General features: G+C 33.1%; 4 protein-coding genes and 1 long non-coding RNA gene across 6 annotated transcripts in view; 1 reads left to right on the plus strand and 4 right to left on the minus strand.

Annotated features, from left to right (window-relative positions):
- Positions 1-72: 72 nt before the first annotated feature.
- Positions 73-5,112, minus strand: LOC145307230 (uncharacterized). The gene is made up of 3 exons (XM_080149605.1): positions 5,045-5,112; positions 3,720-3,820; positions 73-1,016 (listed from the first exon to the last, which is right to left on the minus strand). The coding sequence occupies exons 1-3, from the start codon at positions 5,086-5,088 to the stop codon at positions 760-762; spliced, it is 402 nt and encodes a 133-aa protein (XP_080005731.1). The 5' UTR covers positions 5,089-5,112; the 3' UTR covers positions 73-759.
- Positions 5,113-22,088: 16,976 nt separating this feature from the next.
- On the plus strand, positions 22,089-23,548 carry LOC145307309 (uncharacterized). 2 transcript variants are annotated; one of them, XM_080149672.1, is made up of 3 exons: positions 22,089-22,341; positions 22,558-23,183; positions 23,356-23,548. In XM_080149672.1, exons 2-3 carry the CDS (start codon positions 22,559-22,561, stop codon positions 23,463-23,465), a joined length of 735 nt encoding a protein of 244 aa, XP_080005798.1. In that variant the 5' UTR covers positions 22,089-22,341; position 22,558; the 3' UTR covers positions 23,466-23,548. The 2 variants fall into 2 exon arrangements, with proteins under 2 accessions (XP_080005798.1, XP_080005800.1); XM_080149674.1 differs by lacking the exon at positions 22,089-22,341 and having other exon boundaries at positions 22,389-23,183.
- Positions 23,549-35,444: 11,896 nt separating this feature from the next.
- On the minus strand, positions 35,445-97,021 carry LOC145306843 (innexin shaking-B-like). The gene is made up of 14 exons (XM_080149158.1): positions 96,975-97,021; positions 96,451-96,497; positions 90,235-90,341; positions 70,433-70,494; positions 66,214-66,340; positions 64,944-65,042; positions 60,751-60,871; positions 59,903-59,984; positions 54,721-54,805; positions 42,693-42,819; positions 41,723-41,820; positions 41,158-41,220; positions 39,181-39,266; positions 35,445-37,854 (listed from the first exon to the last, which is right to left on the minus strand). Exons 1-13 carry the CDS (start codon positions 96,992-96,994, stop codon positions 39,207-39,209), a joined length of 1,098 nt encoding a protein of 365 aa, XP_080005284.1. The 5' UTR covers positions 96,995-97,021; the 3' UTR covers positions 35,445-37,854; positions 39,181-39,206.
- Positions 97,022-104,511: 7,490 nt separating this feature from the next.
- LOC145306844 (uncharacterized) lies at positions 104,512-113,839 on the minus strand. Its single transcript, XR_013875243.1, has 4 exons — positions 113,180-113,839; positions 106,564-106,614; positions 105,429-105,490; positions 104,512-104,556 (listed from the first exon to the last, which is right to left on the minus strand). It is a non-coding gene; the product is annotated as an uncharacterized LOC145306844 (long non-coding RNA).
- Positions 113,840-130,269: 16,430 nt separating this feature from the next.
- The window catches only part of LOC145307001 (paramyosin-like), a 17,054-nt gene continuing 3,144 nt past the window's right edge, over positions 130,270-144,179 (minus strand). The window contains exons 5-16 of the mRNA XM_080149341.1: positions 143,850-144,001; positions 143,073-143,197; positions 139,925-140,075; positions 138,711-138,826; positions 136,998-137,108; positions 136,474-136,537; positions 135,918-135,985; positions 135,110-135,181; positions 133,734-133,794; positions 132,711-132,770; positions 131,965-132,062; positions 130,270-131,360 (exon numbers count right to left, since the gene is read on the minus strand). Of these exons, the coding sequence (XP_080005467.1) occupies positions 131,300-131,360; positions 131,965-132,062; positions 132,711-132,770; positions 133,734-133,794; positions 135,110-135,181; positions 135,918-135,985; positions 136,474-136,537; positions 136,998-137,108; positions 138,711-138,826; positions 139,925-140,075; positions 143,073-143,197; positions 143,850-144,001 (1,139 nt within the window). The 3' untranslated portion in view covers positions 130,270-131,299. The remainder of the gene's footprint in view (positions 131,361-131,964; positions 132,063-132,710; positions 132,771-133,733; positions 133,795-135,109; positions 135,182-135,917; positions 135,986-136,473; positions 136,538-136,997; positions 137,109-138,710; positions 138,827-139,924; positions 140,076-143,072; positions 143,198-143,849; positions 144,002-144,179) is intronic.

Below are 144,179 nucleotides of genomic sequence, written 5' to 3' on the forward strand. Positions count from 1 at the left end.
CTCCAATGATTGAAACATGTTCAACTTCTTTAGTTATGATGCGGTGTTAAGCCTAGAATCAAACCTATCACCTCCCTGATGACAAGCTGATGTGCCACGGTCGCGAGTTGCAATACAAATTGACATGCAATTCTCATGGAAATGATATCGCTAAGGAAGTTCCCTGAGTCAGTTGTGTTGGATATGGTCTCAAGGTAATAGGAGTCTTTTAACATCTTTAGTTATGGCGCAGTGTTAAGCCGAGATTTGAACCTATCACCTCCCCAATGACAAGCTGATGCGCCACAGTCACAAGTTGCATTACAAACTGACCCACAATTCTCCTAGTCTCCTATGTAAGTAACATGTTCAACTTCTTTAGTTATGGCCCACTGTTAAGCTGAGATTTGAACCTATCACCTCCCCGATGACCAGCGGATATGCCATGGATGATGAGCCACAGTCACAGGTTACATTACAAACTGACCTGCAATTCTCAAGGTAATGATTACGATAAGGAAATTTCCTGAGTCAGTTGTGTTGGAGATGGTATCCAGAAAATAGGAGTAACCTCCAATGTTGGTAACATGTTTAACTCCTTTAGTTATGATGCAGTGTCAAGCTGAGATTCAAACCTATTGCCTCCCCAATGACAAGCTAAACGCCATGGTCGCATTACAAACTGACCCGCAATTCTCATAGAAATGATTACAATAAGGAAATTTCCTGAGTATGTTCTGTTGGATATGGTATACAGGAAATAAGAGTCTTTTAACATCTTTAGTTATGATGCAGTGTTAAGCCAAGATTTGAACCTATCACCTCCACGATGACAAGATTATGTGACACGGTCGCGAGTTGCATTACAAACTGACCCGCAATTCTCATGGAAATGATTATGATAAGGAAATTTCCTGAGTCCGTCGTGTTGGAGAGGGTATCCAGAAAATATGAGTCTCCTCCAATGTTGGTGGTAGCATGTTCAACAAGAAAATGATCATAGAATGAGGAGGATGATGTTTCATCAGAATCACACCCTAAGATAACACAGTGTGTAATAAAAAATGACGTCATACAATACAAATAATAGGCCAGTATACATTGAATGAATTGTTTACTGGCCTTTGGTCTGTATGGCATCATTTTTTATTGGTCACTGTTTCCACCCTTAAATTAATAAGGTATCATTTCTCAAAAGTCCTAGCAAGTGTAGAAGACCAGGAATCTAAAGGGATAAGACAATGGCCGATAAATTTATGTACATACCCAATGATGGTACTCAAAATTACCTCTTCTGTAGATTACAATTAGTGGTTGACATGTTTAGACAATTGAATGAATCACTCAACCAATCAAAATCAATAAAAGTCCCCAAAGTTGTTAAGCCAACGAATAAGACAACTTGGTTATAAAACTTTGGAGTCTAGTGTAATAAACAGCCCAATGTCCCCTCCGTCCCTGTATAAAAATACAATTAAATGATACTTTAACTTTAATAAAACATTTAATCCTAAAATTGAATTTAGTATCATTTCATAGTGAGCGTAGTCGGAGAGAGAGAGAGAGAGAGAGAGAGAAAGAGAGAGAGAGAGAGTGAGAGAGAGAGAGAGAGAGAGAAAGAGAGAGAGAAAGAGAGAGAGAGAGAGAGAGAGAGAGAGAGAAAGAGAAAGAGAGAGACACAGTGAGAGAGAGAGAGAGAGAGAGAGAGAGAGAGAGAGAGAGAGAGAGAGAGAGAGAGAGACACAGTGAGAGAGAGAGAGAGAGAGACAGTGAGAGAGAGAGAGAGAGAGAGAGAGAGAGAGAGAGAGAGAGAGAGAGAGAGATAGAGAGGACAATGGGCTAATTTTATTATACTAGTCGCCAAAGTTTTAAATTAACGTTTTCTTATTGGTGGGCTTGACAACTTTGGGGACTTACTGAATTTTGATTGGTTAAATAATTAAATTGAAGCTTAAAACAATTCAACCACTAATCATACACTACAGAAGGAGTAATGTTGTGCATTATCATTGGGGATGTATATTGTATGTGTTATTTATCGGCCATTGTCTTATCCCTTTAGATCCCTTGAGTGTAGTGGAAAGACAGAATGGCTATGCTCCCATTAACAATAATATTCTTGTATTACATCAATTTTATGCCAATCAAATTAATAATTATTAATATTATTATTGTTGATTCCTTCCCCAAAAATACATAATAGTTATTTTTGCAATGTATCATTTTTAAAATGAATTTTAATTGTAATTAGTAGAATATTGCATTCTACATGTTATAATGTTGTTTTCAAGTAAAAAGACTGCATTTTTTATTTTAGTAAAAGAAAAAAAAATTGTTATATGGGGGGGGGTAATTTTTTTTATAGGGGCGATTTATCTAGGGAGGGTGACGGTATCCTCACCCAAGGTAGTATTAGCTACCCTGTTAAGGAGAACCTGATCGGTTCAGCGGTTAGCGAGATCCTTTGGTACAAACATACAGGTACAAACAGACATCCTGTCACTTTATTATAAGGATTACCTTTATTAATTTCATTGTTTTCCAAAAACTGGAACACCCTGTATTATATTGGAGGGAGGGGACATTGGACTGTTTATTACTCTAGTCCCCAAAGTTTATAATAAATTTTCTCATATTCATTTGAATCCGGTGGATAGGAACCGGTTCTCATCCATACGAAAAAAACTATGTCTAGCATCGTATTATATCCAGCTTTCTACGAATATAAAAATGTACAATCATAAGATTAAAACCAGTTTTTTTAGCCCCGAGGTGCCGAAGGTACATTCTATATCCGCGAAAAGCCGTTTATAATACGATGCGAGAAATAACTATTTCTTATTCGTTGATATAATAACTTTGGTGACTTTTGTTTTCAAACAACAATTTTAATCTACAGAAGGTGTCATTTTATGCATCATCATTGTATAGGCCATTGTCTTATCCCTTTAGATCCCTAAGAATTATTACCTTTATTAATTTCATTGATAATAATATCTTCAATGCTATTATCAATAGTAAGATGACAAGATGAATCAGTGTCCTAACGTTTCAACCACTAATTGTAATCTACAGAAGGAGTAATTGTATGCCTTCATCATTGGGGATGTACATCAATTTATCGGCCATTGTCTTATCCCTCTAGATCCCGGAGATTCATTACCTTTATTAATTTCATTGATAATGATATCTTCAATACTATTATCAATAGTAAGCTGACAAGTTGAATCAGTGTCCTAACGTTTCAACCACTAATTGTAATCTACAGAAGGAGTAATTGTATGCCTTCATCATTGGGGATGTACATCAATTTATAGGCCATTGTCTTATCCCTTTAGATCCCGGAGATTCATTACCTTTATTAATTTCATTGATAATAATGTCTTCGATACTATTATCAATAGTAAGATGACAAGATGAATCAGTGTCCTAACGTTTCAACCACTAATTGTAATCTACAGAAGGAGTAACTTCATGCATCATCATTGGGGATGTAAATCAATTTATCTGCCATTGTCCTATCCCTTTAGATCTCTGAGAATCATTACCTTTATTAATTTCATTGATAATGATATCTTCAATACTATTCACAATAGTAAGATGACTAGTTGAATCAGTGTCCTAACGTTTCAACCACTAATTGTAATCTACAGAAGGAGTATTTGTATGCATCATCATTGGGGATGTACATCAATTTATCGGCCATTGTCTTATCCCTTTAGATCCCGGAGATTCATTACCTTTATTAATTTCATTGATAATAATATCTTCAATGCTATTATCAATGGTTAGATGACTAGTTGAATCAGTGCTTCGCCGTTTCAAAGAATTTCCACAGTATCTAAAAAATTTGAATTATTGGTTGAAACGTTAAGACACTTCAAATTGGAACCAAACATTCATAGTGTTTAAGACAATGATATAATGTCCCATAAAACTTTAGGTACCAGTATAAAATGTCACCTTTCTTTCCTGAATAGACATATAGGCAGGGAGGGAGGGGACATTGGATTGTTTATTACACTAGTCCCCAAAGTTTTATAATAAAGTTTTCTTATTCATTGGCTTAACAACATTGGGGATTTACATGGAATTTTGATTAGCTGGTTCATTTAGTTGAGTGTACAAAAGTTGCAATCACTAATTATAATCTACAGAAGGGGTAATTTTGTATATTATCAGGGGGATATTCATCAATTTATCAGCCATTGTCTTATCCCATTAGATCTTTGCCATTAACCCCCTAACATATATTTTGTATTTAGTCTTTATAAATTATGTACCCCTCTATTTCTTTAAGGAACCTTATGCAAATTTTAAAATAGATTTTTTAAAAATCTAATAAAGTTACTGATCTTTTATAATTAAAATTCTCAATGAAGGTCCTAGGAAGTTAGGAGGAAGGAACCACTACCCCCCCCCCCCCCTCACCCTACTTTATTATTAAGCTATCCGTTATGGACAGACTGACGGACGGACTGACCGACCCTAATTATAGAAAATCTTCGCTTTTAAAAAGAAATGGAGAAAGAGTAAGAAAATAAGAGTAGAAAATATTAGGAATAATTTTTAAAAATCACTAATCCTTTATAAAAAACCTGCAATTTATCTGCATTAAAAGCAGACAAAATATAAAATAACAGACAAAGTGAATTACAGAGTAGCTTCGCTACTTCAATTAAGTCTTTATATTTTAATCCAACCGTAAACCAAACATAATTATAGAAATGCTTTGATTTTAAAAGCATAAAAAATCTGAAGCTTTTAATAGTGCTCAAAAATGTTGTCATACTGCCCTATTGGTCAATTAAAATGTATACTGGCCTACCTGCATTGGTAATTTAATCTGTGTATTGACCTATCATTGGTCATTTGTATTGTTTGACGTCATTTTTATAGGCACTATGAAGAGCTTTAAAAATAATGTTAAATAATTATGGAGTTACTACATGTTACAGAAAGCATTAAGCATACAATCTTTGCACAAAACTTAAAAATGGGAGGAGTGGGAGGGGGGGGGGGATGTTGACACCCTCTAAGGGCATAACCGCTATGTATTAATTACCTTAAAGGAGTTAGAAATCTTCTCTTTTCATCCTTTTCCCCCATCCTCGCATATCCTCTCAATTCTTTCTGTTGAAGGGAAAAAAATGTAAAAATCTACCAACTACTTTTTTTATAAAATCCACGAAATTCTGTGTAGTAACAGTTGAAGCTATTTTGTTAGAGTAAAACACTAGAGGGGGAAGGGGTTAAATAACTGTATCTCCCCATCTGAAGGACATAGTACCGACTCTCAATTGGATCTTTGAAAATCAACCAATAGTGTCAGGAATATTGACACGACCAAGTAGCATAAAACAATTTGCTAGCAGACGAATAGGGTTTATGGTAAAGGGGGGAGGAAGGTAGTTATCTGTATATACATCTATACTATATCTATGTTGTTGAATAAAATTATTCCCCCCCCCCCCTCCTTCAATTAAAGTGCAATAATATCCTCCCCCCCCCCCAATAAATTAAGAATAAACGGGGGGGGGGGGGAGTAATTATCCCATTCATTTGATTTTTGGAATACTGATTCCTATTATCACAAAGGACAATGTTTTAGGCGAAACATCTCTATAATCAAGTCCTAAAAATGTTAGTATGTCCTTAAACATTATCCTGTATTTAAGAAGTTTTGCAACAAATTTACGTATAACTTTGTCTAACCTTATATTTTTATGTTTTGTTGGAATATTGATTCCTATTATCACACGGTATAATGCTATCAGCGAAGCATCTCTATAATCAAGTCCTAAAAATGTCAGTATTTCCTTAAACGGTAAGAAGTTTTGCAATAATTTTGTTTATGCATTAATATTCTACTTATTCAGTTCTGACACTCTACAAGTGTCAATGCTACCCTTTAAGGGCCTTGCTTTCATGGATGTTGTCATCCTTGTTTCAATACAAGTTTTCAGTCTCTTCTATCTAGGCACCAACAAAAAGTTTGGGGCATAAAAATTTTATATTCCTTTTTTTCCTGTTTTTAAGATAATTCATTTTTTGAAGGTTTCATTCTTTCCCACAAGTTATCGGTTGAGCACTGAGGGAGGAGACAATGGGCAGTTTATTACACTAGTCCCCAAAGTTTTTGATAATGTTTTCTCATTTGTATGCTCAACAATTTTAGTGACTTTTTTTCATTAATTTGAGTGTCCAAATGTTTCAACCACAAATTGTAATCTTCAGATGATGTAGTTTTCTGTATCATCATTGGGGATATACATATTTTTTTAGCCATTGTCTTATCCCTTTAGATCCCTGTCTGATAACCAACCGTAGATGTCCAAAGGCGGGTGGAAAGGGTCTCAAACTTTAAAACCCCTCATTTAACCCCCTCCATGTTTTTAAAAATACATTAGATTACCCAACTCAAACCTTTGAAACCCTCCATTTTATCCTCCTCAAAATAAAAAGCTTGGACATTACTGTAACCCCTCATTTTTTTAATACATTAGAAATAAAGAATAGGGGGGGGGGGGTATTGCTTATGCCTAATCCCTGCTCTAAACCTGCAGGGCTAACCCAAATTAAACTAACAGGGCCTAAACTAATAATCAAACAAATGTAGAACAACCCCCCCCCACACCTCCCTCTACTTTCAATTTATTTTTAAATATTAAAATATTTTAAAAATAGTATGTTTTTCAACCTATTTTAAAAAAATACACTATTCTAAGACATGAAGATATACTTCGATTTTAGCAATCATTTTCAATTCATTTTGTCTCTTGTAGAAGTGAATCAAGCAATATTAGCTTGGTCGTTTCAGATCGTAATATTAGGTCGTAATATTTAAAGTTGGGGGTTGTCCAGGGATCTAAAGGGATATGACAAATTGTACATCTCCTAATGATGATTCACAAAATTAACCCCTATGTAGATTACAATCAATAGCTGAAACATTTAGACACTCAACATAATAAACCAAAAATCAAAATTTTATTAAAGTCCCAAAAGTTGTTAAGCCAACGGACAAGAAAATATTAATATAAAACTTTGGGGACTAGTGTAATAAACAGCCCAATGTCCCCTCCCTCCCTGCCAGGGGGTTATCTGTGTTCAAGAGGGAACTTTGAGTGATAGCGCCAACTCTTTTTTTTTCAAACAATTTCTCACATTTCTCTTTTTCTAAAATAAAATATAATAACACATTCATTAAACCGTTTAATATCCGCTAAATTAGAACCGGTTTTCAGTCATGCTATCCGCATTCTGTACGCGGAAAGCTGTCTATAATACTATGCTAAAAAGAAATATATAAAACTCTGGTATCTAAAGGGATAAGACAATGGCCGATAAATTAATGTACATCCCAGTGATTATACACAAAATTACCCCTTCTGTAGATTACAGTAAGTCTTTGAATCGTGTAATAAACAGCCCATTGTCCCCTCTCTCTCTGTAATAAAATAGGCAGATTTTAGTAAGAACAAGAATGAAAACATCCATAAAAGCGAAGCTCGGATACGGTAGGACAAACGAACATGAACACTTGTAGAGTGTTAGAACTCATTAATCAGGATATAAAGTCGAAAATATTTTTTAAAAACTGATGAAATACAGGATTATGTTGAAGGACATACTTACATTTTTAGGAATCTATTATAGAGATGCTTCTCTTATAACATTGTACTTTGTTGTCCTAGGAATCAATATTTCAAAAATCAGATCAATCGGCTAATAATATCACATACAAAATTGTTGTTAAAAAGTTCAAAATCGAATGGTTTAATATGGACGTACGGACATTCTGGTATTATTTATAGAGTTGCTAAGCTAAGTTCTAAATTGTACCCAACTACTACAGGAATCATCATGCAAAGTTTGAAATCGATAAGACAACTCTATCATGCCTAATTAACAAAAAGAGCTATCTGTTCCAAATAGACGGACGTACAGACGGACCTACCCTAATTATAGAAAAGCTTTGCTTTTAAAAAGCAGTTATTTTGTTAATTTCACTCGCATATAAATAGTCGCATTTCATGCATAGGGATAAAGCAAGGGGCGTAGCCGCTAGTAAAAAACATACAGACAGAAAGACAAAGTGACCGATTGACATACATTTACTATATGTCAAATAGACAGATATACAAAGAGACAGATAGACAAATAGACAGATTGACAAAGAGAAAGAAAGACTGATTGACATACATTTACTAATATGTCAAATAGACAGACACACAAATAGACAGATAGACAAATAGACAGAGAGACAAAAAGACAGATAGACAAATAGACAGATTTACAAAGAAACAGATCGACAAATAGACAGATAGACAAATAGACAGATTGACAAATAGACAGATAGACAAATAGACAGATAGACAAATAGACAGATAGACAAAGTGAAAGAAAGACTGATTGACATACATGTACTAATATGTCAAATAGACAGATATACAAAGAGACAGATCGACAAATAGACATATAGACAGATAGACACATAGACAAATAGACAGATAGACAAATAGACAGATAGACAAAGAGACAGATCAACAAATAGACAGATAGACAAAGAGAAAAACAGACAGATTGACCTATATTTACTATTATATCAGAGACAAATCGACAAAAAGACAGAGAAAAAAAAACAGATAGACAATAATAAGTAGCCGCTAGTAAAAAGCATACAGAAAGACAAAGTCACTGATAGTCAAGAAAAGGATGTATTTGATATATCAAATAGACAGAGAGAAAAACAGACAGATAGACTTACATTTACAATGTCAAAAAGAAAGACAATCAAAAAGACAGATCGACAAAAAAGACAGAGAAAAAATTACAGATAGACAGAAAAACAAGTATAGAGATAGACAAATATACAAATTTACAAAGTGAATGACAAACAGATAGACAGATGGAAAAATTTATTGGGACAGATAGACAATTATTATTATTGTTGTTTTTTTCAGAAAACATATAACTTAGACATACAGACAGACACATAGACAGAAAGTCATATAGATAGATAGATAAACAAATATACAATTGGACAGAAAGACAGATAGACAGAAAGAAAAACAGACAGATTGACATTTACTTTTATGTCAGAGACAGACACACAAAGAGACAGATCGACAAAAATACTGAGAAAAATGACAGATAGATAGAAATAAGAATAGAGATAGACAAATATACAAATTTACAAAGTGAATGACAAACAGATAGACAGATGGAAAAATTTATTGGGACAGATAGACAATTATTATTGTTTTTTTTTTCAGAAAACATATAACTTAGACATACAGATAGACATAAAGTCATATAGATAGATAGATAAACAAATATACAGATAGACAGACAGACAGATTGAAATACATTTACTATTACGTCAGAGACAGACACACAAAGAGACAGATAGACAAACAGACAGAGTGACTGACATATAAATATACAAAAAATATAAAAAAAAGAACACAAAGACAAAGAAATTTTAGAAAACATATAACTTAGACAGACATAAAGTCATATATATTTACAGTCAGATAGATATATAGACAGATAGACAAATTGATAGACAGACAAATAGAAGAAAGACAGAGAGACAGAAAGACAGATAGATAGACAGACTGATAGACATAAAGTCATATAGATATACAGACAGATAAACAAATATACCGAATGACATTTATTATTTCAAATAGACAGACAATGGAATAGACAGATTGATAAACAGACAGAAAAATAAATAGACAGATAGACAGAAATATAGATAGACAGATAGACAAAAAGATAGATAGGCATGAATGACAGAAAGATAGAAAGACAAATAGATAGACAGATAGAAATACAGACAATAATATACAGAAAGACAAGCAGACCAACGATCTAAAGGGATAAGACAATGGCCAATAAATTGATGTATATCCCCAATGATGATAAAAAAAAACTTCTTTAAATTACTATGAGTGTCTACAATATGTAGACACTCAACTTAATGAACCAACCAATCCAAATTCAATAAAAGCCCCAAAGTTGTTAAGCCAACAAATGAGAAAACGCTATTATAAAACTTTGGGGACTAGAGTAATAAACTGTCCCCTTCCTCCCTGCAGAAAGACAGAGAGAGAGGGGACAATGGGCTGTTTATTAAACTAGTCCCCAAAGTTTTATAACAACACAACTTTGGGGACTTTAGTTAATCTTAAGTTGAGTGTCCAAACATTTTAATCTACAGAAAGGGTATTTTGTGTATCATCATTAGGGATGTACATCAAATTATTGTCTTATCCCTTCAGATCTCTGTATTGTTGTTGTTGTCTGTCTGTCATTATGTAAATTTGTATGTTTGTCTTTCTTTCTTTATATTTGTCTGTCTATCTGCCTTTCTGTCTATCTATCTTTCTTTCTATCTGTATTTCTGTCTATTTCTATCTATCTATCTATCTATCTGTCTATCTGACTCTCTGTCTATCTGTCTTTCTGTCTATCTGTCTATCTATATGTCTTTTTGTTTATCTGTCTATCTGTCTTTTTGTTTATCTGTCTTTCTTTCTATCTGTCTTTCTGTCTATCTATCTATCTGTCTATCTATCTATCTGTCTATCTGTCTTTCTGTCTATTTCTCTCTGTCATTATGTCTTTCTGTCCATCTGTCTATCTGTATATCTATCTATCTGTCTTTCTGTCTCTCTGTCTATCTGTCTTTTTGTCTATCTGCAATTGTCTTATCCCTTTAGATCCCTGTAATGTTGTTGTTAATGTTGACCTTGTCCTTGGCAATGCCGGGGGCCCGGCACACACACTTTAGAGACAGCTTCAATTAGAACGCAATATTCTGCTTTCACATTAAAAAAAGCACAAAAACCTTTATTTTTCACTAATTATAAGCATTTATTATACATTATTTAATCATTTATGATAAATAAATATTTTATATTTATAATCACTTTCACTAAAATTCACTAAAAACTTTCGATTTCAGTTGTTGTTAACACTTGCACAAAGCAGCTTTTGTCCACAATAAAACACACACACACACATACACACACACACACACACACACACACAAACACACATACCCACACATACATACACACACACACACACACACATACACAAACGCACACACAGTTTTGAAAAGCTTCCTAAAACGGGTGTCACAATTTCTTGGTGAGTAATCCGTAAACTGTTAACAATATATGATACAACTGGCTACATATAGAAGCCTCTAGGTGCAATTAAGATGGATGGGTGGAGGTTATATGAACAACCCCAAAAGAAAATGTAAGAAACAATGGGGGAAGGTTTTTTTTAGGGGTCAGTTCTCTTGGGCGGGATAAATAGTTATAAACCATCCGTGGACCTATTATAAGCTTAACTGCAAAGGAGAATCATATCATTTCAGCAGTTAGCTACGCCCCTTGAAGCCTCTAAGGGTAACAAAAATGGTTCAGCCGTTAGCAAGATCTTTTCTACAGACATAAAAAGCTTACAACTTTATTAATAAAATATTAAATCTATGTTTAAAAAAATTTAAGAGGTTAGTGGTACCCTCCCCCAAAATAGCTAGACCTACAAGAAGCTGCAATGAAAATGAGCACCATATGGGTTCAGGGGTTAGCAAGAACCTTTGGTAAAAACAGACAAACAGTTAGACATCCTGTTACTTTATTATAAGGACTAGTGGCTTTGCCCCAAGCCTCTAGGGGCTTTGCCCCAAGAGGTATAATCACATCATTTATTACCTGGAGATCCCCTATGCCACTACTATTTTAAATATTTTTTTTTTTAAATGGGGGTGGGATTTTTGTTCTTTGGTAGTTGGGGGTGTCCCACTCCCCCAAAAAATAGCCTAAAACCACCACAGGACCAGTAGGTATATTTCCTGAAGAGTAGAATCCGATCGGTTCAGTGGTTACTGAGATCTTAAGGGACAGAAGGACAGACATCATTCTACTTTTTATTATAGATATACTTACTTTAGGATACTAAGTAGCCACTCTATACCTGAAAATTTCCTCCTTCTGACACTCTAAACCTACATTCTCTCTCTTCTTTATGCGGTTTCTAAAAACAATTCATATAATTATATCACACAATAATTTGAAGCAAAATATCAATGTTACACCAAATATTGTAAAATATTTGGAACCACACCTCTGCAGCATTTAGTAAGCTGTTGTTTCGTTGTGGATGGAAATATTGCAACACAAATTTTGAATATTTTTTGTATATTTTAAAATAGTTATTAATCGTATAGTTTTATAGACAGCTTTTAGCAGATATTTAAAAAAATATTATGCTAAAACCAGTTTTGTTAGCTCCTTCCCACACTAAAGCTTCTAAAGTTGTTAGGCCAACGAATAAGAAACCATTAATTTAAAACTTTGGGGATTAGTGTAATAAACAGCCCATAGTCCCCTCTTTCTCTCTCTCTCTCTCTCTCTTTCTCTATCTATCTATCTATATATATATACAGGGTGTTTCAAATAAAACTGCGTTTTCCGGTTTTGGGAAACAACCAGTAGGAGTATGAAAAAAATATTTATATATTCTTATTCTCTATAAAATTATGTATCAACTTTATAAAAGGTGTTTTTTTAATATTTCCTTAAACAATAGCGCTTTTTAGAGCTTAAAGAATTCAAAATGTATGTATGTTGCTTTATTTATGTAGAATTTAGGGCTATAACGTTCTTATTAAATTCTTCTTTTTACTTGAAAACGACATTTTAGCATGCTCAACGAAATTTTCTAATAATTACATTTAAAATCATATCTAATAATGTTTTTTTTTAAAAATAATAGATAACCAATTTTATTTTTGCTTTAATTACGATTCAATTATGATCATTCAATTATGCTCTCATAACCGTTCCTCCTACCCCTCCCCTTTTAATCTCTTAATCCCTTTTGATTTGACAGTTTGACATATTAACCTATTATGATAAAAATAGAAGCACTTTTAACGACATTTTCAAACTAAGATAGCTTGCTTATTTTTTAAGATATTGAAATGAATTAAAAAGTGACTTGTTTTATTTATCAATGGGCTTCAAATTAAAAGAGAATTTATAACAAAAATGTTTTTGCCATAGAGAAATTGAAAAAACTATATTTTTAAGAACCTAAAAAGCTCTTTGCATGAAGCCAAAAAAAGAAAATATGCAAAAAATCTCAAATGGGGACATTTTATTACTTTTATATTGTACTTTTCAACCTATATGTTGCAAAAATAATAAGTTAATTGAATTGTTATTACAGATTTAGGATCAGGCATTTTTACCCTACATGTACCTATCAGTACAGCCACATTTTTAGAGATATCGAAAAACACCTTAAGTAAATGTTATGTACATTTTTACATATAATATAGACCTATTCTTATTTTTTCATGTTCCTTCTGGTTGATTCCCAAAACTGGAAAACGCAGTTTTTTTTAAAAACACATTGTATATCTTTCTCTCTATCTATCTCTTTCTCTCTCTCTCTCTCTCTCTCTCTTTCTCTCTCTCTCTATCCAGTCATATGTGAAGTTTCAAATATTATTTTGACTCTGTAAATGTTCAAGTTAGGGCAATAAACGGCTAATTTTCGTTTTATTTGGGGTCCGTGGGAAAAAGTCTGATAATATCGGGTGTAAGGGGTTTATTATTATATTTCCATATACGAGTATATACTGACCCTTGTCCGAGAGGTGTGAAATAGTCCAAAATATAGGGGATATAAAATATTAAAATTCTGTAATATCTCACTACCCTTCTGGACAGAATATAAAATATTTTTTAGCTAAATATCATGTGATTTGCATGATTAGGAATCACGGAACCTTGGCATATTTTCTAGAACTTTCTTGGCTTTTTTTGTAGCTTAACGTTAATTAAAAAATACCGAAATTATAAGAAGCAAAAAGCGGTGCATATTTTCTAACCCTGTCGGGTAATCATTAAAATTTACTTTACCTAACCTAACCTAATCTTCATAAGCTACTGTGAACGTACGATGAAGCCCGCAACTTCGTTTTTCTTTCCATGATCCTAATTTTCTACTAATACTCCATTTGCAAAATATGCGAATTTCCCAAAACTGCTTCTGATAAAAATTGTTTTAATACTTCTTTTTTATATAAAATAAATATGATTGATATTATTTTGTTTTATTATCTATAATATAATTGGCCAAAAAGCCTTCATAAAGTGTTATAAAGAGAATATAGTATCACTGAAGATTCATATATTCCAACTTTCAATATGTAACTTTGAAGCAATTTTGTTTGTTTTCTACATTACCGAATACTTTGTGAAATCAATTCGTCTCAAATGTAACTTTTCTTAAAAATAGGTTTCTAAAACTTGAAATATAATTTTTAACTTTTCTTACCAATGAATGATGAAAGTATAAATTTAAGAACAATTTGAAATATTTACCCTCTAACGGCTAATTTATTTACTATAATTTCATCGTATTAAATCCAAATTTAATCTTGTTTCTCCCCCCCCCCCCATCCCAATTATTACCATACCATTACCAGGTTGGTTACGATATTATATATTTGTTTTTTATCCGTGGTTGAGGTTGAGGTTTTGATTTGAGCAAGGGGTCGAACTTGAAACCTTACTTTTAATAAAGCAGAGCTTTTCTATGATTAGAGTCGGTATGTCCGTCAATTACGGTTAGGTATGTCCTTTAAACAGTATTCTGTATTTAACAATTTTACAAAAAAAATGACGTATGATTTTGTCAAAAATAATACATTTATAAGTCCAAGCAAACGAATGAGAAAACGTGATTATAAAACGTTGGGTACCAGTATAATTTACACTTTACAGTCCATTCAATCCCTACTTGCCTTCCGGGTTTTTAAAAATGGACAAACAATGAAATAATATGAAATATATACATGGATATACTGAGAAAGAAAATTTGTAGTTAATTTAGCTTGCTAACACAGAACTCGTTTATTGTTCATTAGTTCATCTAGTAGAAGGGGAGTGGGTAGATTGGGGGGTGGGGGGTATGGTTATTTTAGCCAGCTATGAGTTTCACTTTATCAGAATACATGAAAATATGATGCAGCATCCAAGTAATAATATTTCCGTTGTAGTAGCGCCTCTAAAATGGAATGGACACACACACAAATAATCTATGATTCATACCCATATCAACAAGGATCACAACATCCATAAAAGCGAAATGAAATGTAATTTAGAAGCCATATTGGAATAGATATTTATCCTATTTATTAACGAGTACTTTTAAGTCAAGTTTTTATTTTTATATAATTACTGACCCAACGGTTTGAAATAGATATTTATCGCATTGTGCCGTATATGTAATTTAGAAGCCATATTGGAATAAATATTTATCCCATTCCTATCATATTATAGACAACTGACATTATTCTTTTATTTTAGTAATTATGGGAAAATTGAAACAAATTTAAAATGCACGGAAAAATGTCTATAAAAAAAACTTAATTATGAAATAGCTTCGCTCCAAAAAAAATAAAATACTGAAGGGAAACAAATCTAAAATCTTAAATATATATGAACATAGCTTTGTAAGTATGTCTGTCCAGTAAGATCTCGTAAATTTACGTAATATTCATTAAGATTTAAGAAGTTTTAAATGAAAAATAGTGAAGTGAACACAATGGAAATTCCTTTAGCTTGGACAATATACTCCCCCCCTCCCCTATTTAAGAAGGGTTGACCGATATGAAATTCTATATTTAAGAAAGGTTGACCGGTCACCGATATATGAACTTGATTTATGACCCCCCCCCCCCCAAGAATAACAACACAAGGTGACAAGACATATGGAAATTAGGAAATAATTGTCATCCTTGTTGATATAAGCAGAATATTAATGAAGAAGAATTGTCCTATCGATTTTAAACTTTCCATTATGATTTCTGTAGTAGTTAGGTACAATTCAGAAAGCTTAGCAACTCTATAACCATTACCAGAATGTCCGTGAGTCCATTTTAAACATTTTGATTTTTTTGAATTTTTAGTTACAAAGCTACTCTGTAATATTTTATTTGACAAGGATGACAACAGCAACATTTAATCTTGTATTGTAATTCAAATTGTAATCTGAGACTGAATCTATCCATATTCTATCCACCAATAAGAAAATTCAGAAAGTTACTATTTTTAAATTTATTATTTACAATAGTTATTAGTTAGAATTTAAATAACGAGTTACAAAAATGAGTCATGACTGTTACAATTTACAAATAATAATAAGGTTTAAAAATACTGGTTTCTTTACTTATTTACAATTATAATTATATAATGTTGGTTGCAGGTTACTGGTTATGGAATGATGACTTGTGGTTTCTTATTTACAATTATAATGATGGTTACTGGTATATACAATGAGTGGATGATGGCATGAAGGCATGAAGGCATGAAGGCAGTTAGAGTTATTTACTGGTCATGATGGCGATGGGGGCAGTTGGTGACATTGAACGTGACATTAGTAAATGTCAAGTTCACACCCTCAACATGGCCAGAAAAATTTAAAATTGAAATTCCAGGCGGGAGTACGGCGGCTGGCGGTGGTTGTAGGGGGGCTGCTTCCGGTTCCGGCTGCTGCGCTGCTGGCTGCTGTGCTGGAACTCGGCGGCCGCGTCCCCTAGGCCTGCCGCGGGCCGGAGCTGGCGGTGGTTGTACGGGGGCTGCTTCCGGTTCCGGCTGCTGCGCTGCTGGCTGCTGTGCTGGAACTCGGCGGCCGCGTCCCCTAGGCCTGCCGCGGGCCAGAGCTGGCAGTTCCTCCTCAGGCCTGGAATTGGCGACATTCACGACAACTCGTGAATTATCGCCTGCATTGATTGTTGTTCTGGCACGGGTCTTGTTGCGGGTAACTGCCACCATTATAATTTATATAAATAAAATATAAATATGTTGACTACGACTTGACAAGTTGACTTGATTACGAATTTTTTATTACTGAGATAACATGGTGTCATACCTGCCTTTATAAGTTTATATAACCAAGTGGGTGGAGACTTCTGTCTTCTTTTATTTGCGCCGGTCATACCGGTCAAAGGCAAAAATAAAAGAATAGTCAATAGTTATTTGATCTTTCTTTTAAATTATATATTATGTCTATAAAATGTATAAAATGTTTATGTCGGAAAAATGTCTATAAAAAAAAACTTAATTATGAAATAGCTTCGCTCCAAAAAAAATAAAATACTGAAGGGAAACAAAATAATCTAAAATCTTAAATATATATGAACATAGCTTTGTAAGTATGTCTGTCCAGGCGATAAATTTAATTCAAAAAATAGACATTTATCAAATTATCACATCGTATTATAAGCGTATGACCGGAAAGTAAAAACGATTTCTTTCAACTGAAGTCCAAAAAAACCGTATATAGTTATTCCGAATTTTACGATTTGTATTTAATAAAAGATAGACAGACAAAAAGAAAGAACTAAAATTATTAAAGTGATTATCTAAATTTGGTTACTATCATCATATCTTTGTATAATTGGTCAAAAAGCCTTCATAAAACTCCTAGGAAAGTACATAAATAAAAACGAAAATGTCTATAATATGTTAAAAGTAAAACTATAGAAACTAACTTTTGAAGCGAAGCTATTTCTGATTTATTTACATAAATAAAAACGAAAATGTCTATAATATGTTAAAAGTAAAACTATAGAAACTAACTTTTGAAGCGAAGCTATTTCTGATTTATTTACATAAATAAAAACGAAAATGTCTATAATATGTCTATAATACGATGCGATAAATATCTATTTTCTGAAGCAACATAAAAGATAGACAGACAAAAATCAAAATGTATTTCCGTGAGAAATTAAATCTTGTTGTTTATCTCCCTCCCCCACCCCTTTACCACCAGGCTAAACCAATCTAATGAAATTCTCCCCTCTTTTTATAAGGTTTTATTTAACACCTGCATTTATATTTCTTACAGATTTTTCTTTCTCATAAATTTAAATGATTTCTGTTTCAAATATTATTTTTTCAAGATTATATTAAAATAGTATTAAACACAATTTTACGGATATAGGATGTATGTAGTATGTACAATTATAATTTCTACTAAGAGTAAGAGTTATCAAATATAGTAAAGACTTATTAATCCCAGCTTTAAGTGTATGACCGGAAAGTAAAAACGATTTCTTACATATTTTTCTTTCTCATAAATTTCGGATAATTATATCGCATTATTGGATTTACGGCCTAAACTAACCGGCTGCTTATTATATACACTTTTTATATTGGTGGATAGCTTTTAGATTTAATTTTATCAGACACTTTAAAAGTTTAAAAATGATTCTGGTAAAAAAGAGAAAAGATTTTTAAAAAAACTTAATTATGAAATAGCTTCGCTTCAAAAATAGAGATTTATCGCATCGTATTATAGACAGCTTTCCGCTTTATGTAAATAAATCAGAAATAGCTTCGCTTCAAAAAATAGTTTCTTCTATAGTTTTACTTTTAACTTAATTATTAAAACCAGATTTTTTACATAGAAAAAGAGTAGTTTTTATTGCAAATCAAATATAATTTTTTTCATTTGTTTTTTATCCGTGGAGATTAACAGACATCCTATTATTTTATTCTTTGGTTTTCAATGATAACTATGATATATAGACAGAACAGAAATGTACAATCGTTTGATTATTAAAACCAGTTTTTTTAGCCCCGAGGAGCCGTTTAACTATGAAAGAAATAGCTATCTGTCTTAAAGAACGAACGAATTAAAAAGTAAAAACTTTGTATATTTGTTTTACATAGAAAAAGAGTAGTTTTTATTGCAAATCAAATATAATTTTTTTGCATTTGTTTTTTATCCGTGGACCGTGGGACATGAAATTACGTTGTTTCTCTTAAATAAATTAATAAATTCTGCAGATTAAGCATCAAATCCTCCCCCCCTCCTCAAAGGGGAAATTAGGAGAATTCTTACATGTCTACCTAATAAAACATACATAAGTAGCGAAGCTCTAAAATTATGAATAATAAATAGACCATTTGGAACAATGTATGGTTGTCTTTTGAAGCATTAAGCTAATAGAAAAACGTTAAAACTTAAACAATTGAATTTACAATTACATAATCCTAAATTTGCTATTATTATTTTGTTTTATTATCTTGATTAATAGCTTTACTAGGGTGATAACAGATATAGTTCAAGGAGCTAAAGGTATAAGACAATGAGCGATAAATTGATGTCTATCCCCAATGATGATACACAAAATTACCCCTTCTGTAGATTAGATTTAGCGGTTGAAACGTTTGGACACTCAATTTAATGAAACAACTAATCAAAATTCAATAAAACTCTAAAGTTGTTAAGCCAACGAATAAGAAAACGCTATTATAAAACTTTGGGAACTTGTGTTATTTTTTTGCTAAAATTATTAATCTTCCTTAATAACTATAACTTTCTATTATCACCTTCCGGCTTGTTATTTGGGATGTGTGGAGTGGAAAATTTTTAACAAGGATGACAATATCCATTAATGCAAAACATTAACATAAACGTATAAGTATATTTAGTATAATCAAAATTATAAGTAAGTATTCTGTCCGTCTGTAAAACACGGGCCAAAAGCCTTCATAGCCGACGCCAACATATATCTTTTATTTTAATTAATCCATTTACGGTTTACCCTTTTATACAAATTATAGAAAAGCTTCGCTTAGTTAGAAGGGGAACTTTTATTATCTATTACCATAAGTTTTTGTTATTTCTTGGGGGGGGGGGGGGGAGGGGGAGAGGTCAAAACTCAAAATCATATATATCAATCGTCATATAGGGGATTTATTTTTTTTTTTGGGGGGGGGGTTAACTTATAAAGCCTAGGTGTCATGTTATCTTCCCCTTCCCCCACCCTCATTTTGGTCAACCCTTCCTAAGTCGTACCTAATTGTTATAGGAATCCATAAGTAGCGTATACATTTGTCAGAAAGTAAATAATATATTGCAAAAAACTAAAAATTTTTACGGCAAAGCGGTTTTAAAAATATACGTTATACAATTCTAACATGCTTAAATTAATGAAAAAAGCTATCCGTCTGTGAAGGACATACGGACGGACCTTTTAATAATGATTTAAGAAAAAGTTAAAAAGTATAAAGTTATATATAATAATAATACTATATTTTACTTTTCATGGCTTGGAATTTATGGATGTAGTCATCCTTGTTTTTGCGTGTTTAACCCGTTAATTTTTACGGCAAAGCGTTTTTAAAAATCCTTATATACTAAAGTAACAGGATGTGTGTTTGTGTGTCTGATATAGGTTATTATAGGTTAATTATATGCTTAACCCTTGCAGATTAATCTTAAAACGGATAGCTTTTTTATGATTTATGATTTAAAAAATTTAAATTTAAAAAAGAAAGAACTAAAATTCTTGGGGGAGGGAAGAATATCATTATCTATTATATATATCGTCGTCAAGTCAACCCTTTTTTTTTGGGGGGGGGGCCTTTATGACCTGTCACCAGAATCATATTAAAAGGAAGCCGGCGAAGGGAATGTGGAGGAAAGGGTCAACTTAGTAAGAAATATGAGATGAGATCTTATTATTGTTTTCCCCGCGGGCCGCCCGCCTATATTTATAAATTATGGCTTTCTTACAATATTATTACTTACTAATTTACTTATTATCCTATAGACCCGTAGCGAAGCTTTTCTATAACTAGGATCGGTTTACAATATTATTACCTACTAATTTACTATTATCCTATAGACCCGTAGCGAAGCTTTTCTATAACTAGGATCGGTTTTATGGATCTACGGAAAATTCTGGTAATGATTATAGAGTTGCTTTCTAAATGTACTAAAAATAAAATAGATAGACTCTACGAACAGTGATGAAATGTGGGTGGGTGGAGACTGGAGTTAAAATTACGTTTTCTGTTTCACCGCCCGCCGCTACAACTCCACCCATTTAAACACCATAAAAATTTGTTTGGTTTGTAGACAGACACTGAAACTCCTCCCATTGAAAATAAAACCATTTTCACCGTCCTTATAACGTAATTAACTTTTTTTAAAACTCCACCCATTGAACGTAATGTAATTAATATATCTTTTTTTAGTTTAGTTTCATTTCGAATCAAAAGGTAACTGATCAAAACCATGGACGGGAGCAGACATGAGGCTGTCAGATCCCTTGGTTTACTCAAAGGAAAAGACAACATCAGATCTGCTGTTGATATGTTGGACACACCAGATAAATTCAGGTAATATTTTATTTTTATTTATTATTAAATTTTAAATTTTCACTGTCATTCATATTTTCTATTCATTCTTGCTATACTACATATTATCTATATTAGTGTGAAATTGTTAGAACTTAGAAATAATATACCGGGTCATTCAAGAGAAATGATTTATTTGTAAACTTAATTATGCATATGCATTGAAAAATGTGAGAAAAACATTTTAGGACATAATTTGTTGAAATAATCAATTTTTAATACTTTCAAAAAATAGAAATAATATACCGGGTCATTCAAGAGAAATGATTTATTTGAAAACTTAATTATGCATATGCGTTGAAAAATGTGAGAAAAACATTTTAGGACATAATTTGTTGAAATAATCAATTTTTAATACTTTCAAAAAATACTTTAAAAGTCAATTAAAAGCAAAGCTTTTCTTCTAAATTTATATTTCATCGTATTTTCACAGTTGCTTTAGAAAGGTTATTTTGGGTTAGGTTTGCCTTCACATGACCCGTTTGTTTTAAATAAAAGGGGACAAGTGAGTAAGGGATAATAACATTTATAGGAATACTACGAATTTATATATTGTTGAAACATTCTGAACTTTTATTAACCTTACAAAATATATTTCCATAAATAAAGTTAAGTTTAACTTGTTTAACTTAAGAAATCAGATGGACAGACATACGAACGTTACACATAGAGTAAAAATAAGTAATATACTTACATACATTTTATTTTTAAGACTTGATTATAGAGTTACTTTTCTTAGCTAATTATAAATATATTAAAAAACTAGAGCTTATGACGATTCAAAGGATATGCATAGAGTTACTTTTCTTAGCTAATTATATTATATTAAAAAACTAGAGCTTATGACGTTTCTAAGGATATGCATACCATTTTTCTACTATTAACACAAGCCGCGCAATTTGAATTTTAAAAAGGTACTTTTTAACAACCTGGAATTTGGAAAGTTGGAATATACTTACATTTTAAGACTTGATTATAGACTTAGCTAATAATATTATAAATGTAGTATAATTAAATTATTTTATTTTAGTTCCACAGCCACTCATACACCTTCGGCTTCAACTTCAGGAAGTACAACTAATAAGCGGAAGAAAGGCCAGCCAAGGTAAATACTAGGAGCCAAGGGATCTCGCTAACCTCTGAACCGATATTGTTCTCCTTCACAATTAAGCTTCTTATAGGTCCTGGGAAGGTTTTTTTAAACTATTTTTGGGGAGGTTGTCCCAAGAAAAATATTTCTTTACTCTTTAGAAAATCAGATTTAAAATATTCCCCCTCCTATAAAATAACTATTATTAAAATTGAAGCTATTTTATTTCAGTATGGATGTGTCTGTCCTGTCAGGTGTCGAAGAACTTGATTACCAGGTCCATTACCAAGGTACTGCTAGTGATAATAATGAATATGATTATCACTTAACTAAGCGGTATAGGCATGATAGTTCCCTGGGCCTCAGACTTGAAGAAACAGATGTATATCAACCACCTGATCTACCTGAAATACCCCTCGCCGCCCAACAGACGACTATGCCCATTCCAATTACCCCTACGGCCACAGGTATTGATACTTTTCTGTATCCAGATCATAGTACACCGCTACATTGTTCATCATCATCGTCGTCGGGGTGTTCTCCTCCTCCCAAGGGCAAGGGCAAGGGCAAGGGCAAGGGCAAGGGCAAGAATAAACAAACCTTACCCCCAATTGACGAAGGCCAGCCAACAGACAGTACTGAAAAAAATAAAAGGAAACCCTCTGCTAAGAAGGCAAAACCAACAGCTGAACAGTTACAGATCATCAAGCAGTATTTACAGGAAAGTTCATTAAGTGCAGAGGAAAATAAAGGTGCAGGAAGGCCACCTGGCCGGCCTAACAACACCACTATATTGCGCATAGTCCAGAAGAAAAAAGGCAAGAAATTAAATGGCGAAGAAAAAATTAAAATGAAAGGTAGGAGTTTAATTGTTCTGGCCAATGAGAGTTTATTATGAATTATTGGAGCAATTACAATAATGAATAAAGCAAGACTTTTTGTAAATATTACAAATTGGAAGAATCTATTAAATTAAAGTTATCGCAAATATACTTTTATATATATATTTTTATTTTCTTTTATATTCAGACATTCCCGAACAGGAAAAGAAATGCTTCAGGTGGAGATACAACAATGAACAGTTGGTATGGGATGAAAAAGTATCACACATTATAAACACACAGTTCATTAGAAAGTAAGTCAATTTTTTATAATTTTTGTCAAAATCAAAAATTAAAAATATACATCCTGACTGACTCTGATACATTTTTTTTATTTCAGTTACTTCCAAAAAGTGAAAGAGGACAAACAGAATTATCTGAAATGTCTACGTAAGTATTATTGACACAATATTTGAGTTCAGATAAATAAAGTGTTGTGTAGAATTTTTTAAGTTTTTTTAAGTTTGATAAGGAATAAGAATAAAAAACATATCAAATAGCTACAAATAATCGTCATCCTACAACAGATATTATATCAAAATTTAAAAGAATATATGACGTCAGAAAAAAAATAAAAAGTAACCAATGAGAAGCAGGCATTTACTTCTGGCGGCTGCCACTAAAAGTGAACACTAATACTAGGTAACAGGTTCGAAATTGAGACTAAGTTTTATAAGCTTTCTTAAAATCATGAGATAGATATTAAAATTTAAAGAATAAATTTTTACAGGAAAAGAAAATGCCCAGCCAGCTAGTTGATGAGAAATTTGCCAAAGAGATCCTGGATGATGGCTACGAATTGTCCAAGTTAATCGGCGAGCGCGTTATTCGTATCCAGTTGGCTAAATGTAGCGAGACCGAGGACGAGGACGAGACTGACCAGGAGAATGGAGGAGATACTACCAGCATCGAGGACGAGGAGGAGGAGGAGGCTCCAAGCAGTGCTGCAACAACAAACAATGACGAAGATTCAGAACCCGATGTTTTCGCTGTTTTTTTTGAGGAAAAAAAGCAAAAATATCAAGAAGAACAACAAAATAAGAAGATAAAACCAAAGAAGAAGAAAAGCAAAGAAGAACAAGTCAAACTTCTGAGGACAGCCATGTACACAGGTCTGGAGAAATGGCGCAATCAAAACGCCACAAACCTTGTCGATTTCTACAGAAAATCCACCAAAGGAGATAAGAAGAAAGGTTCAAGATCCGCAACCATGGATCTAATCCATGGTACTGTGAAAAACTTATTGGAAGAGGACCAGTATCCAGCCGAAATCAGGGAGCTATTGGGGAACCTTATCCTTCTGCCGGTCAGCAATTCGAGAGTGGAAAGAATATTTTCCCATCTCAAATTGCTTTTCAGCAAAAGGAGGTATAACCTCAAGGCCCAAATGGTTAAGGAACTGATGTTCCTCGGCTACAATAACCTTATTCCCAAATCAAACGTCAAAGATTTTTTGTAAGCTGCTAAGCCATGAGCCGTTTGCTTTGAGATCAATCATTCTTCTTGTACATATTTTATTTTTAATACATCTATATTGTTTAACTTTAATAATATTATCAATAAATTATGAAGAAATAAAATTGAAAATAAACGTATAATTAAAGAATCATAATGGCAATGCATTTCTATTTTCAATTGTGTATGAATATTATGAAATAAACTTATTTAGTACAGCTAATTTCTTATTTATTTATCCATAATAAAAATTCTTTCTTATAACATTGACGTCACAAGAAAAGAAAAGTAGGATGTCTTTATTCATTTATATTACTAAAGAAAGAGTAAAGACTCCCTTGTGTGCGTGCAAGTATTTAAATATAATATGATTTATTGTTATCTTTGGGTCAGCCACGGTGTTCGTACAAAAATGTTTAAATAAAAAGAAACATATTGAATAGCAATGTTTAAATATAACAAAAAACACAATGATTTACTTTTATTTATGTAGAAAAATAAGACAAAATTTTAAAAACTTGAGTATTTGGTATATTATATAAAGAGCTAATTTTCATTATTGGTGCATCATTGTAAACCCTCCCCCCCCCCCCAAGCCGCGGGAATTCATTAAGAATAGATAGAATAGGAGGAGAATTATGAATATATATAATATTAAATAAATTTCCTATTTTAATTTTGATAAGACAATGGCTGATAAATTGGTGTAGGCATTTAGGATATTTTCAATTCTAATCAAATAATAATAAGAAAGAATTTTAATGTCTGTGGAAAGCTGTTTATGATAATGAATAGTTATATTATTATATTTAGAGATGAGAGGGGAATTAAATTTATCCTCAAATGTCCTATCCTCCTATCCTATCCCAACGCAACGCCAACCCCTTTCCCTCTATGGTAAAGCGAAATATGATACGGATAAATACTACCCCCCCCCCCCCTACTTTCTTTCATGTGTGTTTACTGTTTTACATTAAAATTAACAGGATGTCTGTTTGTCCGTAGTTGTACTTAAAATATATTAAATCAAAATGTATAATTAATAGATAAATAGCTAATTTTCATCATTTATGCATCATTGTAAAACAACCCCCCCCCCCCCCTCGCCGGAATTCATTAAGAATATGATATCCTGGACCGGCTTTGTAAAGTCACAGGACACGTATGATATCTATGTTTATAGCCCCCCCCCCCCCCCAAGGAGTGGAATAAATAAAGTATAGCCGTTTGAGTTTCCTAGTTTAATTTTGATAAGACAATGGCTGATAAATTGGTGTATTAAAGGATGCAAACTTTTTTATTTTAATATCCGTGGAAAATTATGGAAAATGCAGCGGATATTAATTGATTTCAAAGCCATACTAGAAAAGCTTTTCTTTCATTCAGGGTTCGGCAGCCATAGTCTCTGTGGCTTTTCATATTGAATAAAAGGCAAACAACAAGTCAAGTCATGACTAACTTTTAAAATCATTGGAAGAAACATTCAAAAAAAATACACTTAATTAAAGAAAAAAGTTACACTTACATGACAACATACAATGGCCGATAAATGATGAGACACAGTCTTGCCCCATCTGTAGATAAAATTAGAGGTTGAAAAGTTTAGACACTGAACAAAATGAACAAACCAATCAAAATTCAATAAAAGTCCCTAAGATCTAAAGCCAACGAAAACATAATTAACAAGGATGACAACATCCATAAAAGCACTGAAACGGTAGGACAAAAAGACATTAACACTTGTATAGTGTCAGAACTGAATAATCAGAATATAAATGTATAAGAGTCGAAGCAAAATTGAACGGAATAAGGAAAAATAGATTATATTTATTTCAGTACTTACGAGATTTAGTGAATATACATCAAAAATATATTCACCAAACCTTATTCTAATTTAGCGGGTTTTGAAATATTAAAACATATTTTTTAATATTTGTTGACCAGCTGAGAAGGTAACAAGATATTACCCTCTGTTAATATATATTAGTATATTCAGATTTTCAATTTAGATATTCCCCTTCTATGTGTTAGGAAATATGCAGAAAGGTGTGAAGTTTGGACTTCCGGGGTACATGGGATATTAAGAAATTTTAATATATTTACGGGAAAATAATATTTACAAAATATTGATAAACAGTAATATTTCACTACGAAATCACCCTAGTTTTGATTTATTTAATATTTTTCAAGAAATATTCAAACTTCAAATATGATTGTCTCTATCTATCTATCTATCTATCTGTGACACAAAAGCAAAAATTATGTTTTACTGGTTGCAATTTTGTATTTCCCTTGCGAGGCATACGACCAGGGATTTTAATGGCTTATTCCGATTAATATCCGCTGGATTAGAACCGGTTCTTATAAAGACTGTCCGCGGATAATGTCCGCGGAAAGCTGTCTATAATACGAATAAAAATAAATACTTAAAAACCAGGGATCTAAAGGGATAAGACAATGGACGATAAATTGATATTTATCCCCAATGATAATAAACATAATTAGAATAAATTATTGTAAGATTTTGAGACCAACAATTAATAATTCTGAAAAAGTACCCAAATTGCGAATCTGATAACGTGGTAATATTTTGGGTACTAGTGTAATTTCCAGTCCAATGTCCCCTTCCTCCCTGAATAAAAGCAACAGTGGTCATGTTAGAGTCCGCGCAGCTTAATAAAAATAAACTATCAGGGGAGGAAAGGGATATTACGCTGGTACCCAAAGTTTTATATGAAAAAATCTCCCTCTCTGGTGTAATAAACAGCCCATTGTCCCTCTCTCTCTCTCTCTCTCTCTCTCTCTCTCTCTCTTTCTCTCTCTCTCTCTTTCTCCCTCCATCTCTCTCTCTCTATTTCTCTTTTATATGAAAACTTTTGGTACTTTTATAGAATGAGGATTACATTCCAAACTAGAAGTAACTATATTGCTATATAATTATAAAACTTTGGGGACTAGTGTAACAAACTAGTCCCCAATGTTCCCTCCATCCCTATAGTGAAAGTGAAAGTCTCGCGGACTCTAACTTGAACAACAACTACTACGCAGAGAGAAAGTGAGAGAGAGAGAGAGAGAGAGAGAGAGAGAGAGAGAGAGAGAGAGAGAGAAAGAGAGAGTGAGAGGAATAGATATAATACATCTAGATGTCTAATCTGAGGTCAGTTTTAAAATAGTTTTTTTTACGTCTAGAAGAGAATGAATGCCTCGACAATAAACAGTTTCACGGCATTTTCGCCTTTAAAGTAGCCAAGTTAGAATAAAAAAAATGCAAAGAATTAATTTTTCTTTAAAAAGCATTTATTTTCATTCTAACTTGGCTACTTTAAAGGCGAAAATGCCTGAAACTGTTTATTGCCGAGGCATAACTTCTCTTATAGACGTAAAGAAACTATTTTAAAACTCACCTATGGTCCCCATAATCCTTCAAACTCAAATAGTATTACATTCTGTTATAGACAGCCTTTCGCAGATATTAAATTGAAATATTATCAAATAATAAAACCAGTTTTGTTAGCCCAAACTGGCCAAAGGCCCGAGCTAAAAAACTTGGCATATATTCTATGATTTTGTTTTAATATTCGTGGAAAACATTTTATAATACAAAATTTTTCAGTATAAGAAGCTTCACTATAAAGGAGAACCAAATCGGTTCAGCGGTTAGCAAGATCTTTTGCTACAGACAAAAAAGCCTACTATTTTATATAATACTAGCAGCTTTGCCCCTAGCCTCTAGGGACTTTGCCCCAAGAGGTATAATTACATCTTCTATTACTTACCCAGCAGAACAGATCGCAAATTTTCGCACCTACCCAGCAGGAAAACATTTTCTCGTTTAAATAACGAATTCGCAAAATTCGTAAAAAAAATAGTCTAATGTATTCTCAAGAAAATTACTACTGGTGCTGCTCATAGTCTAATGTGTTCTCAAGAAAATTATTTTTTTTGGGGGGGGGGATACATCTTTATTTTTGGGGGGGTTGGGGGGTGTCCCCCCCAAGAAAATAGCTTAAAACCACCACAGGACCGATAGGTATATACCCTGAAGAGTAGAATCCAATCGGTTCAGTGGTTACCGAGATCTTAAGCTTCAGACGGACGGACAGACAGACGGACGGACGGAGGGACAGACATCAAGCTACTTTGTATTATAGATAATGTTTTGTCATATGCTTCATATTATACAAGGGAAGAAATTTACATTATATAATTTACCCAAAAAAATCTTTATTCTAAGAAATCAACAAACTTTGTACACCTTTTAACCAATACTATGGCCAAATAGTAGCTCCTTAGTTTTCCTACTGGCTAATTTAAAGAGTATGTATCTAGTATATTATATCTATTAATGTACACCTTTTAACCAATAATATGGCCGAATTGTACCTCCTTAGTTTTCCTATTGGCTAATTAATAGAGTATGTATCTATATATATTATATCTATTAAGCTAGGCCTCTAAAGTAAATTCCAAAGGTTTCGTGTTTTTTTTTGCGTTTTATATGCGATAGATGGATAGGCAGTAATGAAATGCCGTTTTTTTGTGGTCTCACGTGACCATATGCAACGATAGATCTTTAAGATGTATCTTTATATTATAGGGAATTAAATAATCTTGCAAGCATCGCTTTTATCTTATCTATAATACAAAGTAGCTTGATGTCTGTCCGTCCGTCCGTTCCTTAAGATCTTGGTAACCACTGAACCGATTGTATTCTACTCTTCAGGGAATATACTTACTGGTCCTGTGGTGGTTTTAGGCTATTTTCTTGGGGGGTGGGACACCCCCAACCCCCCTGAAACAAAAGAATCCTCCCCAATTTTTTTAGGCAGTTAATTATTTAAAAGTAGATACTTAATTTTTTTTGAAATAATAATTTTATCAATAGGCTAAATTTCAAAAAAACTGTTTTTCCAAAGTCTGTTCATGGTACCCAACCAAGGACGTCCAATGAGGGGGGGGGAGGGGTAATTCCTCTACCCCCCCCCCAAAAAAAAAAAAAAAAATTTTGAACTTTTATCCCCTCGAAAAATTAAAAAGCCTGGACGTCCTTGCCTATATGATATAAAGACCCCCCCCCCCCAAAAAAAAAAATGAAAAAGCTTGGACGCCCTTGTACCCAACAAAATAGCTTCGAACCCGATACAACAAAAGCATTTTCTGGTTTTTGCGTTTTAAATGAATAGGATCTTGTTAGGTATCACCCCATCCCCCTCACTCCTAAAGGCCCCTAAAACCTTCTAATCCTTTTATAAAAACTAGCGATTACGCCCCTAGAGGCCTCTAGGGGCACTTGAGGGGAGAGTCGAATTTAATATTCTTATTTCAGATTTTAAAAGAAAAAGTGGGTGAGGTAATTTTTTTCTAGGGGCGATTTATCTTGGGAAGGTGGTGGTACCCTCCCCCAAAATAGCTATAAACCTTCCCAGGACCTAGGAGAAGCTACCCTGTTAAGGAGAGCCCGATCGGTTCAGCGGTTAGCGAGATTGTTCAGTACACACAAATAGACATCCTGTTACTTTATTATAAGAATAATAAAATGTCTGTATGTAATTAATAAATGCTGATGAAACAAATATGATTCTCCTTTACAATGTAGATTTTCATAGGTCCAGGGAAGGTTTATAACTATTTTAAGGGATAGTACTACCATCCCCCCAAGAGAAACAAGGATGACAACATCCATAAAACTGAAATGGTAGGACAAACGGACATTAATACTTATATAGTGTCAGAACTGAAATAATAAATGTATAAGAGTCGAAGCAAAATTGTATTGTTGAAAAACTGCTTTATACAGGATAATGTTTATGGACTTACTTACATTTTTAGGACTTGATTATAGAGTTGCTTCACTTATAACATTATACTTTGTTGTCCCAGGAATCAATATACCAAAAATAAGATCAATCGGATGATTAGATCACATAAAAATTTGTTGTTAAAAAAGTAAAAAATCAACATGTTTAAAATGGACGTATGGACTTTTTTGTAATGATTATAGAGTTGCTACGCTTTCTAATTCGTACCTATCTATTAAAGGAATCTACATGCAGAATTTGTGCCCCTAGAGCCTTCTAGAAGTAGCTGCTAGTTTAAGTTTTAAGGAAATCAAAAAAAAATCTACCAAAAAGTAAAAGTCGTCTTCTTTATAAAAATAATACAAAATTTTAAGAAAGCAAAGTAATCACAAAACCTACTATTGAATATAGAATATAAAAATCAAGGATCTAAAGGGATAAGACAATGGCAGATAAATTGATGTACATCCCCAATGATGAAACACATGATTGCCCCTTCTGTTGATTACAATTAGTGATTGAAACGTTTGAACCCTCAACTTAATGAATCGACTAATCAAAATTCTATAAAAGTCCTAAAAGTTGCTAAGCCAACGAATAAAAAAATTTGACTACTTTTGACACAATTTTGGGAATTTTGTCCGAAACAGCGTAAGCGTGTCCAAAAAAATGACGTCATATAATACAAAGTACCAATGATAGACAGTATAAATTGCAATTGACCAATGGTAAAATTTACCTGGCCTCTCATTGGTCACTTGTATTGTATGACGTCATTTTTTGGCGGCACTTTCCGCTGTTGCATTTTGTTCAGACTTCTAAATAATCCTTATTCTAAAGTAACAGGATGTTTGTCTGTCTGTGTGTCTGTCTGTGTGTCTGTACAAAAATTCTTAAGAAAACAACAAGCTTCATACTAGTTAAAATTAATATAAGTTTAACAAAAAACAAGTTAAAAATATTAAGTACTTTAAAAAAAGGAATTTTTTAAAAACAAAATAAAATCCAAATCTTTTTACTTTGAAATATGGTGTACCTAATTGTTTGAGAGTTTATGTACAACTGAGTTATTTATTGTAAAGGAAGGGGGGGGGGAGGGTTAGCAGATGAAAATTAGCGGTCAAACTTTTCAACAGTGGTAAGAATTTATACAACGACAAGGAAGAAAATATTCAAAATTTTGGTTGGGTTAGCATTTTTAAAAAAAATATTGCAATTTGCAAGTCAAATAGGTATAAATTATGTTACAAGAAAAAACAAAATGTATTAGCAAAATTTACTTTCATTAACAAAAATATATAACAATAACTATACCAAAATTTTTTTATTTTTCTGTTCAGCCCCAAGTGCTTTGTTTCAAATTATTGATGAAGAAGGATTCTCGACATTTTCAGTACATGGCTGACTCCTGCCTGCAATTTTCTATAACAGATACTTTCATGTTGGCAACACTGTGTTCAAGAAGATTAAAATGTTCCCGAACTGCAGTTTTATTCAAGTTTTTATTTTGAGATCTGACACAATCTAAATGTTGTTTGAATCTTTCTTTAAGCTGTTTCCCCGTTTCTCCTACATACTGTGTGTATTTGCATTCTCTCCTATCACATGTTATAACATAAACGAGATTTTTTGTAGAGCAGCTGACTGATGTAGAAATAGGTACCTTAAAATTATTTGCTGAGCTGTAGACAACTTTGGCTTTACGGACATGAGGGCAGGAGGGACAGTTAGGTAGGTTACATCTCTTCATACCTTTGACACTTCTTTTTTCACGTTCAGGTAGCTTTGATTTCACCAATATTTCCCGGAGAGAGCTGTGTTTAGGCTGACGATATGCAACTAAAGGTGGTTCTGGAAATATCTTTTTCAGTCTCTCATCCTTTACCATTATTTTCCAACCTTGTTTTAGGATTGTGCTGATTGAAGGTAGAGCTGGATGGAAAGTAATAACAAATGGTATTCTCTTGGTTGATACTTTAACTTTCTGGCAATAGCACCATTGATTATCTGTAGGTTGTAGTTTCTAGAAAGAAGCAGTTGTTTAAGTTCATCTAGTCGTTGGATTAGTGTGTTTTTTTTCAGAACATATTCTTACTAGTCTGTAACATAAGCTGAAGGGAATATTTTTGGTAATGTGTGCAGGATGTGCTGATGTTGGCAACAGGTACTGGCAACGGTCTGTAGGTTTTTTATAGATATCTGTGACCAAGAAGAATATCTGTGATAGCTTTTCTGTCCTTTACATAGCAAATTCTTGCAAAACTTAGCTTTTCTGTCCTTTACATAGCATCTTCTTGCAAAATTTAGCTTTTCTGTCCTTCACATAGCAAAACCTTATAAACATAGCTTTTTGGTCCTTCACATAGCAAATTCTTGCAAAACATAACTTTTCTGTCCTTAAACATAGCAAATTCTTGTAAAACATAACTTTTACAATGTCTGTGTGTCTGTCTGAAGCTTAAGATCTCAGTAACAACTGAACTACTAATAGAGACAAAATTGACAAAGCTTAATTGTTTTATTTATAACTTATGCAAGACAAAATTTAATTATAATAATTGTTGATAATAAGAAATAAATAACAATATTTTTAATAATAATATTACTACAGGAACAATGGAGCCCTGCCCTCACATTTTTCTTTAGGATTTTATGTAAAAAAGAAAATCCACTTTTTGTTTAGATTGACTCATATGAAATTTTAAAAATTTTACATAAAATCATAAAAAAATGTATCTCCTTATTGTAACATAGAAATAATATGAATTGTTATTCTTACAAAAACTGACACTTTTTTTCTGAAAAAATAACAATACTTTTTATGTCCATGTTAGTTTATAAGTTAAAAAAGCATAATTATTAAAAATCTGGGACCATAGTTTTGGGGATTATTTGGGCTAACTGTATTTTTATCATAACAACATTAGTTTTATATATAATTACATTTTATAATAATAATAATAATGATTCTTCAGAAAACTCAAGAAATAATTTTATATCTTTTAATTAAAAACTATTGACTAGAAATTTTATTCTTTACATATTCTGCATTGTTTTTACTTGGAGTAATCACATTATATTTGGGAATAATCCAGTAATTTCCTAAATTCAAAACCTGAGTTATCTCATTGGAGTCAACAAATATATAGTAAGGCATACTTTTATACAAAATATTACAATATTTAAAAACATTTTGATTTTAGGAAATTATTGACAAGTGTGGTAAGCAAAGTAAATATATTATTAGACTTTTATAGAGTTCATGTATTTTAATATCAACAATAAAGTTGGTTTTCAACTACTATTAATTGTATCTAAGTAAATGATACATTGGTTTTTAAGGAAAATCCCTGTACTTTTTAATAAATAAATGTTATTGCATTATGAACATGAAAAGTCTAATAACATATTTAGACACATTAATAATATCAATGAATAATATCAAAATCTTTATTTTTAGTCCTAAAAGATTTTTATTTGAAAAAGATTTATTTTTAGATTATTGAATCAAAAAGTATTTAGTAAAAATTTTATTCTATTTTTTTTACAAATTATATTTGGCATTTTTATAAATTTAATGAGCAAAATTTATTATTATTATTTCCTTTCTAAAACTCACTGGTGTGTTTTTGTGCAATGAAAAAATTTTTTCTTGTCCTCATTTCCAAATTATTTTTTCAGCCCAGCTTGTAATCTTATGGACATAAGAGAAGGAAAATGTTAACAGACCTCTAGAGCCCAGGGATCTCAAGGGATAAGACAATGGAGCAGTAAATTGATGTTTATCCACAATGATATTACCAAAAAAATCATCCATTCTTTAGATTACAATCAGTGGTTGAAGCTTTTGGAAACTCAACTCAATGAATCAACCAAGTCCCCAAAGTTGTTAAGCAAACCAATAAGAAATCATTATTATAAAACTTTGGGGACTATTGTGTAATAAACACCTCATTGTCCCCACTCTCTCTCTCTCTGTCTCTAGCCAGACCTCCATTGATATTTTCCTCAATAAGATTTAGCTGGGTGTACAGTACACAGCAATAAAATAATCTAAAACTTTAATTGATAAAATTTCTCTTGATTTACAAAACTTGTTTAATTTCATGTAACCATGGAACTAAAAATCTGCACAGTTAATAGAATAGAAATGAGATATCAACTAGATTTTCATTGAGAATAAAGATAAAAACATAACTGGGGGAGGAATACTTTACATATATATAATACCTTTTTTTCTCAGATAATAAATTTAGCTTTTTTGCAGTAGAAATATTCTTTGAGCATGTTCCTAGTTTACATTTCAGTCATAGAAAACATAAATTAGATGAAAATAAAATATTGACCAAAACTAAAATTATCATGTTATTAATAAGATTCCAAACTCAAATAACCAAAACTATACAAGAAAATAAGGCATATCTTTGTAAAAATAAAACATTAAATGCAATTTTTAAGAGAAAAAAATAATAATGATATATAATTAATGAAAATATAAAAATAATTGTAACCAGCATGATTGAAATGTAAACTTTTTTAACTGCAAAATTGTTAACAAAAAATGTGGACAATTTTTTTTTTGGCTATAAATCAACATTAGAATATAAATAAATAGTTCTGTATTAAATAGAGGCAACAATATATATATAATATAATATAATACTAATAAAAAGCTCTACTTCAATTTAAACTATAAAATAATTTAATGATAAAGATTCTTTCAATAAACTCATATTTTTTTTATTTACAAATGATCAGAAGCTGATTTCATCAAATGAATGCATTATGTAATTAGAAATTTTATTAATATACATTTTATGTACAAATTTTTTCTTAATACCCTAAATTCATTTACTTAAAAAGTAAAAAAAATTCTAACAAGCAGTTTAATTATAATTGAAAAATATCAATGGATTCATCCATCCATTTTAAAGTTAGCTTTTTTTTATTTTGAAAAATTGGCAGTTTTCTTGTGTTATAAATCTGAAGAGCAGTAAGGCATTTACAAATTATGTTTTAGACTTTTTTGTATGGTTTAAATATTTTTGCAGATTTACTTGAATTGCTAAAAAATGAATTTATTTTGATTGTTGTATGAAGATGTAATTTGTAAATACCCACTGCCCCCATCAGTATGTGGAAGTGTTATGTTATTTCAAACTAAATTATACTATGAGAGTAGGCTGGATAGGCACTGCTTTAGAAAATTAATAAACTTCAACTAGTAGGACACAAGATTTTTAAATTGATTTACACTTTCAATTTATCATGATTTTATCAATGTAACACAATAACTGCTTGCATTGATATTTTCAATAGCTTTTAAGAATCCTACTTTCAATGATCTTTAAAGTTGGATAATCATCTAATAACTGTCTAAAGCCTCCTTTTTAAGTGGTAATAAAAAGACCTAGACTAAACAAATTTGAAGTAAAATATTTATTATAAAGAAATATCATATTGCCTTTTTGATTATTTGAATCCTTATTCAGTTTTACTCTCTCTGTAACATATTTATACTTCAATATTTGTTGTTGAAATAAAAACTAAAATATTTGAAGCCATTAAAAGTATAATTATTTTTAAAAAAACTATGGATAAAGGATAACAATGGATGTAAAGTAAATGGATACATGCCATAACTAAGACAACAACCTTATTATGTATCCTTGTTGTCATAAATGCTTGCTTGAGAAACAACCATCTCTTAAATCTGCATATTTGTACATCAGCTATGTACTAAAATGTACACAAAATTTACTTCAGAATATGTACAAAATATTTGGTGTATTTTTTGTTCAACTTGGGCCTTGCTTTGGTCAATTTCAAAATCCTGGCAAACTAATTTGTCTTTGTGTTTTATAGGTTACCTTGATGGTATATATAAGATCTTTGGAATTGGACAAATTAACTTCTTTTTTTCTTCAAGAAAATAATCAAAGATCAAAGATTTAAGACTTGTTTTTAGACATCTAGACAATATTTTCAGAATTCAGAAATGGACCAAAACCTGGCCCAATTTAAAGATATCCACCATAATTCAAGTTTACACTCTGCTTTTTGTCTTTATTAGCTAAAAATTAAAACATTAGAGAAAATAATAAAATTGTTCTAAATGCATAAATATTTTAACCTATAAATTAAATGCTTTTAAATTATTTTAAAGAAATGTTAATTTAAAATACTTTTAAAGAATTATAAAGCATGAAGGATGAAATGAGTAAGAAATGCAAAAACTAAAAATAATTCAGATAAAAAGCAAACACACACTTTAAAAAAAATCATAAATGGAATTAAAATTTGTTAAGGCCATTATTTTTATATGCATTGATTATTTTTGATTTTAGAAAAAAAGATTTAGAATAGATAGATAAAAAGATTCTTGGATTGAGCAGTTTTTTTTTAATTTTATGATTAATATATTTGTTATGGTGTGTGTGTTTGTGTAAACTTTAATAAAAAGACACTTTTTTATATAAATTTTGTGTCTTTTATTGCTCATTTTTCACCAGTTAATAAAAAAAATTATTTTCATATCAGATTAGAAAAAAAAACAATTTGCAGCTTCCCAAAATTGACTACAAATAATTTCTAGACATAATTCTTATATTATTTTCTATATAATTATGTACAGACATGTACAATTATAACAGTAATGTACAATCAGTACATTTTTTAGTAAAATCTGCATTCAACAGCTGACTTTAATCTTATTTTGGCGCGCAAATTAAAGAAAATGACGACATTGCTATAAACAGCTGTTTTTTCTTCATCTGGTTTGTACAAATCAGCTGTTTTTATTTTCATAATAACTTTCTATACAACCATCCTTTGTCTTCTGTATGCAATAATAACATTTTATATATTGTTGGCAGCTTTTAGTATTATATAAAATACTCCCCCTGTAATAATAATTATACCTAATCATTTTAAAAATCCCCCAAAAAATTAAGGGAATTTTTATCACTGAATTATAACAAAAAAAAAAGAGAGATGGTTTAAAATCAATCTTGTATTATCTTTATAAGTGGGGAGGGGGAGCATTTTTTTTACAGCTACAACCTTTGTTAATAAAAAATAGCCTTCCCAGCACTTTTAGTACAACTGTCTTTTTTCTAATAATAATGACTGGCCCAGCTTATAACATTATCACTTTTTAGTGGCGCCATTATCAAACTATGCCTAAGAAAAAATTGTTGTGAAATAATTTTTTTTATAAAAATGTGTCATTTTTTTGTTAATTTTTTTGCAACAACTTCCAAATATTCACCATAAATAAAAAATTTGGATGAACAAACATCCCTTTTTTTGGATTCAGGTTTTTTTTCATTTTTGGAAGATTTTTTTCTTATAACTATTGCTAATTTAATGTTCACTTAGTTTAGGCGTAGTTCCTGAAAGATTTCAAATTATTCAATCATTTTTAATTGATTATAATAATTGCAGAACGTAAAAGAGATATTTAGGGATTCCAATTAATATTTTGCCCCAAGGTTAAAATTTCATTCCCATATAAACGACCCCTTAAATAGTGGATGTAAATATTCTTTTTTTCTCCCTGAGGTAGTCATCAATTTCCCTGGTATCATTTTTTTTCCCTGGTATCATTTTTATCCCCGAGGTAGTCATTTTTTCCCCGAGCATGGCAACCGGTGAACAGAATCTCAGTTCTGCACCACAAGCCTCGCACGACTGAAGTTCCCATGTCTATACAGTCATATTTATATAAAAATCTGAGAAAATATTTTTAGACGGTTTTGAATTTTTTTTGAAGATTTTGAATTTTGTTGAAGATTTTACATTTTTTGGGAAGATTTTATAATTTTCATTAATTACTAAAACAAAGCATAATTACCTCGGGGAAAGAAATGACTACATCAGAGAAATAAATGAAAATTAAAAACAAAAATTAAACCACATTTTAGCATAAAAATGAGTTTTTGTTTAAATGAGAATAATATTCCTATCCATTTTTTTGTTTAGAAATAAATAAACAAAAAACTGGATGGGAATACCCCATTTTACTTCATCCGCTATTTTACAGGGATTTAAAGGGATAAGACAATGGCCGAAGAATTGATATAAATCACCAATGATGATATACAAAATTACCCCAGTCACAGGTTAAATATATAATCTCTCATTCTACCAAAGACATTTTCTTTCAGGGGGGTATATAAACATTAAAGAACATGTCCTTACTTTTGTGATTTAAAAAAAATAGCTAGTCGGTGCTTTTAGTTACTGTAGATGTAAATTGATCCATACAATTTAGATGTGCAATCGTTTTTTGTTGTTGTAGACCTCTTAATTTTGAAATAATTTTAAGTTTTTTTTTTTAAATTAAGTTGGTTTTAAGGTATTAAAACGCAACAAAAAAAGAAGAAAATTGCCATTATGAACAAAAATAGTAAGATCTTTAATTTGACACCTTACCTTTTTTAATTATGTTGAGTAAGTATTGAAAAATAATCTATTTTGATGAAAACAGTTGAATCAAAACTTTGAACTTTGGGAGCTCGTCACGAATGGCTTAAAACAAAATAACAAAAGTTAGGACAGTTTTTTTTGCAAAAAATTATTATTTTAAAGTCATCCTGATAGGAAGACTCCTTCCCCCTAAAATGGCCATTAAATCTTCGGGAACGGCGAAATTGCCGAAAATCGTGACTTTGACGGCGGATAACGGCGAGACGAATTTTAAATGATTGAATATTTGCCTTGGCAATGCGTCATTGTTTCTTTGTTATGCGTCCGTAAAATCTTTACTTTGATGTCCCAATCTTCGGGCCAGCTCATGCATCACTTCCTGTGGCACCAGACAAACAACATCAATATTTATTGAAAATTCTGGTTTTTTCCATAATTTAACCAGTTAAAACTGGACTTTGCAATTGTCCGCGGACTTTTGTAGGAAAACCTGGATTTTTGCCAACCCTGGTTTAAAGCAAAGCTCTAAGCATTATAATTAGGGTCGGTCCATCTGGGAGAGTTAGCTTTTTTCGTTAATTTAAACAGGTTAGAATTGTCCTTCTATTATAAACTTTGTTTGATGATTCCTATAATATTTAGGTACTACTGAGAAAGCGCAGCAACTATGTTTATACAACAAGGTACAATGTTGTAAGTGAAGCATCTCTATAGTCAAGTCCTAAAATTGTAAGTATGTCCTTAAACATTATCATGTATTCAAGCAGTTTTGAATTAATATGCAGAAAAAGCAGAATATAAAAATCTAAAGTAAATTGTTGCAAAACTGCTAAATTACAGGATACTGTTTAAGGATACTTAGATTTTTAAGACGTGATATAGTCCCTTTCGTGGCAACGCCTCTTAAGAGGCAATTCGTCATATTTTCACAGTAGTTCTTCTCCTATTTCTAGCTCTGGGGGGGGGGCTCTAACTCTGCGAGGCCAATGCCTAACTCTTCGGAGCAATCACCTAACCTAACTTAACCTAACATAAAATAACCTAAAAGCTAATGTGAAAATAAAACAATAACCCCCTAATGCTTCGCTTATAATATTAAAGGGAATCACAAACGAAGATAGCAATTTGTAATAACATTTTTCTAATGTAAAGCTTAGGAAAGCTTTTAGTTAGGTATACCTATAAAGTTTCTTTGTTAGACAAAGCCAATATTGTCCTGTTGTGACGTCATAAATTTCGGGATAGGAGAAAATAAAGGGGGAAGAATATCTCTTTTAAGGAGATGGGAGAAATGGGGTTACCTTTCCCTTTTCCGTTCCCGAAATTTATGACGTCACAACAGGATAATATAGGCTTTGCTCTACGTTATCTTAAGTATTCTTATCTATAGTTTATCTAAGTAAAATTTCTGTAAGGGTTAGGATAGCCTTTAGTTATGTATACTTAAATTTTCCTTTCTAGTTTATTTAAGTTTTATTTATATTTATTGTCAACCAACCCTTGTTGATTTTAGTTTTTCACATATTTGTTTGATATGTTATTTTAGGTTAGGCTAAGTTATATTGGGTAAGGTGATTGCCCCGCAGGGTTATGCAATTGGCCCCGCTGAGATAAAGCCCCCCGCAGTGGCTAGCAAAAGGAGAAAAGCTACAGTGAAAATACAAAAAATGCTCCTTAAGGGGCGTTGCAACGAAAAGGCCTATACACAAAAATTTTAAAATGAAAAATTAAATGAAAAAAAATTTGTTCGTGTAAAAATGTGCAATTTTGCGAATCTTTTGTCTTTTTGTGATTTAAATAAACCATTTGACTCTGTATATATTGATGTTTTGTGATTTAAATAAAGCATTTGACTCTGTGTCTATTGATGTTTCGTGATTTAAATAAAGCATTTGACATTGTTTTTTTTTGATGTTTTGTGATTTAAATAAAGCATTTGACTCTGTATATATTGATGTTTTGTGATTTAAATAAAGCATTTGACTCTGTATCTAATGATGTTTTTGCGATTTAAATAAAGCATTTGACTCTGTGTCTATTGATGTTTTCCTATCAACATTTCGCTTTTATGTATGTTGTCATCCTTGTTCTTACTAAAATATGTACACTTTCTAATCAATAACATGACCAGGTGTTTTTTGTGATCTAAAAAGAGCATTTCACTCTGTTTCTATTCATGTTTTGTGATTTAAATAGCGCATTTGACTCTGTATATATTGATGTTTTGTGATTTAAATAAAGCATTTGACTGTTTGTATTGATGTTTTTTCCTTGAAGATGATGCTATCAACATTTTGACCAAGCATATAGAACAAAAACCAGTCACCCATCTGAAACAATATTATTATAAAACTTTGGGTACTTCTGACATTTTTTTTAAAGTTTGGGTACCTTTGACATTTTTATAAAACTTTGGGTACTTCGGATAATTTTATAAAACTTTGGGTACTTCTGACATTTTTATAAAACTTTGGGTACCTCTGATATTATTAAGATTTAGCCAGGGATCTAAAGGGATAAGACAATGGCAGATAAATTGATGTACATCCCAAAAGATGAAATGCAAAATTACCCCTTAGTTATATACCTTCCCTGTAAAGGAGAACCATAACAGTTAAGCAATTTAAGAGATCCTTTGGTTCACAAAGACACACAGACAACCTGTTACTTGTTAATAAGGATATACTGAGTAAGCCTAAAATGTCACATATGACGTCATTAAAATTTTTTTGGGGGGGTTTCCTTTCCCACTTCTCCTCTCATCCTTCCTTTATAGACGTATTTTTATGACGTCACATTTGACTTTTCAGGCTGCTTCTCGGATGTACTGACCTTGCTTTTCTTGACGAGGGTGTTGACAACCTCCCTCTTGATGAGACGGAAGCGGATATACAGCAGATAGGCACGCATACGGGGGGACACAATTATCACTGAAAATATTTAAATATATTAATCACGCAACCTTTCCAGTGCATTCATCCCTTACCCTAGCATAGAAAGGCACGCATACGTGGGGGACACAATTATCACTGAAAATATATAATATTAATCACGCAACCTTTCAAGTGCATTCATCCCTTACCCTATCATAGTTTAATTAAAAACTTTTATATAGTAAACTCAGCTTTTAATATAATAAACTCAACAACAATATTTTGGACACTAAATAAATTAACCAATAAATCAAAATTCAAAAAAAGTCCTCAAGGTTGTTAAGTTAACAAATATGAAAACATTATCAAAAGAACTTGGAGACTCTAGTGTAAACAAGGATGACAACATCCATAAAAGCGAAGCACTGAAAAGGTAGGACAAACGGACATTAACACTTGTATAGTGTCAGAACTGAATAATCATAATATAAATGTATAAGAGTCAAAGCAAAATTGTAAGTAAATTTGTTGAAAAACTGCTTGATACAGGATAATGTTTATGGACATACTTACATTTTTAGGACTTGATTATAGAGTTGCTTCGCTTATTACATTATACTTTGTTGTCCCAGGAATTAATATACCAAAAATCAGATCAATCGGATGGTTGGATCACATGAAAATTTGTAGTTAAAAAAGTAAAAAAATTGACATGTTTAAAATGGACGTACGGACTTTCTGGTAATGATTATAGAGTTGCTACGCTTTCTAAATCGTATCTAGCTTCTAAAGGAAACACCATGCACAGTTTTAAATCGATAGGACAATTCTAACATGCCTAAATTAACAAATAAAGGCTATCCATCTCGGACGGACGGATGGACCAACCCTAATATAGAAAAGCTTCACTTTTAAAAACTGTGACTTACCTAGCCTGTAAATGACTACCAGAGTGGAAAGGCAGCCTAGGAGCAGGAGCCAGAACCATAGGAATATATAAATTTTCTCATTAACTATATTCAGTGGCAGTATGCAAAGGGCATCATGTTTCTCAACCTAGAAAAATAAGAAATGTTACAAAGAGCTTAGACAATATTAAATAATGCAAAGAGCACCAAAAACATTGAAATTTGGATGTTTATTATATTCAGTGGCATTTAGAAAGGGTATCATGTTTATTAACCTAGAAAAATAGGAATTGATACAAAGAGCTTAGACATTATGAAATATTCCAAAGAGTGTCAAAAACATTAAAATATGAATATGAACTGTATTTAGAGGCAGTATATAATACAAATCATCTTTTTCTACCTAGAAAAAAAGAAATTGTTACAAAGAGTTTAATCTATAATACAAAGTAGCTTGATGTCTGTCCGTCTGAAGCTTAAGATCTCGGTAACCGCTGAACCGGATAGGCTCTACTCTTCAGGGATTATACCTATTGGTCCTGTGGTGGTTTTAAGCTATTTTCTTGGGGGGTGGGACACCCAAAGCCCCCCCCCCAAAAAAAAATGAAAATTCCCACCAAAAAAAATTGAGGCAGTTACTTCAAAATAAATGGCAGCACCAGAAACACTTATTTTTTTAATTTTAATTTGGATATTGGACAAGAACTTGCTCATTTTAGTTATCGATGGTGGTTAAAATTGACTTTATATCCTCAAATTATTCTCATAACTATATTCGAAACACAGAATATTTTAAGCCACCCAGAAAACACACAGTATACACAAATTCTACATTTTTTTTTTTAAATTCATTTTTTTTTCTTTTTTTAACATTTGTCTGAAGTATTTAAACAAGAAAGTATTTTTCTCTTTCTTATAAGTGACATTATAAAAGATATTTTTCTGTCTTATGGCTAGGGATAGTTAAGATTTACATTTTTTTCTAAATATAAAAACAACTAGCGGCTTCACTGCTAGCCTCTAAGGGCTTAGCACCAATGTTTCAAATAACCTGCCAAAAAAAATGGTTGGGATTATTTTGTTTTTTGGGTTGGGGGTGTCCCAACCCCCAAGAAAATAGCATAAAACCACCACAGGACCAGAAGATATATCCCGTGAAGATTAGAATACAATAGGTTCAGTGCCACCAAGATCTTAAATTTCAGATGGACAGACAGGCAGACATCCTGTTACTTTAGTATAAGGATTATCCTAAAATGAATAATTATATCTAGCTGTTTTTACCCCAGATATAGATATTATTATTCCTTTTATCATCATCACATGGTTGAGGATGCTGTCAATGACACTTTAACGCCAGGTCCAACAACCAAGGATAACTAAGGGGTGCCAAATCGCTCATTTTTTGTCCAAACAACCTGTGTATTAGGTTAAGTAACATCCAGTAGACAACCTACTCTTTGAGGTTCAGCTGGTGTCAATTTTTTCCAGAGAGAGATGGGACAATGGGCTGTTTATTACACTAATCCTTAAAGTTTCATAATAGAGTTTCTTAGCATTAGCATATCAACTTTGGGGACTTTTGTGAATTTTGATTGGTTTTAGTATTAAGTGTTTAAACATTTCAACCACTAATTGTAATCTACATAAGGGGAAATTTTGTGTATCGTCACAGGGGATTTACAACAATTTATTGGCCATTGTCTTATCCCTTTAGATCCCTGGAAGTGAATAATCTTCACAACTCTAATTTGAAACCAGAGGAGAGTGGAGGTTTAAAGATAAAACAAGATGAGAAAAGTTTTGTGTTTTAGTCTGTGTATGTGTGTGTGTGCATGAGTGTGTGTGTGTGTGTGTGAGTGTATATGTGTGTGTGTGTCTATGAGTGTATGGGTGTGTGTGTGTGTATGTATATGTGTGTGTGTGTATGTATGTGTGTGTCTGTATGTGTGTGTGTGTGTGTGCATGTGAGTGTTTGTTTGTGTGTGTGTGTGAATATGTGTGTCTGTATGAATGTAGTGTGAGTGTGTGTGTTTATGTATGTATCTATGTGTGCATGTGTGTGTATATGTGTGTGTATGTATGTGTGTGTGTGTGTGTGTATATGTGTGTGTGTATGTATGTGTGTGTATGTGTGTGTGTGTGGGTCTGAGGGTATAAGGTGGTGTGGTTAAAACCAGAGATATAAGGAGATAAGACAATGGCAGATAAATTGATGTACATCCACAATGATGATACACCTATCTACCCCTTCTGTAGATTAGAATTAGTGGTTGAAACATTTGGACCCTTAACTAATTAAACCAACCAATCAGAATTTACTAAAGTCCTCAAAGTTGTTGAGCCAACTAATTTGAAAATACTACTATAAAACTTTGGGGACTAGTGTAACAAACAACCCAATGTCCCTTCCCTCCCTGGGGTAAAACTGTGTAGAAGTTGTTGGCTTCTTCTGGTAATCAAGAATAAAATGGAGAAGAAAATCCTTATACTAAAGTAACAGGATGTCTTTGTGTTTGTGTGTTTGTACCGAAGGATCTAGCTAACCGCTAGCTAATCGAGTTCTCCTTAACCGTGTAGATTCTCATGGGTCCCGGGAAGGTTTATAACTATTTTGGGGGAGGGTACCACCACCCTTCCAAGAGAAATCACATAAAAATTCGAATTTTTTTTAAATATATGTGGGAGACTTCAACGTAACATAAAGAGGTATCTTAACATAAAGAATTATCATAGAGACTTTAAAAAAACAAAAACATTTAAAGTGCCACTAGAGGCCTCTAGGGGCGTAGCCGCTAGTAGAAGATATTAGAGTAGAACAACAGAGGGGGAAGGGGTTAAATAACTATATATATCCCCACCCCGTGGACCCTGTACCGTCTTTCAGTTGGGCTTTGATAATCAACCAATAGCGACTGGAATATTAACACAGCCAAGACGATACAAAAGAGCAGAAAGGAATTTGCTAGCAGAGGAAAAAGGTCCCTAACAGGGGGATCCAGGTAGTTGTCTGGGTTATACATCTATATTTATACATTTATTGGAAGGATTCGACCAGGAAGACAATTCTTATTGGTCAACCTAATCAAAGAGAGGGGACAATGGGCTGTTTATTACACTAGTCCCAAATGTTTTATAATAATGTTTTCTCATTCATTGGCTTAACAACTTTGGGGACTTTCTTGAATTTTGTTTGGTTTATTAAGTTCAAATGTTTCAACTACTATTTCTAATCTACAGAAGATGTAATTTTGTGTATCATCACTTCAGATAATGTTAGATTAGGGATGTACATCAATGCTTCGGCCATTGTCTTATCCCTTTAGATCCCTGGTCTAAATTATAGAGCTGCTATGCTTCTAAAAGTTGGTTTTAAACACAAGGATCTAAATGGATAAGACAATGGCCAATAAATTGATGTACATCCCTAATGATGTTACACTAAATTTTAAATTATCCTTTCTGTAGATTTTAATTAGTTGATGAAACGTTTGATCACTACTAAATAAAACAACTAATTAAGATTCACTAGAGGCCACAAAGTTATTTAGTCAAGGATTAAGAAACCGTTATCATAAAACATTTGGGACTAGTGTCCCCTTTCTCTCTGATTTAAATAGCATGTTGATTTAAAGCCATTTGACCAAGGAGTCTCCATATGCATATGGTGCATTATTTTCAAATTGGACCACTTTTCTGCACTACCTCTCCGATTTCGATAATACTGTATATTTCAGTCAATTCGGTGTTTCAAGGACAAAAGACAGAGGTCGACCTCTGGAAATTTTAGGTCGACCTAAAGATGCTTTTGAGGTTTGACCGATTTTATAAAGGCATTTGTTAATTGCACTTGTTTAGGTTGACCTACAGAATAAATCGGTCGACCTCTAAAAGTTGTTTGTGAACTGGGCATCAAAGTCCCTGGATGTCTAGATATCTAGCTATCCATGAAGGTAGGTAAAAAAACCAGAAAAAAAACAAGAAATTAAATTGCCTAAATAAACGTATTTCAATGTGATCCTTTTGTGAATCACCCAACGGACCAAAATATAGTGTATTAAAAAAATTGGAGAGGTAGTTCAGAAAAGTGGTACACCATACATAATGCACCATATATAATATTTCATATTAAACAGGAAATTGGCCAATATTTTGGGTTTCAATAATTTGATTTATATAGTTTGCATTCCATAGCCTAGAGAGAGGAGACAATGGGCTGTTTATTACAATAGTCCCAAAATTTGTATTATAATGTTTTCTCATTCGGTGGCTTAACAACTTTAGGGACTTTTACTGCATGTTGATTGGTTGGGTTATTAAGTTGATTGTTTAAAATTTTCAACCACTAATTTTAATCTACATAAGGGGTAATTTAGTGTTGTACACTAATTCATTGCCCATTGTCTTATCCCCTTACATCCCTGGCCACAAATGTTTTTTCTGTTTTTTTCTACGCCCCCCCCCCCACCCAAGAGGCCTCTAGGGGCACTTGAGCTCAATTGAGAAGAGAAAGTTGAATCTGATAACAAGAATTTTGATTTTTAAAAAGAAAAAGGTATTCAAATTTGGAGGGATGGATTTCTCTTGGGAGGGTGGTTGAACCCTCCCCCAAAATAGATCTAGAATCTACCCTGTAGAGGAGAACCATAGCGGATCAGCAGTTAGCGAGATCCTTTGGTACAGAAGACAAACAGACATCCTGTTTCTTTATTATAAGGATAATCCCTAGAGTTATGGCATATTTTAATCTCAGCCTGCATGACATGAGTTTGACTTTTAACACTATGTGCCAAAACATTAGAGTAAAACAATAAAGGGGGTATGTATGGCCATGTGTCGTCTTACAATTAAGTCTTTGAAAATCAACCAATAGCGTCGGGTATATTAACACAGCAAAGTTGCTGCAAAAGAGCACAGAAAGCATATATTAGATAGAAAGAAAATCCTTATGAAAAAGTATGTATGTAATTTTGTTTGTACCGAAGGATCTTGCAAACCGCTGAACCGGTATGGTTCTCCTTTACAGGAGAGCTTCTCATAGGTCCTGAGATGGTTTTATATGCAATTAAATATATAAAATAAAATTAAAACTTATGTTTTTTTGGTACATTCTAATTCTGAATTAACATCAATGTATATTTACTTACAGGGATCTAAAGGGATAAGACAATGGCTGAAAAATATATGTACAATCCCAATAATGATACGCAAAATTACCCCTTCTGTAGATTACAATTAGTGGTTGAATGTTTTGGACACTGAACTTAAAAAATCTATCAAAATTCAATAAAAATCCCCAAAGTTGTTGAGCCAACGAATAAGTAAACTTTGAGGACTAGTGTAATAAACAGTCCAATGTCCCCTCCCTCCATGAGATTTGCTTCACACAATAAATATTGTTTATTATTTTATCTATGAAATATGTTTTGGATTTTTTTATAAATGTGTGTAATTTGTTCTATATATAAGATTGGATCAACTGAAAAATGATTGCCTATTTCTTTCTTTATTTCCTAAGTAGTACAGCAGATAACTCAACTATTGCAAAAGCTATTTTCAGCTACTCCAGTCAAAGGGAAAAGTGATATAATGTATAAACGATTTATACATCAAATATTCAAAATTTAAATTTTTCAAATATTGATTTTTTTTGGTAGTTTGAAGCTTTTTTAGCTAGTAGTAAATATTAAGATAGGATGAGGGTGCTATGTACACATTCGGAAATTCAAATTCAGCTGACCTAAGATTGTGTTCTCATTCAGGGAGGAAGGGGACATTGGGCTGTTTATTACACTAGTCCCCAAAGTTTTATAATAAAATTTTGTTATTTGTTGGCATAACAACCTTTGGGAATTTTGATCAGTTGGTTCATTTAGTAGATAGTCCAAATGTTTCAACCACTAATTGTAATCTACGTAAGGGGTAATTTTGTGTATTATTATTGAGGATGTACATCAATTTATCGGCCACATTGTCTTATCCCTTTAGATCCCTAGTTCACATTAAAGGTGGGCTGGAAGGGGAAGGGGGGGGGTGAAGTATTTTTTGCTAGATTAGAATTAAGGGAATGCACATAATTTTTTATGAGGGGGGGGTTGTGTACATCATTCTAATTAGGGGGAAGGGGGGGGGGTGATTGGAGGATAAATATCCCCCTTCAAGATTTTTCAAACTATTTTTTTTGCTGAGATGGAAAGTATAAACAAAACACATCTTTTTAGTTTTTTAGTAGGGTGAGAGGGGGGGGGGGATAACTCCCCCCTAAAACCCGCCAATGGCTATAATGTGTAAGAAACAAATAAATCTCTCTTTTATTATTGGCTCAGTCCAATCCTTAAAATATTTCTAGTGTTAATTTGAACATTTAAGATATGATTTTTTAAAGACTATATTTTAGAAAAACTACTGTGAAATAGTCCTATTTATTTTAAAAATTTGGGTATAGTCCCTTTCGTGACAAAGCCACTTAATGGGCGTTTTGTCGTATTTTTACAGTAGCTCTTAATAGGTTATGTATGGTTATGTTGGATTAGGTGATTGCCCCGCAGGGTTAGGCAATTGGTCCCGCAGGGGCTAGAAATAGGAGAAAATCTACTATGAAATTACCACGAAACGCCCCTTAAGAGGCGTTGCCCATGAAAGGGACTATACCTTTTCATAATTTCAAATAAATTGAATATCATTTTTTTTCAGTTCCCATAAGTTTATGACAACATACTTTTATTTTTTTAAGGTTTAGACTTATTAAAAAAACCTAGTAGTCAGGGATCTAAAGGGATAAGACACTGTCCGATAAATTGATGTACATCCCCTATATTTATACAAAAAATTACCCCTTCTTAAGATTAAAATTAGTAGTTGAATCATCATCTTATTGACTCAACCAATCAAAATTCAAAAATGTCCCCAAAGCCTTTTTTAGTCCCTGTAGAAAAAACCTGCAGGGGGGGGGGAGACGTGTTTTTCTTAGCTTATATGGCTGAAACTTATTGTCAACATTCCCATCATTATGGAGCTTAATAAACTATAAAACATCCATGGCGGTCGGACTGTTTTTTTAGCAGATTTTTGGCTATTTTTATATATATTTCCACAAATTGGTAAATATTTAATTTGTTTTTGTAAGAACATCCTATTTTACTGTTTTTCTTCCAATTTTTGTAAAATTTTATTTCACATTATTTATCCAGGGATCTAAAGGGATAAGACAATGGCCAACAAATAGATATTCATCCCCAATGATTAAACACAAAATTACTCCCTCTGTAGTTTACAATTAGTGGTTGAAACGTTTGGTCACCAAAACAATAAGAATTAAATAAAAGTCCCCAAAATTGTTGAGTTATCATATAAGAAAATGTAATTATAAAACTTTAGGGACTAGTGTAATAAACAGCACAATGTGCAATACTATAACGTCTTTCTTATTTATGTATTAGGTGTAAGTGTGTGTGTATGTGTATGTGTGTGTGTGTGTGTGTGTGTGTGTGTGTGTGTGTATGTGTGTATATGCTAGGTGTGTGTGTGTATGTTTGTGTGAGTGTGTATGTGATGACATGTCCGCTAATATCTCAAAAATGACCACAATTTTCATGGAAGTTTAGTAATATTTGATTTTGTTTAAAATCTTTAGGAATTTCATACAAAGGTTGTTAAACAATAAATCTATCAATCAGATAACAAAGGATCTTGCTAACTGATGAACCGATAAGGTTCTCCTTTACAGTGAAGCTTCTAATAGCTCCAGGAAAGGTTTTGTGGGAGGATATCTCCACCCTTTCTTAAGAAGTCGCTCTGTAAAAAATACTCCCCCACCCCCCTAAATTTGTTTTTCTTTTTAAAAATAAAATTAAAACATAAAACAGAAAGTAAAGAATTTACTTCCCCCTAAAACATTCCTTCAATTCGCCCTTGATGCCTCTAGGGGCGAAGCCGCTAGTAATTCAAAAAAGTAGTTATTGATGAAATTCAATATATTAGGGTCATCAAACCTAGAATATGTACACCATTGTGAAAAATTGGTGGGAAAATCCGCCATTAAAAATGGCGCGAAATGTTTATATGTAATTACCTCTCCGCTGACACCAAACTTGTGGAAGGTAAACTTTGTCATTCTGGGAATGTGTACGTCATTAGGAAAAATTGGCAGGAAAATATGACATGTTAGAAATTCGGCGCGAAATCCGCCATGTTGTTTTAAACAAAACTGGCGCGAAATATTTATATATGTAATTACCTCTCCGCTGACACCAAACTTGTGGAAGGTACACTTTGTCATTCTGGGGAACACATATACCATGGGGTCCAGTCTGTCCTCCTACACCCACACACACACGCGTTTTTGGTGCGAAATTTTGATTACATGTTTCTTAGTTTTGGCGCGAAATTTTGACTACGTGTTATATTTTTGGCGCGCAATTTTCACCACACGAGGGTGCATTTTTGGCGCAATATATTGTCCACATGCTTTTTAGTTTTGGCCCAAAATTTTAATCAAGGATTTCCGGGCAAAGGTCGTGCAATAAAAGGGTTGATTGTCTTTAATTGGGTGATTGGGAATATGAAAACTAAAGGAAGAAGAAAAAAACATCTTTTAAGGGTTAAACCTTAAACTTGAATTTTTGTGTATTCTATCAAACTATCTATCTGTTTATCTATCTATCTATTTTCAGCCTTTTTGCTAATGAGATTATAAATGTATAAATATAGATGTATAATCTAGACAATTAACTGCCCCAAATGGCAGAGACTCTTTTTGTCTGCTAGCAAAATGTTTTTTTGTTTTTTTTTTGTAAAGACCCGGCTGTGTTTATGTTTCAAAGCTGATTTTAAAGACCCAATACAAAAGGGGAGAGAGAGAGAGTTACATACCCCTCTATTCTTTTACTCTAATAATGAGATTTTAATTTATTTTTTTTAATTTAGAGATAGTAGTTATGTTAATATGTATAACTACAAAAAAAATAATAATATTGGAACAAAAGTAAAACCAATCTTTTGTGTATTATACTATACTAGCGGCTTCGCCCCCAGCCTCTAGGGGCTTTGTCCCAAGAGGAAATTTTAAAAAAATTAAGTACTACTGGTGCTGCCGCCAGTAGTTTTCTGTGAACTAACTTCCCCATAAGAAAGAAAAAATTGTGGAAAAATAGTTACCCTACGCAAGAAAAAAAAATTGGGGGGGATTTTTTTATTTTTTGGGGTTTGGGGTGTCTCAACCCCCAATAAAATAAACTAAAACCACCACAGAACCAGTAGGTATATTCCCTGAAGAGTAGAATCCAATCAGTTCAGTGGTTACCGAGATCTTAAGCTTCAGACGGACAGACATCAAGCTACTTTGTATTATAGAGATAGTGACTTTAATGTTAGGGGAAAAACTGTCTTATAATTTCTCTAAATGTATTATTTACTAAGTATATTTGCGATAACTTTTATTTAATGAAATCTTCCAATTTTTAACATGTACAAAACAGCCTGCTTAATTGCTTCAAGATCCATGTCAGATCTATATAGGAAATAAATGTCTATAAACGAGCTCAAGTTTTCCAAGGAATATTTGTTTAAAACTCATAGTGCTCCAATAATCCATAATAAACTCTCATTGCCCAGAACGATAAGACCCATTATTTTACTTTATTAAAAATAAATTCCTTTTTTTAATTTCATGTTGCTATTTACCTTATATCAATGTATTTAATTTCTAATCATAAAAAAGAAAATTTAGATTTATAATATAGTAAATTTAAGAAAACTCTATTTTAAAAGAATTCGATTGTGGCGACACTTTGTGTGTTCAAATATTAAACTAAAATTGTAATCATCATCATTAACCCTTTGGTGATGGTAATGTAAAGAAAAAAATATAATTTAAAAAATCTTTTTAAAATCATTTAGATTTCTTTTAGATATTAATGCCGGGTGAGGAAAATAGATTTATTGAGAAATAGATATGCATATAGAAAACTAGCCAATAGGGAGATAATTATATCGAGCCAACTCTAGTTGTATTATAAACCAAAAAATTAATAAGAATGACAACATCCATACGTAGCGAAGCACAAATTCTACTATGAAAAGGACAAACGGACAAAGGGAGTTACAGAGCAGATTATCTGTAATCATAACAAAGTAAAAGAGAGAGAATATTTCAAAACTTAAAATCACGAAACCTATAAAAAATAAGGTTTATGTCTGTGAAAGTTGTAAAACGAAAATAAATTACATTTTCTCGTATTCATTCGAATACGGTGTATAGGCACCGGTTCTCATCCATACGTAAAAACTATGTCTAGCAACGTATTATATCCAGCTTTCTACAAATATAAGAATGTACAATCATAAGATTGTACATTCTATATCCGCAAAAAGCTGTTTATAATATGATGCGAGAAATACTATTTATATATTGGGGAGCTCTAGCCCCACTGTGCCTTCTATCTGTTCGGGATACCACTAAACCCTTCTGGATCTCCCTATTGTTACCTAACCCAAACTAAGTTAAACATAAAAGTATGCTTGTGGTCCTATTAAAGTATGAGAAAGATTGAAAGAAATAGGAAATTCTTATAATAAAGTAACAGGATGTCTATTTGTCAGTCTGTCTGTCAGTTTGTGTGTACCAAAGGATCTCGCTAACCGCTGAACCGATCGGGTTCTCCTTAACAGGGTAGCTTCTCATAGGTCCTGGGAAGGTTTATAACTATTTGGGGGGAGGGTACCACCACACTTCCAAGGTATCGTAGAGACTTGAACAAACAAAAAAACATTTAAAGTGCCACTGGAGGCCTTTAGGGGCGTAGCCGCTAGTATTTTATAAAACACTTTTACCAGTTATAAATCTATCTCAACCATAACATTTATAAATTAGTAACTACTGCTGCTTCATAACAAAATAAGTTTGAAAGAAAAAATCTTCATTATCAATCGTATATCTTGAAGAAGTGAATCAAGCAACATTAGTATGGTCGTATAATATGAAAATGCCTTAATTTTTTTCTATAGAAATTAATATAAGAAACTGCGTCTTTTTGGTTTAATGATTATCATTTTTTAATGCATGTATGTTTTCATTATTTCTTTGTTGGTTTTTAGATATGTGTACATTCCAAAAGTATTTTTTTTCAGCAAAAACGTTTACTGTCTCAAAAATCAGCCATGTGACGTCATAAAAATGAGGGAGATAAGAGGAGAAGTGGGAAAGAAAATCCCTAAAAAAAAGATGGATACTCACTCATTTTTATGTCGTCACATGGCTAATTTTTGAGACTTTGTCCAGCTACTTTAGTTGTTTAATGACTTTTTTTGCCCTATAGTTCATTTTTGAAAATTGAAAATGTTTAGTATAATTATTTGGGTAAAAAGTAGATAAGGTGTAATATTCTAAGGAAATGTGCAAGTATTTTTAGAAAAATCTTTAATTTATGGAAAATTAGTGAAATGTGCATTTTAAAAACGTTTGGACACCCAACTTAATGAACCAGTCAAACAAAATTAAAGTCCCAAAGTTGTTAGGCCAACAAATAAGAAAACGTTATTATAAAATTTTGGGGACTAGTGTAATAAAATGTCCATTGTCCTCACACTTAACCTTCAGGGAGGGAGGGGACAATGGTTTGTTAATTTCATTAGGCTCCAAAGTGTTATAATAACGTTGCCTCAATAACTTTGGGGATTTTTAATGAATTTTGGTTGGTTCATTAAGTTGAGTGTCCAAACATTTCAACCACAAATTGTAATCTAGAGAAGGGGTAATTTGGGATGTAATTGGGGATTTGTTGAAAATTGTGTTGCTTACCTTCCCACTTGTACCAAACTTGTACACTTTGCACAATTGAAAAAAAACGTGGGAAAATAGTAACAATCGTGGGAAAAAAGTATCAATCATGGAAAAAATTGTGTTGCTTACCTCCCCACTTGTGCCAAACTTGTGGAATGTACACAATCCTGGGAAGAAATTAACTCTTGTGGGAAAATAGTAACATTCGTGGGAAAAAAGTAGCAGTCATGGGAAAAAAGTATCAATCATGGGAAAAATTGTGTTGCTTACCTCCCCACTTGTACCAAACTTGTGGAATGTACACTTTGTCATCCGGGGAAACACATAGATCATTGGATCCAGCCTGTCCTCCTGGGCAAAGAACACACACACACGTGGGAAAATAGTTACAATCGTGGAAAAATAATAACAAACGTGGGAAAATATTAAAAAATAACGTGGGAAAATAGTAACAGTCATGGAAAAAAAGTAGCAATCGTGGGAAAATGGTAACACATGTGAGAAAATAGTAAAACAATTGTGGGAAAATAATAACAGTCGTGGGAAAATAGTAACAGTTGTGGGAAAATAGTAACAATCATGGGAAAATAGTTTCACATGTAGGAAAATAGTAACAAACGTGGGAAAATAGTAACAGACGTGGGAAAATAACAAAAAAAAACGTGAAAAAAAATAGTTAAGATTGTGAAAAATAGTAAAAAATTTAAGAACAATCAATAGAAAATAGTAACATTCGTTAGTAACACAAGTGGGAAAATAGTATCAATCGTGGTAAAAAAGTAACAATCGTGGGAAAATAATAGCAATAGTGAAAAAATTGTTATAGTCGAGGGAAAATAGTTACAATTATGGGAAAATTTAAAAAAGAAAACATTGGGAAAAAATATATAAAAATAAATATTTATGCTTTTCCTCAAATTGCCAGTCAAGCACTGAAATCCCCTTCTCCAATTAAAGTGATAAATGATAAATAAACAAGCAAAACTTTTCCCTCCAATCTTATTTTTCAATTTACTTAAAATACTTCGGATTAAGTTGGGGGCAGGAACGTACAAGTGGGGGGGGGGGGTATAGGGGTGATTAACCCCCAATTTTTTTTATTTTTATTTTCAACCCCCACCCCCAAAAAAAGAAAAAAAGCTTGGAGGTCCTTGCCTCTATGATATAAAGATTACCCCACCTAAAAAAAAATAAAAAAATAAAAAGCTTGGACGTCCTTGGTTGGGGGGTGTCTTTGCTTTACAGGGAAATTTGAGGGAAAATGCCTAATTATTTTTACAAACATTAAATAAAATTTAGTTTTTTTGTTGACATTTTTGGAAAGTATAAGAAAAAAAATATCAAAAAATTGTGAAAATACAGAAAATTTGAAAGTATAACTGCTAGAAATAATAAAATAAAAAACCAAAGAGTTGTATATAAAGTTCAAAAATGCTTTTTTTCAAAAATGATTTAATATGCTGTCATGCAAAAAAAAAGAGAAAAAAAATCTAGGATGAAAAATCTCTATTAAAATATAATAGATAATAAGGATAAAAAATAATTTTTAAATTTAAAAAAAAAATTCTTTTTAGTTAGGGGGTGATTTTTTTCTAGGGGCGATTTTTCTTGGGAGGGTGGTAGTACCCTCCCCCAAAATAGTTATAAACTATTCCAGGACCTATGAGAAACTACCCTGTTAAGGAGAACCCGATCGGTTGCGGTTAGGGAGATCCTTAAGTACATACAAACAGACAAACAAACAAACAGACAGACAGACATACAGACATCCTGTTACTTTTTCATAAGACTAATAAGGATTAAAAACAAACAAAAAAATCATGTAAAAAATATACTAAAAAATAATTTAAGTATTTTAACAATAACCAACTCACAACATTATTGAAAAGAAAGTTATATATAGATTAATAACTGCTAAAAGCTAAAATTTTGGTTGCTAATGTCTATAAATCACAGGAGCCAACTCCCCACTCCCCCTACCCCACAATTAATTTTTTCTAGGGGAGATTTATCTTGGAAAAGTGTTGGTACCCTCCCCCAAAATAGTTGAAAACCTTACCAGGACCTATGAAATGCTGCATTGTAAAGGAGAACCATATCAGTTTAGCGTAAAAGATATACTTTTGTAGTACAGACAGACATACAGACGTTCTGTTAATTCTTTATAAGGATTTATGATGAAAGCCTAAGAATTCTAAATAAATTTTATATGATTTTGCCTATTATTTATTCTAAAGGGATAAGACAATGGCCAATAAATTTATGAACCTCCCCAATGATGATAATACACAAAATTATCCCTACTGTAAATTTCAATTGGTGGTTAAAAAGTTTGAACACCCAACTTAATGAACTAACCAATCAAAATTAACTTAAAGTCCTTAAAGTTGATAAGTCAACTAATAAGAAAACGTTATTATAAAACTTTGAGGACCAGTGTAATAAACAGCCCATTGTCTCCTCTCTCACTTTACTTGATAAGTAAATTAAAAACCTAGACTAGAAAATTTTATATGATTTTGCCTATTATACTTTACATATCCAGGGATCTAAAGGGATAAGACAATGGCCGATAAATTTATGCACATCCCGAATAATGATACACAAAATTACCCTTTCTGTAGATTACAATTCTTTGATGAAACGTTTGGAACCTTACTTAATGAACCAATAAATCAAAATTCAATAAGTCCCCCCCACTCCCAAAGTTGTTGAGCCAACAAATAAGAAAAACATTACTCTTTTTCTATTGGGACTAGTGTAATAAACAACCCAATGTCCCCTCCCTCCCTGTTTACATAACCCTCGGAAGTTAATATTCATTGATAGCTTTTTTCGTTATTTTAGGCATGTTAGAATTGTCCTATCGATTTCAAACTTTGCATGATGACTCCTGTAGTAGTAAAAGACGTAGCAACTCTATAATCGTTGCCAGAATGTCCCTACGTCCATTTTAATCATGTTGATTTTTAACTTTTTCAACAACAATTTTTTATGTGATATAATCATATGATTGATCTGATTTTTGGTGTACTGATTCCTATTAAAATAAGGTACAATATTATAAGCAAAGCATCTCTATAATAAAGCCCAAAAAATGTCAGTATGTCCTTAAATAGAATTCTGTATTTAAGAAGTTTTGCAAAATATTTACATATAATTTTGTCCAAACTATACGTATAAACTTATATGTTTACATATTTTATATTCAGTTCTGACAATGTTCGTCTGTCATACCGTTTCAGAGCTTCGCTTTTATAGATGTTGTCATTCTTGTACTTTACATATCCCTTAATATTCATTGAATTTATTTTCATCTAAATTCAAATCTCAAATCTTATGTCTGTTAAACCACCCCCCATCCCCCTCCTCCTAACTCCCCTCCCATCCTCATACCCCCCCCCCCAAAGACCTTGTTGTACCCCCCCTCCTCATCCCCCTCCTCTTCCCTCCTCATTCCCCCTTCCTCTTCAAATCTTACGTCTGTTGTTAAACCACCACCCTCCCCTCTCCTCATCCCTCCTCATCCCCTCCCCCCAATTTCCCCTCCCTCCTCTTCCCTTCCCCCCTCCTCCTCCCCCCTCCCATCCATAGGCACTATAGACCTTGAGGAAGGGAGGAGATATTGAACAGAAAATTTCTTTGGTACCCAAAGTTTTTAATCCTCGTTTTCTTATTTGTTGGCCTTAACTTTGGGTACTTTTATTAATCTATTAATCTATTTCAAAAAATAATTTTATTCTACAAAAGACCATTGTCTTGTCCCTTAAGATCCCACCAATGTACTTATATTCGCCTTGGTAAAGTAGAAAATGTTTTTTTCAGGGGAAAATTAGCCTTTTTAACAAAACTTTTTTTATGACAAAAAATTGTAATTTGAAGTAGCTGGACAAAGTGTCTCAAAAATTAGCCCTGTGACGTCCTTTTTTAGGGTTTTTCTATCCCGCTTCCCCTCTCATCTTTCTCATTTTTATGACATCACATGGCTAATTTTGAAACACTTTTCCAAACCATTTTCCAAACCATCCCACACTTTTTAGTATAGCTCCTAAACTACAAATAGCACAAAAATGGTTTTTATATTTCCAAAAAATAAAGATTATTGCGGTTCTAAGCCACGCAATTTAAATTTTAAAAAGTTTAAGGAAATATTTATTTTGGGGCAAGGAAAAGAGGCACTGAAAAAAAAACTTCCCCCCCCCCCCGCCTCATCACACCTCTCCTTACAAAAAGTGCACCAAGAGGCCTATAGTATAATAAAAAGTAGCTGAAACTATTAGGTTTTCCATTTCAAGGAAGCTTAATATAGGTCCTGGTCAGGTTTTCAGCTATTTCATTTCTGGAGGAAAGGTGCAAAGCCAATAATCCTTAAATAAAAGTGACAGGTTCTGTGTGTGTGTATGTGTGTGTGTACCAAAGGATCTCGTTAACTGCTGAACCGATATGGTTGTCCTCTACAATGAAACATCTTATAGGACCTGGAAAGGTTTTTAACTATATTGGAGGAGGGTACCTTATTAAAACTAAAATTAAAAGTTGGGTATCGCCTATTCCCCCCTCACTCTTTACACCTCAGGAGCCCCTAGAGGCCTCTAGGGGAGTAGCTGCTAGTATCAAATAAATTATTTAACTAAAATTACCAATAAAGTGATTTTTTGACAATACCTATAACTCACAGTATTTATTTATATTCTTTATATTTTTTTTAAATCTAAAAAAATTAAGAAACAACTAACTAGTATAGCCCTATTATAACCAAACATCTTACATTAAACTTATCTATCAAATTTAAGAATTAGCTTGGATTTATAAATTGTACCTAAGGCTTATGTTGTCTTAAAAGATGTTTTTTTTCAACCTTTGTTCAATATTCTAATAATAGAAATAATTTACTAAAAGCCATGAGAACTTGAAAATTTGAACAATTTTCCCTGTAGAAATTTTCCCTGTTTGTCGCGATTTCTGTAGAGTTCTTTTTTTGTGAGGTCCTTTTATGAAAATAGAAAAAAATAATTAAACACTTAAATTATTTTACGAATTAGGGGTTTTAATTTTAGGCCTTTCGTGATTTTTTTTAATCATCATTTTGTTTTATTCATACTTTTTGCCTTTTAGAGGTTATGAAAGCAAGAGATGGGGGGGGGGGATTGCCATGATTCCCATATAAGTTTAAACTTTAGGGAAGTTTTTTGTATGGGAAAATTTGTCACAATGAAAAGTTGTCCAATGGGGAAATTAATTTTTGATTCTGCTTGGTAAATTTGTCATAAAGAGAATTCATATATCAAGGAAAAATTGTATGGGAAAATTTGCCAAAATGAGAATTTGTCCAAGTAGGAAAAATTTGTCATTTTAAGATTTCGTCCCATTAGGAAAATTTGTCCCAATAAGATTATGTCCAAGAAGGGAAAATTTGTCATGAGAAAAATGTTGTGTGTGGGTGCATTCCTGATCTCTTTCTGCAAAAGCTATAACTTCCAGGCCGAAGGTGAGGAAGGCACCGTTGAAAAATCTGTCCATCAAAAACATTTGGCCTAAAAAAAGGATACAGAGATAAATATAGTTTTCATAAAAATGACGGGTATAGTCCTTTTGTTGCAACGCCTCTTTAGTTTAGGGGCGTTTAGTGGTATTTTTACAATGGCTTTTCATAGGTTTATTTTGGTTAGATTAAGCTATATTAGGTTAGTATTGCCCTGAAGGATTTGGCGAACACAGTAATAGTGTCTGACTGATTATGAGGTAACAAAAAAAATTAGCCAATGAGAGGCCGTTATTGACCAATGGTAAAATTTATTGTGGCCTCTCATTGGCTAATTTTTTTTGTTACGTCATAATGAGTCAGACACTATTACTGTGTTCGGATTTGGCAATTTGCCCTGCAGGGTTAAAGCTATCTAAAATCTACTTTATGATCTAAAATTCGCTGTTATTTTCAGAGATATAGAAAAACAACTTTCTAAGTTTGATATTTTTTACAGAGAACAAGGATGTATAATCATTTTTTTGTATTCCTTTTGGTTGTAACAGAAAATCGGAAAATGCAGTTTTTTCTGAATCACCCTGTAATCATAGTACTACATTTAGGTCTTTGAAAATCAACAAATATTGTTGGGTATGGTACCACAGCTAAGTCGCTACAAAAGAGCAAAAAGAAAGTTGCTAGCAGACAGAAAAAGGTCCCAAACAGGGAGATCAAGGTAGTTGAGATTTTTTGTTCAACTTAAAATGATATATTTTCTAAAGCAGACAAAGTGAATTATAGAGTAGCCTAACAACTGAAAGCAAATAAAAACTTACCACAGACATTTAAAAGAGCTAGAAGTTCACAGAAGAAGTATCTGTAGGCCCACCAGTTGTGGTTCTTCAGGTTGTCATACAGATAGTCCAATAACAACTTCTTCTTCTGCTTCTTTTCAACCTAGAACAACAACAAAAAATCACGAAACCTTTCTTGTGCAACTATCCCTTTCCCTGACATAGTTTGATTAACAACAATCTAATCACGAAACCTTTCTTGGGCATCTATCCCTTACCCTTCATTTAACCTTAAACAACAACAAAAATCACAAAACCTTTCTTGTACATTTATCCCCTATCCTGGCATTATTTTATTAATATCAATAAAATCACAAAACCTTTCTTGTGCATCTATCCCTTACCCTTCTTTTTGACCTATAACAACAACAAACAATCACGAAACCTTTCTTTTGCATTTATCTCATAACCATCTTCTCAACCATAACAACAACAAAAATCACGAAACCTTTCTGGTGCATCTATCCCTTACCCTTCTTTTTGACCTATAACAACAACAAACAATCATGAAACCTTTCTTGTACATTTATCCCTTACCCTTCATTTTGTCCTATAACAACAACAATAATCACGAAACCTTTCAAGTGCATCTATCCCCTACCCTAACAAAGAATCTTGTTAGAGACTTTTCTTAATTTTTTAATATTTATATTTTGTATCATGATTGACAAACTGACAGACAAAGTTAATTACATATACGATGCCCAATGGTAAAAGTGATCTTGATAAAAAAAATCAGCTGTCTAAATCTAATAGCAGCGGAGTAAATCATGTTTACGCCATAGAATTACAGAAGAATGTAAATAAAAGTAAAATTATAAAGTAGCTTTGCTACTAAAAAAATTGTGTCTAGGGTTCTAATCCATCTATAATTTTATAAATTTTGATATTTCAAAAAAATTCTCAACAGTCTAATTTTACTATGAAAAGGACAACTTTTTTTGACAAAACATATATAGATACACACACACACGCACACACACACATATATATACACACATCTACGCACACACACATATACACACACATCTAAACACACATACACACACACATATATACACAATACACATACACACACATACACATATACACATACACACATACATAATACACACATACACTCACTCATACACACACATACATACACACACAAGCACACACACACACATACACACACACACACAAATGTACATACACACACTCACACACACACATACTCACAAACACACACTCACAAATAATCACACATACATACACACACACATACACACACACACACACACACACACAGACACACACATACATGTATACATACACAACACATACCCACACACGCACACACACACTCACACATACACACACATATATTCATATACACACACACAAATACATAATACACACACACACAGACACACACACATACACACATATACACACACTTACACACACACATACACACACACACACACAGACACACACATATACACACACATACACACACACACATATATGCCCTAATGTTATTAAGTCTAACGTTATTATATGTTCTTTAGAGAATTCTCCATATATATATAAAAATATCAGAGTTGCTGCATAAGTAGTCAAACTATTTTCTCGTATTCATTTGAATCCGGTGGATAGGAACCGGTTCTCATCCATACGAAAAAACTATGTCTAACATTGTATTATATCCAGCTTTCTATGAATATAAAAATGTAGAATCATATAATTATTAATATAAATACAATTTTACATTCTATATCCGCAGAAAGCGGTTTACAATATGATGAAAGAAATAATTATTCCAGTATCGCATGGAAACCGATTAATATCTGGTGGACTAGAACCGGTTCTTAGCCATACTAAAAAATTATGTATAGCATCGTATTATATCCAGTTTTGTACAGTATAAAATGTTCAATCATAAGATTTAAACCAGTTTTTTAGCCCATGCCTTGACATCTCGGGGCTACAAAAATGGTTTTCATCTTATAATTGTACATTTTTATATTCATTGAAGATTGGATATAATAAGATGCTATACATAACTTTTTCGTATAGAACAGGTTCTAATCCACCAGATATTAATCAGTTTTGAAGCGATACAGTAATAGTTATTTCTATTATAAACCGCTTTCTGCGGATATAGAAACTGGTTTAAATCTTTTGATTGTACATTTTTATATTCGTATAAAGCCATTTATAGTACGATGCTAGACATAGTTTTTTTCGTATGGATGAGAACCGGTTCCTATCCACCGGATTCGAATGAATACGAGAAAATATATCATTATGTTTCTGGTTGTTGACAAAGGAGTGCCAAACTAACCCACGCGGTAGGGGCGTGATTTAAATATATATATAGTACACATTTATCAAAACTTAATTTAGGGGGTTACATATTATTACAACGTAGTTATAAGACTTGGGTAGCAATAAAATGAGACATTGGGTATCCCTCTAACTGAACCGATTTTTGATTAGTCAACGGATCTAAATTTATCTCAGCCAGGATATAATTAAAAGCCTAAATCAGCCAAGGATTAGCTGAGTACAATAGTTTTAAACTAAAAAAATTAAAAATAAAGAGCTAAATGAGGAATTGCGTCTTTCTCTTTTTATCGACAGACGCACTTTGATATATCATTTTCATAATGAATGATATGTATTTCGCATTTTAATGTCAGTTTATGTGTAAATTTGGTGAGCTACATTATTGAGTAGCGTTGTTAAGTTTGGATGGAAGAATTTTGTAATGAAAGCAAAAGTGGGGTAGAGGATAAGGGATGGGGTAGAAACCAGTTACAATAAATCCAAAAACTCTTGTCAGTGGATCAAATTCGACCATGTTTCTAAGATGCCATTATTTGAGGGAGGAGGGGGGGGGGAGAAAGAATTGTAGATTTATTCTCTTGGATATCTTGTAAATTTACTTTGACATTAAAAAACACAATATGTATACTCTTCATTATGTTATAGTTGGATGGATAGAAAATTTTTCTCGTATTCATTCGATTCCGGTGGATAGGAACCGGTTCTCATCCATACTGAAAAATTATGTCTAGCATTGTATTATATCCAGCTGTCTAAGAATATAAAAATGAGCAATCATAATATTAAAACTAGTTTTTTAATGAGATAGAACTTGCCCCACCACCTTGACAAAATTTCTACAAATACTTTAAGATAATGCATTATTGTTTATCTGCCCGTCTGTTTTATTAAGAAACAAAATAATATTTTTTTATTCTTTATATCCTTATATATAACTATGAATAACTCTAATTTTCTTTGATAAAAGAGGTAGGATAATCTATCTATCTATCTATCTGTCTATCTATCTGTCTATCTATCTGTCTGTCTGTCTGTCTCTATGTCTGTCTGTCTGTATATACAAATATATAAATATGTATAACTCTAATTTTCTTTGATAAAAGAGGTAAGATAATCTATCTATCTATGTATCTATCTATCTATCTATCTATCTATCTATCTATCTATCTATCTATCTATCTATCTATCTATCTATCTATCTATCTATCTATCTATCTATCTATCTATCTATCTATCTATCTATCTATCTATCTATCTATCTATCTATCTATCTATCTATCTATCTATCTATCTATCTATCTATCTATCTATCTATCTATCTATCTATCTATCTATCTATCTATCTATCTATCTATCTATCTATCTATCTATCTATCTATCTATCTATCTATCTATCTATCTATCTATCTATCTATCTATCTATCTATCTATCTATCTATCTATCTATCTATCTATCTATCTATCTATCTATCTATCTATCTATCTATCTATCTATCTATCTATCTATCTATCTATCTATCTATCTATCTATCTATCTATCTATCTATCTATCTATCTATCTATCTATCTATCTATCTATCTATCTATCTATCTATCTATCTATCTATCTATCTATCTATCTATCTATCTATCTATCTATCTATCTATCTATCTATCTATCTATCTATCTATCTATCTATCTATCTATCTATCTATCTATCTATCTATCTATCTATCTATCTATCTATCTATCTATCTATCTATCTATCTATCTATATCTCTATCTATCTATCTATCTATCTATCTATCTATCTATCTATCTATCTATCTATATCTCTATCTATCTATCTATCTATCTATACCTCTGACACAACTCCGACATCTAGATCCATCATGAGAGCTGTGATCTTGCCGGCCTCCCAATTTTTCCACAACCATCGAGGTATGTAGAATAGAACACTCTGAAATATAATTATTATCAACCAATAGTAAAGCTTCATTTTGTCACGTGACTAAAAAATCAGCCAATAGTAGGGCACCACAACCAACGAACACCCGGAAGTTTAGTTCAGTATTTGAACGCTAGATATCTCTTATGGATCAGTTTTTTTTATTAAAACTTTATTGGGAATATTAAAATCATATTATGTATTATCATAGAGGCGATTTAAAAGAAACATTTATTAAGTCTTTTGGTTTAAGGCATATGGTTTTAGCAATTCCCATTAAGATTATGTTCTACAGAGGTTTTAAATGTGTTAAAAAAAATGTTCCAACGAAAAAGAAAAAAATCTTCGAATTTTCATCATAATTTTTTTGGATCCACCAATGAAAACATCTTTACTGTGCTCCATGATCAACCAATAGAAAAGCTTCATTTTGTCACATGACAAAATATCAGCCAATAGCAAGGATTTATTTTGTCACGTGACAAAAAATCACCCAATAATAAGGCTTTATTTTGTCACGTGACAAAAAATCAGCCAATAATATGGCTTTATTTTGTCACGTGACTAATAATCAGCCAATAGCATAGCTTTATTTTGTCACGTGACTAAAAATCAACCTACCTGGAAGAACAATGTGAATCCGACCCACTGGTAGTAGGTTAATATCAACCAATAGTAAAGCTTTATTTTGACACGTGACAAAAAATCAGCCAATAGCAGGGCTGAATTTGGTCATGTGACCGTATATCTTACCTGGAAGAACAATGTGAATCCGACCCACTGGTAGTAGGTGACATATCAACTTAAAGTAAAGCTTCATTTTGTAACATGACTAAAAATCAGCTAATAGCAGGGCTGCATTTTGTCATGTGACTAAAAATTAGCCAATAGCAGGGCTTTATTTTGTCACATGACTAAAAATCAACCAATAGCAGGGCTTTATTTAGTCACGTGACTAAAAATCAACCTACCAAGGAAGAACAATGTGAATGCAACCCACTGTTAGTAGGTGACATATCAACCAATCATAAAGCTTCATTTTGGTGACTATAAATTAGCCAATAGCATAGCTTTATTTGATCATATGACTAAAAATCAGCCAATTATATGGCTTTATTTTGTCACGTGACTAAAAATCAGCCAATAATATGGCTTTATTTTGTCATGTGACCGTATATCCTACCTGGAAGAACAATGTGAAGCCCACCCACTGGTAGTAGGTGACATATCTTCTCTCCTCCTCATTGTCATGAGCGGATGTGATGACCCCCGGGTGCGCCACCTCTCTTCCAACATGCAATGAAAGTGCCCTGAAAATAAAAATCTACAATTAACATTGACCAATAGCAGAGCTTCATTTTGTCATGTGACAAAAATCAGCCAATAGTAGGGCTTTATTTTGTCACATGACAAAAAATGAGCCAATAGAAGGGCTTTATTATGTCATACTATTAACAATGAGCCAATAGTATGACTTTATTTTGTCACGTGGCAAAAATCTCTCCCAACATGCAATGAAAATGCCCTGGAATAAAATCTACAATTAATATTGACCAATAGCAGAGCTTCATTTTGTCATGTGACATAAATCAGCCAATAGTATAACATGCAATGAAAGAGCCCTGGAATAAAAATTAAGAGCTTGAGCCATCTAGCGGAGAGATTTGAACTATTTTTGTTATCTCACTCTTTCTCCCACAATGCCTATCAAATAGAGAAACATCTTATTTTTGATCAAATTGGAAAATAAAGAAGAGGGGGGGGGTCATGAAAGTGGTCTGGAAGAACAGCGATCTAAGGGGACAAAACAATAGCCAATAGATTGATGTACATCCCAAATCATGATACATAAAATTATACCTTCTGCAGATTAAACTAAGTGATTGAACACTCAACTGAATGAACTAATCAATCAAAATTCACTAGTATCCTCAAAGTTGTTAAGCCAATGAATAAGAAAATGTTATTGTAAAACTTTGGGGACTAGTGTAATAAATAGCCAATTGTCTCCTCTCTATCTGGCTTGAGGAAGCGCTGAAAAGAGTCATATGTGACGTCATAAATTTAGGTCTAAATTCATCTCTTTTTTGGAATATTCCTTTCCGACTTCTATTCTCATCCCTCATTTATAGATGTAGTTTTATGACGTCACACATGACACTTTCTAGCGCTTCAGCTTGAGCCTTCTAGCAGGGAGATTTGAACTATCTAATTCTTTCTGCGCTTTCTCTCAAAGTACCTGTCGAGTTAAAAAAAAAACCTAGCACTTTTTCTTTTGTAAAATTTGAAATAATGGAGTGGGGAAAGGTTAATTCCAGCTGTAGCTAACAAATAAATTAATTTAAAATATATTTGTTAATTAGAGCTGTTTTTTCATGATTTTGTGGGGCAATAGTAAAGACGACTTTTTCATCTGCAACCCAAATATAATTTTAGATTTATTTCGCCTGGGTTAGTTTTTTCTATGCCCATCTTTTTCCTATGACTAACTAATAGGGAGGGGGGGATATTAACCCTGCGGGCATGTACCCAGTATAACTTATATTCAGAGATCTTAGGGGATAAGACAATGGATGATAAATTAATGTACATTCCCAATGATGATACACAACATTACTCCTTGTTGAAACCAACAAATAAATTACCTAATATATTTTAGTAGATAAATGAGAGATCATATAAAACTTTGGGTACCATTATATAATTTACAGTCCAATGTCCCCTCCCTCCCTAAATATCTATGTGTCTCTAATGTCAGGTAAAAGGGAGGGGCATTGGGCTGTTTATTACACTAGTCCCCCAAAGATTTATAATAAAGTTTTCTTATTCATTGGTTCAACAACTTTGGGGACTATTATTGAATTTTGATGTTTCATTAAGTTGAGTGTCTTAACTTTTCACTAATTGTAATCTACAGAAGAAATAATTTTGTGTATCATCATTGGGGATGTACATCAATTTATCGGCCATTGTCTTATCCCTTTAGATCCCTGCTCTGATGTTCTCAGGTCTGTTTATTTGTTTGTCTGTCTATCTGTCTATTTGTCTGTCTGTCTGTCTGACTGTATCTTTGTCTGTCTGTCTGTCCATTTGTATGTCTATTTGTCTGTCTGTATGTATGTCTGTTTGTCTGTATATTTGTCTGTCTATCTGTCTATTTGTCTGTCTGTTTGTCTGTCTGTCTGTCTGTCTGTCTGTCTGTCTGTCTGTCTGTTTGGCTGTCTGTTTGTCTGTCTGTTTGTCTGTCTGTCTGTCTGTTTATTTGTCTGTCTATTTGTCTGTCTGTCTGTATGTCTGTCTTTCTGTCTATTTGTCTGTCTGTATGTCTGTCTGTTTGTCTGTTTGTCTGTCTATTTGTCTGTCTGTCTCTTTGTTTGTCTTTCTGTCTATTTGTATGTCTGTTTGCCTGTCTGTTTGTCTGTCTGTTTGTCTGTCTGTTTGTCTGTCTGTTTGTCTGTCTGTTTGTCTGTCTGTTTGTCTGTCTGTATGTCTGTCTGTTTGTCTGTCTGTTTGTCTGTCTGTCTATCTGTCTGTCTTATCCCTTTATCTTCCTGCTCCGATGTTCTCATGTCATGTATAGAAGACACGAATATACAAATTGGAGTTTTCATCACACAGCAAAAATATCAGGGATCTAAAGGGATAAGACAATAGCTGATAAATTGATGTACATCCCCAATGATGATACACAAAATTACATTTTTTGGACAGTCAAGTTTATGAACCAACCAATCAAGTACCAAAATTTGTTGAGTCAACGAAAAAGAAAACGTTATTATAAAACTTGGGGACTAGTGTCATAAACAGCCCATTGTCCCATCTCTCTCTCTTATACTTTACAGTAGTAAGGGGACAATGGGTTGTTTATTACACTAGTCCCCAAAGTTTCATAACAACGTTTTCTTATTCATTGGCTTAAGCAATTTGGAGACTTTTAATTAATTTTGATTGGCTGGTTAATTAAATTTCTTAAGTGAGCGTCAACCACTAATTTAAATCTACAGAAGGGATGATTTTGTGTATCATCATTTAGGGATGTACATTAATTTACTGGCCATTGTCTTATCCCTTTAGATCCCTGTTTTTTGTTTGCGCTATCGGGAAAACACTTCTCTTTTGATAAGAGTTGGTAAAATCCCATTTTCTCTTCATACATCAACTCCCCCCCCCCCCCCCAATGTTTGATCAAAGTAAGGTACCCAAAGTCTTATTACAGAAGTACCCAAAGTTTTATTAATTGGTTAGTTCATTAAGTTAAATATCTAAACATTTCAACCACTAGTTTCAAAAGTTTTATACAGCGTTTTCTTATTCATTAGCACAACCACTTTGGGGACTTTTAATTAATTTCAATTAATTGGTTTAATATGTTGAGTGTTCAAAAGTTTCAACCATTAATTTTAATCTACAGAAGGGGTAACTTTTTATATCATCATTGGGGATGTACAATAATTTATAGATCATTGTCTTATCCCTTTAGATCTTTTTATACTTGGGGGGGGGGGGGGGGGGTTAACTGAAGATTATGGGATTTTTGTTGTTGTTGTTTTGAATAACTAATAGAGATTGAGTGAGACACTTATACATAGACTTACACTCACACACACACACACACATATATATACAACACACACATACACACACACACACAAACACAAACACACACACACACACACACACACACACACAAACACACACACACATATACATAAAAACACAGCCAGGGATTATAGACAAACCAGAAGCGTGCAGAAATGAAAAATTTGTTTGTCTGTCTGTTTGTCTGTCTGTTTGTCTGTCTGTTTGTCTGTCTATTTGTCTGTTTGTTTGTCTGTCTGTTTGCCTGTCTGTTTGTCTGTTTGTTTGTTTGTCTGTATGTTTGTCTGTCTGTTTGTCTGTCTGTTTGTCTGTCTGTCTGTTTGTCTGTCTGTTTGTCTGTCTGTTTGTCTGTCTGTTTGTCTGTCTGTTTGTCTGTCTGTTTGTCTGTCTGTTTGTCTGTCTATTTGTCAGTATGTTTTTCTCTCTATTTGTCTGTCTGTTTGTCTGTCTGTTTATTTGTCTGCTTATTTGTCTGTCTGTTTGTCTATCTGTTTGTCTGTCTGTTTGTCTGTCTGTTTGTCTGTTTATCTGTCTGTTTGTCTGTCTGATTGTCAGTCTATTTGTCTGTCTGTTTGTCTGTCTGTCGGTTTGTCTGTCTGTCTGTTTGTTTGTCTGTTCGTCTGTCTATTTGTCTGTTTGTTTGTCTGTCTGTTTGTTTTACTGTCTGTTTGTCTGTCTGTTTGTCTGTCTTTCTGTCTGTCTGCTGTCAATAGCTCTACTATTGTCATCTGTCTATTTGTCTGTCTACTTATCTGTTTGTCTGTTTGTCTGTCTATTTGTATGTCTGTCTGTCTGTAGTTTACCTTGGTATTGTATATGTGCTGTGGATCCAACAATACAGGTCAAATACATCGTCAGGTATGTCCTAGATAGATAGATAGTTAGTTAGTTAGTTAGATAGATAGATAGCTAGTTAGTTGGATAGATAGATAAGTTTGTAGATAGTTGGATAGATAGATAGATAGGTATGTAGATATTTTGAAAATAAATAGATAAATAAATTTTGTTGGATAGATAGTGATAAAGTTAAATAGATAGATAGATAAAAAGTAATGAATTGTTAGTAGATAGATAGATAGACAGATAGATATGAAAAGATGGATAGGTAGTTGGATAAATAGATAGTTAGTATATAGTTAGATAGTTAGTTGGAGTATAGATAGATAGATGGATAGATAGTTAGTTTAATTGTTAGATGGATAGACAGATATATAGATAATAAATAGACAGATTGTAAGTTATTAGATAGATAAATAGTTAGTGGGATAGATAGTTTGTTAGTTAGATAGATAGATAGATAGGTAGATAGATAGATAGATAGTTAGTTAGTTAGATAAGTAAAACAGTAACAAGCCCTTTTCACTCCACAGGGGGGAGCATAGGCCGCTGACAATTTGTCAGTGTTTCTGTAACAATGTGGCTTTTTATGGATATGGGATAGGATTGTCAGCCCTAAGCCCTATTATTGCGGTGTAAAGCGTCCATTTGCCCATCAGACAACCAACCCTTTGATTGCACGACCTTTGTCTGAGAAGTCCTAACTGTGCATGGTAGTGAGTTGCGCCTGTTTTGGGCCAAGGCATTCCCCCTACTCTAACTATTTATGTCGCGCACCTGACATAGCAGCAGTAGGAACCATTTTTAACGTCTTTAGTTATGACGCGATGTAGGACCGAGATTCGAACCTATCACCTTCCCGACGACGAGCGGATGCGCTACGTGTTGAGCCACGGTCGCGGGTTAATAAGTAGATAGATAGAAAGATAGATAAATAGTTAGTGGGATACATAGTTAGTTAGTTAGATAAATAGGTACATAGAAAAATCGATTAATAAAAAAGAAAAATAGAAAGATGGATGGATTTATAAATAGAAAATTTCCTCAGCCAAAAAAATACTCTTTTTTTCTTTTATGTTATTTTTCTTTATGACTTTTTTAATGATTTTTTATTATGTATGTTACATTAATAAGTGCCAAGCTATTCTACATGAAGGCTTGTCGTTAATTTAGACATGTACAATGATTTCTGGAACAATAAGGTATGATAAATGAAACGTCCCAATAAGCTCATTAAAATTGCAGGGATCTAAAGGGATAAGACAATGGCCGATAAATTGATGTACATCTCCAATGATAATACACAAAATTAGCCCTTCTGTAGATTAGTTTGAACATACAACTTAATGAAAAGTCCCCAAAGTTGTTAAGCCGACGAATAAGTAAATGTTATTATTAAAACTTTGGAGACTTGAGTAATAAACAACCCATTGTCCCCTGTCTAAAGGCAAAATGGCGAATCAAAGAACAATCAGGTAGAAACAAATTTGATGAATTTTAGAGATTTTGTCTATAAAGTTCGTTGGTTTTTTAAGCTTCGCTTTTATGAATGTTGTCTGATCCTTGTTTTACATTATGGGATAAATCATAATGATAGGGGAAGGGATGGAGGAAGAGGAGATAGGACAATGGTATATAAATTGATGTACATCCCCAATGATGATACACAAAATTACTCCCTATGTCGATTAAAAATTGGTGGTTAAAACGTTTGGAAACTCAACTAAATGAACCAACTAATAAAGTCCCCAAGGTTGTTAGGCCAACGAATAGGAAAACACTATCATAAAGCTTTGGGGACTAGTGTAATAAACAGCCCAATGTCCCCTCCCTCCCATAAAATAAAAGCATTGCAGCAGTAATTTTTTGTTGATAAGAAAGGTAGAGAGTAACTTTTCCTTTTGTTACAACTTGTCAAACTTTTTATAGATAGATAGATAGATTGATTGGTGGATAGATAGATAGATAAATTAATAGATAGATAGATTGATAGATACAGGGTGCGCCACATATCCTCGGACTTTTTTAAAATGACCATAGCATCAAAACTACTTGACCAATCAGAACGTTTAACCACACTATAAAAAGCTTAGGTAATGACCTTTTAGCACAAAAAAATCTTTGGACGAAAATGGGCTCGTACTCCGAGCTGACCGCGCTTATGTTCAACAAGGCAGATTCGAGTTGCGCCGGTGTTATAATCTGGATTCTTGACTATGGCCCACTAAATCGGACCTCAGCCCATCTGTAGATGAGGTAGAGTTATGCAACTTGCTGGGGATACTCTTAGATACATAAGAAAGACACTAGAAAAGACTAGAGCTTTCTATCTAAAATGGCTTGGCTGTAGTACTCCGGCAAAGTGAAACGTGGCAGATTTAGAGATGTCAAAAACTTCAAAAATCGTGAAAATTTCTCGGTTCTCGACTTTATAGACCCATATGGGATTTAAAAACTCATTTTAGACTATGGATTGCGCTGACAACCCTATCTGAATCTTCATGCCATTTCTAAAAAGGTATAGAACGTCGTTCTAGCTCAACTGTGGTCTAAATAAAGGCCTCCGTGTCAAAGGGTAGCTTGAAAGTTGGGTGAATTTGTATCCTGCGGTTACTCACATTCCTAAAGAAATGGGGCCTCCCAGCAGCCCGATCTTAATTCGATAGACTTTTGGGCCTAGGGCTACTTTGAAGCATGCACCAATAGACATGCTCATACAACCAAGACCTCCCTCATTGCCACTATCAAGGAGATCTTCGCCAGCTTGGACAAGGACATGGTGGCCAGAGCCTGCGGACACTTCAGGGGGCGGGTAGAGGCGGTGGTTGAGGCTGGCGGCGATTTTATTGAATAATCTAATAGTCATATACCTAATTTGCTTCCCAGTTTTTAAAATTCAATAAAATCTTTAAAATTGACGATTTTATGTTCATTTGTTTAGAAATTAGAGAAAGTCCGAGGATATGTGGCGCACCCTGTAGATAGATAAATTTTTAAAATTATTATGTACAAAAAATCTTCCAAAATATTTGTAGAAATCGTTAAAATTAAAATTTATTTAAAACTTTAATGAATAAATAGATAGATAGATTGAGAGTTTTGGCGGGGTGGGGGGGGGGGATTCATAAAAAGAAATCCCCTAAACTTGTCAAACAACTGGTTTACGAGATCTTACTGAATATACAGACAAACATCCTGTTACTTAACTTATAGATATTTTAAAATTAAAAGTGTAAGAAATGGAGAAAGAGAGAGAGAGAGAGAGAGAGAGAGAGAGAGAGAGAGAGAGAGAGAGAGAGAAATAATTAGAAAGAGTGAACGAGAAAGAGAGAAGAGATAAATAGATATAATCTGCATACATATTTTTTAAAACAGCCAATAAGAAAACAGTGGAGGAACAACCCGGTCATAATAATATTAGTTAAAAAGTATACAGATTAAGATGAACTGAAATTAGTTTCCGAAAGTGTGCGTAGCTTCCGCGTCCTATCTCAATATATGCTACTAGCTAAAAAAGCTTCAAACTTTAAAAAAAATCAAAATTTGAAAAATTAAAATTTTTGAATGTATAATGTATAAATCGTTTATACATTAAATCGCTTTTCCATTTGACCGGAGTCGCTGAAAATAGGGTCTGCAATAATTGGGTTATCTGCTGTACACTTTAGGAAACTAGGGCTCAAATAGGAAATTTATTTCAGCTGATCCAGATTAATCTTTGAACTTAAATTGACCAATAGTTCAAAGATTTTTTCTATTTAATTTGGAAGATTTTTATTTTTTTTAAATTTTAATATGTAACAAAAATTCAACAGAAAAATAAATGAAAATAGTTATTTCTTTCATCGTATTATAAACGGCTTTCCGCGGATATAGAATGTACAATTATGAGATTAAAACTAGTTTTTTTAGCCCCTTGGTTCCGAAGTTTTTTCGAATGGATGAGAACCGGTTCTTATCCACCGGAATCGAATGAATACGAGAAAATGTTTGATAATTTTATTCGAGAAATCATTTGCTAACATCACCTTTATGTTGCAATAGAATGTTATCTAATTTTATTCCCATAATGAGTCAACTTTTTTTAGGATAAAGCTTTGCTTGGGTAAATTATATTGTTTAAAATTTCTTAGCTTATATAGTAAGACAATACATATATAGTAAGTAGCGTTTTTTTAAATTTTCAAAGTAGCTTTTCTCCTATTTTTAACCCCTGTGGGGGGCTCTAACCCTGTGGGGCAATCATTAAGTTTCATCGAACCTTACCAAACCTAAAATAATATATAATAAAAAGTTACTGTAAAAATACAACGAAATGCCCCTTAAATGCGATGTTACGAAAGGGACTTTACCCAAAATTTCTTTTCTCGTATGTGAAGCATATGACAAAACATAAATAATATGAAAAGTATAACGTTTGCTTTCATGAAATTATATCGTTTAAAAATTTCATCGCTTGTATTAAAAGAAAAAAATCATATATTACAAAAAATAAACATCTAGCATCGTATTATATCCAGTTTTCTAAGAATATAACGAGTAAAACCAGTTATTTTAGCCTGGGCCTTCGGCATCTATATTTATATTATAGATAGGTAGTTGGATAGATAGATAGATAGATAGATAGATAAATAGATGGATAGATAGATAGATAGATAGATAGATAGAAGGATAGATAGATAGATAGAAGGATAGATAGATAGATAAATAGATAGATAGATAGATAGATAGATAGATATATCTATATTATAGATGGGTAGTTGGATAAAACGGCTCATTGCACTAAATATGACACTTGGGTTGTACAGAAATTTTAGATCATCCTTACTATAAAGTAACAGGATGTGTGTTTGTCTGCGTGTCTGTCTATCTGTCCGTCTGTCTGTCTGTCTGTCTGTCCCTTAAGATCTCTGTAACCACTGAACTGATTGGATTCTACTCTTCAGGGAATATACCTTCTGGTCCTGTGATGGTTTTAGGCTATTTTTGGGGGACTGGGACACCCACAACCCCCCCCTCTCCACCCAAAGAACAAAAAAATCCCCTTTTTTTAAATGTGATGTATAAAGTGGTAAGCTTTTTCGTCTGAAGCGAAGGATCTCGCCAACTGCTGAACCGATATGGTTCTCCTTTACAATGGAGCTTCTTGTAGATCCAGAGGAGTTTTTAAGCTTTTTTTCGAGAGGGTCGATTCTTCATCCTCCCACCATAGGTGCAACTACAGGTTCTAGGGGCGTAGTCCAGTCGCTAGTGGAAAGTTGCTTTTGAAAGGTTATTATAGGTTGGGTAATTGTCACTGAGAGTACGAGAGAGAGAGAGACAGAGAGAGAGAGAGAGAGAGAGACAGAGAGAGACAGAGAGACAGAGAGACAGAGAGAGAGAGAGAGAGATAGAGAAAGAGAGAGAGAGAAAGAGAGAGAGAGAAAGAGAGAGAGAGAGAGACAGAGACAGAGAGAGAGAGACAGAGAAACAGAGAGAGAAAGAGAGAGAGAGAAGAAAGAGAAAGAGAGAGAGAGAAAGGGGAAAGAGAGAGGAAAAGTGAGAGAGAAAAATAGTTAGAGTGATTGATGTTTTTGGAAATATTTTATTTTAATTTAGAGCAGTTTGAATTTAGAATAGCATTTGATAAAAAAGATAACTGAAAATTATTTCCAGTATGGCTTTGAAATTAGAATCGGTTCTCAGCTAAACTAAAAAAAATCATAAATTGCATCGTAATACAGACAATTTTCCACGAATATTAAAAAAAACTTAAAATTGCCATCCTACATTTTCGATTTTAGTGCATTCCCCCCAAAAAGTCTTAAAAGTTACATTAAAAAGAAGAACCATATCGGTTCAGCAGTTAGCAAGATCCTTCGGTACTGACATGCACATACACACACACATCCTGTTACTTTTATATATAATTATTAAAAAAAACTGTCACAATCCTACAAGTACATATATATTTACTCATGGATCTAAAGGGATAAGACAATGGCCGATAAATTGATGTACATCCTTAATAATGATACAAAAAAATATATCTTCTGTATAGATTATCATTGGTTGAAACGATTGTTTATAAACAAACCATTCACAATTAAATAAAAGTCCCCAATGCTGTTGAATAAACAAATAAGAAAGCATTATCATAAAACTTTGGGGACTAGTGTAATTAACAGCCCAATGTCCCCTCCCTCCTTGATATATATACTACAACTGGTGTTTATGACTTCAAACAATATTTTTTTTTAAAAAGCCACAACAAATTGTTTGACAAAAAAAAACCTAATTTTGCCATTAGTAAGGTTTGATTAAGTAAGGTTTAAGGAGACCCATAACCCCCCCCCCCCCTGCTTACAACATAGTGTTTCTTTTTTTGATTTTTGAAAATGTTTTTTGAAGAATTTTTATCGGCATGATCTTATGTGGATGAAAAGTGGAGGGGGGGGGGGAGAATTATTTTTGCTGTCAATATCCCCTCCCTCTCTCATCTGACTCTAATAAGAAATACTCCCAAGAGACACCCCCTCCCCCATTAGTGCTCTTCCACTTAACATCCCCCCTTTGTCCTTCTTATATCTTTACAACTATAATGTATACTAGAGGCCTCGCCCCTAGAGGCCTCTAGTATACTTTCCTCTAGGGGCACTTGAGGAAGGGAGTTTAGATTTTAAAAGAAAATATAAAAAAAAATTGGGGAGGGGGGGGATTTCTCTTGCGAGGGTCGTGGTACCCTCCCTCAAAATAGTTATAAACCTTACCGAGACCTATAAGAAGCTACCCTGTTAAGGAGAACCCGATCGATTTTGCGGTTAGCGAGATCCTTTGGTACAAACAAACAGACAGACAGACATCGTTCTACTTTGTATAATAGATCAAAAAAAACGTGGATATATTGACAGGAAGAAAAATTTTAGTCATATTTAGGTTGCTAACATGGACCTCATTTATTGGTCAGGTTTTTTTTCATTCAGTAGGAGGGGAGGGGATGGTGTAAAAGGAATGGGTATTGTTATTTTGGCCAGAGTATATGAAAATCTGGTGCAACATCCATGTCATTTACTAAGTATATTTGCGATTACTTTTATTTAATGAAATCTTCCAATTTGTAACATTTACAAAACGGCCTGCTTTATTCAAGATCCATGACAGATCTATATAAGAAATAAACGTCTATAAATGAGCTCGAGTCTTCCAATGGTAAAGTGTTTAAAACTCATAGTGCTCCAATAATCCTCATTAAACTCTCATTGACCAAAGCGATAGGACCTTTATTCTATTTGTTTATGGAATGAATTAAGTTTTTCACTTCGTGTAGATATTACATTGAAGTATTTAATCCTTATTTCATAAATAATAAATATTTGTTCATAATAGAGTAAATCTAAGAAAACTGTATTTTAAAAGAATTCGATTGTGGTGACACTTCCTCTGTGTTAAAATATTAAAACTAAAATTTTAATCATATTAACCCTTTGGTGATGGTAATGTGAAAAAAATATAATTGAAAAAATCTTTTTAAAATCATTTAAATTAATTAATATTTACTTCTTTCTTTTAGATAGTAATGGCGGGGTAGGAAAATAGATTTATTGAGAAATAGATAATAGATTTGTACTTATAGAAAACTAGCCAATAGCGATAAAGTTATATTGAGCCAACTCTAGTATATCCTACATACATACATAAACAAGGATGACAACATCCATAAGTAGCGAAGCTCAAAAGTTATGGATGGACATTTGGCAAAAAGTAAGTTTCATAAAATGAAAAAATTTAGGCTTCTATCTCTAAATGGAGCCTAGAAAATCACGTTTCCCCAAAAACATTTCAGACGGACGGACAGACGGACATTTCAAATTATAGAGTAGGAACATTTTACATATTCCTACAACGTTTCATTAAGATTTGCTTTATACTAGATCGATTCCTAGATTTCCACATTAAAATTTTTGTAAATTTTCGTGTTTTCATTTAGTTTCATGTTTATTTTTTTATGACACTGCTCTATAGTGTCCCTAAAGTTGTTAACCCAACGAATAAGGAAAGGGTATTATAAAACTTTGGGGACTAGTACAATGAACAGCCAAATGTCCCATCCCTGCCTGCTTAAAAGATTCACTTTGTTTATAACTAGCAGCTATGCCCCTAGAGGCCTCTAGGCGTCCTGGAGGTGAGAAAAGTGGTGGTACCCTCCCCCAAAAATAGTTATAAACCTTCCTAGGACTAATGAGAAGCTACCCTATAAAGGAGAACCATATTGGTTCAGTGGTTATCGAGATACTTCGTTACACACACACACACACACAGAGATCCTGTTACTTTATTATAAGGATTATTTTGTATTGTCTAATTGTGATCTACAGTAGGGGTAATTTTGTGTATCATCATTGGGGATGTTCATCAATTTATCGGCCATTGTCTTATCCCTTTAGATGCCAGGTTACTTGTTGTCTATGAATAAAGAACTACTTAATACTTTTTTTTCCTTTTACTAAAAGCCAAGTAGACAGCAAAGCAGGAGTCTAAAGGGATAAGACAATGGCCAATAAATTGATGTACATCCCCAATGATGACACACAAAATTACCCCCTAATGTAGATAACAATTATTAGTTGAAACTTTTGGACACTCAATTAAATGAACCAACCAATCAAAATTCAATAAAAAGGCCCCAAAGTTGTTAAGCCAACCAATAAGAAAATGTTATTATAAAACTTTGGGGACCAGTGTAATAAACAGCTCCAATGTCCCCTCCTTCTTTGTAATAAATTTAAAACCCTTTCTTTGGACCCCTATTAAAAAGTCCCTAAAATTGAATTTGAAACATTTTAACCCCTCTCTAACCACTGAACCTATATGGTTCTCCTTTGCAGTTTATACTTCTCATAGGTCCAAGGTTTTTACCCGACTCTTTCTATTAATGTCGTGCACGTGACAATTAGTGGTTAAAATATTTGGACACTCAACGAATAAGTTGTTAAGCCAACGAATAAGAAAACGTTATTATAAGACTTTGGTGACTAGTGTAATAAACAGCTCATTGTCCCCTCCCTCCCTGCAATAAATCCAAAGCACTTTATCGTACTGAAGGGGTATTTTTGTTTATTATAATTGGAAAAGAGACATTTTAATTTATCTTCCATTGTCTTATCCCCTATCTCCCTGCAACTAACTTTTCCGGAAGTGATGTGAGTAAAGATATTTACATGTCATCAGGGAGTTAGGTACTCAAAGTACCGAAGGTAGGTACCCAAAGTATCTAAGGTAGGTACCCAAAGTCCCCAAATTTTTTATAAAATGCCCCAAAGTTTCATAAAAGTCTCCAAAGTTTTTAGAAAAGTCCCCAAAGTTTTCATAAAAGTCCCCGAAGTTTTTATAAAAGTTCCCAAAGTTTTAGAAAAGTCCGCAAAGTTTTATAAAAGTCCCCAAAGTTTTATAGAAGTACCCAAAGTTTTTATAAAAGTCCCCAAAACTTTTATAAAAATCCCCAAAAATTTTATAAAACTACCCAGAGTTTTTTAAAAGTCTCCAAAGTTTTTATAAAAGTCCCCAAAGTTTTATAAAAATCCTCAAAGTTTTATAGAAGTCCCCAAAGTTTTCATAAAAGTCCCCGAAATTTTATAAAAGTCCTCAAAGTTTTTATAAAAGTCCCCAAAATTTATAAAAGTTCCCAAAGTTTTATAAAAGTCCTCAAAGTTTTTAGAAAAGTCCCCAAAGTTTTCATGAAAGTCCCCGAAATTTTTATAAAAGTCTCCAAAGTTTTTATAAAAGTCCCCAAAGTTTTTAAAAAGTCTACAAAGTTTTATAAAAGTCCCCAAAATTTTTATAAAAGTCCCCAAAGTTTTATAAAAGTCCCCAAAATTTTATGATAACGTTTTCTTATTCGTTGGATTGAGGATAACTTCTTCAATAACTTACCAAAGGTTCATAGAGGGAGGGAGGGGACATTGGACTGTATATTACACTAGTCCCCAAATTCTTAATGTTTTGTGATTCGTTGGCTTAACAACTTTGGGGACTTTTATTTAATTTTGATTGGTTGGTTAAATAAGTGTCCAATAATATAGAGAATAGGTTTCATTCTGTGTATCATCATTGGGGACGTACATCAATTTATCGGCCATTGTCTTATCCATTTAGATCTATGAACTCAGGGAACTAAAGGGATAAGACAATGGCCGATAAATTGATGTACCTCCCTAACGATGATACACTAAATTATCCCTTCTGTAGATTACAATTAGTGATTGAAATAACGAATAAGAAAACGTTATTATAAGACTTTGGGGACTAGTGTAAAAAACAGCCTAATGGCTCCTCCCTCTATTATATTGGGTTCCCAAAGTTTTATAATAACTTGCATTTTCAACCAATTTTATTCTACAGAAGGGTCAATTTTGTGTATCATCATTGGGGATGTGGCATATGAATTTATTGTCCATTGTCTTATCCCTTGTGATCCCTGCGAGTTAGTGAGTAATAGCCAAAATAAGAAGAAAGGACGTATTAGATCTAAAGGGATAAGACAATGGCCGATAAATTGATGTACATCCCCAATGATTATACACAAAAAAATTCCCAATTATTGTTTGAAACGTCTGGTTATTCAAGTTAAAGAACCAATCAATCAAAATCCAATAAAAGTCCCCAAGTTTGTTAAGCCAACGAATAAGGAAGCGTTATTATAAAACTTTGGGGACCAGTGTAATAAAGATCCCTATTTCCCCTCCCTCCCTTCGTATTAGATGAGAAGCGTAGCTACTTTATATAAATAAGGTATGTACGTCTATATACTAATATAATTGTCTTTTATCGCATCGCAAGATAGACAGCTTTCCATGAATAGTAAAATAATTTTATGATTTTATATGAAAAGTTGTCTATAATACAATACGATACTTGATTTTTTAGTACGGCTGAAAACTGGTTCTAATCCAGTCCATCAATGGGTTTCCAAGCCATACTGAAAAAGTATAACCGCAAAAAAAAAACATATACGACCAAAAACGTTCTTAAAATTAGTTTTTTTGTTGATAAATCTACTTTTATGTTGTTCAGTTTTTATTTTTCATTTTTCAAGGATAGGTTAAGGTCAAGGGAAAAAGAGAGTGAGAGAGAGAGAGAGAGAGAGAGAGAAAGTTTTTAACTAGAAAAAAAAGAGAGAGGAAAGGAAAAAGAGACAAAAAAGATAGAGAGAGAGAGAGAGAGAGAGAGAGAGAGAGAGAGAGAGAGAGAGAGAGAGAGAGAGAGAGAGACACAGAGAGAGAGAGTAAAATAAAAAGTAACGAAGCAAAAAGTGTAAAATAAAAATTGAGGAAGGTCGAACTTTTTGTCAAATACTTGTTTTTACTATAATATATTTATGTGTGTATGTGTGTGTGTGTGTGTATGTATGTGTGTGTGTGTGTGTGTGTGTATATGTATGTTTATGTATGTATGTGTGTGTGTGTATGTGGGTGTGGGTGTGTATGTATGTGCGTGTATGTGTGTTAGTGTGTGTGTAAATGTGTGTGTGTGTGTGGGTGTATGTGTGTGTGTGTATGTATGTGTGTGTGTGTGTGTGTGTGTGTAAGATCTTACAAATCTATGGACTGATTTTTAAAGAGGAATAGATAGTGTCAGCCCAAAGAAGGTTTTAGGCTATATTTATGGGGCATATTTAAAGAAATTATATTCAGGGAGGGAGGGGACATTGGGCTATCTATTACACTAGTCCCCAAAGTCTTATAATAACGCTTTCTTATTCTTTAGCTTAACAACTTCGGGGATTTTTATTGACTTTTGATTGGTTGGTTCTTTTTAGTTTAGTGTCCAAACGTTTTCACCACTAAGTGTACAGGAGGGATAATTTTGTGTATCATCATTGGGGATGTATATTATTTATTGGCCATTGTCTTATCCCTTTAGATGCTTGTATCTATATAGTTATAATATCTAAAAAATATATCCGCGAAATTTTGGAAGTAAATGAAACCAAGGTATCTAAAGGGATAAGACAATAGGCGGTAAATTGATGTTCATCCCCAATGATGATACACAAAATAAGATTAGAAATTGAAATTTTTGTACTACAATGGGTAGTACCCAAAATATATGTATAATTCAACGAATAATAGATGTGTTATAAACAGATTGCGAAGTTCAGCGAAGACCGAGATATTAAACGTCAGACATACAGACAAACGACCAGAAAGATTGATAGATAGACAGATAGACAGACAGATAAACAGACTGATAGACAGACAGATAGACAGACAGATGGACAGATAAATAGACAGATAGATAGACAGATAGATAGAAAGACAGATGAATATGCAGATAGACAATGTATTATAGATAAGTATTCTTATTTAAAAGATTGGTTACCGGATACAATTTTAGACTTTTATATTTTCCCTATGGGAGGGGACAATAGATTGTAAGTTGTTCTGGTACCCAAAGATTTCTGGCTTAAAACAATGGGTACTTTTAGAAAATCTTGATTGGCTGGTACAAATCAGCCATGTGACGTCTTAAAAATGAAGGATTATCCATCTCTTTCATAGGGGTTTTCTTTCCCGCTTCTCCTCTCATCTCCCTCATTTTTATGACGTCACAAGTTAGCAGTGTCCCAATTTTACCACCAATAAATTTTAATCTACAAATGGCGTATTGTTTTTTTATAATCATCGAATTATCGTCAATTGTCTTATCCCTTAATATTCTGCATTTTTCGAACATGACCATGGGTACTTTTACGCAAAATACCCTGTTGAGCAATGACAGCCCCCCCCCCTCCCCCACCTTTATTTAAAACAAACTGAAAGTAAGGAGGAGTTTGTTTATTACTTTAGGTGTTACTAGCGGATACGCCCCCCTGGAAGCCTCTAGGGGCACTTAAGGTAGGAGGGGGAAAAGTCGACCTCATCCCATTTTAAATTTGTGTTCAAAAGAGTAAAAAAAATATTTTTTTTTTGGGGGGGGGGGGGGTAGGAGACCCTCCTAAAAATTGTTTAAAACCTTCCGAGGACTTATAAGAAGCTCAACTGTATAGGAGAACAATATCGGTTCAGCGGTTAGCGAGATTCTTCGGGACAGACAAAAAAAGCTTACTACTTTATATAATAGGATTTAGAACTGACTAGCCCCCCCCCCCCCAGGAAGGTTGAGGCTCCGAAGGGGTTAGGCAATATCTCCCCCCCCCTCCCCCCCTATTATTTTCAATTTGTTTTAAAAAGCACTTTGTGTAAAAGTCCCGATTAATTTTTTGACACAACAGCTTATCCTACGATCCTAAGGGATAAGACAATGGATGATGGATTGTTGTATATACCCAATGATGATACACAAAATTACCCCCTCTGTAGATTAAAATTAGTGGTTGAAACGTTTGAACACTCATCTTAATGCACGAACCAACCAAAATTCGCCCCAAAGTTGTTAAGCCAACGAATAAGAAAACGTTATTATAAAACTTTGGGTACCAGTAAACTTTACAGTCCAATGTCCCCTCCCTCCCTGTGTATTCCCCCTAACTGTTATAATACATAAATGTAACTAAAAATTGTAAATCAGTCAACTTATAATAATAATTTTTAGAAATCCCAAAAAGATTCTTTCGAACCCCCCCCCCCAAAAAAAAAAAAAGATAAATTTCCAGTATGGCTTCAAAACCGATTAACATCCGCTGGATAAGAACCGGTTCTCAGCCATACTGAAATAGCATCGTATTACAGACAATTTTTCACGAATATTAAAATAAAAATTATAAGATTAATGGCCGGTTTTGTTAGCCCCGAGGTGGCGAAGGTTGTAATCTTTTTTTCATTTTAATTTCTGCGGAAAGCTGTCTATAATACGATGCGATAATAAGCCCCGATTGGTGATTTTTTCAGAGAGAGAGGGGACAATGGGCTGTTTATCACACTAGTCCCCAAAGTTTTATAATAACGTTTTCTTATTCGTTAATTCATTAAGTTAAGTATTCAAAAGTTGCAACCAATAATCAATGAAAGGGCTAAATTTTTGTATCATCATTGGGAATGTACATCAATTTATCGGCCATTGTCTTATCCCTTTAGATATCTTGGAAGTTAGGGAGGTGCATCTGTAAATAAAAGGGAAATTACTCATTATCCATATATAATTATGTATTAATTGTATTGTCAGCAAATTTACCAACAAATGTTATTTCTTATCCAAGGATCTAAAGGGATAAGACAATGACCGATAAATTAATATATATCCTCAATGATGATACACAGAATTACCCCTTCTGTAGATCAAAATTGTTGGTTGAAACGTTTAGACACTCAACCAATCAAAGTTCATTTAAAGTCCCCAAAGTTGCTAAGCCATCGAATAAGAAAACATTATTATAAAACTTTGAGGACTAGTGTAATAAACAGCCCATAGTCCCATAAGTTAGAATCTTGGAATCAGAGTAACTCTTTAGCAAGGGAACAAACGTCCCTAATCATTATTTTAGGCATGTTAAAATTGCCCCATCAAAATTAATTTTTGTAAGAGGATCTATGTATCAATAAGTAAGAATCTTGAAAACGTAGCAGCTCTATAGCTTTTATCAGAAAGTCTGTACGTCCAATTTAGAAAGGTTATAAGCAAATAATCTCTGTAATCAAATTTTTCTTAAGACTTAAGTAGTAAGGATTTTTTTGTCAGCTGTCCATTAAGATCCTGCTAACCACTGAACCCAAATTAGTTCCTTATTTAAGTGAAGCTTGAAGTCCCAGGGAGGTAGGGGCTATTGGGCTGTTTATTACACCAGTCCCCAAAATTTTATAATAACGTTTTATTATTCGTTGGCTTAACAACTTTTAATGAATTTTGATTGGATGGTTCCTTAAGTTGAGTGTTCAAACGTTTTAACTGATAATTGAAACTTACAGAAGGTTTTTTTTTTTGTGTAACATCATTGGGGAAGTACATCAAAAAGTCTGAAAAGAACCTCTATTTATATGGGGGAGGGGGGTTATGTGCTTAACAAGGCATTTTTAGGCAGAGAGAGGTAAAAAGGGCTGTTTATTACACTAGTCCCCAAAGTTTTATAATAACGCTTTCTTATTTGTTGACTTAACAACTTCTGGGGACTTTTATTGATTTTTATTGATTGGTTCATTAAGTTGAGTGTCCAAATGTTTGAACCACTAATTTTCATCTACTGAAGGGGTAATTTTGTGTATAATCATTTGGGATATTTATCGGCCATTGTCTTTTCCCTTTAGATCCTTGATTTTTATGTAAAACCCCAATACAATACATTACATCTATGGATGTAGTTATTCTAGTTAAATAAGGAAGGGAGGGAACATTGGACTGTAAATTATAATCGTACTCAAATATAAACATGCATGATCTATCATTTAAAACTTTGGGTTTCTATATAAATCTTGATTGGAGAGTTCATAAAATCAATGTCCAAATTTTTCAACCAGTAATTTTAATCTACAAAAGGGTTTATTGTTTTATCATCATTAGGGAGGTAAATCAATCTATCATCCATTGTCTTATCCCTTAAGATCCCTGAGTTTTATAGCATCGTATTATAGACAGCTTCCCGCGGATAGTATGGCTGAGAACTGGTTCTAATCCAGCGGATATTTACATGGTATTTACCCAAAATTTAATGGTTGTACCCAAAGTTTTATACTGGTACCCAAAGATTTATACTGGTACCCAAAGTTTTATACTGGTACCCAAAGTTTTATACTAGTACCCAAAGATTTATACTGGTACCCAAAGTTTTATACTGGTACCCAAAGTTTTATACTGGTACCCAAAGTTTTATACTGGTACCCAAAGTTTTATACTGGTACCCAAAATTTTATACCAGTACCCAAAGTTTTATACTGGTACCCAAAGTTTTATACTGGTACCCAAAGTTTTATACTGTTACCCAAAGTTTTATACTAGTACCCAAAGTTTTATACTGGTACCCAAAGTTTTATACTGGTACCCAAAGTTTTATACTGGTACCCAAAATTTTATACCAGTACCCAAAGTTTTATACTGGTACCCAAAGTTTTATACTGGTACCCAAAGTTTTATACTGGTACCCAAAGTTTTATCCCCCAGATTCCTGGGTTATCCAAAATCTGATGGCGAGAATACTTTTTGGATTAATTCTGCTAATCGGATCTAAACCAGGGATCTAAAGGGATAAGACAATGGCCGATAAACTGGTGTACATTTCCTATGATTTTACTCAAAATTATCCATTTTGTAGATAAAATTTAGTGGTTAAAACATTTGGACACTTAACTTAATTCACCAATCAAAATTCACTGAAGTCCCCAAAGTTGGTAAGCCAACGAATAAAAAAATATAACTTTTGGGACTAGTGTAATAAACAGCCCCATGTCCCCTGAACTCTTGTTAGAGCACCACAGAATTTGGTCATCTATAATACAAAGTAGCTTGATGTCTGTCCGTCTGTCTGTCTGTCTGAAGCTTAAGATCTCAGTAACCACTGAACCGATCAGATTCTACTCTTCAGGGTATATATCTATTATTCATGTGGTGGTTTTAAGCTATTTTCTTGGGGGGTGGGACACACAAAACCCCCCCGAAAATGAAAATTCCCCCCCTTCCAAAAAAAAGTTGTTTTCTGGGGATACTACTTCGGTGTGTGTTTTTGTCAGTTTATCTTTACAGAAGGATCTTGCAAATCGCAAAAACCGATATGGTTCTCTTTTACAATGCAGCCCCTTATAGATCCATGGAAGGTTTATAGCTATTTCTTTGGGAGAGGGTACCTAAGAAAAAATCACCCCTAAAAATAAATTATCCCCCCCCTCCCTAATTTTTAGGGGTGGCTTTTTCAATTGAAAGTTGGGTGGGTCGACTTCCCTCCGACTAAAGACCTTTAGGGGCGTAACCGCTAGAATGTAATATAAAAAGAGGATCTTAGAATTGGGACATTTAATATGAAAATGAAACATAATAAAAAAAACTCGGAATTTGGTCAGTTTGATTAAAGAAACCTGGCCATAGAACATGAAATATAATCAAAGAACCACTTAATTGGGTCATAATTAAGTACAGAAACCTGATGATGCAATAAAAATTAGATGACTTCAGATTTTGGTCATGTTGTTTCAGAAAATTGATCATGATTAATAATAGAAAACGGACATTACAAATTTAAATTCGGATCCTCTAATTATATATGGTCAGGTTTCCATAATATAAGAAAAAAAATACACCCCACTTATGATAAACTAAATTATTGCTTATCAGATCAAAATTATTGATAGAAAATATTCAATATTACTGCATATCCTTATAATAAAGTAACAGCATGTCTGTCTGTTTGTCTGTACCGAAGGATCTCGCTAACCGCTGAACCGATATTGTTCTCCAGTGAAGATTCTTATAGGTCCTGGGAAGGTTTTAAACTATTTTTGGAAGGGTGTCTTCACCCCCTCCCCCCAAAAAAAGTATTATTTTACTCTTTTGAAACTTAAATCTAAAATGGGATGAGGTCGACTTTTCCCCCTCCCACCTTAAGCGCCCATAGAGGCTTCAAACGGCGTAGCCGCTATTCCTCTATGTAAAGAAGCTTAAGATCTTAATAACTACTGAACCGATTTGTCTTGTGATGGTTTTAGGCTATTTTATTCTAAGAGCCAATAGATGCTAGGGGCGTGACCGCTAGTTATTACTAATATAACAATGATTAAAAGCATCAGGAGTTTATAAACTATGGGGGGAAATATTATTTTCATGCCACTGTCCCCTCCCTCCCTCCCGGATTTTTATAAACTTTTTACAATGACCTCATTTACAGGATGACAGGATCTAAAGGGATAAGACAATGGCAGATAAATTGTTGTACATCCCCAATGATAATACACAAATCTAACCTGAAATCCGAATCAAAATTTAATAGTCCCCAAAGTTGTTAAGCCAACGAATAAGAAAACTTTGGGGACTGGTGTAATAAACAATGAAAGATAAATTGATGTACATCCCCAATGATTATACACAAATCTACCCTAGAATACAATTTGTGGTTGAAACGTTTGGACACTCAACTTAATAAGCCAACCAATCAAAATTTAATAAAAGTCCCCAAAGTTGTTAAGCCAACGAATAAGAAAACGTTATTATTAAACTTTGGGGATAGCCCAATGTCCCCAACCTCCCTAATGACAGATACTTAGTACACTGAGAATGTACGCAAGCTTATTAAAATTATAAGTAAAAATATTCAAGGGAGGGAGGGGGTTTGGGCTGTTTATTACACTAGTCCCCAAAGTTTTATAATGACATTTTCTTGTTCGTTTGATTTAAGAACTTTGGGGTCTTTAAGTGAATTTTGACGGGTTGGTTCCAAAAGTTGAGTGTTCTAACGTTTCAACCACTAATTGTAATCTACAGAAGTGGTTATTTTGTGTTTCATAATTACGGATGCTTATCAATTCATCGGCCATTGTCTTATGCCTTTGAATCCCTAGAAATATCAACTATAATATTGCCTCTTAAATTTTTAGATAACATTTTGTTTTAAGAATCTATTTGTTTTGTACTTTTTAGTAAAAACAACTTACAAACACGATTTTTGTGATTTCTCTTGGGAGTGTGGTTGTACCCTCCCCCAAATGGTTAAAAACCTTTTTAGAATCTACTAAAAGGAGTATTGGTTCAGTAATAAGCGAGATCCTTTGGTACAGACACACAAATATACAGATAGATATAAGTATATGCGAGAGAACCGAATAGAAATCAGCAAAAACAGACAGAAGGAAAGACGGAAGACCAGAAGACAGTCAGCTGAATAATTTTGTTTTCATGTTATATTAGTTATTTCTCGCATCGTATTATAAACGGCTTTCCGCGGATATAGAATGTACAATTATGAGATTAAAACTAATTTTTTTAGCCCTAAGGTGCCGAAGGCACTGGCTGAAAAAACTGGTTTTAATCTTATTATTCTACATTTTTGTAATAGGATGCTAGACATAGTTTTTTTGTATGGATGAGAACCGGTTCCTATCCACCGGATTCGAATAAATACGAGAAAAGATCTTACAATCTTCTTGACTAATAAAGTCTGTTCCTTTTTTATATTTACGTTTGAGCTTAACATTAAATGTCAAAAATACTTTCAAAACAGATCTTATTTGATACTGAAACAGTTTATTTACAAGCCCTAGTAGTCAGATTTGAAATATTTTTCCATTTCATGGAAAACTAATAAAAATACTAAAAAATATGCAATTTACATTTTATGGGGAAGCTTTATTATACTGGTTTTGTTTAGCACATGTTTGTTTTTTATGTAAACGTACAAAAGTTTCTTATTCAATTACTCAAGGCTCTATCAGGGAGCACCATGAAGCCATAGTTCTGATTTAATAAATTTTGACTCCCATTCAAAAATAGCTATACAATTGTATGTGTGGTAGCTAACAGATTTTAATATAAATTAAAAATCCTCCAGAGGTGTATAATATTTATAAAATCATGTGCAAGTTCCTGCTTTGGTCTCAGATATAAATGTTCATAATCAATCTAATACCCTAATATACAACCTATACCCCCCCCCCTCCCCCTACCACTTTAAGGAGTTAAGTATGGGTAGAAAGTCTCTCAAAAATCATCCATGTGACGTAATAAAAATGAGGTATTATCCCTTTTTTAGGGGTTTTCTTTCCCACTTCTCCTCTCATCTTTCTCATTTTTATGATGTCATGTGTCTTATTTTTGAGCAACTTTTCTGTCGTACAAAGTGAAGCTAAAAAAAACATGAAGCATAATGAACATGTTTACTTACGTTTGTGTGGATGCAGTCTATCGGGTTGCCGACATACTGGCGCGTGGTCACAATGACCGAGAAGGTTAGCAGAATAACACTTGTGATGCACCAATGAAGGCGGAAAACTGTGGCAGGTAGGATCAATCAATCAAACATACGCAACACATTGAACGTGACAAACATATTTTTATTTAAATATTTTTTTTATACTTAATTAAATATACATTGTACATTATGGATGGCAAACATGTAAGAGATTCCCATACAAACCATACACAATAAAAATTGGAGGGAAATTATGTCCTGCTAAATTTGTCCTTGGGTATTTAGGTGGACATTTTTTTCTCTGATATTATATCCCAATACAACAAATAATAGGAAATTATGTTAAGCTGAATTTTGTCCTCATGTTTATGTGGACCAATTTGTCAGTTTATAATTTCCACATTTTTATTATTTGGGAAATTATGTCCTATAAAATTTTGTCACTGCATTTTGAAAAGGATATAATTTACCAAAGCGTTAGAAAGTGTCATGTGTAACGTCATGAAAAAATGTCTAAATATGTCTCTTTTTGGGTGTTTCCTCTCCCTCCTTTTTAGATTTTATGACGTCACACATGACACATTCTAATTTCCCAATAATTAAAGTGTACATTCAAACTATCACTTACCTTGTTGATTGTCCATGTTTCAAACCAGTTTTATCCCATATTAAAAAAAACTTACTTGTTAAAACCTGACCAAGTTATTCCCTCACAACATATCACGCACATTAATACAGCTTTGTTTTTTACTTACTTTGGTATGAATACAGCCTATCGGATTGCCAACGTATTGTCTTGAAGTGACTATAACGGAGAAAGTCAGAAGGATGATACTTGTAATGCCCCAGTGGAGGCGGAATACTGCATGGCAGTGAGTGTCAATCAATCAATAAACATGCAGCAACAGTGTCGCCAGGTGTAAGTAGAGAAAAAAGTGTTAAATTTACACATTCTTTAACAATGTTGCCAGATATTAAAAGAAAAAAGTGTTAAATTTCCATATTTTTCAACAGTGTCACCAGGTGAATTTAGAAAAAATATGTTAAATTATACATTCTGTAACATTGTTGCCTGGTTTGAATAGTCAAAAATATTAAAATTACACATTCTGTAACAGTGATGCCAGATATAAATAGAAAAAAGTGTTAAAATTCCATACTTTTCAACAGTGTCACCAGTTGTATGTAGAGAAAAAATATTAAAATTACATTCTGTAACAGTGTTGCCAGATATTGATAGAAAAAGTGTTAAAATTTCACATTTTTCAACAGTATCGCCGGGTGTACATAGAGAAAAAATGTTAAAATTACACATTCTGTAACATTGTTGCCAGATATAAATTGAAAAAAGTGTTAAATTTACACATTCTGGAACACTGTCGCCAGGTGTATGTAGAAAAAAAAGTTAAAATAACACATTCTGTAACATTGTTGCCTGGTTTGAATAGCCAAAAATATTAAATTTACACATTCTGTAACAATGTTGCCAGGTGTACGTAGAGAAAATTTTTTAAAATTACACATTCTGTAACATTGTTGCCAGCTGTACAGAGAGAAAAAAAATTAAAATTACAGTTGTCAGTTGTACGTAAGGAAATAAATGTTCAAATTACACATTCTGTAACAATGTTGCCAGATATTAAAAGAAAAAAGTGCTAAATTTCCATACTTTTCAACAGTGTCACCAGGTGAATTTAGAAAAAAAGGTTAAAATTACACATTCTGTAACAGTGTTGCCAGCTGTACAGAGAGAAAAAATGTTAAAATTTTACAATCTGTAACAGTGTTACCAGATATAACTAGAAAAAGCGTTAAAATTCCATATTTTTCAACAGTATCGCTAGGTGTACGTAGAGAAAAAAATGTTAAAATTACACATTCTGGGGCTGAAAATAGGAAATAGGAGAAAAGCTACTGTGAAAATAAAATAAAATTAAGGGGCGTTGCCACAAAAGGGACTATACCCCAAAAGTTTTTTTTAATATAAGAGCTTCATCAGCCAATATAATTTAATTTCCTTCAGGAGATTTTTAAAAAATATACGATTAGGTATAATAATTTTACTTGAAGAGTGTTAGATCAGCTTGTAATAGGCTGATTCAATATTATATGCTTATAAAATATAAGATTTTGGGATAATGGTCAGAAAACGAAGTAGAATTATTTGTCGTATTTTCAAAGTAGTTTTTTTTAGGTTATTATAGGTTAGGTAAATGTTAATGATTGTCCCGCAGGGTTAGAGCTTAGAAATAGCAAAAAAGCTACTTTGAAAAAATGACAAAACCCACTACTCTATTTTTTGTTGCATAATCTAGATTCTGTGCTATTAGAAATAGAAAATCCGTAAAGGTGTGAGTTTTAAGGCTTAAAATAGTAGTATAACGATTATATTCACTAAATATGTTTATTTCTTATTGAAAAGAACAATAGACAATTTTTTTAAAGTTAACATTAATTTTTATCATTCTACTACTGTTTTTAACTTAAAACTCACAACCTTTACGGATTTTTAGCGCGGCCTACTACGACACACAGAAAACTGTCCCGAATTTGTATTAATTTTGAGGAACAAGACTCCAGTTACGTCATATTTTTCTTTCCCGAAAAAGGGAAGGGGGAAAGAAAAAAAAGGGAAGAGGGGGAAGAAAAAAGAGATAGAAGAAAAGGGGGTTTTCCCCATCTCTTTTGAAGAGATTTTCTTCCCCCCTTCCCTTTTTCGGGAAAGAAAAATATGACGTCACTGGAGTCTTGTTCCTCAAAATTAATACAAATTCGGGACAGTTTTCTGTGTGTCCCTACTACTCCCTTTTTAATGATTTTGTACACTTAGAGTAAGGTACAATTGTATACTGATTATTAGGTGCTCCTAAAGGAAGCCTGCAAGAAATACATTGGGCTATATAGTGGAAACACCCCTTTAGGGGCTATTCATCGTATTTTTTAAAAATGGCTTTTAATAAGTTATTTTAGGTTAGGTTAGGTTATATTGGGTTAAGTGATTGCCGCGCAGGGTTAGGCAACTTGCCCCGCAGGGTTATAACCCCACTCAGGGGCTAAAAGTAGGAGAAAAGCTACTTTGAAAAATACGAAGAATCGCCCCTCAAGGACCGTTGTCACAAAAGGGACTAAACCCCACATTGCTCTAACATCTGAAATTTCTATCATTAATGCTGGAACTTTCAAATGTTCACCTACCAAAATTTCTATATTTTTTTGTGATTGCAACTGGAGGCTTCAAATTTAGTGTATTGGGTCACCTTGTAGGTGTTTGAAGAAAGTCACTTAAAAAATCAGCATTGACGTCATAAAAATGATGGATTATCTATCTCTTTATTGAGGGTTATCTTTCCCACTCCTCCTCTCCTTATCCCTCATTTTTATGACATCAGAATTTTTTTTGAGCGTTTTTTTTTTACTCACACTTTCAGCCATCTTTTATTAGTTAGAGCGGTGTGTTTCTTACAGGCTTCCTTAAGTGTTCACTTGAAATTTTATAGTGCAATTAAATAAAGTAAGCCAAAAAACAAAATGAAGAAAATTTTTATTTTTCCATGTGTGCTTTAGAAAATCTTTTTTCACATAAAAAATGAAACTTTTGTTATTTAAGTAATTTTTAACCTTTAGTTAACTTAGAATATTAAAGCAAATTCTTTTAATTTTCCTATCTGTGGACAATTGCTTATATTTTTTATATTGACCTAAGCTATTAATATATAATACTTGGATATATAGACAGGGGAAAATTTTGGTTGCTAAAATGGACCTCATTTATTAGTTAGTTCATTTATCCAGTATTAGGGGAGGGGATGTGATAAAGGGGGTTATTTTAGCCAGCTTCAAGTGTCACTTTGTTAGAGTACATGAAAATCTGGTGCAACATCCAAGTAATAATATATTGTTTGCTATTTATAGCCATTTAATTGTTTGATAAGATTTTTTTGGCCCCATCACTCAAAGTACCTTCTTGAGCAATGATAAACCCCCCTTCTCATTATTTAAAAATTAGGGGGTAGGGGGCAGTTTAGTTGAAGTATTTTATAGTGCCTATAAAAAAAATGACGTCATACAATACAAATTACCAATGATAGGCCTGAAAATACAGACTAAATTACCAATGGCAGGCCAGTATACATTTTAATTGACCAATGGTAGGCCAGTATGATGTCATTTTTTGCAGGCAATATAAAAAAAAGTAGAAAAAATCACTTTTTTAGTGGTAGAAATGCTTAACCCCTTCCACCCCCCCCCCAAAAAAAAAAATAGGGGAGGGGGTTGTCTACTCCAAAAAAAACGATTTTTTCTATAAAATAGATTTCATTAATAATCGGTCATAAACGATTCTGTAAATAAATGGCATAAAAAATGTTATTAACAAAGCAAAAAAATAGTTAAAAGTCAGTGATCTAAAGGGATAAGACAATGGCCAATAAATTAATGTACATCCCCAATGATGATACACAAAATAAGATTAGAGGTTGAATTGTTTAAACTTAAATATTGTTAAATATTAAACTTAATAAACAAACCAATAGAAATTCACTAAAGTCCTTAAAGTTGTTAAACCAAGGAATAAAAAACATTATTATAAAGTTTTATACTGATGTTTTCTTAATAGTTGTCTTAAAAAATTTGGTGACTTTTATTCAATTTTAATTGGTCGGTTCAACCACTAATTGTAATACATAGAATGGGTAATTTTGTGTATAATCATTGGGGATTTATATTCATTATCGGCCAATGTCTTATCCCTTTAGATTTCTGATTGTTATCTCCCCCTCTCTGGTTTTTAACAAAGATCTAAAGGGATAAGACAATGGCCTATAAATTGATGTACATCCCCAATGATGATACATAAAATTACCACTTCTGTACCGTAAAATTAGTGGTTAAAACGTTTAAACACTCAACTTAATAAACCAACCAATCAAAGTCCCCAAAGTTGTAAAGCCAACGAATAAGAAAACGTTCTTGCAAAACTTTGGGGACTAGTGTAATAAACAGCCCATTGTCCTCTCTCTCTCTCTTTTTGCTTGGATACGGAATTGAAGAAATACCATTCGAGGATGTATAACACTTCCTACCCTCCCCCCCCCCCTATCTCTCTCTCTCTCTCTCTCTCTCTCTCTCTCTCTCTCTCTCTCTCTTTCCTTAAATACACTAGTCTGTAAAGCACACACACACACAAACAGACACACACACACACATACATACATACATACATACATACATACATACATACATACATACATACATACATACATACATACACACATACATACATACATACATACATACATACATACATACATACATACACACATACATACATACATACATACATACATACATACATACATACATACATACATACATACATACATACAAACACACACACTCACACTTTTGAACAAATAATCTTAATTTTTAAAAGGGGTAAGTTTGTTATATTCATTGGGTATGTACATTGATTTATTGTCATTTGCCTTATCCCTTAAGATCATTGTATAAAACTAAAAGAAAATGGAGTGGTTCTTTTTTTAAAAAATCTCAACCCCCCCCCCCCTGTGCAACCCTTAAAATAACTAAAGCTTAGAAAATATAAATTTATATTTATTTATTAGTTCTTTCACTTAAAGTGCCTTTGAGCACCAATAACCTAACCTAACCTGACCCAAATTAATAAACAAACAAACAAATATCATCCCATTTTAATTTAGTTAAAGAATTTGGGGGGGGGGGAGGGGAGGGGGTTATCAATGATCAAAAAGAAACTTTTCGTGAAAGACCTACTTATTTTTTAACTAAACTTTTTAAAAACTATTAAAAATTTTGATATTTCATAAAATGATTTTATTGAATTGATTTTCAAACTTTTAATCAATTAATCTTAATTTTTTTAGAAATGTTAAATTAAATATAAAATTGATTAAAACCTTATTGGTAAATTTTAAATTGATTATAAAGTGATTAAAATTTGATTGATTGATTATAAATTGATTGATTAATTGATCGATTGATTATAAAATTGAATAAAAAAAATTATTGAAAATTTATTGATTGATTATAGATTGATTATAAATTGATTTAAAATTGATTGATTGATAGAGAATCTATCGATTATTATAAAATTGATTAATTATAAATTGATTGATTGATTATAAATTGATTATAAATTGATTGATTGATTGCCTGAGCTGTCTATGTGTATATGTGAGACTTTGATGAGGGTCTTGAGTCTAAAACAAAATTAAAATATTAGTTAATTTTCTCACCGCAAGGGGGTGTTGATGTTTTTTTTTTTTAAACCAAAGGAAACTATGACATAAGGGATAAAACAATTGATAATAAATTGATGCATTTCCCCAATGATAGCCCCAATACATAATTTTTCAGTATGACTTAGAACTGATTCTAATCCAGCGTATATTAATCGGTTTCAAAGCCTTGCTGGAAATACATTTCTCCTTGTATGTGTTATTTATCATAATATCATATTATAGACAACTTTCCGCGGATATAATGCGGATAGCATGGCTGAGAACCGGATAGTGATCGGTTTGGAAATAATACCTGAGATAAATGTCGAGCATGATTGATGAGGGTTAAACGCTGTCCCTATGTTTTTAAAATCATCATTTTAAATATATTATGCGGATAGCATGCTTAGAACCGGTTCTAATCCAGCGGATATTGGTTAGTTTGAAAATAATTACCTGAGAAAAATGTCGAGCATGACTGATGAGGGTTAATCGCTGTCCCTGTGTTTCAAAATCATCATTTTAAATTTTATTATTTACCAGTTTCTAGCGGTTACGCCCCTAGAGGCACTATTGATGGGGGGAGAGGGGAATTAGACAACCCCCCCTCCCCCATTTTACAAATTTAGTTTCAAAATTTTTTCGGGTGATTTGATTTGGAAAGGGTGGTTGTACCCTCCCCTAAAATAGTTACATACCGTCCCAGGAGCTATGGGAGGCTACATTGTAAAGGAGAACCATATAGGTTCCAGCAGTTAGCGAGATCCTTCAGGACAGACAGACAGACACATACATAGACATTCTGTTACTTTTATATAAGAATTTAAAACATTTTTGATGTTTTGTTTAACATTAATTTTAAAATTGAAAAAAAAATCTTCCAAATAAGTAGAAAAAATCTTTTAATTTTTAGTCAAGTTTACTTCGAAGATTTTTTCAATATAAAAAATTTAATTTTCAGAAAAAAATCTTCTAAAAGAAATTTATTAACATAATCCAAGATGGCGTCAATACATGTAAAATAACATTTTCAAAACAAAAATAAAAACTTGAATATCTTTGCTCAAAAGCTGAATTTTTAAAATCGATCCGACAGTTTTTCCAAAGTAGGTAAGATCTTTCGAATGGCAAAGGTTTGAATCAGATAGAACATTTCTTTATACTAAAACACAATTTTTCTCAAGTTTTTTCCCACGCTCAGATATTTTTTCCCACGGATCCAAATCGCCAAATCTTTATAGTGCTCCGAGGAAAAATGAAATTACACTAGTCCCCAAAGTTTTATAATAACTTTGGGGACTTTTTATTAAATGGTGATTTTTAAATTCCTTGGATGTTAAACACTTCTCCACTCCCTTTCTCCTATCCTGGCGAATAACAAATTTATATAAATAGTAGCTACGCATCTAGACGCCTCTAGGGGCGCTTGAGGAGGGGGGAATTGAGTTGGATAACCCAATTTCTTAATTAAAGTAAAAAAATGTTTTTTTTTTGAGGGGGGTAATTTTTTTAGGGGCGATTTCTCTTGGGAAGGTGGTGGTACCATCCCCAAAAATAGTTCCCGGGACCTATGAGAAGCTACCCTGTTAGGGAGAACCCGATCGTTTCTGCGGTTAGCGAGATCCTTAGTCACAAACAAACAAACAGACAGACATCTTTCTACTTTGTATTATAGATTATACCATTGGATATTTTATTGGATGTTGCACCAGATTTTCATGCACTCTAATAAAGTGATGCTCACAGCTTTTAAAATAATGATACCCCCCACTTTAACCTATCCTATCCCCTCTTATTGGATGAACAAACTGACCAAAAAATGAGGTCCATATAAGCAAGTTAAATTGATGACAAATTTTCTCCTGACAATATATCCTTAATCTGTTATAATGCTAATATTTTTAAAGATCCATAATCGAAGATATGGTTCTCCTTTACATTGAATCTCTTATAAATCAAGCGAAGTGTTTTTATACTTCTTATGTTAAATGCTTTGCTAAACTCAAACCTACATTAATTAAATTTTTAACATTAGAGCCAAAAATGTTACCTATAGCTGCTATGTTAGGAGCTTGACATTGATAGTAAAAAAGGGGTGATTCCTTAGGCGCAAATTATTATGATTTATTAAAAATAGAGGGAAAAAAAGAAAGAAATCCCGATTTTATCAATATTATGTTCATTAAAAATCTTCCAAAATATTTATAAAAAAATCTTTGAAATTTAATTTTCATTTTTAACTTTAGTTTTACATTGTTATATTTTTTAATAGCGAATTTGATCTTAATTTGAAATGCCCGCCTGTCTGTCCGTCTGTATATATGTCTGAAACGTTTTAGGGGAAACATGAATTTCTCTGATCCTATAAAAGATAGAATGCTGAAACTTCTTGGCAATATTCCCATCATTATGGAGCACAATTAAGTATAAAACATACATGGCGGTCGGACTGCTTTAAGGCAGCTTTTTAGCCGCTTTTATTTTTCAAAACTGATTTTCTCGGCTCCTGAAAAAGATAGACGGCTGAAATTTCTTGACAACATTCCCATAATTATGGAGCACAATTAAATATAAAACATGCATGGCGGTCCCCTAGTTGTTTAATCTGAAATCATAGGTTTATAATTGCATAATACATGGAAAATCGCTATTAGAATTTGCCCATAGTAATCAGGTTAAGAGTATTAAAAACGGAAAATCTTAAGAGTGGCTGACATTAAAAAAAAATGTTTAATAGAAAAGTCTTTAGTTTTCTTGCTCGAATAAAATGTGTAAGATAAAAAGTGAAAAATACTTTTGGTTTTTGATATAAAAATAGTGAACTTTGGTTGTTGTAATTACCTTATTTTTGTCTGAACTTCTTAATAGAGAAAATAGGAAAATGTCTTATCAAGTCTCCTAATTTTTACATAGGGTCAAGAAATGTCACCATAGATTCATTAATCAAATTTGTTTAAGTGTTTCCTCAAAACTGTACTAGAATTTTTATTGAAATGAAATGCTTTATATGTTATCTAAAAAAGAAATTCTAAATGCAATTTAACTCTAGAGTTTTCCCAAAATTAAAAAAAAATATTTAAAAATATATTTGACTATTTTCTGAGTCTTTTTTTAAAGACATTGTACAAACAACCTTACTGTCTCAAAATCGAAAATGGGATGGGAGGCATAAACTAAAAACAAGGATAACATGTTCCTTAAAAGTAAAGCTTAACAAAACAGGCGGATAATCGAATCTGGACAAACATTATTTATAAAAATTTCTCATAAAAATTAAATACAAAATATGTTTTATGCACCAATGTTTTTTTGAATGAGTTAAAGAGAAAATTATTATTATAGGGTGCCTAACAGCCATAGGAATAAACATTGCAAATTCCTGTTATTAAATCATCTATGTACATAATCTAAACATTTATATTCCTAACATCTAAAGCATCTAAGTTTAATATGTACAAATTGAATTATTAGTAAAGTTTATAAATTGTTAGGTACATTTTTAAAATTTGTACCTACATTTAAAAAATATGTAATGTTTCAGGAATCGCATGTTTAAATCAAGAGGACAATTCCAACATATTAAGATTAACAATCGAAAAAAAGCTATACATTACGGACAGCTCTACCCTAATTAAAGAAATGCTTCACTTTATGGATTGAAATGTGTTTACATATTTATTATTTTATTTATAGTCTTGAAAACTATCTTCTAGTATGTTTAAAGTTTCATACAGAAAGGGGAAAGAAAGAACATTATAACTCCCCCAACCCCTCTTTTTACCCCTCCTCATTTATTACTAATGAAAGGTATTTCTTTAATACAATTAATAATTACTAATTCAAATTATGGACCTGTGGATTCGCCAAAGCATCTAGGGGAGGCCTAATACTAATAAGTCCTAAACCCAATTCCACGCAAAAAGTTAAATTTGATAATAAAAAAGGTCAAAAACCACTAAATCATGCTTCTCTAATATGGAAAGCTCATTCGCCTCAGCTGTTAACAGAAAAAAAGCTAAGTCTAACATATATGATGATCAATTTTTATAAAAAATGTAGCACAGCCACTCTATAGCTATGGTCGTTTTGATTGTTTGTCAGTCTGCATTATAGAGTGAGAAAAAATAGATTTTCTCATCAGCTATCAAAGATAGAACCCTTCATTCATATAATATTAAGTTCAGACTTGTTTTTGCTATTCAAACATTTGTTGCCTTGTAAAAACGCTTTACACTGAGTCTGTTAGTTGACCGTTGGCGTTCAGTTAGTTATAGATATTCAAGGCAATAAGACATGTGCACATTGACAAAATGAACTAGAAACAAACAAAGAAATTAACAACAAACAGCATTAAAGTTAATCATTAAATTTATCCAGGGGTATGAAACTCAAAATAGGTTTCTTCTTAATAATAAAATACTAATTAAGATGAAAGTTATTTTTGTTTTATACTTCTAAATTGCTACTTTTTTTGGAGTGTATGTGATATACAAATGAGGAGGATAGTTATGAATAGTTAATAAATCCAATTAAAATAATGATCATTTCCTTATTATTCAACTAAATTGAAGTTTTATAATAAGTATCTGTATCGTATCTTCATAATTGGTAGACTAATTATCAAACATGAAAGAAACAAAACTATTTGCAGATGGATTGCCAAGCTTCTGTATAAAACCTTAATAAAATTTTTGTTTGTTTTCTTCTTTTATCTATGAATACATATTGTTTTTTTTTTGTGTCTATGTAATGTTTAGTATTAAAAAATATAATATTGAAGATTTTATTTATGAATACAGTATTTTCAAAATTAAGTTTACATCTCTTTATCCTTACTTTCGAAGGGGGGGATTTAAAAAGGGGGTAATGCCTACGAAGGGGGGGTTAATTTAAAAAGGGGGTTGCCTAGGCCTACGAAGGGGGGGGCGGTAATAGGAGGGGGTTAAGGAAGGGGGCAGCAGGCTTCTAAAATGAAGGGGTTAGGAGGGGTCTTTCTTATAAGGAGGGTTCGAAAATGGAGGGGGGACTTTGGATAGTATTTCAAAAAAGGAGGTAAAAATTGGGTGGGGACTCCAGAATGGGAGGTAAAGTAGAAAAGATTGGGAGAGGGTTAAACAGGGCTGCATATATTTGTTTCATTTTTGTACAAAAATAATTTAAAAGATTATATTGACAAAAACTTCTTAAAGTGCAATGATTTTAAAAACATTTTTATGTTAAGTATATTTACCCTGAAATATAGGGGTCAACTTGTTTTAGGGGATATGCCATTACTATTGTCAAAATTTGGCATAAAGAAAGTAAACAGAAATTTGAGAACACTATGTTTATAATGAAATGCAATGATATTCCCTTTAATAGAAGACATTGGGGAACCTTGGCACCATGCTGATACTCTGAATAAAGCGTCTTATACTACATCGGGGTAATATTATAAAATATGAGTAGTAAATTTCTGAAACTTGATGACTATATTCATTTTAAAAGATTATTGTTAAAGTATTGTACTAAATTTATAAATTCCAATGAGTAGGGTCGGACGGCTTTTAAGCAGCTTTTTAACCACTTTTATTTTTCAAAACTGATTTTCTCAGCTCCTGTAAAAGATAGACGGCTGAAATTTCTTGTCAATATTCCCATAATTATGGAGCACAATAAAGTATAAAACATACATGGCGGTCGGACTGCTTTTAAGCAGCTTTTTAACCACTTTTATTTTTCAAAACTGATTTTCTCAGCTCCTGCAAAAGATAGACGGCTGAAACTTCTTGTCAATATTCCCATAATTATGGAGCACAATTAAGTATAATACATACATGGCGGTCGGACGGCTTTAGGGCAGGTTTTTAGCTACTTTTCTATAAATTGTTGCCTTGATGTCTACTTGTATGAAACCACTCTCTCTTCCTTTCTGACGGCCAAGGTGTAGTATTGTCAACTCTAGAACCTGGTTCAACACGGATTTCATAAACACTATTAAAACTTTGGGTACCAGTATAAAACTTTGGGTACCAGTATAAAACTTTGGGTACCAGTATAAAACTTTGGGTACCAGAATAAAACTTTGGGTACCAGTATAAAACTTTGGGTACCAGTATAAAACTTTGGGTACCAGTATAAAACTTTGGGTACCAGTATAAAACTTTGGGTTAATAACATCTACAGGTAAATATCCGCTGGATTAGAACCGGTTCTCAGCCATACTTGCCGCATAATGTCCGCGGAAACCCGTCTATAATACGATGCTATTAATAAATATATATAAAATTCAAGGAACTAAAAGAATAGGACAATTGCCAATAAATTAATGTACATACCCAGTGATGATATACAACTTTACCCCTTATCTACAATACAATTAGTGGTTGAAACGTTTGAGACCAATTTTGCTTCGGAAAAATAAGCAAAAAACAAAATAAAATAAATGTTATAAGAAATCATTATATTCAAAATGGACGTACTGACTTTCTGGTGATAAATATATAAAGTTGCTACGCTTTCTAAATTGTTCTCCAGTTTAAAATGGATAGGACCTTTTTAATGTTACGGACGGACGGATGGACGAATAATAAATGTAGTAAAGTCTACTAATTAATAGAGAGAGAGGAGGCAATGGAATGTTTATTACACTAGTCCCAAAAGTTTTATAATAATGTTTTCCTATTCGTTGGCTTAACAACTTTGAAGATTTTAGTGAGTTTTGATTGATTCAATCATTAAGTTGAGTGTTCAAACGTTTCAAGCACAAATTTTACACTACAAAAGGGGTAATTATGTGTTTCATCATTAGGGATGTACATCAATTTATCGGCCATTGTCTTATCCCTTTATATTACCGAGTTTTATATATTTATAGCATCGTATTATAAACAGCTTTCCGCGGACATTATGCGGATAGTATGACTGAGAACCGGTTCTAATCCAGCGGATATTTATAGGATTAATCCTGGCTAACTATATAAACATTAAGAAACAAATCTAAATAAACTGACAATTAAATTTCAAACAAAAATCGATCAAGAAAAAAAAATATTTTTTTTAAAGCGAATTTTTAAAGCGAATCGCCCCTTTCGTGGCAACGCCTCTTAAGGGGCGATTCGTCGTATTTTTCACTAGCTTTTAGGTTAGGATAAGTAATAAGTGAAAATACGACGAATCGCCCCTTAAGAGGCGTTGCCACGAAAGGGACTATACCCTTTTAATCTTGTATTCTATAGTTTCCTATGATAAGGTATAATTCAAAGGATGTATTTATTTTATTACCAAAAAGTCAAAATAATGTCCATTTCAAATATTTGATTCTTAGGGCGATAAGGCATCTAAGCATAGCATCCCTATAATTAGGTCTAAACATCCAAAATAATCTTACGGGATAAGACAATGGACATATATTGATATACATCCCCAATGATGATAAACAAATGAATAACCATTAATCCTAATTCACTGAAGAGGGAATTATGTTTATTATCATTCGGGATGTATATCCATGTAACACCCATTGTCTTATCGGCTATAGTCCCTTTCGTGTTAACGCACCTTAAGGGGTGATTCTTCGTATTTTTCACAGTTGGTTTTCTCCTATTTCTAGCCCCTGCGGGGGGCTCTAAGCCTGCGGAGCCAATTACCTAACCTTGTGGGGCAATCACCTAACCCAATATAACCTAACCTAAGATAACCTATAAAAAGCCATTTTAGAAATACGACAAATCGCCCCTTAAGGGGCGTTGCCACGTCTGTCAGTCCTCCAAAAGACGAAAGCTATGAATATTAGTTTCGACAACTAATCTTAATCTACAAAAAGGGTACTATTGTGTATCATCATTGGCGATGTACATCAATTTAACGGCCATTGTCTTATCCCTTTAGATCCCTTAGTTTTATATATTTATAAATAGCATAGAATCATAGACAGCTTTCCGCGGATATTATGCGGATAGTATGACTGAGAACCGGTTCTAATCCAGCGGATTTGTTAACTAGTGTTTATTTTCCTTCATATGTCTGTCAGCTGAATTGTACGTTCAGTACGGTCACCCTGATTAAATTTAAGTTGTTCTTGCTGTATTCTAGTTTATTGTTCTTTTTACTTTCGAAGTGACGCTTTGTTTAGGGTAGATCCCTATGTCTGTCTGTATCTCCTTTTCTCTATCTATCTATCTATCTATCTATCTATCTATCTATCTATCTATCTATCTATCTATCTATCTATCTATCTATCTATCTATCTATCTATCTATCTATCTATCTATCTATCTATCTATCTATCTATCTATCTATCTATCTATCTATCTATCTATCTATCTATCTATCTATCTATCTATCTATCTATCTATCTATCTATCTATCTATCTATCTATCTATCTATCTATCTATCTATCTATCTATCTATCTATCTATCTATCTATCTATCTATCTATCTATCTATCTATCTATCTATCTATCTATCTATCTATCTATCTATCTATCTATCTATCTATCTATCTATCTATCTATCTATCTATCTATCTATCTATCTATCTATCTATCTATCTATCTATCTATCTATCTATCTATCTATCTATCTATCTATCTATCTATCTATCTATCTATCTATCTATCTATCTATCTATCTATCTATCTATCTATCTATCTATCTATCTATCTATCTATCTATCTATCTATCTATCTATCTATCTATCTATCTATCTATCTATCTATCTATCTATCTATCTATCTATCTATCTATCTATCTATCTATCTATCTATCTATCTATCTATCTATCTATCTATCTATCTATCTATCTATCTATCTATCTATCTATCTATCTATCTATCTATCTATCTATATATCTATCACCTTTGTTATACTATACAGTCGCGAGTTCGATGTCCGTCCGACAAAGTGAGTTAAAAAAACTTGAAATATGCCTCGCATCCAGAGATTTTCAAGAGATTCATGTGATTAGCAGCAAACAAACAATCCACAACACCTAAAAACAAAGCCAGTATAATTTTCTGTCTGCCAAGGACTGACGGACGGACGGACGGACGGACGGACAGACAGACGGACGGACAGACAGACGGACGGACGGGCAATTGGACGGTAATACACTTATTAGCAGCAAACACCTAAAAACAAAGCCAGTATAATTTTCGGACGGACGGACGGACGGACGGACAGATAGACAGAGATTTTCAAGAGATTCATGTGATTAGCAGCAAACAAACAATCTACAACACCTAAAAACAAAGCGGTTATAATTTTCTGTCTGTTAAGGACTGACGGACGGACGGAAGGACGGATGGACGGACGGACAGACGGACGGACGGATGGACGGATGGACGGACGGACGGACAGATAGACAGAGATTTTCAAGAGATTCATGTGAATAGCAGCAGACAAACAATCCACAACACCTAAAAACAAAGTCAGTATAATTTTCTATCTGTTAAGGACTGACGGACGGACGGACGGACAGACAGATGGATGGACGGACGGACAGATAGACAGAGATTTTCAAGAGATTCATGAGAATAGCAGCAGACAAACAATCCACAACACCTAAAAACAAAGTCAGTATAATTTTCTGTCTATCAGGGACTGACGGACGGACGGACGAACTGACAGATACTGAATATAAAGTAGCTATTTAAAAAGCAATTTTTAAACAATAAACAACTAATTTAGTTTCAAAAAGAAGTCAATAGTTCCCAACGTTTTATAATAACGTTTTCTTATTCGCTTTGGTCTATTATTACATTAAGTTGAGTGTTTAAATGTTTCAACAACTTATCTATATCTACATTATTGGGGGATGTACATCAATTTATCGGCCATTGTCTTATCCCTTTAGATCCCCGAGTTTTATAGCATAGTATCATAGACAGCTTTCCGCGGATATTATGCGGATAGTGCATGACTGAGAACCGGTTCTAATCCAGCGGATATCTATCTAATCCAGCAGATATCTATCTAATCCAGCGGATATCTGTCTAATCCAGCGGATATCTATCTAATCCAGCGGATATCTATCTAATCCAGCGGATATCTATCCAGCCTTACCATTGTCTCGATACATTGAAGATCAGAAAACACAAATTTCTTCAGATTTCACTGCAAAATAATTTTAGATGTAAAACTTTTTATATAATTAGAATAGTACCCAAAACTTTTTATATAATTAGAATGGTACCCAAACTTTTTATATAATTGGAATGGTACCCAAACTTTTTATATAATTAGAATGGTACCCAAACTTTTTATATAGTTAGAATGGTACCCAAACTTTTTATATAATTAGAATGGTACCCAAACTTTTTATATAATTAGAATAGTACCCAAACTTTTTATATAATTAGAATAGTACCCAAACTTTTTATATAATTAGAATAGTACCCAAACTTTTTATATAATTAGAATGGTACCCAAACTTTTTATATAATTAGAAAGGTACCCAAACTTTTTATATAATTAGAATGGTACCCAAACTTTTTATATAATTAGAATGGTACCCAAACTTTTTATATAATTAGAATAGTACCCAAACTTTTTATATAATTAGAATGGTACCCAAACTTTTTATATAATTAGAATGGTACCCAGACTTTTTATATAATTAGAAAGGTACCCAAACTTTTTATATAGTTAGAATGGTACCCAAACTTTTTATATAATTATATTGGTACCCAAACTTTTTATATAATTAGAATGGTACCCAAACTTTTTATATAATTAGAAAGGTACCCAAACTTTTTATATAATTAGAATGGTACCCAAACTTTTTATATAATTAGAATGGTACCCAAACTTTTTATATAATTATATTGGTACCCAAACTTTTTATATAATTAGAATGGTACCCAAACTTTTTATATAATTAGAATGGTACCCAAACTTTTTATATAATTAGAAAGGTACCCAAACTTTTTATATAATTAGAATGGTACCCAAACTTTTTATATAATTAGAATGGTACCCAAACTTTTTATATAATTAGAATGGTACCCAAACTTTTTATATAATTAGAAAGGTACCCAAACTTTTTATATAATTAGAATGGTACCCAAACTTTTTATATAATTAGAATGGTACCCAAACTTTTTATATAATTATAATAGTACCCAAACTTTTTATATAATTAGAATGGTACCCAAACTTTTTATATAATTAGATTGGTACCCAAACTTTTTATATAAATAAAATGGTACCCAATCTTTTTATATAATTATAATGGTACCCAAACTTTTTATATAATTATAATAGTACCCAAACTTTTTATATTATTAGAATGGTACCCAAACTTTTTATATAATTAGAATTGTACCCAAACTTTTTATATTATTAGAATGGTACCCTAACTTTTTATATAATTAGAATGGTACCCAAACTTTTTATATAATTAGAATAGTACCCAAACTTTTTATATGATTAGAACGGTACCCAAACTTTTATTTAATTATAATGGTACCCAAACTTTTTATATAATTAGAATAGTACCCAAACTTTTTATATTATTAGAATAGTACCCAAACTTTTTTATATGATTAGAACGGTACCCAAACTTTTTATATTATTAGAATGGTACCCAAACTTTTTATATAGTTAGAATGGTACTCAAACTTTTTATATGATTAGAATGGTACCCAAACTTTTTATATATTTAGAATAGTACCCAAACTTTTTATATAATTAGAATAGTACCCAAACTTTTTATATGATTAGAATTGTACCCAAACTTTTTATATAATTAGAATAGTACCCAAACTTTTTATATAGTTAGAATGGTACCCAGACTTTTTATATAATTAGAATGGTACCCAAACTTTTTATATAATTAGAATGGTACCCAAACTTTTTATATAATTAGAATGGTGCCCAAACTTTTTATATAATTAGATTGGTACCCAAACTTTTTATATAATTAGAATGGTACCCAAACTTTTTATATAATTAGAATGGTACCCAAACAATGGAACCCAAACTTATATATTTCTTTAAAAAACAAGGATGACAACATCCATAAAAGCGAAGCTCTAAAACGGTAGGACAAACAAACATGAAAACTTATCAGAACTGAATAATGAGAATATAAGTCTAAACAAAATTGTAAATTTGTTACAAAACTGATGAAATACCGAATACTGTTAAAGCATATACTTATCCTTATACTAAAGTAACAGGATGTTTGTGTCTGTGTGTCTGTACCTAAGGATCGCGCTAACCGCTGAACCGATCGGGTTCTCCTTAACAGGGTAGCTTCTCATAGGTCCCGGGAAGGTTTATAACTATTTCCTTGGGGGATAGGACACCCCCGACCCACCCAAAAATGAAAATTAAACCCCCCCCCAAAAAAAAAATTTCATTTTTTAACTAAAATTTAAAATCATGGGGTGGGGGACAATCCCTCCAAAATAAAAATTTCCACCCCCCAAAATATTTCTTTTTTATTATTTCTTTTAAAATCTAAAATAAGAAATTGGGTTATCTAATACGACTCCCCCCTCTTAAAGTGCCCCTAGAGTCCTTTAGTCGCTAGTATTTTTATATTTGAATTATAGAGATGCTTTCGCTATAATATTGTACTTTGTCGTAATAGGAATTCGTTCTTGATAAAAAGTATATTTATGTTTATTTTGGGTTAGGTTAGGTTAAGTTAGGTTATAAGCCCGTTTTGCAAGGGCTAGAAGTAACATTTAATAACAAGCAAAAAGAGTGAGCAATCACACTTTTTAATTTTTGAAATTTGTCAATCAAAAACAAATGTGTCTGTCCGTTCATCAGCAACATTTGTATTTCTCAGTTGATATTTAAGATAGATAGCTGAAATTTTGAATGATGATTCCCAGTACAATCCGGTACTTGGTCCGTTCGACTGTCGGTCTGGCTTCAAATAACAAAATATATTGGGTATAGTCCCTTTCGTGGCAACGCCTCTTAAGGGGCGTTTCGTCGTATTTTACCATTGGCTTTTGCTAGGTTAGGTTAGGTGATTGTCCCCGCAGGGTTAGAGAAATATGAGAAAAGCTTCTGTGAAAATACGACGAAACGCCCCTTAAGTGGCGTTGCCACGAAAGGGGCTATACCCCCAAAAAAATTGTATAAAGCTTTGATGATTTTTTTGAATGATTTATAGGATATTATCTATTTATTTTTGCTTTGCAACTTATGGATGTTGTCATCCTTGTTTTATTAAAAGCTTAAAATTGATAAATCAAGGATGACAACATCCATAAAAGCAAAGCTCTGAAATGAAACAGTAGAACAAACGAACATGAACACTTGTAGGGTGTCAAAACTTAATAAGCTGAATGTTAATTTACAGATGTTTTTCTGCTGTTTAAGGACATACTTACATTGGCTTATATGACTTGATTATAAAGATGCTTCACCTAAAAAATTGCACTTTGTTGTCCAAGGAATCAATATTCCAAAAATCTTATGAATAGGATAATTATATCAAACAAGTTATAACGATTATAGAGTTGCTACGCTTTCTAAATCGCACCTATCTACTACAGGAATCATCATAAAAAGTTGGAAATCAATAAGACAAATTTAAAATAAGACAACTTTGATTGGTTGGTTCGTTAAGTTGAGTGTCCAGTGCAATTCTGTGTATCATCATTGGGAATGTACATCAATTTATCGGCCATTGTCTTATCCCTTTAGATCCCTCGCGGAGCAAACGTATTTTTTAAACAACGAAGCCATTCTTTTTGTGTATGTAAACAGTAGCTTGAATCGTTAATTTAGGCATATTAGAATTGCCCCATCAATTTTAAACTTTAACGAAGAATTTATGTGTAACATTCTAAATTTATAATTTTTTAATTAACTTTATCTAAAGGGATAAGACAATGACCGATAAATTAATATACATCCCAAATGATGATACACAAAATTCCCTCTTCTGTATATTACAATTAGTGGTTGAAACGTTTGGACACTCAAATTAAAGAATCAACTAAACAAAAAGTCCCCAAAGCTGCTAAGCCAACTAATAAGAAATTGTTATCAAAGACTTTGGGGACTTTTGTAATAAACAGCCCATTGTCCCCTTACTTTCTGCATGAATACAGGCCTCCAATAAATATTATATTGATCTTTTATGGATGTTGTCATCCTTGTTTTCATAGACGTCCAAGGGAGGGGGGTAAAGGGTTGATTACCCCCCCCCCCCTCAAATGAATTTAGGGGTGACTACGGCACCCCCAAAATTTTGGATTTTCAATTTTTACCCCTCCCCCCAAATAAAAAAAGCCTCTATGAAATAAAGATAACCCCCCCCCCCCCCCCCCAAATGAGTAAATTTTTATTTTCAAAATTTTACCCCCCCCCCCCAATAAAAAAGCTTGGACGCCCCTACTTGTTTTTTTTTATTAAATCTTTCACCAGGTCACCAGGGATCTAAAGGGATAAGACAATGGACGACAAATTGATGTACATTCCCTATAACGATACCCAAAATTATCCCTTTTGTAGATTAAAATTAGTGGTTGAAACGTTTGAACACGCAACTTGATGAATCAATTAATCAAAATTCACTAACGTCCCCAAAGTTATTAAGCAAACAAATAAGAAAACGTTATAATAAAACTTTGCGGACTAGTGTAATAAACAGCCCATTATCCCCTCCCTCTCTCCCTCTGGTAGGTAACAGTACGAAGGGTTTCCCCTCTAAATGGATTATTGAGCCCTAATAAACCCTCCCTCCCCCCTTGTTTGTGATTTAAATTTTTAAATAAAATGAGGGGAGGGGTAGTTTTTTGTTTGTTTGTTTCTTAGAGTTAGGTTAGGTTAGGTTACATTGGGTTATTTGGCCCAACCCCACATTATTTTTAATTAATTTGAGGGGTTTTCAATCAGGATTAGAGGGGCGGGACATTGGGCTGTTTATTACACTAGTCCCCAAAGTTTATAATAACGTTTTCTTATTTGTTGGCTTAACAACTTTTGGGACTTTTATTGATTTTTGATTGGATGGTTCATTAAGTTAAATTGTGTGTCCAAGTGTTACAACCACTAATTTTGTAAATCATGATCATGTACATTAATTTATCAGTCATTGTCTTATACCTTTAGATCCCTGGTTTTCAGGGCTCGACAGGCACTTTGTGGGAAATTAATATTAAAATAATTATTTACCGCATCGTATTATGGACACCTTTCCGCGGATATTAAAATGAAAATTCTATGGTTAAAACCATCTCTGTTAGCCCTGAGGTGCCGAAGGCCCGTGCTCACAAAACTGGTGTTATTTTCATAATTTAATATTCGTGGAAAATTGTCTGTAATCCGATGCTATGCATAGTTTTTCAGTATACCTAAGAACCGGTTCTAATCCAGCGGATATTAATCGGATTTGAAGCCATACTGGAAAAAACGTTTCACAGTGGTGTTTAGATGAGATTAGTTAATTCTCGCATCGTATTATAAACGGCTTTCCGCGGATATAGAATGTACAATTATGAGATTAAAACTAGTGTTTTTTTTAGCCACGAGGTGCCGAAGGCACCGGCCAAAAAAACTGGTTTAATCTTATGATTGTACATTTTTATATTCGTAGAAAGCTGGATATAATACAATGCTAGACAAAGTTTTTTCGTATGGATGACAACCGGTTCCTATCCACCGGATTCGAATAAATACGAGAAAAGTTTTATTTTCATCTTACACATAATATAATGCTTCGCTTATAACATTATACCTTGTAGTAATAGGAATCAGTTTTTTTAATCAGATGAACAGGATGATTTTATAACATAAAAAATCAAAAAAAAGTATAAAAATCAGCAGGTTTATATTGGACGTACGGACTTTCTGGTAACGGTTAAAGAAATGCTAGGCTAATTAACGAAAAGAGCTAACTGTCTGTAACGGACGTACGGACGGACGGACGACCGATCCTAATTATAGAAAAGCTTCTAATTTAAAACGGACCATTAATACCATTTTAAATAAAAACACATTTTTACAGCTTGTTTTTTGGTTAGGCCAAAAAAGTAAGTATTGCAGACAGCCTTCCGCGGATATTAAAATTAAAAGTTTAAGATTAAGAACCGGCTCTAATCCAGCGGATAATAATAGGTTTCAAAGCCATACTGAAAAAAATACTTCAATTGTAAAAATCTTATAAAAACTTTTTAAAAAAATAATTTATTGGAGGATTTTAAAAATTTATCATAGAAAACTTCATTTTTATAAGTTTTGTTTACTTAAATCTCTAAAATGTATCAAAAATTCGTTTGTAAGAAGTTTTTATTTTTATTTTTATTTTTGAAATCGGATTTGTTGCCTGACTTGCATAGCTTTTCAAAATTTTGTTTTTAAAAAACAGAAAACCAAGAAAAAAAATTTAAGTTTGTTTCTCAAATACCGTTTAACTTAGTGGGAGAGAAAGATGGAACATTGACTGTTTATTACACTAGTCCCCAAAAGTTTTATAACAATGTTTTCTCATTCATTGGCTTAACAACTTTGGGGACTTTTAATGGTCTATTTGATTGGTTGGTTTATTGAGGTCTCCAAACGTTTCAATCACTAATTGTAATCTACAGAATGGGTGATTATGTGTATCAGCATTGGGGTTGTACATCAATTTATCGGCCATTGTCTTATCCCTTTAGATTCCTGCGTTTAACTATTTCTATTTTAGATTCTACTTTTTTTACATCTAAACCTGGTTTTTCTTGCTTAGTAGAATCAACGGTTAGGTCATCAACAGATCTAACCCAGCGGGGCTGCTTTGTAACTAGCTGGCAAATAAGCAGTTGAAAACCTTCTACAACCGCCAATCATAATTTGTAATCACAAAAAATTCACCAAAAAATGTTCCAATTTTATTTTGTTGAAAAAATCCACCAAAATTTTTTGTTGAAAAATCACCAAATTTTCAAGTGTTTTTTTTTGGCAGTGTAGTTTTAATAGCACATGTCACACTTTTTAAATATACATTATTTTTTTCTTGTAATAATGTAATAAAATTTTCTAATATTGTATATTTTAACTAAATTATTCTAATATTATATTAATCTATTATAACTTTTTAAAAATCACTAATTTCATGATGATACCATTTTTTATTTATTCTAACACAAGTAATATATATAATTTTAACATAAAAAAATCACTAATATATAAATTTCACTCTATAATAAAAATTCACTTTTTAAACATGAAAAAAATACATTAAAAACACTCTAAAACATCACAAAGACTAACAATATAACTGTAGATAGTTAAAAATCACCACTAGCAATCGCTTAAATGCTTTTAGAGGCTTTTTATAGAATATTTTGTATGTGTAACTATTAAAATGCCCACCCAGCGAGCCAGCAGCTTTAACCAAGTATAGTATAGTATATACATATAATATTATATTATATTATATACATATATATATATATTATATATCCTTAGCTAAGTAAGGCTATACACACACACACACACACAAATACAGCCTCTTACTTGCCAAAGAACCTTCCACTTTGGATACTTTTTGATATACACCCCTTTTTTCTTTCCCTTTTTGAGGTTAGTTGTACTAGCCTCTAAAATACCCCCCCTCCCCCCTAAAACACTCTTTTATGTATCAAGACTTTGGCTTGATACATGGCCCTTATTGTATTATTATAGGGAAGGCCCATACGGCCCAAGGGGCTTGTTCTACCTCCCCCCAACCCTCCCATACTAAATCCCTTTACATTTCGGAGGCCTATATTTGAAACCTGGAGTTTCCAAGTAAAGGTTGAAAAAATGTAGGTTTATTTCAGGGTACTAAACAATGGCCGATAAATTGATGTATATCCCCAAAAATAAACCTTCTGTAGATTAAAATTGGTGGTTGAAACGTTTAAACACTTAACTTAATTAACCAACCAATCAAAAAGTCCCCAAAGTTGATAGGCCAATAAATAAGAAAACTTTATTATAAAACTTTGGGTACCAGTGTAATAAACAGCGCAATGTTCCCTTCCTTCCTGGATTACTACACATATTATAACTCTTTTTAGTGGTAAAATCTTATTTTTAAATTTCTTAAATTCATTTGGTCTTTTTTTTATAACTTTTTGTATGTTGTTCTTGAATTAACGTTAGGCATTCATGTACCCTTGTAAGACACACACACACACACATACACACACACACACACATACACACACACACACATACACACACACATATACACACACACACACACACATACACACACACACAGACACACAGTCAGCTGTTTTGTACAGGGCCACCATGTGTCCATTTCAGAAGGAGACAAAAAATGGCAGGGATCTAAAGGGATAAGACAATGGCCTATAAACTGATGTACATCCCCAATGATGATAAGACAAAATTACTCCTTTTGTAGAACACAATTGGTGGTTTAAACGTTTGGATACTTAACTAAATGAGCCAACTAATCAAAATTCAATAAAAGTCCACAAAGTTGTTAAGCCAACAAATAATAAAAAGTTATTACAAAATCTTGTGGACAAGTGTAATAAACCCTGAGGGCTGGTATTGATTTTATGCTTTTTTTTATTATTTTTGAAATATTGTCTATGATACGATACAATACATGATTTTTCAGTATTGAAGCTATACGGGAAAGTTATTTTTCATTTCAACATACCTACCCATATTTCACCAAATGAAAAACACATATTTAGTGGATAAGTTTTAACCCTGTTTCTAAAAATCCCTTTTGCAGCTATTATGGAAACTATAAGAATAGATATAAAATAGACAGGGACATTTTTGTCATCAATTTAGGTTCCTTATGTAGTCCTCAGATATGTTTCTTCATGGTCATAGTAGGGGCTTGGGTAAAGTCATAAAGGGATGTATATGAAATAATTCATAATTAAGAACAGTTGGACCTAATAAGAGCATTTGATTCCAACCAAACTATTTTTTAGAATTATGCGGAAAAAATTTACCGTCTTTTAAAAAAATCCTATAGCTTGTTACTTTAGAGATGTCCCTATAGTATGAATGTCCCCCAAGTACATTTGTCTGGTTTGTCCGAGACAGCACCAAAAAGTACATCATACGATAAAATAACCAAAAAGAGGCCAGTATAAATATTACTATTAGTCAATCACAGTGTATACTGGCCTCTTATTGGTCAACTTTATTGTATGACATCATTTTTTTGGTGCCACTTTATGCTGTCTGGGTTTGTCCCCTGGATGGTTTGTAACACTATTACTTTTGACACCCTAGATTGTTTATCGGTGTACCAAAAATTCATGTAAATGGAGAAAGTCACTAAAAATCAGACATGTGACGTCATAAAAATGAGGGAGATGAGATGAGAAATGGGAAAGAAAACTCCTAAAAAAGACATGGATATTCACTCATTTTTATGACGTCACATGTCTGATTTTTGAGTGACTTTCTCCGTTTACAAAATTAACGATTTTTCCTTAAGCCTGGTTCACAAAAAACATAGGTTGACCTACGAAAATTTTAGGTTGACCTTTAAAAGTTTAAGGTTGACCATTTTTTATAAAGGTATTTGTTGATTGTACCTGTTTAGGTTGACCTGTGGAAAACACAGGCTGACCTCAAAAACTCTTTTGTGAACTAGGCTGTACTCTTTCTTACATAAGGACAGATATTTAAAATTTTAAGATATTAATATTAGGACATAATTTTAAATACTGTCACCCACTAACAAATATATTGTGATGGTATAGTTATTTATCATATTGTATTTTAAACAGCTTTCCACTAATAATAAAATTAGAATTAATAGATGAATTCCTGTTTATTTGGCATTAAGGGGACATTGCCCAGACCAACTGATTTTATTATTTTTGTTTTATTATTTGTAAAATAATTGTTTATTATACGCTACAATAAATGATTTTTCTGTATGGTTTAGAACCGGTTCTAATCCAGAAGATATCAATTGGTTTTAAAGTCATACTGGAATATCTTTCCTTATGCATGTCACAAACTACCTAACCTATTTTTAAAGAGTAATATAAACAGCTTTCCACAGATGATAAAATTAGATGAATTCCTGTTTATTGTAATATCATACGCTACAATAAATGATTTTTCTGTACGTTTTCGGAACCCGTTCCAATCAGATATTAATTTGTTCCAATGCACATAGGGGCAACAAGGGGCAACAATTCACCACCCCCAAATCAAGTTTTAAACATTCTATGAGTATTAGCATACCCAATGTACATCAGATTTCAAAGGAATCGTAAAAATACGCTTTTTAAGTAAGCATTCTAATGCATGGAAGTCAAGAAATGCAAAAATTTTCTTACAGAAAAAGGCATACTTTTTGTGTTTCACCAACAATTTTAAAAGTATTATAAAATCTCTTAGAATTAACGTAATTAGACAAAATAACTTCTGATGAGTCATGCATTACATATATTTTGACAGTATAAAAGAAAAAAACACAAATTGAAGAAATTAGTCCTAAATAATTATAGTTGAAGTCAAGATTTTAGTTTATTTTTGTTTGTTTTTTAATCAACATTTTAGAAGACAGTAAGAGAAAACATGTTTTCGCCGGGTGTCGCCGGCTAAAAAAACGATATTTGATTACCCAAAGACATATTTTAAACGCCAGTACTGGTTTCTTTTACCCCCCCGCGCCCCCGTAGAGGTTTTTAGCGCGTTTTCTGAGGCTGGGTGCACGAAAACTTTGTTAGGAAAATATTTTAAATGCGCTTTTAAAGTCAAAATGAAAGATGTAATACATATAGATAAAAGACGCAAAAACATAGTTATAAGAAATATTTATTTAGACTTTGAATTAAAGTTGATAATGAATATTTTCAAGTTCTATTGCACTAAATGATGGAGACGGGAGGAAGGGGGGGAAGGCTAAACCTAAATCTAAACCTTTTTATGTTTGATGTTTTAATGTAACTGAATAATCGTTTCTATAGATTATTACAAATATCAGGGATCTAAAGGGATAAGACAAAGGCCAATAAATTGTTGTACATCCCCAATGATAATACACAAAATTACCCCTTGTGTAGATTAAAGTTAGTAGTTAAAACGTTTGAACACACAACTGTAAAACTTTGGGGACTAGTGTTATAAACAGCCCAATGTCCCCTACCTCACTGCGGAAACGTAAAGTTAATATGCAAATAACGTGAGGTTCTTATAATCATTCTAAATTGGAATTAGCAAGTAGTCTATCTGTCTGTCTATTGGCAATGCTTTGATTTTAAATTATGTAGTTACATGGTATTCATGTTTAACATCAGCAGTTTTATTTAGAAAGGGAGGGGACTGTTAATTACACTAGTCCCCAAACTTCAAAGTTTTATAATAACGTTTTTATATTCGTTAGCATAAGAACTTCAGGAAATTTAATTGATTTTTTATTGGTTGGTTCATTAAGATGAGTGTCAAAACTTTTCAACCACTAATTCTCATCTACAGACAAATAATTTTGTAATATAATTAATTAAATATGTATTTATTAAATATGTATCAATATTGGGGATGTACATATTAATCGGTTATTGTTTTGTTCCTTAGATCCCTAGGTGTTAATATATGTCCCTGGTTCATATATAATACAAAGTAGCTTGATGTCTGTTTGTCTGTCCGCCCATCCCTTAAGATCTCGCTAACCACTAAATCGATTGAATTCTACTCTTCAGGGAATATATCTACTGGTCCTGTGGTTGTTTAAAGCTCTTTTTCAAAAATAAAAAACCCCAATTTTTTTTTTTATATTTCTATAATTAGGGTCGGTCCGTCCGTACGTCTGTTACAGTTAGATCTTTTACTTAACTTAAACAGGCTAGAATTGTCCTATCGATCTCAAACTTTTCATGCTGATTTCTACAACAGTTAGGTACGACATAGAAAGCACAGCAACTCTATAATCGTTACCAGAAAGTCCGTACATCCATTTATAACAAGCTGATTTTTACTTTTTTGACAACAAATAATGGTTTTGAATGTTAAAAATATCCTATTCATCTGATTTTTTGAATACTGATTCCTTTTTCAATAAGGTGTAATGTTATAAGCGAAGCATCTCTATAATTTAGTCCTAAAAACGTCAGTATGTCCTCAAACAGTAACATGTATTTAATCAGTTTTAATTACAATTTTGTATAGACATGCATTAATATTCAGTTCTGACACTTCACAAGTGTTAATGTTCGTTTGTCCTTCCATTTCAGAGCTTCGCTTCTTTCATGGATGTTGTCATCCTTGTTTAATTACCTCTTGGGGCAAATCCCCTAGAGGCTAGGGGCGAAGCCGCTAGTATACATATAAACAGTAAACAAGAATCATAATATCATTATAAATATAGATATTAGTTAATAAATATTTATGTTAATCATGCCCACATTTATAATGGATTTATTAAACATAAAAATAAAGTGAAACTTGTAGCTTGCTAAAATAAGGATCCCCATCCACCCCCATTTACACCATCCCCTCCCCTCCTACTGAAATGAATTCCATGACCCCAAATTTGACACTTTAAACACTAAAATCGGACTACAATTGACATAGTTACACTTTAAAGGGCCTAAAAAGCTAGTGATAGGGTAGCTGCGCTACTAAAAAATTTTCATATTGCTCTGATAACCAAAACCTCTAATTAGACATTTTTAACACGAAATTCAAGATAGTTGATGGATAGATAGATGGATAGATATTTAGATATATGGATAGATAGATGGATAAGTAAATGGATGATCAGATGGATAGATGGATGGATAGATAGAGGGATAGATTGATGGATGGATAAATTGATAGTTAATGGATAAAGAGATGAATAGTTGATGAATAGATAGATGGATCGATATATAGATGGATAGACAGATGGATAGATAGATGGATAGATAGATGGATAGATAGATGGATAGATAGATAGATAGATAGATGGATAGATAGATGGATAGATAGATGGATTGATAGATGGATAGATAGATGGATAGATATATGGATAGATAGATGTATAGATTGATGGATAGATAGAAAGGGTAAGGGGGGGCTATTTTCGGGAGGGGATAATCTGGTAATTTTCTAGCTACCTTCATAAAATGACCTTTATCTCCATGTTCCTTTCAAATGACAGAAAAAAACATAAAAGCAAATTTGTTTGTTGTTAAATTACCTACAAAAAAGTATAAAATGAAATTTTTGTGAGATGAATTTTAAGGGTACTAAATAATTAAATCCCCTTTTTGGTTGATTTGCCCCAATGTGCAATGCCATACTGGAATATCCTTCCTTATTATGTTCCTTATCTGGAAGCAAGGTTCTATCCCATTTGTACTCCTTCAAAAAATCACTAAAGTTCTAACACACACAAACACACACACACAAACACATACACACACACACAAACAAGAAAGGGAGTCACGGCCTCGAAGAAGCCTTTTACCCCAACCCCATTTTCAACCCACCCCCCTATTTCCCTCCCCACCAATATTAACAGAGTCCCCTCCCTCCCTCACTCCCTCCTTCCCCCGTCCCCTCCCTCCCCTACGCCCCTCCCCCCCTCATATTGCTATAAATTTTACACAGATCGGATTAAGTATCTTTATAGAAAAGTAACAGGATGTGTGTCTGTTTATCTGCGGCGTGTACAGTAAGATCTCGCTAACCGCTGGACCAATATGGTTCTCCTTTACAATGAAGCTTCTTATAGGTCCTGTGAAGGTTTACAACTATTTTTGGGGGAGGTTACCTCCACCCTGGCCTCTTGGGAAAAATTGCCCTCAGAATGGTTTTCACTAATTCTTCTTTATACCTATAATGTAAAGGGAATGGTTGACCCTCCCCCCCGTTCCATTAAGTGTCCCTAGAGGCCTCTAGGGGCTCATTGGTACAATTATATTTATTATTAAAGCAGCTGTTTAGCTAAATGGCAGAAATGGAAAAGATCAGTATTGTAAAATAGATAAATAGTAAAAAATATTTTTTATTTTTTGTAGGTAAATCACAAAATATGACTTTTACAAAAATTTAAACCTTTTTTACTGAACACTTGTCTCAATGTCTGTGTAAGTATTCGTATATGGATAACACACACACACACACACACACACACACACACACATACACACACACACACACACACACACACACACACACACACACACACTGACCTTCTAAAACAGCCCCTCTCTTTTTTGGGGGCAAATACCATCTAAAATAGTAGCCCACCCCCCCAAAATTTAAATTGTCCTCTAAATTTCAGCCTCTTAATCCCCCCTCTCCCTCTCTCTCTTTCTCTCTTTCTCTCTTTTTCTCTCTCTCTTTCTTTCCTTTTTTACTCCTCCTGTCTCTTTCTATTTCTATATCTCTTTCTCTTACACATTGTATATAGGATCAATAAAAGAATATTTCATTAGGCCATTTTACCAACTGCCAAGTCGGGCGTATGACATGTATATAAAATATGTATAATGCCTAGGAATTAAAAGAGGGTTTCATCTTATATTAAGACACTTTAAAAAATTGTATTACAATAAAAAGGTTGGTTTTTGAAGGGACTAAGGAACCCGAAATCATGATATTAAAGCCAAAATTCGAGAGGGGCCTTTGATACAACCCCCCCTCCCCCTCTTACTACTTCAACTATCTTCATCCCCCCCCATATTTTTAGTAGCGAAGCTACTCTATAAATCTGTTGTCTGTTTTCAGAGAGACTATTACACTAGTCCCCAAAGTTTTATAATGACGTTTTCTTATTTGTTCTTATTTATCAAGTTGAGTGTCCAAACGTTTCAAACACTAATTGTAATCTACAGAAGGAATAATTTTGTGTATCATCATTGGGAATGTGCAATAATTTATTGGCCATTGTCTTATCCCTTTAGATGCCTGGTCCGTTTGTCGTAATATTGAAAATGGACGTTTTTTCTCAACTACTATTGTAGATGGAGGTTTCATATTTTTATGTGAATATTCCCTTAATAGGATATTTTTGTCCTGTTAAACATATATAGTGTTACGATGTGTGTGTGTATGTGGGCGTGTGTGTGTGTGTGTGTGTGTGTGTCTAAAATTCAGGATCGTTTTAGCATTACTTATGATAAAAGCGTTATTTTGTTTCTAGTTTAGAAGAAAACAATCTTTTTTTTTCTATATAATTTTTGCCCTTTTTGAAAAGTACATTTACTATATAATAGCAAGTTTTAATAAATAGATATATATTTTTTATTAGATTTTAATAAAGGTCGTATTCGACCGTTTAAAACTGAAAAAAAAACTATTACTTTAGCTAAAACAAGCGTCTATGGGTTCTCTATTTGAAGGGAAAGTAAGGGCATAAAATAGCTTAAAACCATCCCTAAGAATAAATCTGAAAATAAATAGCCTAAAACCATACCAGGATAAATGTGAATCTTTCCTTAAATGAAGTACTCAATCGGTTCAGTAGTTATCGAAATCTTAAGCTACAGACAAAAAAACCTTATAATATAATTAAGTAGGGGGGGGGGGGGGGGTGGGGTGAGGGTATTTTTTTCTTTGGGGAGGATGGTGGTACCCTCCCCCAAAATAGTTATAAACATTCCCTGGACCTATGAGAAGCTACATTGTAAAGGAGAACCATATTGGTTCAGCGGTTAGAAAGATCCTTCAGTACAGACAAATAGACAGACAGACAAACAGACAGACAAACAGACAGACAGACAAACAGACATACAAACAGACAGACAAACAGACAGACAAACAGACAGAAAAACAGACAGACAAACAGACTGACAAACAGACAGACAGACATACAGTCATACAGACTGACAAACAGAAAAGACAAACAGACAGACAGACAGTCAGACAAACAAACAGACAGACAAACAGACAGACAAACAGACAGACAAACAGACAGACAAACAGACAGACAAACAGACAGACAAACAGACAGACAAACAGACAGACAAACAGACAGACAAACAGACAGACAAACAGACAGACAAACAGACAGACAAACAGACAGACAAACAGACAGACAAACAGACAGACAAACAGACAGACAAACAGACAGACAAACAGACAGACAAACAGACAGACAAACAGACAGACAAACAGACAGACAAACAGACAGACAAACAGACAGAAAAACAGACAGACAAACAGACAGACAAACAGACAGACAAACAGACAGACAAACAGACAAACAAACAGACAGACAAACAGACAGACAAACAGACAGACAAACAGACAGACAAACAGACAGACAAACAGACAGACAAACAGACAGACAAACAGACAGACAAACAGACAGACAGACAAACAGACAGACAAACAGACAGACAAACAGACAGACAAATAGACAGATAAACAGACAGACAAACAGACAGGCAAACAAACAGACAGACAAACAGACAGACAGACAAACAGACAGACAAACAGACAGACAAACAGACAGACAAACAAACAGACAGACAAACAGACAGACAAACAGACAGACAAACAGACAGACAGACAAACAAACAGACAGACAAACAGACAGACAAACAGACAGACAAACATACAAACAAACAGACAGATAAACAGACGGACAAACATACAGACAAACAGATAGACAAACAGACAGACAAACAGTCAGACAAACAGACAGACAAATAGACAGACAAACAGACAGACAAAAAGACAAACAAACATCCTGTTACTTTATTATAAGGATTAAGTGAATGGGGAGGGGATGGAGATTTTTTTCTAGGGGCGATTTAACTTGGGAGGAAAGTGGTACCCTATCAAAAAATAGTTATAATCATTCCCAGGACCTATGAGAAGCTACATTGTAAAGGAGAACTATATCGGTTCAGCGATTGGCGAGATCCTTTGCTACAGACACACACACATATATCCTGTTACTTTTACATAATGGGATGTCCGTCCGTATGTCTGTTCTGATCGTTAATTTAGCTATGTTAGAATTATCCTATTGATATCAAACTTTGCATGGTGGTTTTTATAACAATAAGGCACAATTTATTTATTTTATTATATAAAATTGTAAGCTTTTTTGTCTGTAGCGAAGGCTGAATCGATATGGTTCTTCTAAAGGTCCTGGTAAGGTTTTTAACTATTTTGGGGGAAGTACCACCACCCAGATAAATTACCCATAGAAAAACTTATTCCCCCCCCCCCCCAAAAAAAAAAACTCACGTAATTAGAATTGTCTAAAAATTAGTAGATTTTATTTTTATCGTTAGAGGATTTTTTTCTGTACGTTTCAAAATTAATTTTTGATAAAAAAACAAATTTTAAATTCTGTTAAATAATATTGAAAAGACAAGGATGCCAACATCCATAAAAGCAAAGTACTGAAACGGTAGGACAAACGTACATTAAAACTTGTATGGTGTCTGAACTGAATAATTAGAAAATATAAGTATCGAAAGAGTCGAAGAAAAATTGTAAGTAAATTTGTTGAAAAACTGCTTGATACAGGATAATGTTTATGGACATACTTACACTTTTAGGACTTGATTATAGAGATGCTTCGCTTATATCAGTGTACCTTGTTGTAATAGGAATCAGCTTCGCTTCTACTATTGTTCTTTGTTGTCCCAGGAATCAATATACCAAAAATCAGATCAAACGGATAATTAAATCACAAAAAAATTAGTTGTTAAAAAAGTAGAAAAATCAACATGTTTAAAATGGACGTACGGACATTCTGTTAATGATTATAGAGTTGCTACGCTTTCTAAATCGTACCTAACTACTACAGAAATCACCATGCAAAGTTTAAAATCGATAGGACAATTCTAACATGCCTAAATTAACGAATAAAAGCTATCTGTCTCGGACGGACGGACAGACCCTAATTATAGAAAAGCTTCGCTTTTTTAAAAAAAATGAGTTGAATCAAAGGGTGAGGTGGGAGGGGGGGTAAATCTCCCGCTTAAAACTTTGGGGGATGCATCTTTTTTTTCTATATTGAAATAATTTTCATATACATATCAACGAACATTACTTATTATAAAGTTTATTAGGAAAGTGCAGACTGAAGCAAACTCTGCCCACGGGGTGGAGACCATGCCATGATTTTGTGGTCTTTGACATCAGCTTATGACGTCGCAAATGTAAACACTGCCGAGTCCGTACAAAGAACTAGGGTTGGGCCGGATATCCGGTCATTTTCAATATCCGGCCGGGTTCCGGATATTAAAACTATCCGGTTACTTGATATCCGGCTGATTTTTGACGACGGATATCCGGTTATCCGGCCGGATATCCGGTAAGTTTCCGGATATCGAACTTTGGCCAGATATCCGTCCGGGACCGGATTTCCGGCATTAAAAATCAGCCAGATATCCGGTATGCGATATCCGGCCAAAAAAGTATCCGGCCCAACCCTACAAAGAACATAAAACAATTTGCAGATGAAAAGGGTCTCCACCGCTTGGGCCAGGTAGTTGTCTGGATTATACATCTATGCTTATATATCCTTATAATAAAGTAACAGGGTGTCTGTTTGTCAGTGTGTTTGTGTATCTGTGTGTGTTTGTATCGTAGGATCTCGCTAACCTCTGAACCGATCGGGTTCTCCTTAACAGGGTAGCTTTTTATAGGTCCTGGGCAGGGCACCACCACCATCCCAAGAGAAATCGCCCTTAGAAAAAGATCAATCCCTCCCCCCCAAAAAAACTTTTTTACTTATTATTTTCAAATCTAAATTATATATTAGACACTCCCCTCCCCAATTGCCCCTAGAGGCCTCTAGGGGGCGTAGCCGCTAGTTTATTGATTAAAGGACAGCTTTGAATCAGTCCCGGGTATGTCGACGCCCACTTAACAAATAAGACTTCAAAACAATCTATAATACAAAGTAGAACGATGTCTGTCTGTCTGTTTGTTTGTAGCGAAGGATCTCGCTAACCGCTGAACCGATCGGGTTCTCCTTTACAGGGTAGCTTCTCATGGGTCCCGGGAAGGTTTTTAACTATTGTCCCCAAAAAAATGAAAATTTTTTTTTGTGATTTCTCTTGGGAGGGTGGTTGTACCCTCCCCAAAAATAATTATAAACCTTCCAGGGACTTATGAGAATCTACCCTGTTAAGGAGAACCCAATAGGTTCAGCGGTTAGCGAGATCCTTTGGTACAGACACACAGACAAACAGACAAACATCCTGTTACTTTAGTATAAGGATGTTTAGCTATTGGTGCGAGTGCAGCAAAGCAATACAAATAACCGGTTTACTGATAATTTTCAGAATTCCGATCTACAAAAAACTAAAAAGATATATAATATTAATACTTAAGTTACTTTTACTACCAAAATAGTCATAAAAGTTAAAAAGAACATTCAATATTTACTTAACTTTCTCCTTATATTTAACTTTTCAAATTTTTAATAAATTCCTAATAATAAAAAAGTGCACTTATAAAAGAAAATCTGCACTTTATTTTATATCTAAAAAAGCAATATTGATATATTTCCATGTGAAATCAAACCTCTATTGAGTAAAATTTTAACTAAAATTTTACATAAACCTGACCATCAATTATTCTTTTGTAAGTTTGACAGACAGGTGTTACAAATTATGTGCTGAATTTAACACGACGCATTCTATATCCTTTTTTTGGAATTTTATAGCATTTTAGTTGGAAAATATTAAATGATTTCAACATTACATTCAAAATTTAGAAATGTAATTGTAGGAGTTTTCCCAAAATTTCTAAAAATTCACTATAGCATATTGATTTTTGATAATAAAAGTAAAGTAAAGCAAGGGGGTAAAGTCCCTTTCGTAACATCGCACCCTATGGGGCGATTCTTCGTATTTTACACAGTAGCTTTTCTCCTATTTCTAGCCACTGCGGTGGGCTCGAACCCTGCGGGGCTAATTATCTAACCCTCTGGGGTAATCACCTAACCCAATATAACCTAACCTAACCTAAAATAACCTATAAAAAGCCATTTTAAAAATACGACGATTACGAAAGGGACTATTCACAAGCAAGGTTGTACAATTTTTTTTAGCATCAAAGTTAAAACACCAGCAATTTAAAATTTTATACAGGTGGTAATAAAATGATAAAAGATAATCATCACCAAAATGTCCGTACGTCCATTTTAAACATGTTGATTTTTTACATTTTCAACAACAAATTTTATGTGATCTAATTATCCGATTGTTCTGATTTTTGGTATACTGATTCATAGGACAATAAAGTACAATATTATAAGCAAAGAAACTCTTTAATCAAGTCCTAAAAATGTAAGTATGTCCATATACATTATCCTGTATCAAGAAGTTTTTCAACAAATTTATTCACAATTTTGCTTTGACTCTTACTCATTTATATTCTGATTTTTCAGTTTTGACACTATACAAGTGTTAATGTCCGTTTGTCCTACCGTTTTAGGGCTTCGCTTTTATGGATGTTGTCATCCTTGTTTTTTGTATGGATACAACAATGGACGATTAATTGATTTACATACATATACATAATTTTACCCTTCTGTAGATTAAAATAGTTAGTTGTAAAAACACTTCTTTTTAGTACAAAACAAACAATATCTACAATACAAAGTAGCTTGATGTCTGTCCGTCTGTCTGTCTTTTTGCCTGTCTGTCTGTCTGTCTGTCCCTTAAGATCTGGGTAACCACTGAACCGATCAGATTCTACTCTTCAGGGAATATACCTACTGGTCCTGTGGTGGTTTTAGGCTATTTTCTTGGGGCGCGGGACAACCCCAACTCCCCCAAAAATAAAAAAAAATCCCTCTCATTTTTTGATGATGTATATGATGAAGATCCACCACATGTACTACATTTTTTTTATTACCTCTTGGGGCAAAGTTGCTAGTGGCCAAAGGTGAAGCCGCTAGTTTATTAAAAACAACACAATAACGTATAAAACTTTAGTAACCAATATAATGTAGAGTCCAAAATCTCCTCCCTAATTTTTTTTGTCAATTTGCAAAAAAAATTTTGCGTCAAAGTTAAAACACCAGCAATTTAATATTTTATACAGGTGGTAATCCTTATACTAAATTAACAGGATGTTTGTGTGTATATGTGTTTGTGTGACTGTACCTAAGGATCTTGCTAACCGCTGAACCGATCGGGTTCCGGGAAGGTTTTTAACTATTTTGGGGGAGGGTACTACCACCTTCCCAAGAGAAATCACAAAAAAAATTACATTCTCGATTTTAGAAAGAGAGTTCAACGGAAACACAAACGTCAAATGCAACATAGACATATTTTAAATATAAAAAAACATTTAAAGTGCCACTAGAGGCCTCTAGGGGCTGGCTGGGGCATAGCCGCTAGTTGCAGTTAAAAAATTAGATATATATGAAAATATGAAAAGGGGAGAATAAGAAAGTTTGATGAAGGGAGAATGAGGAAAATAGTAGAGAGAGAGAAAAAGAGAGAGAGAGAGAGAGAGATTTATAGAGTGAAAACAGAGAAAGGGGACAAAGGACTTTTATACACTAAGTCCACAAAGTTTTATAACAACGTTTTCTTATTCATTGGCTTAACAACTTTGGGGTCGTTTATGAATTTTGATTGGATGGTTGGTTTATTAAGTTGAGTGTTTAAACGTTTATACAGTTAAAAAATTAGAAAAAGTACAGATTTTTTAAAAAGTAGTACCATGTAAGCATGTCCGCCTGTCTGTAGCTTAAAATCTCAGATGTTTTTATGTTAATGGCTGTTTAGAGCAATATACACAAAAATTAGATACACATCATATAATATCCTTATAACCGCTGAACCAATATGGTTCTCCTTTACAGTGTAGTTTCTAATATGTCCTGGGAAAGTTTTTAGCAATTCTGCATGTCGTTAGAATTATCTAAAAGTTAGTTGATTTTATTTTTATCGTTAGAGGATTTTTTTTCACGTTTCAAAATTTACTTTTAATGAAATAAAATAATATTGAAAAAAAAAAATTTAAAATAACTTTAAACTATCCTATAAGCTAAATCTAAAATCAAAAGAATTGAAATAGCCTAAAATCATTCAAGGACCTTTGTGAAGCTTTCCTAAAATGAAGAACTCAATCGGTTAAGTACTTAACAAAGTCTTAAGCTTCAGACAAAAGAAACCTTACTACTTTTTATAATGTTATGTTAATATTTTTTTAAAAACATATCTATTTTCTACCCCTAGACAATTATAATTCTTTTTTGTAAGGAAGCTACACTATAAATCACTTTGTCTCACCGTCAGTCAGCCCGTCCGCAACGCTATGTTACGATACCTGATTTTCTCGGATCCTATTCAAGATATCAAGACAGCTTAATAACTTTTAGGGAATAGATAAGTTAACAATCTAAAAATTACCACCAAGATTCACTATGAATTACTTATTGGGTTGGGGAAATGGCTATTTTTAGTCGCCATGACCTATCCTAATTTATGCGTATTTAACCCTTAACGGTGGGGGTGGGTGCGCCCCCTCCCCCTCACATTTTCTGTGTGTGAAAGATAATGGGCTATAACTGAGTGACTTTTTAAGTTTGGGTATGACACATAACTGAGAGTTGGAATTTTTTGAATATCTCTATCCTGGCGAGCACAGGATGCCAGCAAACCTGGCAGGGTCATCCAGGTAAAGACCCGACTGTAAAGGGTTAAATGTGTACTTTAGCATTGTACTTGAAGAAACTTGTATATATTTTTACCCACTGTTGTTTGGGATTTAAGAGTGTTGGATCTCTATAATTAGCACTCGCAGAATTCTGCCCCCTAGAGGAGTGTTTTTATCATAATCCTCAGTTTAGCCAGGGGGTGGATACACCCCCCTGCCTCATACTTCGTGCTATGAATATGACTTATACTTTTTTTAGATTTCGCTGGTTTTTGTAAAGGGTTAGTGAAGGGGCAAAGAAAAAGGGAAGGAGGGAGAAATAAAATAAAACGCCTAAAATTACCAACAGACAAACAGACGCAAACATTTAGTGAGTAGCTTCATTAACAAGGATGACAACATCCATAAAAGCGAAGCTCTAAAACGATAGGATAAACGAATATTAACACTTGTAGAGTGTCAGAACTGAATAATCAGAATATAAAAGTATAAAAGTCAAAACAAAATTGTACGTAAATTTGTTATAAAACTGCTCAAATACGTAATAATTAAAGGACATACTTTTTTAGGACTTTATAGTGATGCTTCGCTTATAACATTTAACAATATTGTCCTAGGAATCAGTATTTCAAAAATAAGACAAATCGGATAATTATAATTCATTAAAATTTGGTTTTTTTAAATCAACATGTTTAAAATGGACGTACGGACATTCTGGTAACGATTACAAAGTTGCTACGCATAGACGTCCAAGGGGGGGGGTAAAGTGGGGATTACTCCCCCCCCCCAAAAAAAAAGAAAAAGCTTGGACGCCTCTGTTGCTACGTTTTCTAAATAGTATCTAACTACTACAGGAATCACCATGCAAAGTTTGAAATCGATAGGACAATTCTAACATGCCTAAATTAACGAAAAAATCTATCCATTACGGACGGACGTACGGGCTTACCGACCATAATTATAGAAAAGTTTCGCTTTTAAAAATGAGACAAATCCGATAATTTTAAATCATTAAAATTTGTTTTTTTTAAATCAACATGTTTAAAATGGACGTACGGACATTCTGGTAACGATTATAGAGTTGTTACGTTTCCTAAATCGTATTTAACTACTACAGGAATCACCATGCAAAGTTTGAAATTAATAGGACAATTCTAACATGTCTAAATTAACGAAAAAACTAACCGTAACGGACGGACCGACCCTAATTATAAAAAATCTTTGCTGTTAATAATTAAATAATTATTTTTATATAATAATATATTTATTGTTTATTTAAAATAGGTCCTTTTTTGCCTATTCTTTTAATAACATTTCTCCAATACAAAAAAATAACAATTACATTACAGATGTATATAAAGGTTTCTAGAAAAAATCGCCTCTTTTAGTTAATTTTCAAAAATTCTCAAAAAAATTTGGTTCAGTTCCAAAAATGAGCGCCCAGCCCAGGAGCTCATTTGGGATCCAAAAAAAAAGATTTTTTGTGAATTTTTTTTTCTCCAAAATCCTCAAAAAAAATGATTTTTTTGAGAGTTTTTTCTTAAAATTGTAAAAAAAGAGGTCTTTTAGATGATAAACTGGCAGCTTTTAGAGCTTATTTTTATTGTTAGAATTTGATTAAAACAGTTTTTTTATGTGAAAATTGTCTTTACAAGATTTTTAAGAAGAAAAAAAAAACAGTTTTATTCAAAATCTAAAAATATGTTTAGTAAAATATTTTTTATGTACATATTCTTTTGACAATAAAATTTCTTAAAATTTTCTAATACTTTGATCTAAAATAATTGAAAAGATTTCAAAACCCAGCCCGAATTTTGAAATCTCGACAAAAAAATTTTTAAAAAATTAAAATCTAAAAGTTTTCATATTTTGTTTTAGTTAGTATTTTTTAAATTATTGAGTTCTGAATGAAAAAAAATATAAATTATTTTATTTAAGTAATTTTAAGTTTTAAAAATGCTATTTAAGTAATTTTGAATAAGTTTTTACTAAAATAAACTGGTTTATTATAAATTTGTGTAAATTTTTAGAATATAGTTTCAAATCTCAAAATATACTCAAATAAAATTTATATAAATAGTCACAACAACACTGGTATGAAATCCGAAAACAAATCAGCTGAATGGTTTAAAATCAGCTGATCGACCACTGAAAATCAGCTGATTGGTGTAAAATCAGCTGATCGACCACTTAAAATCAGCTGATTGGTCACATGACTGGTCTAAGTTAAGCTGATTATTGGTTGTAGGTTACCAGCTTGGGACATGGAACAGGTCTAGTATCTGAGAACAGAACCAGCTCTGGACATGGAACCAGCTCTTGCCATACTGCTGGCTCTGCAACATAAATACAGGTATAGTTATTGTATTATAAACAGCTTTCTGCGGATATAAAAATGTACAATTATTAGATTAAACCAGTTTTGTTAGCCCCCAAAACCTTTAAACTCAACCACCCAGGTATGAAGCTGAATGTGGATCCAGCAAGGGTAACAAATCTTTCAAAATATAGCTTTTCCGTCCTTCACATAGCAAAATCTTGCAAAACATAGCTTTTCCGTCCTTCACATTTCAAAATCTTGCAAAATATAGCTTTTCTGTCCTTCACATAGCAAAATCTTACAAAACATAGCTTTTCTGTCCTACATATAGCAAAATTTTGCAAAACATAGCTTTTCTGTCCTTCGCATAGCAAAATCTTGCAAAAACATAGCTTTTCTATCCTTCACATAGCAAAATCTTGCAAAATATAGCTTTTCTGTCCTTCACATTCAAAATCTTGCAAAATATAGCTTTTCTATCCTTCACATAGCATATTCTTGCAAAATATAGCTTTTCTGTCCTTCACATAGCAAAATCTTACAAAACATAGCTTTTTGGTCCTTCACATATGTTTTTAATGAAGCTGGGTAATTATTTTGTTTACAAAAATTTGGTATACCTGAATGTGGAACCAGCACGGGCTACAGATCCTGCCCGGCTGTAGGCAACACTGCCAGCTCTGGCGTAGCTGCTCTGCAGGGCACTGCTAGACTCCTCCTAGGTAGATAGATAGTTGGATAGATAGATAGATAGTTGGATAAATAGATAGATAGTTGGATAGATAGATAGCTGGATAGATAGATAGATAGTTGGGTAGATAGATAGATAGATAGTTGGGTAGATAGATAGATAGTTGGAGAGATAGATAGATAGCTGGATAGATAGATAGATAGTTGGGTATATAGATAGATAGATGTTAGATAAATGGATGAATTAATCCTCATAATAAAGTAACAGGATGTTTGTTTGTCTCTTTGACAAGTCTCGCTAACCTCAAATCTCACCCCTAAATAAAGGCCTCCCCCCACAAAAAAAAATATTTTTTATTTGAATAAAAAATGAGGGAAGGAGGTGTTAGGGCGCTCCCCTCCCCCAATTTATTTTTACTTTCTTTTTAAATCTAAAAACAATCTGCTCCCTCTATTCAAGTGCCCCTAGAGGACATAAGGCGGACAGTAAGCTTAGAACCGGTTCTAATCCAGCGGATATTAATAGGTTTCGAAGCCATAATGGAAATATATTTCTCCTTGTATGTGTTTTTGTTGTCGTATCGTATTACAGACAGCTTTCCGCGGACATTATGCGGATAGTATTGCTAAGAACCGGTTCTTATCCAGCGGATAATAATCGGATTCGAATGTTTACCTGTGCAGATCTGGAGACAGAGGAAGTGAGTTCACCATATCCACCCCCACTGATATTCACCTAGATAGATAGATAGATAGATAGATAGATAGATAGATAGATAGATAGATAGATAGATAGATAGAAAGATAGATAGATAGATAGATAGATAAATAGATAGATAGATAGATAGATAGATAGTTTCTTCAATTCAGATACATACACTACAGTATACGTTACGAAAAATGACCCGTCTTTAAACTGCTCCTGACCCACCTATAATGAAAATGTAACCCTATTTTTTCTCTTTAAATATTAAAGAAAAAATTCAAAATGTCAAAAATCCATGGAATGTGTATTTAAAGTGAATTTTACTTAAGTAAAAAGTAAAAAATCTAATATTTTGAGTTTTTGATACATTCTTTTTAGGGTCAAATTACTTGTATGAGAGCTAGGAAGTTGAGTAAGGTGTCTACAGAAGCAGAGATTAAACTCTTTATAAAAAACTAGCGGCTATGCCCCCTAGAAGCCTCTAGGGGCACTTAAGGTAGGAGAGGGGAAAGTCGACCTCATCCCATTTTAAATTTGAGTTTCAAAAAAGTAAAAAAATATTTTTTGGGGGGAGGGGGGTGAAGACACCCTTCCCAAAAATAGTTTGAAACCTTCCCAGGACCTATAAGAAGCTTCACTGTAAAGGAGAACAATATCGGTTCAGCGGTTAGCGAGATCCTTCCCTACAAACAAAAAAACTTACTACTTTATAAAATAGGATATAGGCTAAAATGGATTTTGCTGTGTGATTTTTAGGCTTAAGTAACATTTACTTTTAAAAATACTTCATGGACTTAATGTATCAACATTGAGAATGTTCATTAATTTATTGGCCATTGTCTTATCCCTTTAGATCCCTGAGTTTTATATATTTATTTACAGCATCATATTATAGACAGCTTTTCGCGGACATTATGCGGCTAGTATGACTGAGAACCGGTTCTAATCCAGCGGATATAAATCGGATTAATCCTGAGTAAAATTTGATGTTACCTTGTTGATTGTCTTTTTAACTACAACTTCACTCTCCTGGATGTCCTGCACCTTCTCACTTCTAGACATAGATAGATAGATAGATAGATAGATAGATAGATAGATAGATAGATAGATAGATAGATAGATAGATAGATAGATAGATAGATAGATAGATAGATAGATAGATAGATAGATAGATAGATAAATAGATAGATAGATAGATAGATAGATAGATAGATAGATAGATAGATAGATAGATAGATAGATAGATAGATAGATAGATAGATAGGTAGGTAGATAGATAGATAGATAGATAGATAGATAGATAGATAGATAGATAGATAGATAGATAGATAGATAGATAGATAGATAGATAGATAAATAGATAGATAGATAGATAGATAGATAGATAGATATATAGATAGATAGATAGAAGGATAGATAGATAGATAGATAGATAGATAGATAGATAGATAGATAGATAGATAGATAGATAAATAGATAGATAGATAGATAGATATATAGATAGATAGATAGATAGATAGTTAGATAGAAGGATAGATAGATAGATAGATAGATAGATAGATAGATAGATAGATAGATAGATAGATAGATAGATAGATAGATAGATAGATAGATAGATAGATAGATAGATAGATAGATAGATAGATAGATAGATAGATAGATAGATAGATAGATAGATAGATAGATAGATAGATAGATAGATAGATAGATAGATAGATAGATAGATAGATAGATAGATAGATAGATAGATAGATAGATAGATAGATAGATAGATAGATAGATAGATAGATAGATAGATAGATAGATAGATAGATAGATAGATAGATAGATAGATAGATAGATAGATAGATAGATAGATAGATAGATAGATAGATAGATAGATAGATAGATAGATAGATAGATAGATAGATAGATAGATAGATAGATAGATAGATAGATAGATAGATAGATAGATAGATAGATAGATAGATAGATAGATAGATAGATAGATAGATAGATAGATAGATAGATAGATAGATAGATAGATAGATAGATAGATAGATAGATAGATAGATAGATAGATAGATAGATAGATAGATAGATAGATAGATAGATAGATAGATAGATAGATAGAAGGATAGGTAGATAATGGATTGATAAGATAGATAGATATAATGAATAGGTAGATTTAAAGATAGATTTTGTTCTTAAAAGTACCTACGGCCGTGTACAATCTAAATGACTAATAGCAGGACAATATACAATCTATTTGACTAATTAAAGGCCAGTAAACAAATAAAATGACTAATGGCAGGCAAGTAAATAATCTAATTCATCAAGTGTAGGCCAGTATACATAGAAAATGACCAATGGCAGACCAGTAAACTCACCTGGCAGAAGCAGAAGCAAACACACGCTCTCTGGATCTGAACTGGTTCAGGGTTGACTCAGCCTCTTCGGCTCTGAAATAGATAGATAGATAGACATACTGAAAAATCATGTATAACATTGTATTACAGACAATTTTTCACGAATATTAAAATAAAAATCATAAAATTAAAACCAGTTTTGTTAGCCTAAGCCTCCGGCATCTGGGGGCTAACAAAACTGGTTTTAATTTTATAATTTCTCATTTTAAGAACCGCGGAAAGCTGTCTATAATACAAATAAGTAACTAATATGGAAAGGTAACGTGATTTTTTATTTATTCTGTGAAATTTCTTTTGCCCTCACTATTTTTATGACTAATAAGCATTTAACCTATAACTCAAGATGTCCGTTTGTCATCCTTACTTTTGTCTTTTTTTGGAAATAAATAGAGCATTTTTAATTATCTTCAAATTAATTTTAAATGTAATATTTTGACGGTAAAAAACTTTAGAGTGAAATTTATTTTGTATGGGGAAGAAAGTCGCTCAAATAATCAGCATGTGACGTCATAAAAATGAGGGAGATGAGAGGAGAAGTGGGAAAGAAAGCCCCTTAAAAAAGAGATGGATAATCTCTCATTTTTATGACATCACATGATGATTTTTTGAGCGAGTTTCCCCCCATACTTTATTAAATTATTTTGGTGGGGAAATCAAATTTGGCGGGAAATCAATCGTGGCGGGGAAATCTATTTTGGCAGGAAATTTTTTTTGGCGGTAATAAAAATTTGGCAGGAAAAATATTTGTTGGCGGGAAAAACTATTTTACCTGGATTCAGCGCTCTCCAGCTCTCTCTGGAACTTCTTGACCCTCATGATGTTGGAGTTAGAGATGGCTTCCTGTGGCAGAGTGGGGCATTATAGTTTCAAAGGTTTGCGGTTTTCAATGGTCGAAAAGTTTGTACATTACTCAAAATAATATCATACTCCAAGAAGGGGACTTTGATGTGTGAATTACACTAGTCCCCAAAGTTTTATGATAATAAATCCATTAGAGACCATTCTATATTTATACAACTGCTTCAAACCAAAGAGATGGGGGCAAAATTGGCTGTTTATTACACTAGTCCCCAATGTTTTAAAATAATGTTTTCTAATTCGTTGGCTTAACAACTTTAGGGACTTTTGTGATTTTGGATTGGTTCATTCATTGGGGATGTACATCAATTTATCGGCCATTGTCTTATCCCTTTAGATCCCTGAGTTTTATATATCTATTTACAGCATCGTATTATAGACAGCTTTCCGCGGATATTATGCGGATAGTATGAGTGAGAACCGGTTCTAATCCAGCGGATATTAATCGGATTAAACTATAATTCCCGTTCCTGCTCTTCCAGCTGGCGCTTGTACATCTTGATCTTCTCATTCAGCTTGTCCAGTGACTCCCTAGGTGCATAGATAGATAGATAGATAGATAGATAGATAGATAGATACATAGATAGATAGATAGAAATATTGTTTGGTTGATACATAGATAGATAGAAATATTAATTGGTTGATAGATTGATTGATAGATAGATAGATAGATTAATAAATAATTTGATATATTTTGTATTAAAAGATATTGATTTACAGATGTAATGATAGATTGATAGATACAAAAATACAAAAAAAAGTACCCAAAGTACAAAAAAGTACCCAAAGTACAAAAAAGTACCCAAAGTACAAACAGTACCCAAAGTACAAAAAAGTACCCAAAGTACAAAAAAGTACCCAAAGTACAAAAAAGTACCCAAAGTACAAAAAAGTACCCAACGTTCAAAAAAGTACCCAAAGTACAAAAAAATACCCAAAGTACAAAAAAGTACCCAAAGTACCCAAAAAAAATACAAAAACTAGAACTTACTGCAGGATAAGAATATTCTTCCTGTCCTCCTCAGACTGGAGGAGCAGTTCCTTGATGGACTTCTCTTTCTTGTGCAGCTCTGTCATGGTCATGCAGTGGGTCTTCTTCTCACTAGCAACCACAGGTGCAACTTTAGTTTGGGGATTTGATTTTTCATTTTTTTAAGCTGACATACAGCCATACAGACAGACAGACATACAGACAGACAGACAGACATACAGACAGACAGACAGACACACAGACAGACAGACATACAGACAGACATACAGACAGACATACAGACATACAGACATACAGACATACAGACATACAGACATACAGACATACAGACATACAGACATACAGACATACAGACATACATACATACAGACATACAGACAGACAGACATACAGACAGACACACACACAGACAGACATACAGACAGACATACAGACACACAGACAGACATACAGACAGACATACAGACAGACACATAGACAGACACACAGACATACAGACAGAAATACAGACAGACATACAGACAGCATCAACTTTAGTTTGGGGACTTGGCTTAAAAACTTTGGGTACTTTTATTAGATTTTGATTGGTTAGTTCCAACTGTAGTATCCATACCTTTCAACCACTAATTCTAATCTACAGAAAGGATAATTTTGTTTATCCTTTTGGGGGATGTACATCAATCCTTAGAATAAAGTAACTGGATGTGTGTTTGTCTATGTGTCTGTTTGTCTGTACCGAAGGATCTCTCTAACAGCTGAACCAATATGGTTCACATTTACGGGGTAGCTTCTCATAGGTCCCGGGAAGGTTTATAACTATTTTGGAGGAGGGTACCAACACCCACCTCTTTACACTATCAACCAAAGCAAGATCAACTTTAGTTTGGGGACTCGAATTTTCATTTTTTAAAGCGAAGCTTTTCTATAATTAGGTTCGGTCCGTACGTCCGTCCGTCTGAAACGGATACTTTTTCAATAGTCCTATCGATTTCAAATTTTGTATGGTGATTCCTGCAGTAGTTAGGTAGGATTTAGAAAGCATGGCAACTCTATATGCATTACCAGAATGTCCGTACGTTCATGTTTAAACATGTTGATTATCTTGTAAATAAGCAGTTTTTGTTTACAAATTTACTTTCAATTTTGTTTCGATTGTTATACCTTTATATACTGATTAATCAGTTCTGACACTTTACAAGTGTTTATGTTCGTTTTTCGCTTTTATGGATGTTTTCACCCTTGTTGACTTAAAAACTTTCTCTTCTCAAGATCAACTTTAGCTTGGGAGAATCTAAGGGAGGGAGAGTACATTGGGCTGTTTATTACACTAGTCCCCAAAGTTTTATTAATAATGTTTTCTTATTCGTTGGGGACTTTCAATAAATTTTGATGGAGTTGTTCATCAAGTTAAGCGTCCATACGTTTCAACCAATGATTGTAATCTACAGAAAGGATAATTTTGTTTATCAACATTGGGGATGTACATCAATTTATAGGCCATTGTCTTACCCCTTTAGATCCCAGATTCATGGGGCACTTTAGGGTTCAACTTTGGTAAGGGAAAACCTAGGGGCACTTCAAGGTTTAACTCTAGGAGTAACTTAAGTTAGGGAGAATTTAGGGGGTACTTAATGGATCAATTCAAGGATTATCCTATTCATTTGATTTTTGAAATATTGATTCATAGGATGATTAGACATAAGTTGTATCTGCCTGTCAATCATGGTCTCCAGCTCTGTGATTCTGATCTCCATCTTCTGGATAGTTCTCTTGCTGCTTGCGACAGCTGTTGACTCAATCTCCTCAATTCTCACACTCAGGGTTCTCACCTAAACATTGATTGATTGATTGATAGATAGATAGATAGATAAGTAGATAGATTGATTGAGACATAGATAGATGGCCACAGCTGTAGACTCAATCTCCTCAATTCTCACGCTCAGGGTTCTCACCTTGATTGATTGATTGATAGATTGATTGATAGATAGATAGATAGATAGATTGATTGATAGATAGATAGATAAATAGATAGATGGTTACAACTGTTGACTCAATCTCCTCAATTCTCACGCTCAGGGTTCTCACCTAACAATTGATTGATTGATTGATAGATTTTGCTAGGTAAAGGACAGAAAAGCTAGATTTTGCAAGATTTTGCTATGTGAAGAACAAAAAAGCTAGATTTTGCAAGATTTTGCTATGTGAAGAACAAAAAAGCTAGATTTTGCAAGATTTTGCTATGTGAAAGACAGAAAAGCTAGATTTTGCTTCAAGCATCAGACAGCCATGATTCCATTGAGAGGATCTCCAGGCAGACAATTAGACAATTATTTAGATAGATAGATAAATAGATACATAGATAGATAGATAAATTGATTGATTGATAGATTGATAGATGGCCATAGCTGTAGACTCAATCTCCTCAATTCTCACACTCAGGGTTCTCACCTTGATTGATAGATAGATAGACACATAGATGAATTGTCTTGCTACATAGATAGACAGATAGATTGATAGATATATCCTTATACTAAAGTAACAGGATGTCTGTGTGTCTGTGTATCTGTGTATCTGTTTGTCTGTGTGTCTGTACCAAAGGATCTTGCTAACCGCTGAACCGATCGGGTTCTCCTTAACAGGGTAGCTTCTCATAGATCCCGGGAAGGTTTATAACTATTTTTTTGGGGGGTGAAACACCCCCAACCCAAATTTTTTTTCGCCCCCCCCCCAAATTTTTTTTTTACTTTTTCTTTAAAAATTTAAAATAATAAATTGGGTTATTAAATTTGACTCTCTCCTCCTCAAGTGCCCCTAGAGGCCTCTAGGGGCGTAGCCGCTAGTAGATAGATATATTAACTAATTGATTGATACATAGATAGATAGATTAATTGATTGATACATAGATAGATAGATAGATCAATTCTTACCTCATTCTCCAGAGACTTCTTGGCGTTGACCAGGTTGACAATCTTGGCCTGCTCTTCGCGCAGCAGAGACTCAAAGTGCTTGGCGTCGTTGCCGGCCTTGCTGGCGCGGTCATCTGCCATCTTCAGTTCACGGGTGATGTCATCATACTGCCTGTTGATAGATAGATAGATAAATAATCAATATATTGATTGATTGATAAATAAAGAATCAATATATTGATGGATTGATTGTTATTTAGATAAATAGATAGATAGATTGATTGATAAATGATCATAAGTCATCTTCAGCTTGCGGGTGATGTCATCATACTGCCTGTTGATAGATAGATAGATAAATAATCAATATATTGATTGATTGGTAGATAGATAGATAGATATATTGATTGATAAATGGTCATAAGTCATCTTAAGCTTGCGGGTGATGTCATCATACTGCCTGTTGATAGATAGATAGATAAATAGTCAATATATTGATTGATTGATAGATAGATAGATAGATAAATAATCAATATATTGATTGATTGATAGATAGATAGATATATAGATAGATTGATTGATAGATAAATGGTCATCAGACATCTTCAGATCACGGGTGATGTCATTGTACTGCCTGTTTGATAAAGAATCAATACATTGATTGATTGATAGGTAGATTCATTCATTCATTTAGCCCGTGTCCTTCTCATGTAGATTCATCATCAGCTGTTGCCAGGTCTAGGAATCTGGCCGTAGCAACAGGATTTTTCCAGAGGTCTCTGACTGTGAGGTTCGTTGGTTTATTTGGACAGTTAAACAGATGAGTGGTGGTGTGGGAACTGTCACAGTTAGGGCATTTATCTGTCACAGTTCTGTCGATGCGGGCCTTGTAACTGTTCAAATAGACACTATAACCAGATCTCAGCTGTGCTAGTGTTGATCTGGTTGACCTGGGCAGCTTCATCTCAGTCTTGCTGATGTCTGGAGGTTTAGTTTTCAGTACTTTATTGTTATCAAGGTTTTTGATAGCTTCTTGTACTGATTTGGTGTGGATTTGTTTCAACCTTGATTTGTATTCCTTCTCTGGCAGATTAGGACGAGAAATTTTCTTAATTTCTTTACCAAACTTAGATGTGAGAGTTTGTTTCATCTGCCGTGGAGGGGGACGTCTGTTTAGGTTGGTTCTGTTGGGATGATTTTCCCTTTGTGTGCCGAGTAAAAATTGCTTACTAAGCATTTCACAATGTGGCCGCACAGGCATGACCTTAGTTTCAGAGTGCAGATGGTCTATGTTCGTCATTCTGTGGCAACCAGTGGCGACTCTGAGTGCTGCATTTTGGGCAGTTTGTAGGTGTTTCCAATTTGTGTCGCTTAGTGTTGGTGTCCAGATGGGGGCGCAGTAATTGAGGGTGGACTGTCCAATAGCTTTGTATGTATTGACAATTACCTCTTTTTCCTTGCCCCAACTGCTACCTGCCAATGCCTTTAGGATGTTGTTCTTGAATGCAATGCCTTGGTTCTCTGGTTGTTGTGGATGGTTATTTAAACTTTTTATCGTTTTCCAGAGTTTCTTGGAACCCGCCTGACAGCTGGCAAGGTGTTCCTGCCACTTGTTTTTGCGATGATTGTTGATGACATTGTTGATCTCTTTGTTTAGATCAGGTATTCTATTGTCAGCAGGGTCGGTGTTCTTGATGTTGTCTCTGTTCTCTATCAGTCTTACAGCTTCAGTAGGAAGAGCATTTAAGATTTTTGGGATGTGGCCAGCAGGAATAAATCTTTTAGAGGCTTTTTGGAGGGTTTTCCTAAAATGTTTTTCAGCTTGGTGGACATTTGTGACTTCTTTGGCGTTAGCAAAAATATTTTCAGTGAAGGATTGGAACTTTGGCCAGTCAGCTTTTGAGAAGTTCATGAAGGTAGATGGGCGGGAATTAAACTTTTTAAGTTCAGCTGTAATACTGATAATGATAGGCAGATGGTCTGAGCTTAGCCTGTTTTCTACCTGCCATTTGGAGGTGGCTAAGAGGCTAGCAGAGGCGATGGATATGTCTGGTGATGTTGATGAAGTGCTGGTTACTCTGGTAGGGAGGTCTTCATTCAGAAAACCACAGTCTTGCCCTGTAACGATGTCGGCAAGGGCATTACCTCTGGCATCAGGTGTTGATCCAGTTAACCATAGTTCATTGTGGGCATTTAGGTCGCCACAGACAAAGTAGTTTTCACCAAGATTGTCGAAGAGATTATCTAGTGATGGAATATATTCCTGGCTGCAACTACTCTGTGGTGGTATATACACATTGCGTATAAACAGGGGTGAGTCTTCTCCTGGAATGCTGATGGTCATTGACTCAATGTGTGGATCCTGTTCCAGGCTTTGAGGAGTTTTCTCGAGTGTGAAACAAACTTCCTTATGAATAAGGAAAGCAAGTCCACCACCTTTGTTGACACCTCTGTCCTGTCTGATAAATGTGTATTCAGGGGCTTTAGGATGTTTAGATTTAGCTGTAAGTTTAGTTTCTTGAACAGCCGCCACAAGAACCTTGATAGGTAGATAGATATATTGGTAGATTGATAGATAGATTGATTGTAAGAGAGGTAAATTGATTTTTAGATAAGTTGATTGACAAATAGATAAATTAATGGATATATTGATTGATTGATTAATAGATTGTCTCAAAGTACCTTAAAGTACTCAAAGTACCTAAAAATACTCAAAGTACCTAAAAGTACTCAAAGTACCTAAAAATACTCAAAGTACCTAAAAGTACTCAAAGTACCTAAAAGAACTCAAATTACCTAAAAATACTCAAAGTACCTAAAATTACTCAAAGTACCCAAAAGTACTCAAAGTACCTAAAAGCACTCAAAGTACCTAAAAATACTCAAAGTACCTAAAAGTACTCAAAGTACCTAAAAGTACTCAAAGTACCTAAAAGTACTCAAAGTACCTAAAAGTACTCAAAGTACCTAAAAGTACTCAAAGTACCTAAAAGTACTCAAAGTACCTAAAAGTACTCAAAGTACCTAAAAGTACTCAAAGTACCTAAAAGTACTCAAAGTACCTAAAAGTACTCAAAGTACCCCAAAGTACCCAAAAATACTCAAAGTACCTAAAAGTAACCGAAAGTACCCAAAATTATCCAAAATTCCCAAAAGTACCCAAATTACATACCTGGAAATTCCAGAAAGCTCCTTCTCCAGCTTGCCCTTGGCCTGGGACAGGTTGTTGTTGATGCTGGTCAGCTCATTCACACGAGTGGTCAGGATGGTCAGCTTAGACTCGTACTCCTTGATCACCTACAATAGATAGATAGATAGATAGATAGATAAATATCTTAGTACATGTGAAAATAATTTGGTTCATGGAACAATAATTTTTACTTTTTACTTTAGTAAAATTTGATTGGTTGGTTGATTAAATTGAGTGTTAAAACTCTAATTTTAATCTATGGAAGGGTTTGTTTAGTGTATTATCACTGGGGATGTACATCAATTTATCCGCCATTGTCTTATCCCTTAAGATCTCTATGTTTTATATATTTATTTATAGCATCGTATTATAGACAGATTTCCGCGGATAGAATGTGGATAGAATGGCTAAAAACCGGTTCTAAACCAGCGGATATGTATCCGGATTGGGACTTACCTTGACGGACTGTTCGTTGGAAGTGCGGAGTCCCTTAAACTCAGCCTCTATCTGTCTCAGTATTATAGACAGCTCTCCGCGGATATTATGAGGATAGTATACTCTGAAAACTGGTTCTAATCCAGCGGATATTAATCGGTTATGCAACTAACCTTGACGAACTGCTCGTTGGAAGTGCGGAGTACCTTGAACTCAGCCTCTATCTGTCTCAGTATTATAGACAGCTTTCCGCGGATATTATGCGGATAGTATGGCTGAAAACTGGTTCTAATCCAGCGGATATTAATCTGTTATGTAACTAACCTTGACGGACTGCTCGTTGGATGTGCGGAGTCCCTTGAACTCAGCCTCAATCTGTCTCAGCTGCTTGAAGGTGATGTCATACTGTTGCAGGCTGCCGGCCAGCTTCTTGTTCACATCGTCGTAGGCAGCGGTCAGCTCCATGATTTTACCAGCCTGTAGACAGGTATACAGTGTTGCAATTTCAAATATTGAAAAGGGATAGGACACTAGCAGGATAAGTAGTTAAATAACTGTATTTCCATATCGCAATGACCTTGTGCCGACTCTCAATTGGGTCTTTGAAAATCAACCTATGGTGTCGGGAATATTAACAGGGCCAAATAGCAGAAA

Source organism: Acartia tonsa, chromosome 15, assembly GCF_053477335.1.
Source record: "Acartia tonsa isolate MP-2025a chromosome 15, ASM5347733v1, whole genome shotgun sequence".
In the NCBI taxonomy this organism is placed as follows: Eukaryota; Metazoa; Arthropoda; class Copepoda; order Calanoida; family Acartiidae; genus Acartia; species Acartia tonsa.

Bases quoted from the DNA above. Each gene is read 5' to 3' on its own strand.
- LOC145307230 (XM_080149605.1), bottom strand. From the start codon at position 5,088: ATGGGGGAAAAGGATGAAAAGAGAAGATTTCTAACTCCTTTAAG. The intron at 3,821-5,044 runs GTAATTAATACA...CAAATTTTTTAG, and splicing joins AGATTTCTAACTCCTTTAAG to ATACTGTGGAAATTCTTTGA. The intron at 1,017-3,719 runs GTAATGAATCTC...GTGTTATCTTAG, and splicing joins TATCAATGAAATTAATAAAG to GGTGTGATTCTGATGAAACA.
- LOC145307309 (XM_080149672.1), top strand. From the start codon at position 22,559: ATGGATGTGTCTGTCCTGTCAGGTGTCGAAGAACTTGATTACCAGGTC. The intron at 23,184-23,355 runs GTAGGAGTTTAA...TTTTATATTCAG, and splicing joins AGAAAAAATTAAAATGAAAG to ACATTCCCGAACAGGAAAAG.
- LOC145306843 (XM_080149158.1), bottom strand. From the start codon at position 96,994: ATGCTCGACATTTTTCTCAG. The intron at 70,495-90,234 runs GTAAGTAAACAT...CTATCTATCTAG, and splicing joins TAGACTGCATCCACACAAAC to GACATACCTGACGATGTATT. The intron at 59,985-60,750 runs GTAAGTTTTTAT...TCCTTTTTTTAG, and splicing joins AGCTCTTTTAAATGTCTGTG to GCCAAATGTTTTTGATGGAC.